The sequence below is a fragment of the Cavia porcellus genome, unplaced genomic scaffold, assembly GCF_034190915.1.
Source record: "Cavia porcellus strain 051 isolate PalLab524CR breed Dunkin Hartley unplaced genomic scaffold, mCavPor4.1 scaffold_16, whole genome shotgun sequence".
Classification (NCBI taxonomy): domain Eukaryota; kingdom Metazoa; phylum Chordata; class Mammalia; order Rodentia; family Caviidae; genus Cavia; species Cavia porcellus.
This window is the reverse complement of record NW_026947499.1, coordinates 27471886-27611761: the sequence shown is the minus strand read 5'-3', so window position 1 is coordinate 27611761 and position 139876 is coordinate 27471886. Positions and strand designations below refer to the sequence as shown.

General features: G+C 48.7%; 6 protein-coding genes and 1 non-coding gene across 28 annotated transcripts in view; 2 read left to right on the top strand and 5 right to left on the bottom strand.

Annotated features, from left to right (window-relative positions):
- Hps4 (HPS4 biogenesis of lysosomal organelles complex 3 subunit 2) overlaps window positions 1-25827 on the bottom strand; it is a 26311-nt gene extending 484 nt beyond the window's left edge. Inside the window, exons 1-14 of one of the 9 annotated variants that reach the window (XM_063226018.1) lie at window positions 25736-25827; window positions 23655-23908; window positions 21243-21333; window positions 19662-19805; window positions 16949-17056; window positions 16463-16579; window positions 14381-14475; window positions 12645-12717; window positions 9980-10016; window positions 9222-9357; window positions 7795-8701; window positions 3593-3788; window positions 3074-3182; window positions 1-1017 (exon numbers count right to left, since the gene is read on the bottom strand). The exon at window positions 1-1017 is cut by the window's left edge and continues 484 nt beyond it. In XM_063226018.1, coding sequence (XP_063082088.1) covers window positions 846-1017; window positions 3074-3182; window positions 3593-3788; window positions 7795-8701; window positions 9222-9357; window positions 9980-10016; window positions 12645-12717; window positions 14381-14475; window positions 16463-16579; window positions 16949-17056; window positions 19662-19805; window positions 21243-21333; window positions 23655-23695 — 2226 coding nt within the window. In that variant the 5' untranslated portion in view covers window positions 23696-23908; window positions 25736-25827 and the 3' untranslated portion in view covers window positions 1-845. The other 8 variants (XM_063226015.1, XM_063226017.1, XM_063226014.1 and 5 more) reach the window with 8 other exon arrangements.
- Window positions 25828-25829: 2 nt separating this feature from the next.
- Window positions 25830-33155, top strand: Srrd (SRR1 domain containing). 4 transcript variants are annotated; one of them, XM_063226021.1, is made up of 7 exons: window positions 25830-26027; window positions 28365-28405; window positions 29842-30101; window positions 30189-30287; window positions 31308-31399; window positions 31914-31959; window positions 32361-33155. In XM_063226021.1, exons 1-7 carry the CDS (start codon window positions 25864-25866, stop codon window positions 32571-32573), a joined length of 915 nt encoding a protein of 304 aa, XP_063082091.1. In that variant the 5' UTR covers window positions 25830-25863; the 3' UTR covers window positions 32574-33155. The 4 variants fall into 4 exon arrangements, with proteins under 4 accessions (XP_063082091.1, XP_012997444.1, XP_063082092.1 ...); XM_003478031.5 differs by having other exon boundaries at window positions 25832-26027; window positions 31308-31462; XM_013141990.3 differs by lacking the exon at window positions 30189-30287 and having other exon boundaries at window positions 31308-31462.
- Window positions 33156-33265: 110 nt separating this feature from the next.
- Window positions 33266-48672, bottom strand: Tfip11 (tuftelin interacting protein 11). Of its 2 annotated transcripts, none has more exons than XM_003478353.5 (13): window positions 48518-48672; window positions 46687-46904; window positions 44180-44333; window positions 43739-43895; window positions 42850-42977; window positions 41437-41589; window positions 37134-37661; window positions 36915-37021; window positions 36081-36249; window positions 35380-35623; window positions 34755-34897; window positions 34187-34352; window positions 33266-33695 (listed from the first exon to the last, which is right to left on the bottom strand). In XM_003478353.5, exons 2-13 carry the CDS (start codon window positions 46893-46895, stop codon window positions 33340-33342), a joined length of 2514 nt encoding a protein of 837 aa, XP_003478401.1. In that variant the 5' UTR covers window positions 46896-46904; window positions 48518-48672; the 3' UTR covers window positions 33266-33339. The 2 variants fall into 2 exon arrangements, with proteins under 2 accessions (XP_003478401.1, XP_005007347.1); XM_005007290.4 differs by having other exon boundaries at window positions 48531-48632.
- Window positions 48673-53378: 4706 nt separating this feature from the next.
- Window positions 53379-53513, bottom strand: LOC111754021 (small nucleolar RNA SNORA2/SNORA34 family). Its single transcript, XR_002788758.1, has one exon. It is a non-coding gene; the product is annotated as a small nucleolar RNA SNORA2/SNORA34 family (small nucleolar RNA).
- Window positions 53514-58800: 5287 nt separating this feature from the next.
- Tpst2 (tyrosylprotein sulfotransferase 2) lies at window positions 58801-109298 on the bottom strand. Of its 9 annotated transcripts, none has more exons than XM_063226011.1 (6): window positions 109166-109298; window positions 77356-77427; window positions 73232-73359; window positions 72165-73079; window positions 68669-68867; window positions 58801-59290 (listed from the first exon to the last, which is right to left on the bottom strand). In XM_063226011.1, the coding sequence occupies exons 4-6, from the start codon at window positions 73004-73006 to the stop codon at window positions 59144-59146; spliced, it is 1188 nt and encodes a 395-aa protein (XP_063082081.1). In that variant the 5' UTR covers window positions 73007-73079; window positions 73232-73359; window positions 77356-77427; window positions 109166-109298; the 3' UTR covers window positions 58801-59143. The 9 variants fall into 9 exon arrangements, with proteins under 9 accessions (XP_063082081.1, XP_063082082.1, XP_063082079.1 ...); XM_063226012.1 differs by lacking the exon at window positions 109166-109298 and adding an exon at window positions 96928-97008; XM_013142007.2 differs by lacking the exons at window positions 73232-73359; window positions 109166-109298 and adding exons at window positions 61208-61256; window positions 96602-96622 and having other exon boundaries at window positions 59141-59290.
- Window positions 109299-117659: 8361 nt separating this feature from the next.
- On the bottom strand, window positions 117660-130946 carry Crybb1 (crystallin beta B1). The gene is made up of 6 exons (NM_001173078.1): window positions 130913-130946; window positions 129163-129339; window positions 126736-126854; window positions 123380-123512; window positions 120240-120382; window positions 117660-117929 (listed from the first exon to the last, which is right to left on the bottom strand). Exons 2-6 carry the CDS (start codon window positions 129328-129330, stop codon window positions 117746-117748), a joined length of 747 nt encoding a protein of 248 aa, NP_001166549.1. The 5' UTR covers window positions 129331-129339; window positions 130913-130946; the 3' UTR covers window positions 117660-117745.
- A 3130-nt stretch (window positions 130947-134076) lies between these two features.
- Cryba4 (crystallin beta A4) lies at window positions 134077-139427 on the top strand. Of its 2 annotated transcripts, none has more exons than NM_001173077.1 (6): window positions 134077-134092; window positions 134567-134617; window positions 135235-135353; window positions 136858-136999; window positions 137530-137672; window positions 139068-139405. In NM_001173077.1, exons 2-6 carry the CDS (start codon window positions 134579-134581, stop codon window positions 139213-139215), a joined length of 591 nt encoding a protein of 196 aa, NP_001166548.1. In that variant the 5' UTR covers window positions 134077-134092; window positions 134567-134578; the 3' UTR covers window positions 139216-139405. The 2 variants fall into 2 exon arrangements, with proteins under 2 accessions (NP_001166548.1, XP_063081427.1); XM_063225357.1 differs by lacking the exon at window positions 134077-134092 and adding an exon at window positions 134394-134414 and having other exon boundaries at window positions 139068-139427.
- Window positions 139428-139876: the final 449 nt, after the last annotated feature.

Here is a 139876-nt window from a genome sequence, read left to right as displayed (position 1 = left end):
TTGCCCCCACTGTCTTGGACACTCCCATCTGGGATGCCCACTGGACAGGAGGCAGATGCACAACCCCTCCCCCGCAAAGGCAGCAGAGACCAATCCCCATCTCTGGGTTTTTTTTTTTTTTTTTGGTCTTTTTTCCTTTTTATTGGTACCAGGGATCGGAACTCACGACTGCCTGCTTGCAAGGCAGGCACTTATGCCACTGAGCTAAATCCCCAGCCCCTCAATCCTCATCTCTGCCCTCAGGGCCCCAGTTCTGTCTGCGTCAGCAGGACTTGCCGCACTGCTGTACTCCAAGGACCATACGAGGTCCATTATCACAGACCTCCCAGAAGACCTTGTGGGAGGACGCTGAGCAGTAGCATGGGGACAGCCTGGTAACTGACCACCCCCTCACTGTGCAGCTGGGCTCCACCACATCCATCTGGTTACAGGGCTAAAGACTCTAGGATGGGGGCAGTCAAGTGCCATCCCAGAATGCTTTGGCAGCCACTGAGCCCAGAATCGATAGCAACAGGAAATAATCAAATACCACTGGCTCCACATGACAGGGAAACTGACCCTGAACCTCTCTAGTGTGAAGAGACAAACTGGCGTCTTGGCCCAATACTGCTGGTGTGATCAAGTTCTTTACCAAGTGCACTGGGTGTGCATACATGTGTGCACTGGGTGTGCCACACACACATGCCAACCTGCAACAAGAGTCACGAGAACTCAAACTCTATGTTCCTTAAAAGGTACTATTCCAAGGAAAATAAAATAGAGGGGCCTTTCCCATTACAAAACCTTGAGTCTCCCTGGCTGCTTAATCTTTGTTGCCAGACAGTGAGCTGGGGCTGTGGCCTGGCTCACAGCAAGTTCACCCCATGCTTCAGCAGCTTCTGCTTGGCTTTGCCCGCAAGGCTGAAGGCCCCATCCTGTGGGCTTGGGAAGCCAGAGCCCCGGGCAGTGGACACCAGCGGCTGGAAGTAGGTCTCCTGGGCAGGGGTGCAGCAGGCGTACACAGCCGTGGAGGCGTTCCTGTCAGAAGAGGGAAGCAGACAATGGTCCCGTGGGGCCAGCAGGAGGCTTGGCCCCAGAGACCTGGGTAAGGTGGTCCCTGAATGCCAGCACGCCGAATGCTGTGGTGTGTGGTGTGTGGCTTAGGATGTTTCACTCATTTGAGTTTCAGGCCTCAGTGCTGGCAACAGGCTTCCTACCCTCCTTTCAACTTACTGCAGGCCAGGACAGTCCACGGTGGGACCTGACGTCTCAAACCATGTCCCCACAGGGCCTCAGTTTCCCCTAGTCTAGTATGATAGTGATCAATGCCCACTAAAGCTCTTCTCCCTCAGACCTGTCCTATGTTGAAGAGTGAAGAAAATTCTATCCTCCTCTGGCTTCTCCTGGGGGGACCTCATGGGACTAACAGTGTCCTCACCGCTGACCACACCAGAGGGACAAGCTCTTCACACAGCCAGGGAAGCACTGGGGCCTGGTGGTTCTAAGGGCGGAGCTGAGTCATGTGGCTGGGTGCAAATCCCAGCTCCACCTCCGAGCTGTGTGCCCTAGGCTGGGATACTCAACCTCTCTCTGAGTCCTAGGCTTTTCATCTGTACAGTGGATAAGATGATGGTATGTGTCCTCACTGAGGGTTTTTAACAAAGAGATTACATAGCAGAAATATGTATGAATTTTACTGAGCCCATGGGGAGTGGTTAAAACCAGGCAACTGCTGCCTCTACTGCCACTATGGAAATAACTTCCCAACAAATCCCTTGAGCTACGGATCCCTCTCGACTGCCAGGAAGGTGAAATGCTGCAGCTGCAAGAAGGCTGGTGGAGCAGATGCTGACATTTTACTTGCTGCCACCTCCCCCAAAACAGCCACCCTCCGCCACAACCAGGTCCCAAGCCGGCCGCCAGCCTGGGAAGCTGTGCAGTGCGGCTAGAGCAGGCTCACTGATCACGGAAGGTGGAGTGAGGCACCAGCCGGGACGGCGTGCAGGTGACAGGGCTTCCTGTGCACCTCAGTGACCCTACCCAGCCCCTGGCCAAAGCTGCCCCCTGCAGCTGAAACCTGCCAGGGCAAAGTATATACACTTCAGAGTCACTGAAGCCTGGTTCAAATCCTAGTACAAATGTGGGCCCAGGACAAGCTGCTGATTCTCCTGCTGCTTCAACTGAGAAAAAAATGCCCTGGACCAGACTGTTTCAAAGGCTCAACAGAAAATCATACACCTCCCCCCTGGCCCTTAGTCTTGCCTTATTTTCTGCTGTTTCATAAGAGATGCATTCCAACAGAGTTTGGGTGGTAAAACACTATAAATTATAATAATTTACAGACTATATCTATGTCGTGGTGTGAGAAAAGCAACTGGAAAACAGTGTATTAGCACAATCTTTTTTTTCTAGAAGGACTCTCAAGCTAATTAAAATAAAATAGTAAGAAACATTTTATGTACAGAAATAAAAATCAGGAGTAATACACAACAAAAGCAGAAATGTGGTTATTTCTTGGGTGTGTGACAGACAAAGGAAAGAAAATACCTTACTTTATAGATTTCCAAGCACCCTGAATGTTGTTTTTTTAAATTCTTTTTGTGTGTGTGTGTGTTTTTGAGACGGGTCTCGCTATGCAGTTCAGGCTGGCCTTGAGCTCACTCTGCAGCCCAGGCTGGTCTTGAACTTGCAACAATCCTCCCACCTCAGCCTCCCGAGTGCTGGGATTACAGGCAAGAGCCACCACACCCGGCTCTAAATTCGTTTTTAATGTGAGCATGTATTGCTTTTTTTAAATCTGAAAGACAGCAATGTTATTTCAGCATCATTCCCAGCAAGAACACACCTCACGAAGGGGCGTAACTGCTTGACAGTGAGGAGTCTGGGTTTTGTCACCAACGACCCAAGTGTCTAAAGCAAAGAGGGACCCAGAAGATCCCTGGCACATGTATGCATGACAGCAAACCAAGGAAGGCCTCGAATACAGTAACCAGAATGTTCTTCACTGGGGACCGTCACATTGGCGGCTGGCCCATAGCAGGTTCCTTTGAGCTGGGCTGTGGGGAACAGGCCTGGCATGGCGTGGGAGGCTCACCTGACGGTCATCTCATACAGTGTGGGCCGCTGGGCGAAGTCGGAGTGCATGAGGCTGACGGCCTGGAGGAAGTGGCGGTTCTGGGCTGAGGCCACCAGGGGAAGGTTGGCTTCCAGGGAAGAGGACACAGATGGTGAGTAGCGGCCCCTCCACTCCAACATGACTCAGGGTGGACTCAGGGTTCAGAGTGTGGATGCCACAAAAGAGGGAGAAGAGCAGACACAGTGCCACCATGCACCAGGTTCTGCCTGTTCCCCAGGAGCCACAGCCGCTTCCTGCACAGGGACTTCAAAATTCTAGGCAGGCCCTATCAGGGGCCTCTGAGCAGGAGTGAGTCCTCACACAACACTGGGGAACACCAGGCAAAGGCAAACGAGCCAAGGGCGTCTGCTGGGGTAGGGGCTGGGTTCCCAGGGAGGCAGCTCATTGGCTAGGGGTCAGGTACTGTGGCACAGCATTGCACTGGCCTACCACCACCTCCAGGGGCGTCCTCTACCCCGCACCCTGCCATCCCCTTACCCGTGAGCACGTTCTGGATGTGGTCGTGGTGCACGAAGCTGTAGGTGCCCCCCGTGGGGCCGGCTTGGTCTCTAGGCAGCGTCTCCTTCAGGTGCACTTCCAGCCCGTTGAGGGATGCCAGGCTGCTGTGGTACTGCAGAGGGCAGGGAGAGGGCCACAGGCAGCAGGACTGGCCTCGAAACCATCGCAGAGCCACCTATCCGACCGTGGGCTTAGTTAAACCTCCCCGGAAGTCTCAGGGACTACTCGATTCAGCCAAAATGGACTCTACCCAGTGCTTCTGCCTGTCCTCAGAGAAGCACCGACTCACACCCTATGTTCTGATGTTTCTAAGTTCAGGGTCATACTGTAGAAAACAAGAAAAGAGAGTTGGACCAAAAGAAAACTACAGAAAAAAGCAAGCAAGGAAAAACTGTCCATAATCTCACCAGTCTACTACTATCATGACTGCATATCTCCCTGGGCAGTGCGTTCAACAGTGGACCATGCCAGGACCATGCCAGTGGTTTTCAGCTGGGTTGGGGAGCAGAAGTCCCCCAACAGATATCATGCCCTAACATCTCTCCACTACACCGAGATCGGTGCCGTTCCTAGGAGACTGAAAAGTATCCCTGGTTCTCTATGCTGGCTCAGGGAGGAGCCTTAGCTGAGGACAGCTATCAGGAAGAGTCCCCCACCTTGCATTTTTCAAAACCTCCCAACAGATGGACAGTGTGTAAATCCAATTGTAATACTAAACTATGCCTTTTTATATAATTCTTTTTTTTTATAAAATAAAAATGGGATCAAACCATAGATAGTAATGGATACTAGCTTTTTAACCTAACAACACAGTATCAGCTACATTCCTGGTCCTTAAATCTTCTACAGCATCATCCTCTAGAACACTTGGAGTTCGTTCGGCTGTGCTTAGGGCTAGACTGAGGACATCAGTAATGTCTATCTAGGTTCTACCCGCACTTGGCCTCCTGGGACTGCTTAAGCCACGAAAAGACCACTGTCCCTGAACACCAGACAGCTCCCAGGTAAAGACCTCAGACTCAGCAACTTCCTAGCCAAGTGACCATCGGCAAGCTATTAAGTTTCCTGTGCTGTTGTTTTTTTCCCCCCATCTGCAAAATGGCTTAGACAGAGAGGGCAGAGTTACATAAAAACCGTGTGCTTAGGAGTCACACACAATCTTCCATGGTCAAATGACCTGAATGCCCTACCCAGCACTGAGGGGAGTGGACACTAAGGAACCTCCCACGTGCACAGATGTGTGCGCACAGTCATGAGTATCACACCTACCCACAGGCTTGAGGTCACACACTGCCTCATTAGAAGCTTCACAAAGCCAGTGAGCCATGCTAAAACCTGGACTCCCTGCAGGTACTGAGCTCTGCCTCAGCATCTCTTGCCTAGCCTGTACTCAGGATAAAATCACTTAGCAACAAACCAAGTTACCCACAAGAGGCTGGGTCAGATGACACACGGACAACTGTACTGGAAACCAAGCTCTTTCATCAACACCGAAGGAGTCACCAAACTGCAGCCTCTGAGCTACATCCAACCCACTGCTGCTTTTTTGTTCAGCCTGAGAAGAACAGTTTTTGTATGGCTTTTATATTTTGTGTGTCTGGGGGAGAACGTATAGTGCTGTGCCATGTGAAACTTATCTGCGGCGCCAACATCCATATTCACGAGTGTTAACAGCACATCCATCCCAGTTATCTACGTACTCTCTATGGCTGTACTGCAGTGGCAGAACCAAAGAGCTGTGCAGAGCTGAAAACAGCCACTTTGGGGTCTTTAATTCCTGGGCCCCAACTTCCAGTGTACATGACGCAACGGGCTGGAAGGCCTGTGGGGACTGTGACATGCAGAAGCAGCAGTGTGTGGGATGTATTCACAGAAGCAGTCACACAGGTGGCAAGGAGGAGTGCTCTTCCATAAAATACTTCATGAAACACTCTCACCCTAGCTTCACGCCTTGTCTACTATACACGGACGGTGGACAGCTCGATGGCCTCGTGGGGCAATGGATAATTGATCTGACCACAGTATTTGAAGGTCACTGAGTTTATCTCAGGCTCTAGGAGGGCAGCTACAGCATCAATGGCTCTATGCTGCCCCCTGGTGGAAGCCTAGTGCGTTCCTCTCAACTGACCCCTAACTCAGCCCTCTGGACTGCTTCCCTCTGACTCCCTCTTCTTCCCAGCCTTCCTGCTGGCCTGCCTCACCCACTGCAAACCCAGATGTCCAACGCAGCCACTGAAAGACAAGCTGGCAGCATGATGCGACAGCACCTCCGTGTGTAACATCCAGGATCCCTTTCTAAGGACTGCCCTCACTGTCCCATCTGGCCTGTAGCTAACAACTCAGTAGGGACCCTGGTATTCTGACCAGCTGCAGGAGAATCAGGTCAAGCAGGTCTAGGACAGAAAAGCAATAAACAATCTCTTTCAAACAAAACAGGCTTTGGGTCTGATTAACAAACTCACTCTCAAACCAGCAGGTTGATCCAATAGTTAGCCCTATTCTTTTTAGAAAAGACTAGCTTTTTCTCCTCCATAAAACTGCATTGTATTTCCTTGGGCCTCATCAGTGTCAAATCCTACTCTGCACGCAAGAGCATGGGTGGGCCTCGACAAGCCATGCACCATGTCCACCTAGCAAGAGCCACAAAGGGCAGGGCAGTCACCCTGCCTTTGCCTTCCCATCTAGGATAGCAAGGGTAGATGAGTCAAGAGAGAGGCCAAGGCAGGGGAACAAGAAGCCAGCAAAAATTCTGGACCTGCCACTTGCCTAAGATCCTTCTTAAACAGGCTAAGTTTTCTTGCTGGTAAGATGGGAGTTGCGATAGACATCTCCCCCTACAACTGTTTAAAGGTTTGGCTGAAGTAACAGATGTGAAGTAGCATTTGGCATACAGCTAATGCAGAACACATCTCATAGAGCACCCTGTGCTATTTTTTCAAACATTTTGGGGGGAGAAGGTAAAAATAAATTATTACATCTAATATTGCATCCAACACTGAGCCTTCAAAATAACATTTCTAAGGCTTGGCACAGTGCGGAAGAGACAGTGAAAAGTGAGGCAGTAAGATGAGATGTGGGCAGCTGCAGCCCTGTCCTGCTTTGCTGCTGTAAGGGACAGACATGGGTGAAGTGACAGTCACAGAGAACGAGGACAGAGAGGAAGCAAATAAACAACAACTTGATGCCCCGGGGTCTGGGGACAGGGGACTGACGAGCCAGCGCTCTGCAGAAGAGCAGTCTCCTGCTAGTAGCTCTGTGCAAAGGAAGCAGCTCAGCAGCCTTCCCTTCTCTGGGCTCCAAGGTGACCTGCTCATTTACAGAGGGTCACAGGCCCTGCATGCTAATAAGATCGGCTTAGAATAATATAGATTTAAGAATAAAAACAAGGAGAGCCCCAGGACACCATTTGCCCTGCAGCAATTTCAACCTGCTGTTCTCCCTGCTACCACTTTCCTTGCCAACTAAAGCAAGGCTGTTACCATAGCAACGGAATCTCCAGCAAGGGCCTGGACCTTACAGAAGGTCAGATCACTGCTCTAAGAGAGGAAAGAGGCTGGAATGGTTGAAGAAGACCCCTCCAGGGTCAGCTGGGATTTCAAATGTCCCAGGTCTTCTGGGAAGGCAATTTGGGTCACCCCTACGCAATGCTGGGGCTACCAAGGGAAACACCGGGATTCCAGGATTCTCACCCAGCTGACTGCTGCAGATATAGGGTCCAGGTAACATGGAATCTAGAGCTGCCGGGGCTAGCAAATGAGGCCAAAGCAGAAGCAATACAATGGCTGCACGTGCAGCCTTACTGGCACTGTGCCACCGCATGTGGAACAGGAGGCCTACCAGCACCCATGTTACTGAAAAGGAAGCAGAGACTCAAGAGGAAAAAAGCTTGTGTGCAAGGTCCCATGGCTGGACAATGACACGGCCAGAACTCCAACCAGCCAAGAAACTGGAGGAAGAAGAAATAGCAGAAAATCAAAACCCAGATGTCTTTGCACCAGCACTGCACCACGTGCATGGCTTACTCCACCTCTCACACACCAAGAAGGCTGGCACTGCTATCACGCCCATGACATAAGCAGGGAGGGTTTGCCTGGGGACACATAGCAGGCAGCTGAGCCAGCCCATCCATATTTCTAGCAGACTGCCAGAGGAGCACAAGGAACAGATCTGGAGACACTCACCACCTCTTCGATGGCTGCATGGTCTTTCAGCAGCGGTGCCTCGGCCAGAAGGGACAGCACTAACCCCTTAACACTGTGAGTATAGAGGTTCATCTGCACGAGTCTCATGGGGACTCCAACTGGGGCCAACTTGCAGTCAGCTCTGTCTGCCAAGGGGCCATCACCTTGGGAGTCTGCTGAATCGGAAATGCACTGTAGACCAGTAGTTGCAAGGCTCTCACAGACTCCATCAGCTTGTTTATCTACACCATGGTCCCCCTCAGGAAGCTCACTACCTCTCTGCTCTGGCTCTGGATCCCGGTGAGGTGACAATGGCCGGCTGGTCTGTCTGGGGAGGGGGTCTGTTCCAGGATCAAGGGTGTGGCTGCTGGTGTCATGAAGGTCTTCATGCTGCTCTTGGGCTCCATTCTGAGTGAGCACATCAGGTGAGGAGGAAGACAGGTGGCTGCCAGTGGCCATGTCCTCAGATGGCATGGGTTCCAGGTTGCTGACATCAGTGACAGAGTCCTCATGGTGAAGACCTCTGCCACCTGGAGCACACGCTTGTGGGAAGGCACAATGACCTGAGAATGCTCCAACTTCCTGAGCTTCTGGAATGTGGATTTTAGATAAGTCGATCTCCTTTTGGAGAAAGGCTGCTTCCTTGTGCAGGGAGCAGCTGAGGCCAGGAACCTGGCCGCCAGCAGTAGTGTTCAGTTCTTCGGGGCCCCAGCCTTCCATCTCATGGCCAGGCAAATGTCCATTCTCTTTCTTACCCTTTGGCCACACTCTGTTAGGGGACATGGGCTCCAGGGTGGTAGTTGCCATCCAAGGCACAGATGCCACTTGCCTGGTAGCATCTTTTTTAAGAGATGTGGTCCAATCCTTTGCAAGATGGTGGGCCGTACTGTCCCACTGTCTGGCTGGCCTGGTGAACAACACATGCATTAGGAGGGAGCACACTGCCTGCACAGTTGCTTGTGGGAGACAAAAGCACTGAGTTCCTAACTGGCGCAGGGTCAGTGACACATAGATCCCTGAGGCCACAGAGGCCAAGATGCTATCATGGTCAAACCACAGGAGTAAAAGGAAGGTAGCATCTGGCTCTTGGGGGTTCCCAGGACCTCCTACTGAAAATGTGGCCACCTGAATAACAGTCATCCAGAACTGGAGGGTCTCCTAGGAGACACTGTCACAGTGAGTCTGTGAAAGAGACTGTGCAAGGGAATAGACTGGGCCAAGGTCATACAGCTACTAAGGAAGAGGCCTAGGATTTGGAGCCCCTCCCAGATCAATACTCTCAAGCCACAGATGCCTGCCTATAACACAGAAGAGGGAGGGGACAGGACTGAGCAGAGATGGGCAGTACCAGTGTTTCTCTCAATGGAGATGTAAGCAACCTCCTTGCATGTGCAGTTAGGTGAATTCCCGGGTGATTTCTGAACTACCTAGGTATCTGCTCCACCGGAAACTCATGGAGACTGGCAACTTCCTCTTCAGTCAGGAAGACAGGGGTGATCTGGACATTCGGGGGGAACACTGCTCCTGCAATTGCAAAGCAACATGGGCAGGGCTCTCCCTGGGCTGGAGGAAACAGAAAGGCAAAAATCCTTCCTGTGGTGACGCACTCAACCCACACACCAGCTCAAAAGCATGCAGGAAGCCAGGCTTCAGTCCAGACACAAGCCACAACTGCAGCTCAGGTGCTGTGACAACAGGGAAAGAGCCACGGTAGACAGCACTATCCCAGCTAGGGAAAAGGGGGGCACTCAATGAAAGAAAGTTTAGCGTTACGTAATTTAAAAAAAAAAAGAAAAAAAAGCTAGAAACAAAGTGCTAGAAACACTAGCACAAACAGCTAGAAACAACTGACAAAGGGATTCCCCAACTTAGGCTTCCACAGGGAACCAGTGGGGATGCTGAGACAACCTGCAAAAGGGCCTTCAGCAGTCCTCAGAGCCCCGGAACCTGCCAGAGCAGTGTCACAGCACTGAGCTAAGGAGGGTCTGCATGCAGGGGTCTAGAGAACATGACCTTAACTATTAGGATGCCGGTGCATAATGCTGATCCCGAGGATCACTCAGACCCACCCCCCAATCTGACGAGCAGATGAAATAAACAAGGGACTGGCCGGCCCTGAGATGGCTTATCCAGTGATAGGCAGCACTGGCATGCCTCAAAGGCCAGAGCGCAGCACTCTACTTACCCAGGTCCTGCGTTGTGTCCTCTGCTGCAAGTGGACTCTGAAACAAACACGCACAGGTTGGTGCCGGGTACCACTCTCTGCTCTTGAGCTAACCATCAGGAATTCACCTCACCATCTGTTCACGATCCCTCGCCAAGCCCAAGGAGCTGGTCCCAGCCACATGCCAAGAGCCTGGCAGATGGAGCAGAGCTCCCTGAGCTGCTTGCCCTACCACTACCAGGAAGGGGCAAAAATCGGGCTATTCAGGCTGCACCACAGCACCCACCTGAACTCACATACTGCTGAGAGCTCTGATTTGCTCAGTCTCGCCCTCTGGGAAGTAAGCCAAGAATTCATAGCCTCTGCTGTACCACAGAGAACTCATTCTAGAACCAAAATGTCCAAGTCCTGTGACTCTCAGAGGGTTCTGTACCAGATCTCTGGCTTATTCTGGTTCACAGCTAAGGCCAGAAACTTAAGAGATTTTCTAACAAGAAAACAAAAAAGCTAAGATTCCAAAAGCAACTACCAAAACAAAATACACACCAACACTGCTCTTCCGGCCAAAATGACTTTCAGTCCTCTGAGATGGAATGACTTGCTTTCTTCAGTGACTTCAAAAACTCACCTTAGGTTACTATGCTCTACATGAGCTTACTCTAGACAAAATTCTTTTTAAAAAATCACATATTCTCCTTAAGCAAACAACTTAATATCCGAACATTTTTTAAGTTTACACTTTTGTACTTTTGAGGTATTATAAGGAATCTGACTTTTCAGCTGAGCTGGTTTTCTGCACACCTCTAATTCTAGCACTCTGAGAGGCTGAGGCAAGAGAACTACAAATTCAAGGGCAGCCAGGGTTGTAGGATCCCTGAATTCCCGCCCCAGTAACAGGAAAACAATCAATTTGTCCACTTAAAACAGTAATATGGAATTCCTGTCCTCATAACATCTTCAGCCATTTTAAATGGCTGGCTCAAATCTTACAAAGCTTACAGTGGTGAGAGTAAATTATTTCCTGACCTTAGGCCAGCAGAACGTAAAGGGTAAGATGATCCCTTTACACCTAACGTTCCACACTGGGATGGATGGTGGAAGTTTTAATTGGTTAAAGGCCTTATGAAGGGTACTCTGGCAGTGCCTACCAACAGTTAAAATGCCCAATAAACCCTTTCACCAGGTTTGCAATTTCAGCTTTATAAGCCCTGTGGCCTTGTCCCAAAATGCAGCTGGCTGCTGTAACTCAACAGCAGTTTAATAAAACTTTATTTGTATTATACACAGTTGGCTCATAGGCCAGTTTGCCAAATCCCACCTTAGACATTTTTCATGTCCATAAATCCAGCTGTAAGAGAGGCTTCACCACCCCCAGTACCACTGTACCTTCGCTCGTAAGTGCTTTTGTTGGAAAACAATTTGGTTCACAGACAGAAATATTAGGCAAAATTTTCTGTTTGTTTGCAGAATCTTCACTGGGTAACAAATGTGACCATGGCCATCTTTCTCACACAAACACAGATGTGGTCGTCTTTTCCAAAATCATAGAATATGTTAAGTTCATAAATTAAGGTACTACTGGACTAGGAATCAAAACTCACGCCTACATAAGCATTGAAACACATCTCCATCCATCCATCCATCCATCCATCCATCCATCCATCCAGGGTCTTCACACTCAGCTACACCCCTTGCCCTTTTGTATTTTGAGACAGGGTCTCTGTAAACTGTCCTGGCTGAACTTGAACTTGCAATCTTTCTGTCTCAGCTGCCTGAATAGCTGAGATTACAACTGTACACCACCAAGGCTGGCTTATTTTTAATTTTATTTTGAGACAGTGTCTGACCTCAAAGTTCCCATCTTCCTGCCTCAGAGTCCCAAGCAGCAAGGATTATAGGTGTGCGTCACTGCACTGCTAACAACAGACTTTTGAATATAAATTTTCTCAGCAGTCAGAGCTTTTCCTTAGTAGATTTCATGAAGTAGAAGTATTAGGAGAAGGAAAGGGTATCTTTAAATCTCCCTGCATCAGACTGTCTACCAGAAAGGACGTTCTCCCCACCACCCCACCAACAGCAGGTGAGGAGCCTGGATAGAGGCCCACCAGCATTTTACGTGGCTGCTGATCTCACAAGAGAAGACAGAACTTTATAATACACCAAAGCCATACTTTCATACCCTAAAATACACAAAACGGGAGAAAAAAGGACAGGAAGAAAATTGCCAGGCACTAGCAGTGGTTATCTCCATGTGGTCCGACTGTGGGGAAATTTATTCCCAGTGACGTCTTTTTTTTCCCACTCTAAACACAATTTAAATAAATACCAAATGGAAGTATTATAAGAGTTTTCCTAAATTTTTTAAAGGACACATTCTTTACAGTGGGCCTCTGAAAAATCTAACATTTCTTTGACATAAAGGCCATCTTGATAGTAAGTCAAATTCGGGAACCACTTATCTGAAGAAAAAGTGACTATCCAAACCTACCACATGGAAGCAAGTGCTTCCTTTCAACCTTGTCAGTCGCATCCCTCCCAAGGGAAACTGCAGGAACAGACCACGGGTCCTGACAACATTCCATGGGTAAGTGCCCCAGGGCCCATCGGTGCTTGGGCTCAGGCCCACCACACTTAGTTACAGGCGCTGTGGGGCAGCACGCTGGCCGGCGGGTGTGTGTTACAATACCTGGTCCAGAGGTGCGGGTCTGTGAAGCAGGATCTTGGCAGTGAGGGAGGGCACGAGCTGGGTGCTGACAATCCTGCAGGTCAGACACAGGAACAAAAGCGCGGTGAGAAGACACACACTGGAGCCTTCTGCACTTAAAAGACGCCTAATGTTCTACACTGGGATGGACGGTGGAAGTTTTAACTGGTAAAGGCCTTATGAAGGGTACTCTGGCAGTTCCTACCAACACCAAGACGTAGATATAAGAATATTCATTACAGGAAAAGTGGGAATTAAGTAAACAACGAAAGAGTCATGAAATAAATCATGGCATGGCCAGATCACCAACCCATGTATGGCCTTTCCAAGGACAGACAGACTGTATGACGGGGAAAGAAATTTCTATAGGACACACCCATTAGGGGAACCCTGTGATCCCCTTTTGTAGGGGAAATAAGCAGAATCAATGTGCGTGCTTATGTGCAGGTGGGAAATTCACAGAAAGAGCCTGGATGCTGGCTGGGGCTGACTGTGGGGTGGCGTAAGAGTGAGAAAGACCAAAAAGCAACTTTCCAATGTGTTCCATGCATTTCTCTATTGGTAGATTTTTTTTTTTTAATAAGAAAGTGTCCCAGGTACTAGCCAAATAATTTTAAAATATATAGGAAATACAAAATAAGAGGAAAATGCTATCTTTGAAAACAACATTTTGGTGAGCTTGGCGACCCTGCAAGTTGAGTCGAGCCATCCTGCTGAGCACAGAGGAAGGGGCCAAGGAGATAAGATGCACAGAGCTCAGTGCGCTCAGTCTTTCCACAACCGCTGAGTCATTTCACTGTTTACACAGGGTCTCTTTCTCGGAAAAGAAAACCGAGGGGAAGCAGCTTGTCCAAGGCTGGAGGGCTGGAAGAAGAGAAGCTACGATTCAAGGCCCAGCCTGTTGGGCCCAAGGGCACTGCTCTCAAGAGCCTCCCAGAAGCACCTGGAATGCTCCTCAGCTGCACAGCCACCAGTCAGCAGAGCCCTCTGGGCTCCAATCCCAGTGTGAGGACCAGCTCTCAGCAACGCATGGAGTGGCTCTTAGATACTCAGGCTCACAAGGAGGCCCTCCAGCCCGGTGAAGAGGACTGTGCGTTCTCAGAGGCCTGTCAGAATGCAGACCTGGGTGCTGTGGAAAAAGCATATGATGCTGCTTTGGAGGCTGAGATGCAGCCAGGGCAATGGGGTCCCCAGGACACAAGATTAAGGTCAGTGCAGGCTCCTTCTACTTACACTGTTGCCACTACCAAAACTGAAGCTCCACACTGACATGCTTAAGTGATGATTATACAGCATGCCCCACACTGAGAGTTACATGAACCCCTTTCATAGGGCTACCTTTTCTAAACATGAATCTCCAGCTATGCTCAAAGACAGGGACGTACCTTAAGTCAAATCTAAACAGCCCTACACAGAACAGGGTACCTTGGGTCACAAATGCTTTAGTTTGGAAACAATATGGCTCACAAACAAGCATTTGACAAAATTCTAGTTTTTGTTTGCAAACTCTGCATCGGGTGATGAACACAACCATGGTCATCTATTCTAAAATTGTGGAACGAATTAAATTAATGAACCAAGGTATCACTATATTTGCCAAACAAGCCCACATGGAACTGGCCAGAAACTGAGCTCTTTGCTGAAGGCCTGGAGGGAGACAAGCGGTCAGTTCTCCAGCAGGAAAGTGTAGGAGCGGACAGGGACACAGCACTACTCACAGTCCTTTATAGAGGATGCAGCCAGCTAGAATGTGAGGTGAGCGCTGGCAGGTCTGCAGGATGAGGGCTGCCTTCAGCAGTAGCAGGGGCTCTACCTGCACAGGCAAAGATATGTGGTCACCATTAGCATGCTCCCAACCAGCCAGGGACACAAGGGCAGAAACTTTCATAAACAGACAGGCAGCTTATAACTCAAAGCCTGGAGAAAGGGCTTGCACTCAGTACCCACGACTGCTAACAGCAACAGAATGCCAAACGCTGGACACAGGAGGCCTCTTGAGAAGGCACAGTGAATGCACATATGGCTACTGCTGGAGATAAAGCAGATTGCCTGGAAGACCCTGACTATCCATGCTGAGATGAGATGGCAGCGAGTCAAGGTGCCAAGTGAAACCCACCCACCATGCAGAGCACCCCCAAGGGAGACAGCTGGCTTCACTGGTATCTGACCAGCTGCTGTCACTCAAACCTGTCACATACAGGAGAGCACCACAGCTTGGTTCCAAGGTACCCTGTGAGGAGTCAGTTGCTTAGAAGTTCCTAAAACTACAAGAAAAGCATCTGAACCTGGTCAAAAGTGTCCAGCAATATTGCCCACCTCCTCATAGTTCCACCTGTCTGCCTGGCAGTGAGCCCCTGCAGGGACTCAGGATAAATGGAACCAAATCTGGGGCAGTTGCCTCGTGAAGAGGTTGTTTATTCTTCCCTGGCCTTAAGACTGTCCAATACCAGCCAATACCCTGTATGACCCAGGGCCAACGCTATGAAGACCCCTGAACAGAAGAAGGAAACCTTCCCTAGCTGGTGCACTAATGCTCTGTGAAGGCTGATGCCCAGCCCTGCAATCCCATCAAATGGACATATTTGCTCCTGCTGTGAGATGCAGGAGGCTCATTTGAGGTGCTCAGGGCTCAGAGAGCTCATCCTTCAGGGGACAGCTTTGGGAGTCAGGCCAGTCATGTAAGCAGCTTGAGTGCCAATGGCAAACAGAGAGGCAAACCATTTCCCAGCCTAGGTATCTATCTCCTCTCCACTCTTGTTTCTCCCTGTCTGTCTGTCTCTCTCTCGCACACACAACAACCTTGTTTTATAATGTTAGCACTAGGCATTTCTTTTTTTTTTTGTCTTTCTCCTTTTTATCGGTACCAGGGATCAAACTCACAACTGCCTGCTTGCAAGGCAGGTGCTTATGCCGCTGAGCTAAATACCAAGCCCCTAGCACTAGGCATTTCTGAGGCTGACAATAATTTAATTGGATGACCATATGATTATTAATGCTAAGTGTGGAGAGGATCTTCAGATTCCTGAGTTTCAATACTGCTGAGGTAATAACATAGTGGTAACCACCTATACTACATACATTAAATTCCTGATTTACAAACATTTGAGTTGCAAACTTTCACAGATACAAATGGACCTCACATTACAAACATCCATAAATGCAAACAAATCACAGAAAGTAATTCACATGTCTGCCCAACTTTCACAGTTGTGGTCCTGTGTGCTTACTGTATAGTAGTAACACAGTGCTCATTCACAGCCTAGTCTGTTTGTGTGTTTATCTGTCCAATTATGCTTTACATTGTATATTGTGTCACGGCCGTGTAAGACTCACTTTGTAGGATCTTTGAATGAATCCAATTTACAAATATTCTCCTAGAAAGGAACTCGTTCAGAAGTTGGGGATATACTGTACCTACATGGTGTCACTTGAGGTACAGCCTCACTGTACCAGCAAAGCAGTCCTGGGAGGCTGATCTCACAATATCGACTTACAGATGAAGGAAGGGAGGCTCTCCAAGGTGGCCTGTCTCACCCTCGCTCAAAGAGCTGGGCAGTAGCCAGGGCTTACTCCCTGCATGCCTAGGAAATGACATGTTCCAGGCACTTCTTTAGATGTAGCTCATTTCAGAAATACCTTTTTTTTTTTCTTCTTCTTCTTCCGGTACTGGGGATCTAACTCACAACCTCATGCTTGCCAGGCAGGCGCTTATGCCACTGAGCTAAATTCCCGGCCCTCAGAAATATCTTTTTAAAAACTGTTCTTATGCATGAAAGGAATAAGGAGGATGAAAACATTACTTTGGTTCGATCCAAGTTCCAGAGAGAATTGAATATCTTATGTAGATCACTGGTGTTTTTCAGCACTTGCTCAATGAAAGCATCCCATTGCAAACTCAGTTCCGCCTGAGAATGGTTCTAAAACAGAAACAGCCTGAGGTCAGTACCTGGGACAGCTGGATGGACAGACTTTTCAGAAAGGGTTGCAACTGCGCTAAAGGCTGTTCCGCAGAGCAATGGCTGCAGAGGTGACCTGTTCTGCCTCCCTTCATGCACACACATGGCCCCTTCTCCCACCCTGACCACCTGCCCCTCCACAGAACCATCCTAACCATCCCAGGAAAGAGGGTGGGGACAAACACTTGGGAACACAGGCATCTGAGGGGGGCTCCAAGGACCCTCGACCTGGTCACTGGACACCATGTATTCATGTAAAGAAATGTTGCATTTTAGCAATAGTGGTTTTGCTAAAGAGGCCCAACATGATTCCCCAAACCACACTCATACCTTGTAAGCCAGAGAAACGGGACCATTGTAGAAATTAAAGAATCCAATGAGCTGATCTAGGAACCGCTTGCAGCTGCTATCAGGGAGCTCCACAGCACAGCCCAGCACCTGAGAAGAGGAACCTCAGGTCAGGCACTGTCCTGTTCTTGAGGCCAAGCCCAGAATACTGGCATCCACAGCTCCCCACAGCTCAACAAGACTGTCTGTCTAGGCTCAAGGCCCACACTTTCCACTGCCACCAAGCTGATCTCTGTAGAGAACAAGTACTTTCTGTCCCTTTATTCATGGGGCCTAAAATGCACTCCTCCGTGCTGTTTGTTCACCGGGGTTTGCCCAAACCTTTCAGGGTCCACTAGGATTCTAGCACCTTTACCATGCCTGTTCTGTTAACGGCAGAAAAGAGGGGACCTCTCTTCTGACCCAAGTACTGTGGGGACTTGTGCTGGCCACTGTACTTTTGTTCTGGGCTTCACCACAAACCCTGGAGAGACTTAAACTGTCCCATGAATGGTCACCTTATCTCTCCAGCTGGACGAAGAGCTTCAAGGGCAAGACTGACCTCATCATCACAGTCCTACCCCCCACAGGCTAAGGGCAGGGCTGACAAACCCTAGCTGAGAGGGGAAGAGATCTGCCTATTTGTTTAAAAAGCCAGAACACAGCTCATAGTCTTTGACACAGTGATTCTACTTCTAGGAATCTGACCTAATGGAATACAGGAATACAATTAGGAATCTAAATAAACCTAGATAGGAAACAAATAAATGAAAATTTTCTGAAGTGTAAACTATAGAAGGGCAATGTTGTTTCTCCCCTGAAGTGACCCAGGAGTTTAACAGTCTGGCATGAAGGAAATGCTTTCTTTCTCCCGCAATGATCTATAAACTGAGAGCAATTCCAGTCATACTCCTATCAGCTTTTCTTTAGAAACTGATAAAGCGGTTTAACAATGGAAACACAAATGATATAAAATATACAAAACTATCTTTTAAAAAACTGAGTTAAAAAAAAGAATAGGATTAAAAGGCTTATACCACCTGATTTCAAGATTCACAATAGAGCTATTGAAGTCAAGGCAGTGTGGTTCTTCCTAGAATCCTCAAACATAGCCCAGAAATAGAGCTGCACTTATCTGGTCATCAGATCAATGATAAAAGAGCTAATTCAGTAGGGACAGGAAAGTTTTTTCAACAATGGTGCTAGAATAAATGGATATACAAATAGAAAAGAATAACCCTTGATTTCTATTCTCACCATTACAAATTATTAACCCAAGCTGGATTGTAGATCTAAATTTAACTGTCACAGGATTTGTGTAGCATGTGCAGTATTTGTCCAAAAATTATGCCAGGTGTGGTGGCTCAAGCCTGAGTTCAAATGTTAGTACCAAAAAAAAAAAAAAAAAAAGAATGAGCAGACTGTAAAACCCTGACATAATTGAATACTATTTAATAGCAAAAAGGAGTGAATACTGGTTCACATAATCTCACAAATGGTAAGTGATAGACAGAGGTCACTTAAAATAAATAGTATATTAAATATTCATATGATATTCTAGAACAGGCAAAACTAATCTATAGCAGAAAAATTAAAAACAATGGTTGCCTGGAATTGGACTGGGCAGAATTAACCAGGACATGCATGAAGGAGCTTTTAGGGGTGATGATAATTTCCAAATGTTGCCAGGATTTGTGTAGCATGTGCAATATTTGTCCAAGTGTATCAAACAGAACCTTAGGCTCTGTGTACTTCATCAATTGTAAATTTCACTTCAAGAACAAAAGAACCGCATATAGTGACCTTTAGTTAACTGCATTGATGGTAAAGGATCTGTGGGTAGTGGAAATACAGTAGTGTATGCAACTTGCTTTGCAAAGTATTTTTAAAACATCTAGCTTGATGGGAGGATAAAAGGATGAACATAACATGTGACAAAGCAACTACAATAAAAAGTTAATCATAAAAGAGGCAAATGAGTTTTCACTGTAAAATTCTTGTAAGTGTTCATTACATTAGAAATTCTGCATAATAAAATGTTGGAAATAACACCTACAAAGCATATATACCACCCCACACTTCAGCATTCCTTTACCTTCAAAGCCTTAAAGGGCAGGGAAGGGAAAATATGCTTTAGATTAAATGGCTATAAATGGATTTTTAAAATTTATTTATCTTTAATGAGTTCTTTTTGTTTTTTTGTACTGGAAATTGAACTCAGGACCTTGCACTTGCCAGGCAGCTGCTGTGCCACTGAGCTATATCCCCAACCCAGGATTCTCTAAAACCTATCCTGTGTATACAAATGTCAGGTTTTTACACTGCTCCAAGTGTAGACAGTAAACAGTATACAGTATACAGGGAAGGAAAGATGCAAATAAAATCTCAATTTGCCACACAGACCAAACAGAATTTCTATAGGTTAGCCAGTCTTCCAAAGGGAAGGAGAAACTAGCTGTGTGAAAAGCAGGATATGTTAGAAATGTCTCAGAAACAGCTGGGGGCACAGCTCAGGGGCAGAGCATGTGCTCAGCATGTGCAGAGCCCTGAGACGGGTTCGGTCCTCTGCACAAAGGAAAACTAGGAATGCACTGGACAGCACTGGGTTATGATGACATCTCAGTGAGCATCACTGCGTGTGGACCGGTGCACAGAGGGTTGGAGAGCTACAGAGCAGTGCAACACTCCAGCACTGGCAGGCCCCGCCTGTACTTACCCAGAGGTAATCTTCTTCAACCTTTACGGCAAATTTCAGTTTCCGCATGCGAATGAGCGTGGGAGGAGAGCCAGAAATGTCGGAGACACAGCGCACAACTCCAGCAATCTGCCCACAGAGCAGCTCCTGCTGGTCGAGGACGGTCTAAGAAAGGAGCAGACCGCAAACAGGGGGCTGAAATTCTTGAACTCTTGGGTCATTCCTCAGAAGACATCAAAGCCTGAAGGCCAAATGAAGTCTGCTGCCTACTCTTGTGTATTCTTTATGTATTTTTAAAGGTTATAAAAACAAGGAATAATATATGACAGAGCCCTTGTTAGGCAAAGCACAGTACATGTGCCATCAGGCCCCTTACAAGCCTGCCACGGCTGCCGGGTGGCTGCACTGTCATATACACCAGAAAGCCCGAGAAACTCAGCACAGAGTGCTGGGCAGCAAGGATTACAGGCACGCACTTGAACAGACGCACAGCCTTTCATTCCCACTCTAATCTCCTGTGCAGGGCGGCGTGAGCAGCCCGGGTTAATCCCGGCCACCTAAGTCACAGCGTAATCACATGATTGGACACAGAATCTTATCTGTCTTAACTTAATCGAATGGGGACAGCCAAACATGACATGAGGCCAGAAATTGTATACACCATCTCTGAAGAATTTCTGCCTGACAGAACTGAGCTTGAATCTAATCAAGGCTCTGGAGCTTACTACAATTTTAAAGGAAATACAGCAGAGAGCAGATAGCAAATGACATCACCATGAGAAACAGCCAAACCTACAGTGGGATATTTTAACATTCCTCCACATAGCTGGCCAGATCTCTTCACTAATTCAGTGGCAAGGGTGGGATAGAGAGTGGGGGCATGGGTAAGGAGTATTAAAAAGGTCCTGAATGTACAAAACAACCAGCGACTATATGGGTGCTTTTTGGGCTGATTAGGAAAGTTAAAAACAGTGACAGACACTAAAATGACAGAAGGATAAAATCTGAATCTAATCTGAGTAGCATGATATTAAGGAATTACGGTTACCAATTATTACAATTTTTGTTAGGTGTGAAAATGTTCAATGTCTTTTTGCACAGAGACAGCACTTGATAGTAGAGAGATGACACAATGTCTAGAATTTGCTTCCAATGCCTCAAGCAAGTAAATAAAGTAAGAGGGGAAAGGCTGGGTCATACAAAACTCGGGAAGCTGTTGATAATAGTTGGCACCAGGAACGGTGTATGAGAGTTCATGATACTCTCTTCTCTGCTCTGTATGGGTTTCAATAAAAGCTTTCTAAAAATGAGTCAGCTGATCCAAAAATTGGAAGTGGAGAAGACAGACCAAAAAAAAAAAAAAAAAAAAAAAAAAAAAAAAAAAACCACGATAATAACAGAGAGCTAGGAAAGAGTAAAGTCTTGAGCTGTGTAGGGATTTTAAGACCAGAACACAAACAAATAGAACATTTTAGAATAAGATGGCAGACGTGTCAAATGCCTGGATTGGCCAAGAAAGCTGTCCTCAGCTAAATCCTATAAAAACTCACCACTTGGAGGCAGGGAGATCTCTGCTGAATACTAGAATGTCACATAGCTTACCTGGGAAGGATAAAAATAACAAATGCCAGCTCTGGTTGGATCTCCTTCTTCCTTCACCTTGGAACCATCATAAAGAAAAAAATAATTCCACCTGGCAAGAGAACAAGATGGAGCCGTATTTTCTTTCAACCAGTGACAATGGCATGTTAAAATGCAGCTTCCTACTTCCTAGCCCAAGGAGGGCTTGTTACCCAGTGCGGCCTTCTGCTGGGCCCAAGAGAGAAGGAACCCAGCAGCCACAAATAGATAAAACCACTCCTCAAGTGCAGGACAGGCCAACTAAAAATACGCCTCTGTTCAGCTGTCAGACCATCTGCCCAAAAAGACACGCACCACGCGTAGCTGGGGGGAAACGGCCGCAATCCCCAGTGACAGCTCTTACTTGAAACGCTGAACCTTCACTGTTCAACCACACAGCCTGGTGCACTGTCCTCCGAGGATATGATAGTAAGATAGGTTAGGGATGTCTCAGCGGCGCTTCTCACGACTGCTGAGCACACTGATCTCCAGAAATAGTCCCTCTAACAGGAATTTACCTAGCAGATGTTCACAGAGGGTCTGCAGTGAGGGAATGCAGTTTCAATACAGGGCAGTAAGTCTACAAGAAAAAGCAGGGGCCTTTGGGAGTTCAGAGAAATCACAGACTCTTCTCTGTCAGTTAAAACTTTACCAGACTCTAAGCATCATTCAAATATGTATCTTCATCAACCTTCTCCTGATTGCCTGGGCCTAGAGGAATCTAAGTTTCTAAAATCTCCTCTTCCCTAAAGTGAGTCAGCAGACTCCCCCTCTCTCTTCCTCTCTCTCCCTCTCTCTCTTAAAAGGGAATAAAACAGGACCTGGGATTTAGCTTAGTGGCATAAGTGCCTGTCTGGCAAGCATAAGGTTGCAAGTTCGATCCCTAATACCAAAAACAAAAAAAAGGGGGGGTGGGTAAAACAGAACAAAACAGTGATAGGACAGTAGGAAATCCACAATTGTTACTATATTGCATATTGTGATCCTCTAAATAGCTGCTCAGACTACTGGCCCCGGCCTGCAAAGTCAACCAATCAACACAAATCCCTACTTCAGTTCGAATCATCTCAGCCTGTGTCCCGTCCAGTTGCTGGGGGATGAAGGATGGCTTCCTTGCTGGACTTCCCCAACCGACAGGGCCATGTCCCTAGTTTTCTTATTTCTGCTGGATTCCTGAATTCTCTCTCCACGGGCTTCCAGTCTCAGTTCAGGTCCTTCCTGTGTCCATGGGACCAACTCCCTCTTCCTTCTCTTCCTCATGTTGTTATATTCCCCCTGAAGACTCTTGTGATCTGCTCTACAGTATAGTTATGTGATATTATTACCATCAGTATGTGATTACCTCTTGAGACCACAGAGTGAACTCCCCAAAGGCTAGACTTCAGTTTTATTTCTAAATCTCCAAAAGCACAATCAAGAGGTAATGGCATACAGCAGAGATGTCCCCTGCACTCTTCTTGCAGGGAGCCGTGCTCTGTCCTGGGCTTGCTCATGAAACCACCATCTACTTCTGGGATCATCCACTTTCCAGAGTTCTAGTGCCAATCCTGATCAAAAAGCCTCAATAGGCAGTATATAGTGGTGCACAACTGTAAACTTAGGTGCTCTTGAAGCTAAGGTAGGAGCATTACAAGTTCCAAGCCAACTTGGGCAACTTAGTGACAGCCAGTATCAAATATAGGTATGCCCCACCACACTGGGCTATAATCAGTATATACATACAATCTGTTAAGTCTGGTGAAACCACCACTTTCATTTTCACCTCCCCAATAATGTCTGTTGGATCAAACCATGAAAAAGGATCAGCCCATATGGGTTGGGCAGAGAAATGACTTTCAGGCAGATGCTGTGCAACACCCTCCAAGAGCCTGACTGGCCAGACTTTTTGTCTGGGTAATTCTCAGTTGTAACCATTCCTCATCTCTCGTCAGTGAGAAGAATCACACCCAGGTTATTACCAAAGCTGGCTGCATAATCAACTCTGGTTGTCTTTTCTACAATTTACCAGCAATGCTGAGTTCCTTTGAATGGGGCAAAAGGCTGGCAAGGTTAAGAAACATTTGTTCTCAGCCAGGTGCAGGAGCTCACGCCTGAAATCCCAGCACGCTGGGTGGGTGAGGCAGAAGAATAACAAGTTCAAACCCAGCTTGGGCGACTCAGTGACTTGGCAAGTCCCTGTCTCAAAATAAAAACTTAAAAAAGGCTGGAGGTATTGTTCTGTAACAGCCCCTGAATTTAGCCACCATTACCAAAGACGAAACAAGACACATTAGCTCTAAATGTAGTCACTGTATGGAAAATGACTCTTTCATCTTTTGCTTACTAACATCAGGAAAAGCTGGCTGTGGTTTTCAAACACCCAAGAGACCTCCCACAGTTGGCCCCGATACTCACCAGGAGGCCGATTTTGTCTCTGGGGAGGTGGAGGTGGCCATTTACTCTCCAGCAGACCTCATCCTCTTCATCTGGGTTCCTTCTCCCAGTATCACTTCTTGTTTTCAACAGTGGCCCCAGTGCAGTGAATCCAGGTATGGGAAGACGATGAGTCTTTGTCACAACTGCCACTTGCTTAGCTCGCAGCCAACGAAAGTGCTACTTCCTTCCTCACAGACCTCTCGGTTCCACGAATATCTCTACAGCCCCTAGAACTGTGGCAGGGGACATAAGACAGCAAGACACGACTGGAAAAGCCAAATCCATCAGGCAGGTTCCATGAGCACCAGCATGGCTGTCTGAAGAACGACCTCTTCAAGCTCATCTCCAGGCAATTCCCACATGCTGGCTGGAAGATGCGTTTGGACAGATTTCTAACATGTTAAGTTCAAAGCCATCCTGAGGGTTCTTTCAAAAGTTCTGAAGTTTCTAATTCAAACATCAGTGCCTTGGTTGTGAAATAAACACAAGGAATGATTATTTTCAGAAACCCATGAGAGAGCATGTGACCCAGGCAGGGTTGAACAAATGGTACATTTCAAAAAGGCTTTCTGTACTGCAAAAATTATGTTTCTGGATTTTAAAAAGAAGGGTAGCAAAGACCTCTGAGCAAGGGCCTTAGTTTCTTCAAAACTGATCACAGGCACCACAGACGATAAAATTATGTCACTAGTGAAAAAGGCACCAGGATCACTACACATAAAGTGGCTGCCATGGTAATAATGGATCCTAATTAAGGAACTGTCACCTTGACAGTCAAAAAGAAACCTGAACATGCCAAATTTCACACTGGGCAAGTTTTTTAAAGAGCAAAAAGAACACTTTCAGTAAGTGGCTTTCAAACTTCTCCAAGAGAGACAGTTCAGTATACTGTGGAGTTTCAGTCAGAAGGGACCCTGGTCTCATTTTCTTAATCCTTGTCTCTCATTCTCTACCAAAACCACCTTGTCAGTCACTGGCACACCCCTTCCACAGACAGGCTAGTTTCAGTATTAAGCTGATTCAATTGGCTTCCTAGGAATCTTCCCTCACTGGGCTTGATTTCACTACAGGAAAACATAAAACAAGGATTAAGTCTTCCATGTGACAACCCTCTGATCACTTTAGGAGTTCACACTTCCTGTCACTTTCTCTAAGCTTAATGGCTTCAGTAAACTTGGTACCATTCTGCTATCTGTGAGGACAGGTGATAACATGGTTAAAGTCTCTTTGGTAGACAGGTCTCTAGATACCTTAAGGTGCCCTCCCTCATGGGACCATACCCAAGATATTCTACAGAGTATCTCTGGGGGCCTAGGGTGGCAGGATGTCAGTTCCTGGAACCAGACAGCAGCCTGAAAGCTCCCTTCTTCCTACAGGACTGGGTCCTACACTATCAAAGTTCACTCGCTTAACTCTGAAATGTCCAGGAGAGCCCAGTAGTGACCTTGGAGTCACAGGTGTCAGGATATAACCAAAAATGGCTCTGGCAGTCCGGGTAGTGTCTCAGGAACTCAAGATGTGGAAAACAAGGCCGGATTACATACAACTGTAATCCCAACACTTGGGAGGCTGAGGCAGCACAATCGTCAAGAGTTTGAGGCCTGCCTGAGCTACATAGTGAGTTCAGGACTAGCCTGAACTACACAGCGACAGCCTGTCTCAAAAAAAGAGAGAAAAAGTGGACATCAAAAGGCCTGGAGAAGGGGTGATGGCAAAGGTGCCGGTAGGAGCCTAAGTTAGTCACGGGGATTGAAAACCGGATGCTAATGTCTGCAAACGGTCAGGAAGCTGCAATACACAGTCCTCGAGGCTCAGGAAGCTGCTGGAAACCGCAAGCCGCCTCTGGCCTCAGGGACAGGTCTCAGTGCCAGGAGGCTTAGAGACGACGGGGAGGAAGGGGGTCAACCGGGTCCCACCCGCAATGTTCCCACGCTTCACCGCCCATCCACCCACCCACCCACCGCGGTAGCCAGGCATCCACGTGCTCGAAGTTCAGGACTCTAGACCTGGAACGTGGGCGGCCGGCGGCACAGAGCCCGCCCGCGACTCCCACCCGGTACCTGGCCGCATCGCAGGTCTACCCCAAGTCACGCGCCACCCCGCCTCCCGGCTCCGCCCCCTAAAGGTCGCGAGGAGCCGGCGCGCGGAGATGACGTAAAAGAGCAAAATGCGGTGACGTCACGGAGCAATGGCGGCGGCCGCAAAGGCGGCGTCGGAACGCTGGCAGACCGCGGCTCCGCGGAGGCGCTCGGCTGCGCGGCAGCCGCGGCGGAAGGAGGTGGCAGCGGGAGGCCGTGAGACCGATCTCGAGGCGAACACTAAAATCGTGCTTCGTCGCCTCCAAGAGGCCGAGTGAGTGCATGGTCGAATCTTCGCGCGAATAGTTCCCTCTCTGAGCCTCAGTCTCCTCATCTCTAAAATGGAGATGTGCTAAAAATCTTTCTGGAGGAGAACTTTTCTTGCAGGCCTGGACGAGTTTGCGTTTTCTTATTTGTAAGAAGGGGAATAAAGAAATCACTTACGCAGCTTGCTTTGAAGATCATTGATTTAGTAAATGTAAACTATTTCCTGGTAGGTGGTAAGAGCTGGGCTAAGTTTTGCCATTAATGCCATGTGCAGTGTTAATAGTAGTATTAGTGCAAGAGAGTAAAAAGCACACTTGGTTGTCACCATTATCGTCATTTATCGACCAGCTGCTAGTTACTTAGCACTATCTTAAGCATTATACACACTTTGTCAAGGTTGAACATCACTGCCATGCTAAGTGGTTAGTAGCCCAAGGAGACATAGGCAATGAATGTATGGAACCAAACTTCAAACCTAAGTCGTAGAGACTTCAAAACTTTTGCTTATATCTCGCTATTTTTTGGACTCTTATTTCATCCAGGTCCCTTTATACCTTGCCCTATCCCTTAAAAAGCATACAAACAATACCCAACAGAGGAAGAACTCAGTAAATTTTCCTATTGTTATTAAGAATTACTATTGTTATTAAGAATTAATTTTTTTTTAGTGTCAGGGTTCAAGAAATAACTTCAGTTAGCCATCTTCAGATCAGAATCAAGAAAGCCATTAGGGGAAGAGATTAGACTAATATTTTAAAGTTCCTCTTTCCTAAAGTTAGCATCAGGAGGCAGTGATGACACAGAGGTTACTGCTGAATAGAAAGAAATGTATGACCAACTGGCTTAGAGAGGGAGGTGGGGGGAAAAGCAGCAGTCCTTTGTAAGATCTCTAAAGGTCTACGGAGGCTGAGAGAGAATGGTTGAAATTTCAAGGCCAGCCTAGACAATTTAGTGATAACTTGTCCCAAAATGAAAATGAATAAAACAGTCTGAGGTATAACTCAAAGGCAGAAAGCTTGCCATCATGCACAAAACCCCTGGTTCAATCCCCAATACTGCAAACAAAACAAAAGCTTCAGATGTAAATGACAGTGAGTGTGCCTGGGGATTTGGAGAGCTCTTAAGGCTCTTTCCAGATCCCTTGACATTGTGATCATTTCCTCAGCTTCAGAATTCCCCAGAGGCTCCTTGTTTCTCCCATAACCCATAAGAATGGTATGGTCACCATACCATACCTTGAGCAGTTGAACAGCCAGGCAGTCTATATGCCGATCTGTGCACAGACTTAATCAGTTTACCAGGCACAGCCGTGTATGTTAGAGCTCTCTCTCTCCTTTGCTCTTGGTGGGCAGTCTTGGGCAAGAAGTTTTACCCTTCCGTCCTTCTTGAGCCCCTGTATGAGTCAGGTTGCTGGGTCACCCACAACTTCATGGAGATGTTTATCATGGCTCATAGTTTCAATAGACTTAGTCCATGAACGGTTGGTCCAAGGCAGAGACAGCGTGATGAAAGGGCATGGCCGAGAAGAGTTGCTCACATCATGTCAACAAGAGAGAGCTAAAAGAGGAAAAGAAAAAATAGACCCTTCCAGGCCATGCCTCCACCGGCCTTTTCTGAGCAGGCCCCACCTTGAATAGTACAGTCAGCTAGGACCTCATTGGTGGACTAATTTATTAATGAGTGTAGCCCCCACCTCCATGAGCCAGTCACCTTCCAAAAGCCCTGCCTATGAACACAAGAGTTGGTGGGGGGTATTTTAGATCTAAACCATAATAGACCCTTAAACACTGTCTCTTACTGCTTATTGGTTCAAATTCAGTTTAATTCACAGTTTGACTTTGTTTAGCTGTGGGCCTGTGGGAACCAATTGACTTGCATAAAAAAGGCTAGACTCTTGTCTCTTCTTTTCCCTTAGTTGTTTGAATAACAGAGGCATTTTGTTATAGCCTCTTATGTAGTACTGTCCTAGGAATGCTAACCTATTTAACCTGTGACCCTTGGTGATAGATACAATTCTCATGCCTGTTCTAGAGATGAAGAGACTAAAGCTCAGGTAGGCCAAGGCCAAGTATTTGATGACTATGACACAGCTCTGCCCAGCTTTGTTGTGGGCCAGGAATCCAGGGCTTCCACTGGGAAACTGCCTGACCTGTTCCCTCTGAGCCCAGCAGTTTGCATACTGGCTCTGGACCTGTCAGTGTGTGCACATCTCTCACCATACAGAAGCGTGGACTGTGGGCAGAGGGCACTTTGTCCTCCAGGCAGCGACCTCACAGACAAGCAGGAAGGTGCTGCTAGGGTAGTGCTGACAGGATGAGAGATGATGGTGCTCTTTTCTCAACAGGAATGATCTGCTTATCTCTGCTTTCTGGAGCTCAGCACTAGGTAGGTACCACCAGGGGTGAGGGGCTGGCAGGAATAGAAGGGGAGCATCAGTGTGGACAAAGAAGGGAATCCATTGCTCATTTGAGGACATTTCACTTCACAGAGCAGTGTCCTACTCCACCAGGGTTGTAATTCTGGTTTCTCCCTTCGGGCCGTGAGTCCTATGGTACTTAACTAGATTCAGCCCTCAGTTTCTTAACCTGTGAAATGGGGATGATCATGTACATATCCAGTAATGTATAGTTTTGGGAATTAAATGAGGTTATGTGGGTACATGGTTAGCACAGTGCTTGCATGCTACACAGAAGACAACAAATGTTAGCTGTCTTTATCATCATTGTAGAAATTTATGGTATGGTGTTCTTTTCCCATGACATGATAGTGTATTTTTTCTCAGGCAGCTATCATCTCTTCTTAAATATAATGTATAGGAGCTTAATATTTATTCATGGAGTGAGCATGCCATAATTATCTTTTTTATTGAAGGTTGGTGTTTCTATGTTTTAGTTATTATATATAACTGCAGTGAGCAACTTTATATGTAAAGCTTTTCCCGAGTATGATTCAGTAGGATATATTCACAGAAGTGAAGTTGTTTAGTAAAAAGGAATGACCTTGATTTGCATTAAGCTGTTGTCAGAAAAGCGTTTGCCGATTCTTTTATCAGGGGCCAGGGATATAGCCCAGCAGCACAGTGCCTGTCTGGCAAGTGCAAGATCCTGAGTTTGATTCCCAAGACAAAAAAAATGCTGTGATCAGCAAGGACCTAAAGAGCCAATTTTTCAAATAATCTTTCCTGATCTTATATATAGCTAGCTTTGCTACTTGGATAAGTGAAAATTGGTATCTTATCTTTGCAATATATGGCTTTTTTCTTTTGCATACAGATTTGTTCAATTAAGTTCAGTATGAGTGTAGTTTTAAAAGGGCAAGAGACTCTACCTCTGTATAGGAATATTTAAACAGAGCATTTTTCTTAGAAAGGCGGGGTTCTGGAAGCCCCCAGCCTAGCTTTTTCTCTTTGACCCCTTCCCAGGTGAGCATTGCTACCCTCAGACACTTACAGCATGATTTTGAGTTATGCTCGTCTAGTCTTTGCTATAATTAACACACTGTTTCAAAGCATAGCCTGCACTTACTAAGATCTTCCTATTAAATTAGAATGAGTTCCCATTAGAGTTTTAGATGGAAATGTTCCGTGAATGAAGCCCACATTTCTGTTGATGGACCATCCGCTGGGGCCCTACGCGAATCCAGTGCTTGGGACAGCGTGTGAGATTGTGATGGATGTGGCTGCACATTCCAGGTGGCTTTTCCCTCTGGGAATTGAAGCCTCTGCTGCCCTATTCCTTCCTGGCTCTGGGCCTTGTCTGTTGGGAGATCTGGTTCTCGGGCATATTGTACCCTCTGACTGCCTTTGCGGGCTGCCGTTTCAGAAACTGTCAGCCGATGCCTCACAGAGCTGCTGGGACAGCAGAAGCCTCCTGGGAGGACTCTACCAGAAGCCTTTGGAAGCCTGCACCTTGACTCACCACTAGGTGAGCCTGATGTGTCCCATGCCTCCAGCTCTGGAGAGACCCTGGCCCCAAAAACCTGCCACATGAAGTGTGTGTGTTACGGCATTGGGAACTTTGCCACCTGCATCACAGCTAGGATCCAGCTAGCATTTCTGCTTCTCTTCCTGGACAAGTGCCAGGTAAGTTTCTGGATCCACCTTCATCTGCCCTCAGCTGGTCTTGCACACAGTATGAGTGCGTTGAAATACTTCATTCTTCCCTTGTAGACTCCTAGAAGTCACTGCTGGGTCTATGACCCTTTGTTCAGCCCCCTGGAAATCGCAGTTCTTAACACCCTTGGTGTGACAGTTCTCAGGGAGAATGAGGTAAAGGACTTGGGGGAAATGGGGGGCAGGCTATGTAAATCTTAACCAGACCAAGCCCAGGCTCTGCCCATAGACACATTTCTTGGAAATAGTGTTCATTCCTCTCCCCTGCTTGCTTGCTATCCCAGAGCCTGTAAAGTTTGACTAGTCAGTCACCTCCATCCTGGTTCATCCTGTGCCCATCAGAAAAACTTAAAATCATACAAATAGTATGAAATAGAATGTGCTAAGTTTGCAAAATGCCTGCAAGGATTCTGTCCAGGAATTATGCTAATTGGTTCTTCTTGTTGCCATTTAAAAACCAAGAAGGCGCAAGGCCTATGACTGAGGTTCTTCTGGTGGGAACATGCCCTGCCAGGATCAGCAGTAAAGGGGATGGGGCCTCCTCTCTCTCTGTGATGCTGAGCCCTGTCACACTCAGCACATGGCTGGGAACTGCAGGTGAATCTGCTGCCTGGCCACCCCACGAAGAGCTGGGATTTGATATTTCCGAGACCTCTGAAAAAACTCATTTCATAGGCACAGAGCTGACACCAGGGTGAGCAGACGCCTCTGAACATAGTTTTCAGAAATAGACTGGGCCTGTGTTTCTGCCCAGGAGTTTGGTGAGGAGCAGTGAGCCCCAGAAAAGATGCTGTGCCTTCCAAGGGACATCTGAAGGGCCTTCAGTTTCAGATTCAGTGGGCATCTGAAAGTGACACGGACACATGGAGGATTCCTGAACACAGTACATGGGGACCATGACACCTGCCATCCCTCCTGTCCTTATTGTCACCAACCCAAGAAGACCCTTCATTAGCCCAGAGCTCTCATATGTTCATGTGACACACCTGTTAAATAGTGAGTTCTTCCTGGACATCACAGTTTCCCGACTTTATTCTATAATTATATGGTTTTCATAATGGAACTGTTCTAGTTGTATTTAGTGTCTTTTTCATTTGATGTTCCACTTATCTTGGTTTGTTATCCATATTTCCGTACTACCTGTGAGTGTTTCTACCTGTCCCTTTCATTCCCTAGGAAGGCAAGCGGAGTGTTCGTGGGGAACTCACCGTCTTCTATATGCTCCACTGTGGGACAGCCTTGTACAACAATCTTCTGTGGAGTAACTGGTCAGTAGATGCGCTGTCCAGGATGGTCATTATTGGGAACAGTTTCAAAGGCCTTGAGGAAAGGTGAGCCTCAGGACACTGGGATTCAGGTAGGCCTGGAGTGAAGCCCACACTAGGTTGACCCACAAACAGAAAGTGTTTCCACGACCATCCTGAATGTGAAGATGCTATTCTGTAAGAAACTGAACAGTTAACATATACGAGACCCTTAGACAAGCTGTGAAGCAAGTGGAGGCTTCACAAATGATTCTTCCCTTCTTTTACAAGACAAGAATGTTTTCAAAAAGCCATTTGATTCCTTTGCCTGTGATAGATCCTGCTTCTGTTTCATAGTGCTTAGGTGTCTGTTCTTGGCATCTCTGTTGACAACACAAACACAAATCCTACGTGCTCACATTTTCTACCTTTAACATACTGCACATTCCTCAATGTTTTGAATTCTTCCTATTTTTTAGCTCATTTTGCTTTTAAGTTGAATAAAATCATTCAACTTAGCTTTTACTTTTACTTCTAGGTTGTTGACAAGGATTCTGCAGAAAAATTATCCCTACATTGCAAAGGTATCTATCTAGTGAGGCGGCTGGGAGGGAAGAGGTGTGAAATCGTGTCTCCCTCACCAGGAAGGCTGCTTGTGTATGTGTTGGAGGAAACTGCGGGCCAGTGACGGAGGGCAGCAGTGCACTGTCACTGTCAGCGAGCATGTTTCATCTGTCTTTGTTCCAGAAGGCTTAAACATTTCAGTACATCTTAGTTTTGTTTGCAATTTCCTTTATCCTAAGTATCCATTGCCCAGCATATCCACTGCCTTTGTGGCTTCCAACACACACTGACAAACACATCTAAGTAAAAATACTCCTGTTTCCAAAAGGACAATAGGGTTGTAAGTAAAATGGAAATTTAAGCTAGAAGAGTGGGGGTTACCGTGACCAAGAAGTCTTTATATTTGGCTTTTCCTGCTCAGATTCTGGAAGGACTGGAGGAGGTGGAGTTTCCTCAGACCCCAGAGTACATGGACACATTTAACGACACTTCTGTTCACTGGTTCCCTACACAAAAGCTGAAGCGGGTACCCAGGGATCTGTGGACATTTCGGGAAGAACCTGATTACGAGGGCTGTGAGGACCTTGAGATCATCAGGAAGACAGCAGACCCTCCCACTGTGAGCCCGCCATGAGGTGCTCAGCACTGCCTACATGGAAGCTGCTGTCGGCGAGATGGGAAGGCTGCTGGGGAGGGATGCAGAGAAACCTTTTCTTTCAGTGGGCCAGATGTCAAAGGTGAGAACTGGAAATACAGCAAGGTGGCTGTCCCGTTTTAAGGACAACATGATGGGTACAAACTCAGTATAAACATGTATGAGCTTCTAAAATAGCATTTTTATATCCCTTCCTGGTGGTATGGGTTGATGTAGAGTATCGCCATGTTAGTGTGTGATGCTGGCGCTTGTGCGTGCTGGGCAAGTGCTCTACCACTCCTGGAGAGGTGACTGGATTGTGGGACACTAGACTCCTGAGCGCACTGCCACTGATACATGAGCTGCATGGGCTGTTAGGATAGGGGCCCAGCTGGAGGTGGTCCCTGGGGCTGTACCATTAGAGGGACAGTCTCTCAGGCACTCTTCCCCTATGCTCTTGCTTCCTGGCTGTCATGCGATGAGCAGCTCTACCCCGCCACAGCCTCTGCCATGTCCCTGTCCTGCAGCCAGCCCACCATGGGTTTGTGAGACTTGGGGCCAAATAAAGCTATCTTCCTTTAAGCTGCCGGTATCAGATATGTCTCAGCAACAGGATTCTGATCAGTACAGAATCCTACGCCACACCCCTAGTGCTGGAGTATCTCCTGAATACACAAGTTAGGCTTCCAAAGTGATTTAAAATTATTTATTCACAACATGTCCTTGTCAAGAACAAGTCCCCGGCCTGCTGCGCACCTGCCACAGTCTATTTGGCCATGTCGATGAGACTCTGCAGGGAGGTAGGCACCCAGGTCTTCTCACCCTGTACAAACACCACCCCTCGGTCAATGTAGATCACAATGCGGCCAAAGGTGTACAGCTGCTTCCCCTCGTGCCGCTTGCCAATGACGGGCATGAAGACAATGTTGTGCTCCTCGGCCTTGGTCTCAATGAGGTCCTTAAAGTTCATAGGCACAGAACTGGCAGCCGCGCCAATGCCCCTCTGGGCCATGTTCTCGGCTTCCCGTCGCTCCTGCATGGCCTCATACTGGAAGTCCTTCCTCCGCTCTGTGTGGGTGAGATAGGCGATGTTCTCCCGAGCCCCTGGCTGCATGTAGGCACCTGAGGGACACAGGAGGGAGAACAGTGAGAGGCGGCATTCCAAGGAGTTCTGAAACTGACCCTGCGACATGGGCCAGGTCTGCACTTATGACACAGAGGGCAGCTGTGCCCCGAAGACAACGGAGTAACAGGCAAGTATCCCTGGGAAAGATACAACTGGGTCATACAAATACGGCTGTGACAACCATGCCGACACGTAAAGAGCACACCCAAGGCAGCTGGGCAGGAGCCAGAGAACGAAGCAACAAAGCACTGCGGGCAAGGAGGTGAGCCCTGAGCTGGGCTGCACTGAGTCGGTCTGTGCTGAGGGACAAACACAGACCTGGGCATGGGTATGAGGTGACAGCCAACAGAACCCACTGGACAACAATCAGCAGAAGAGTCAGTACCTATTCAGGCAGCCAGTGCGGACCAGAAAGCAGATTGTCACTGCCGTGTTTAGAAACAAGGACCCTGGGCCCAGGACATGGTAAGTAGGAACCCCTACTCACCAACGTTAGAAGACACCGCCCTGTTCATGATATCGAGGGCTTCATTAAATTTGTCCTTGACGGATGGGTGTGCCAGCACTTGGTCAGAGAACATGGATTTCCACCCCAGGTACCACTTGGTGATCTCTTCATAATTTGGGCTGTTACTGAGCCAGGAGCACAGCACCTGCCAAAAACAGATGAGATGCTTGAATCCCCAGAGGCAGCAAACAGGAGAATAATTTCCCAAGGCTGGTCCTTGAAGCTGGTGATACCACTGTGCGGGGCTTGTAGGAACTGAAGAGCCTGGCATGGAAGAGTGGCTGTGGAGTTGGCCTGGTAGCTAAGTATCCTCCTGAAAGACCTCCTAGTCCCCACCCCAAGGAGCTGTTTGAAGAGCTGACCTGACAAAATGCTTAGAACAACAGCTAGCACATGACATGTTCAGCAAACAGGCCACGCTCATGACTCACGCCTGCCCACCTCATCCTGAAATTCTTTCTCATATGCGGCAAGGCCTTAGCAGGAAATTCAGTGACTTCCCCAGCTGCCACCCTGTCCTCCCAAAGCCAAGCAGAACACAGCACACCTGGAGCCACTTGGGGAAGAAGTGCTTCTCAAGGAGCCCCACGAGGCTGGAGACGGAGATCATCCCTTCCCAGTCGATCACCCAGTAAAAAGCGTCCATGTGCTGCTGATGGGGATTAATGACCAACTCTCCTAGACACATCCCTGCAAGCAAAGCCATGCCTAGTCTCAACTTCTGTCTTAGCAAAGTTAAAGGGCAATTACCACCAGAGAGAGCAGCTTTGTTCTGCTCTTAAAGGTCGATTTTAAGCTCTTGACATAGCAATTCTTAAAAACCATTTATTTCTCCTACCCAGAAATAACTGCCTAATAATTCAGAGTGAAATGGCAGAAAAACTTCAGATCAACAATGGCTATCCTGTCACCAGAAACCAAGACAGCGCCAATCAGGCAAACCATAAGGCAATGTAAGCCTGACACTCACTACGAACTTTCAGGCACTGCCATGACCAAACAGCAGAAAGGACACTAACTACATTTACAGGCGGCCCCTGCCCAGAATGGCACATAGCAAGCATTTCCATGAATTCAAAGGCCATGGTTTAGTTTACTTCACGACCATTGCCTGCAGACCATGGTACCAAGAGTGAATGGCAGACTTGGAATGTATGACCCCATTTTCTTACCCAGCTTAGGCACAATGTTCTTGACCATGAAGGCCTCCCAGGAGCCAGGGGTGAAGACATCTTTCCAGGGCTGGAGAATGAGCTTGGCTGAAGAGTCGCTGGGGTGCCACTTCTGCAGGGCACTGGACAGCTTGCTGCGGATAGGGGAGTAGAGTGGCTCCAGGCGTGTCCGCATGAGGGGCAGCCATGGGTGGATCCAGGAGTGGATGGGGACAGTGTCTGTCAGTGGGTTCCAGCTGTCCACCTGCATGGCAGTGGGCAAGGAAACACAGCCCACCCTGTCAAGTTACAGGCAAGGGCTGCCAGAGAGGAGGACCATGCATGCCTAGCTAAGGGCCGCAATGCTCTGCCTGCGTGTGGAAGACACAGCCCCCTTTTAGGGAGGAAACATCAGGCACAAAGAGCAAGCCAAGACGCACTGTAGGCACTTTGCATTCCACATTCCCTGAGTGGAGACACTGTCACTGAATCTCAGAAATGCACAATTCTGATTTCATTGATACTTCCAAAGAGAATGAATTCCCTCTTCTAGGATGAGAGGGACAAAAGCACTGGCAAAAAGACTAAAGCTCTGTTTAGGGTAAGTTATATTCAAAACTTCCTATAATTCCAGAAATTCTAAAATCGAGATCATAAAGGAGAAAACGCTAAACCAGTCTCCAAAGTGCCCAATGGCAGCAGTTTCCCACACTCTGCCTTACCTCCTTCTGCAGCTTGGGGAAGATGAGCTGGTCCAGTATGTTGTCTAAGATCCACACAGGAATAATGTGCACCCAGCTGTCCAGAAAGTCTACCATCGGGTCACAGTTTCTTGGCTGCCACTGGGTGACAATATTTCGAACAAAAGGCATCCAGACTTCCCATATTAGCCTATGGAGAAAGGCAGAGGGCAGGTTTGGTGGTTGTTCTGATTGGTTTGAAAGCCCTCTAAGCACACCACCATCTGCCATCTCTAGAAGAGACAGAAATCCAGCACAGAAAGCCACTAAGCCGGTCCCCACCCTGGTTAGACAGATGTCAGCCTGCTGCTGCCCCCTCATAATGTGGCTACCCTTTGACCCCTGGGGTTCAGTCTTCAGGATCACATGGGCTCATCACCCCCAGCACAGAGATACTTTCCAGGCACCAGGTGCTTTCCCCTTAGCTGGCACCTCTCACGCTCTGGGACACAGGCTGAGTCACCTCCCCCCAGAGGTCCCTGCTCCGATCCCACCCCAAGCAGCTGTTTGCCTTCGTTAATTTGCCACTTTTGTGTCCACTGTTTCCTGCATCGTGTCATTCCTTCCATGCTACCTGCCATTTCCACAGCACCAGGTACTCCTGGGCAGTACTCCCAGGGTACACCCAGCACTGAGCACGCTGGCCACTCTCAACAAGTGAAGGCTGAGTGGACGAATGAATGAATCTTAATTCCCAGAGTGCCAGCATGCAGCACAGGGTTCATAAGGGCCAGAGTCAAGCTGTCCCCAGCCTTTGCCTCCCAATACCACCCCCCCACCCCCACCCCAGCAAACAGCAGGGCTTGCCCTGGGGACCTGTGAAAGGCATCTGCTGAGAGGTCTTGGCCACCATGTGACAAGAGCTGGTCGTTCTCCAGGAGGCTCTTCCACTTGGAAACAATCTCAGTGCCATAGGCACAGTCCTGCAAAGAGAGACCTTGCAGGTTAGCCAGCCCTCCTGCCCTCTACACAACCATCAAGAAAGGGCACACCCCAGGAGGGGCAGGTAGGCAGGCAGACACTCCCACAACTTACTTTGAGGGGGTCCCACTCCTTGAAGTAATCCTTCATGAGTGGGTAGACAATGGCCACTGCAAGGTCCATGCGGTCCGACATCCGATACTCCTCATAGTATTTGTCCTGCAACGTTTCAAAGACTCGGGCACACTCATCCAGGGTGAGTGGGTCACTGCAGCTGGGCTGCATGCGCCGTTCACACTCCTCCACCATCTCCAGCACCTTGCTAAGGTTGGAGATGACCCGTTCCTCATGGTCCAGGACCTCAGACATCTTCTCCAGCTCATGCGAGAGGTTGACCACCATGTCACGCTCATACTGTAGCTGCCGGTCATTCTGGATGATCTCCTGCTCTGTGAGGTCGATGAGCAGCTGCAGGTTGTGCTCCAACTCAGGCAGCGCAAAGCCTGGGACCTTGGCCTCTTTGCCAGGCAGGGGCGGCAGTTGGGACTGCAGAGGCAGCCCATCATCTGGCATGTTGTGCTTATGGCTGATCTGGCTGTAGCTGTAGTACACCTTCTGCTCCCGGCCCGTCATGTCTATGACCTTGCACAAGGGAACGGAAAGGAAGCAGATTAAAGTTCACCACTGCTGCCTGCTAAGTACCACCAACCAACAAGTGTGAGAACCACACTACGCAATAGTGCTCAAGAAGGGCTCTGCAAGCGGACTGCACTGTACTGTACTGAGGAGCTGCAGAGGACAGGACAAGTGCAAAGAGCAGTTCCAGACCGATCCCTCAGACACCCACACAGAAAGCAGATGTTAGGAAAACCAAGGAAACATCAATAGAGACTATTAGCAGAATGCATTTTCTTGGAAAAGAAGGGACCATACTGCTTAAAGCAGTTAACAAAACTGTATTTATAATCAAACTGTGGCATTTTGTTAAAAACCACATATTTAAGCACACAAGCATAGAAAAAGACCTAGAAGAAAGTACATTAAGATGCTAAAATTTAGTAATCTTTGGAATGATAAAAACTATTTTTCATACTTTTGTATTTCCTAATTTTTAAAAAATGCCCTGCATATGACTCCTCATGAGTTTTTTGTTTGTTTTTTGAGACAGGGTCTCATCATAAAGTTAAGACTGGCCCTGAATTCATTATGTAGTTGAGGTCAGCCTCAAACTCACGGCAGTCCTTCTGCCTCAGTCTCCTGAGTGTTGGGATTATGGGCATGTGCCACCGTTCCCAGTTTAAGACTCCTAATAAAAAATAAAAATAATGGACTGAGGATTTAGTTCAGCAGGATATGTGCCTGCCTTGCAAGCACACAATCGGCAGTTTGATCCCCAGTACCAAAAAAATTTTAAAAATTAAAAATTAAAAATAAAACACATCAAAAAAGTTCTTGGACATAAGCAGCTTTGGGAATGAACTGAGGGCAACTCTGTAGGAAAACTGAGGAAACCCGAGTAAGGATCCCTGAAGCAGAGACGTCACTTTAGCTAGCAATGTGATCCAAGAACCACTTGCATTAGAACCACAGGGGAAAAGTAACAGTGTAGATCTGACTCAGAGTAACTAGCTGGAATCTACATATCCCCGTTTCTTACCAGGTTCCCCAGATAATCTGATGCCAATCACGCTGATCATCCAAAAACGCCACTTTGGGCTTAGCGCTCTGTGATACACACTCTGTATCCTACACCAAACTATAAGAGCTAGCTCTCCCCAGTGCTCCTTAGCTCCTTGAGAAATGATGGGAAACCACTACTGCATGTGCACCCCATCTGGTTTACCACTACTCAGCCATGAGAGCGCCTGACACACAGCCAGAGTTCAGTGACACTACTGAACGTGTTGACATACTGAATGGGAGCCTGCTACTACCAGGTCACAAGAGGAAATACTATAACCATCAATGTTAGTGGTCTCAATTCACCTATCGAAATGAAGGTGAATTGGCAGAATGGACCAAGAAGCAGTATCCATCAATATGCTACATACATACAAGAAACATATTTAATTCAAAAAGAAATTCATAGACTAAAAGTCAAAGGATAGAAAACAATACTTCATGTGACAAGAACCTAGAAAAAAGCAGGGTAGCTATTCTGTTTGCAGACAAAGTTGGTTTCAAGAGAGACAAAGTATACTATATCCTTGTAAAGGAAACAACCCAAGAGAAAGAGATAATAATCATGTATGTACCAAACACCTGTATGCCCAACTATATAAAACAAATATTAATGGACATGAAAAATCAAATAAGCACTAGTAAAACTGTAATGGGGGACCTCAATATCCCACTGTAACAAATAGAAAAACTGGATGAAAAATCAACAATACCAGAACCAAATCAAACTTCTGAATGGACTTAGTAGGTGTTTATAATGTTCTATCCCACAACGTCAGAATACACATTCCTTTCCCTTACTCTTGGGTAGGAAGAACTAATACAGTGAAAATGGCCATACTTCCAAAATTGTTGTACAGATTTAATGCAATCTCAAACAAAATATCAGAGCATCTCTCACAGAATTAGAGAAAACAATCCTAAAATTCATTTGGAACCAGAAGAGACCTAGAATAGCAAAAGCAATTCTGGGCAACAAAGGCAAGGCACCACAATCCCTGACTTAAAAATATACTACAAATCTTCTGTGATTAAAAAAAAAAATAACAAAATGGTTATAGCAAAAAAACAGACCTGAGGATCAATGGAACAGATTAGAAGATGCAGAAAGAACTCCAGACACACTCAGCTACCTTATCTTTGACAAAGCAGCCAGACACCTTCACTGGAAGAAAGACAGTCTCTTTAATAAATGGTGTGGGGAGTAGAGCTTTCCATATGCTAAAGATTAAAACTAGCCCCATATCGTCCCCGTGCATCAAACCAAAATTGAAATAGATCAAAGATCTAAATACTAAAACAGAAACACTAAATCTAACTCTTGAAGGTAGGAGGCAAAGACTTTACAAACAAAACCCAATCACACAGGAAATATCACAAAGAATCAACAACTAGGATGTCATTAAAAAGCTCTTACACACCAACAGAGTGAAGAGAAAACCCACAGTGTGGGAAAACATTCTTGCCAGCTGTTCCTCAGACTAAGGACTAACATCTAGTATAAAGAACTAAAAAAAAAAAACCAGGACTCCCCCCCCCCAAATTTAAAGACCCAAGCCAAAAACAGGCATCTGAAATGAATAGACACTTCTCAGAAGTAGGAATGGCAAATAAACATACAAAAAATATTCAACATCACTGGTTACTCAAGTGATGCAAATTAAAACAATGCTGAGATTCCACCTCACTCCAGAAAGAATGGCTATTATCAAGAAAACAACCAATAACAAACACTGGCAGAGCTCTGGGGAAAAATGAAGCCTTCTCCACTATTGGTGGAAATGTAGACTGGAGCAACCACTGTGGAAATCAGTGTGGAGATTCATCAAAAAACTAAAACCAGAGGTCCCATGTAACCCAGCTATTCCCCTTTCTGGAATCTTCCCCAAAGAATGAAAAGCATCATACCACAGCAATATATGCACATCCAGCACTTACAGTAGCACTTTACAATAGCTAAACAGTGGAAACAGCCCACATTTCCACCAGCCAATGAATGAATAAAAAAGATGTTTTTTTCCTACAATGGAGTACTACTCTGCCATAAGGAAGGATAGACTTGAGACATTTCTGGCTAAACCATACTCGTAAGTGAAGTAAATCAGACACACATGTTCACATACTGCATGGTTTCTCTGATATGAGAAAACAAAACTGTAAATAAGGACCAAAATGTGTAATTGGTACTGTATAATAGAAATGGGAACAAAATGTTGAAATGTGAAGGGGACCAAAGATAGGGGGAGGAGAAAAGGAAAGGAGTGACAAGTCAAAAAGAAGATTGGAGGAAAAGAATGAAAACAAAGCTTTTGTAAATAAGCAGAAGAGAGTTTGAACAGAGGGCAAAGAATGGGGGGAAAAGGCAGCAAGGTATGTCATGTGCAGGTATGAATTCTGTACGGTAAATGTTACCATTATGTATATTTAAAATGTACCAATAAAAAATTTTTTTTTAAAAGGACAGAAGAGAAACAGAAGCACCTAATTTAAAAACCCATGCCAGGTACAGTGATACATGCCTGTAACCCAGCACTTGGGAGGCTGAGACAGGAAGACTGCCATAAGTTCAAGACTAGCTCTAACTATAAAACCAGACCCTGTCTCCAAAAAATAAGCATAATAAAAATAAGCATAATACAAAGACTCAAGCTTAGGAAGCACTGAGTGTCTATTCGGGTAGGGGGTTGCTTTTTTGTGTTTTTGAAGATTCTGGTCCAGGTCCCCAAGAGCACCATACCTTGACCTGAGCAAGCTCCTTCTGGGGAGCAGTGAGCTTCTTGCTAATCCTGCCCTTCGCCTTCAACTCTTCCACAGTCTTGTATGAATACTTGGGCTTCTTCTTGCTTCCGCTGGGGTCTTTTCTCCACTGGCTCAGCTCCTTCTGAAATTCCTGGAGCAGAGGGTTACAGTCAGTACCCACAGGATGTGCCACTTCTCACAGTGGTAGGGCCACCAGCTGCTGCCTAGCTACACTAGGTTCTTTGTGAACAGCTGTACGAGCGAGACATTGAAACCATCTAATGACGCTCTCACAGATCATGAGGAACAGGCCCTAAGTCCCAAAGCAAAAGTATCTTTTACAGTCGGTTTGCCTGACTTCTCCACGCTGCGATGTAAAATCAAGGCTGGTATGTGTGGTCCAGCCCTCAGAAGTTGGTTTTGTGGCTGCCGTGTTATTTTCTTCACAAAGGTTTAACCCTTTGTACTTTTTTCCTCAAAGAATGTGTGGACTTCTGGCCACTTGGGGAAATGAGAACATCAGGGGAAGCTGAGCCCACATTCTCAAATGGCAACCATCACGCAGCAGAGGGCTGCACCTCGCTGGTGCCTTACTGTCCACTACTCCATGCTGTCTTGCGCCTGGTGCATCTCACAGGCAGGCTCCTCTTACACACCTGACACCCGACATCCGTTCACGTCTAAGTCTGAGAACCCCTGACTCAGCTGTCAGCCCCAAATTACCAACCGCCTCTTTTCTCATGAAAAGGAGCAGATCAATGACAAGAAGAGTAACATGTTTCTTTATGGGATGCTGATTTCCCTCACATGACTCACAGAAGAATGCCTCCGCTGAGAGCTACCACTGCCAACTGACAGCTCACTGCAGCAACGGGAAGAAACCCGAGCACCCGAAAACGCCCTCCCAGCCTTGCTGGAAGGCCAGCCTGCCTCTCTGCACACACCACTTCCCCTGGCTTGTGCCTATTCCCCTACCACAGCGGCAGCCTGTAAGGTCTGTAACTCTCACACTTGGCACTTCTAACCCACTGTCCTCTGCCTCTTGCCTCTCCCTATTGCTAGCACTGTCTCCTCCATGAGGTCTTCACCGAAACGTTCCACCCTCAAAAGGTTTTCCACCCTGTTATTAGACATAGGTCAGTACCCTTCTCTCCAACCTGATTTTTCTCTCTAGGCACTTCCTGTCACACATTGCCATCCTAAGCACATTGTGGTCACTTGTGCACTGTCTGGTTCTATCTAACAGCTTCTCTGTTCACCCTTCAGTGCACATTTAGCCTCCAGACAAGTATCTAGTATACAGACTGTGAGCAGTAAACACCTGAAGACACACAGGATGCATAAATGGATGAACAGATAGCTATCTCATTGGCACAGGACTCCACCCACCCAGCTCCTGCCCTCCGGTTACCTCTTCAGCCTCCTCTTCTGAGTCCACCACGGGGAAATCCTGAAGGGACTGAGTGGTCCGCTCTGAGCCATAGGCCCCTACAGCTCCTTTTCCCTTTCTCTGTTTGGCTTCAATGGGGTTAATGATGCCTGGTCAATTTCAGCAAAAGAAAAAAAAAAGGATTTCAAATCAGATCAGCTCATATATGTGAACAAGCCATGCGATGAAATCACAGCCACATGATGAAATCACATTTCCTTGCTCCTTAAACAAAACATCCTACCCCTCAGGAGTGCTCTGCTCTGTACTCAGAGCACTGCTTACATCCTGTGTGGTCTGAAACTTTTGGCTGCTGATACCACAGACTGCTTGTTGACTTCAGGTTATTTATGTCCAAAAGGCAGGCTTTCATTTCTATTTGGATTCACCATTTTAAGTGGACACCATTTTAAGCTCATCATGTGAATGATAAAATGGGCCAGAGTACAAGACAAGGATTGGGGAAGTCTGCTTCCAGGTGAAAGCACGTGCGGTCCCAGAGGAGCTATGATTCGGCTAAACTACCACCAGCCAAAACCTACATTTTTAGGTGAAACTGATTTAACAACATGGACAATCAATTCATTATTTTAGAAACGCTGGTGGTCAGGCCAAAACAAACCCTTTGTTCAGCTATCTCCTGAGTATTTCAGACCCAAATGCTTTTCCGCCCACTCAAGCACTTTATTTGGACCTGGTTTTCAGAAAGTTAGGTGGATGAGGACTGTAACTGTTCTGTGCTGGTAAACCCAGGAGCAGTTAAGGACATTGGAAAGAGAAAGAGCAGAGAAAAGTGACTGTCCCTCAGCTGCCCTCCTCTCCTCGCTGCCCAGCCTGCACAGGGCACACCCCCAGGGCCCTGTGGCCATACCTTGTGCATTCTTCCCAAGGCCCCGCCCAGGCACGTAGCCCATCTTTTGAAGAAGCTTCTGTCCAATCCCCTTTGTGTGTCTTTCCCAGCTACCAAAGTCCATGAAAGACTTGGTTCCTCCTGCAAAACCTTTCTGGCTGGGCTTAAAATTGCCACCCTGCAAAAAAGAAAAACCAACACTTAACAAATTGAAAAGAAAAATCTAAAAAAGCTTAGCCAATGAGAAAATGTCCTGACATATATGGAACACAATGAAGAGTCATATGAACTAAAATTCTATCCATGATGCAAGCCAGGAAAGAGAACCACACAGAAACACACTGCTATGAGGAGAAACCCACATGACTGGTACCACTGAGCTGCTTTACTGCGAGGAATGTTTGGCTCGCGGGGACCTCTGAAGGACATCATTTGAATGAGCATCCTGACATAAGACTCTACCGTTTTTAACTTCTTGGGTCCAAAATCCTTGGGGAAGTCCTCCTGCGGAGCAGGTTTCTCTTCGTCATCGGAGTCTTCCAGTTCTGCCTCCTCAGCTGCCCCCTTCTTGAGCCCTGCACTAATGAAGTTGACAGGAGCAGAGTAGTCCCGGGCCCTGCAGGCACAGATATGAAATGTCAGCAGTAAGAACTTTCCCATCCTAGAAATTTCTCTCACTAGAATATTCCTTAAAGGGGACCTCACTGTATCCAATTTTAAAAAGAGACACATTTATTTATATACCAGAATATCAGAAAAGCACAGACTTGGCTTCCTATAATCACAAACAACTTTCTTTCTTTCTTTTTCTTTCTTTATTCATCGGTGGTACTGGAAATTGAGCCCAGGGCTTTCAACTGAGCTATATAACCAGCCCATTTTTCATCTTCAGACACTTGCTAAGTTGCCCAGGCTGGGCTCAAACTTGTGATCCTCCTCCCTTAGCCTCTCAGAGTGCTGGGATTATAGGTGTGTGCCACTGTGCCCGGCTCCTTTTACATTTTTTACCTGAAAAATAATTTGTTTTTGGATACTATTTCAGGCATTTGAAAAAAAAAAAAAAAAAGACAGGAGCTGAGTTGGTGGCATACACATGGAATCTAGCACTTGGGAGGCTGAGGCAGGAGGATCGCCATGAGTTCAAGGCCAGCCTGAACTACCTAGCATGACTCCAAAAGAACAGAAAGGAGTAGAAAGACATTCAGATAGATAAAAATTGCAAGTAACATTTGTTGAAATAGTATATGAATGAAAATATATTAGCCGGGCGTGGTGGCTCACGCTTGTAATCCCAGCACTCGAGAGGCTGAGGCAGGAGGACTGTTGTGAGTTCGAGACCAGCCTGGGCTACAAACTGAGCTCAAGGCCAGCCTGAACTGCACAGAGAGACCCTGTCTCAAAAAGACAAAAATGGGGCTGGGGGTTTAGCTCAGCAGCATAAGCACCTGCCTTGCAAGCAGGCGGTCATGAGTTCCCCGGTACTGATAAAAATGAAAAAGACAAAAAAAAAAAAAAAAAAAAAAAAAAATATATATATATATATATATATATATATATAAACAGTTATATTAATCAAATTGAGAATCTCATATTCATTAAATTTATTTGAAAGCAAAAATACTCTAAGACAGTAACTCCATGAAACCTACTGATATAAACTCTGAACTCTTCAAGCACAGCAACTACAGTAAGTGATTACTCTCAGTTTGCTTTTGTATAAAACAAAAGCTGTGTGTTAAAGGAGCATAGAAAGAAACAAATACCATGAAAAATCCTGGGATAATACAAAATAAAGTAATACTTTATAAAAATGATCAGGCTACTAATAAAACATTCTCACTGCAGCAAGAGTTCAGGGAACTTTTTCCTAAAAGATGTATTACAACTTAGTGGTTAGGAGCCTCAATTTGAGGGTCCTGGAGGTCCAGGTTCCAGTGCCAGCTCTGGTTCCACCTAGCTATATCACTTCTGGCCTCAATTTCTTAATCTCTACGTCGGAATAATACGGTACCTTTCTCATAAGGTAAATGAGACCAGGCTGTGAAGTACCCAGGAAAGATAAGCAGCAATGTATGTTGGTTATTTTTATTACCATAAGATTACACCATTCTAGATCACCGGTCCGCTTATCACCGATGCTTTTAGACAGCCTGTGGGTAAAAACTCATTCTTATGCTCTTTCTCCGCCAGCCTCCATTGAGAAAAAGTGACAATCATGAGCACACATCGGTGAGCGCATGGGCCAAGTGGAGCTCCACACTGGGGAAGAGCCCTGAACCTTACTGCCCCCCCACCATCCTGGCCAGAGGCTACCACCTCTACTCTGCTGGGATCACTGCCTCAGCTTCCTCTCAGAGTTCTGTCCTCTCTGTGCTGCAGGCTTCCCTGCACAGCTGCAGAAGGTCTTCTCAAACCCTGACCCACCCCCACCACACCACACCCTCTCTACCAACAAGCCCTCACAGATTACCTTCCCCTCTTGACTACAGCCTGCAACACCCCTGTGCCCTTGTGGATACTCTGCTGCTTTCCATCAAAGGCCTCTGCACGCTCACATCTCTCCTACCACCCTAGTCAGCCTGAGTCACTTCTCCAGATAAATCTCTGTCTTCTCAGAACAGACTGAATGTACTCTTAGACATGTGTGCTGTCCCTCTTGTCCTACACTACAGCTACAAAGTTAGACTGTCTGAGCTACTAATTGATACTATTCTCCATCCACTGGAGTCTCGGCTCTAGGAAGGCAAGGACTGGGTCCACAGCACAAGACCTAGTACCTGGTAGTTCCTCAATAAATACAGACTGATGATCAAATTGGTAAAAGAACTGCATGTCAGCCTGAAGGAAAAACTGGGCTTTCCTAGCTGATGTTAGAGCTAAGGTATTCAGTAAGACAAGAAAAGAAATATTTTTAGGGGAGTGTCTCCACCATTTATAAATCGAGAGTAAGCAGCCCCACTGCACAATACCGTTTGCCTCCAAAGCTGGGCCTCTCCTCATCCGAGTCACGCTCTGCCCACACACCGTAAGTGGCTTCTTCTTTGGTTTGCCAATGGCGCTGCCGGTTGGGGTTGAACTCATTCTGGAGATCCCAATCAGTGATCTCAAAGTTCTCCCTCTCATCATCGTCATCATCCATGTGGCCTTCCCCGTCCCGGTACAGATGGGACAATGACATGGCCAGTCACTAAAGAGACAAAAAGAGTACAGTCTGTGAGAAGTCCCAGGGCAACAACAGGAGGGTTCTTTGAGGCTTGCTGCCTTCAACACCTCTTCAAACTACATGTTCATTAAAATTACTGTTACCATTCAACAGAGTAGACAGTAAAAACCACAGTTCAGAAAGCAATCAGTACTGATGCTGATAAAAGACTAGTTCCAACTGTCTAGAGACTTCTTCAAATGTACTATTTCTTAAGCCTAACAAAAGTCAAAAATATCACACACACAGAAAAATAACCATGTAAGCCAGTCTCTACATTATTGCCTCAGAAAATGGGTGAACATCATCTTAGATCGCATATTTTAATACACATTTTTAAGAGCCAGGCGTGGTTGCTCACGCCTGTAATCCCAGCACTCAGGAGGCTGAGGCAGGAGGATTGTTTCGAGTTCGAGACCAGCCTGGGCTACAAAGTGAGCTCAAGGCCAGCCTGAACTGCATAGAGAGACCCTATCTCAAAAAGACAAATATATATATATATATATATATGTTTTTAATTGAGAAAAGAATTATAACACCCTTGGTGGTCCCAGAAGAATTTTAGAAAATGTTTTCTGAAATATATCACTTTCTGAAACTCAGTGACTCTTGAGCATAAGTCTTGGTTTTTCTCCAAAAACAAAAATATCTTTAGATGAGCTGAAAGTCTGTAGTAATTAAGAACACTTTCTTTGTTTTTTTTTTTTTAACTTTACACCTCTCTGGTTTGGAATAAATTTACCTCATTAGAGCTAGGAGATGAGACTTGGCTGTCTCCTTAAATTGGATCAATGACTAAGTCAACCTCAGAATGCTTGTGAGACTTTTGAAATCAGGTACAGCATAATCACAGTCTGGGTTCAAATGCCAGTCTGGGTTCAAATCCCAACTCCACACATAATCCGTAAAACTGAGTATCAAATACACATGAAAGGCCGAGTGTGTAGATATCTTACAAAGTAACACATTTCTGCTCTAATCTTGCTACAAGCAGCCTCCAGGGAGTGTCAAACTCCAGTCAACTGTAAGAATGTTTTCCTAACTCCTCATGGGGCAGCGGTTAGAGGCACCCAGTTTCACCCTTATCCAGGACTGCACAGGTAGGAAATATTCTCAAAGGAGGCAGGGGACCCTGTTGCATAGGATTAAATACTGCGCTGCCGCTTTAGGCACAAAGCATGGTAAAAATCCTCGAGTAGTCGTGAATCATAGCCCCCACAGTAGATGCTAAATACAAGACACTTGTATGAGATGGCTACTACTAACATTTCCATGCTTCGGATTACAAAAAAAAAACAAAAACAAAAACAAACAAACAAAAAACCCACGAAAACCAAGGAAAGGAAGTACCGTGCCCTAACCTGTAAAGCAGGAAAGGCTCGAAATCATTAGCGCTTGAAGTCAGGACCTGGACTTCACTCGACCCTGCTGTCTACACTTCCAAGCAGACTAAGTTCCTAACTCGGCGTAGGTAGGGACGCCCAGCGACCCTGAGCAGCACCGCTCCTTTCCACCCCGACAGACCTGCCTGGGAAGTGGAATCCACACCGAATCCCGCAGACACCCGTTCTGGCCCTCCCCGCTCTCCCTCCACTCGCCTGCTCCGCTCACTTCCTCACGGGATCCAGGGTATCTCCAAGGACCTCACACGCCTCACGCGAAGACATCCACAACTGCGGCCGAGACCCGGAAGTTTCCAGGGCTGGCGCGCAGGAAGTGACGCATTGACGGCGCATATGACCTCTGGTTGCCATGGCAGCGACGTCCCGCCTAGGCGAATTTGTGCTAGAGGGGACGGTTGAGAGAGTAAAAATGAAAAGTGGGCTTGCGAGGCTGCACGTAGCCGGGGAGTGAGTTCCCAGCTCTATCGGCCTGCATGCCGCTTCTGTTTTTTGCTGCAATCCCCATCCTGTGATCCTATTAAGGAAGTTCTTGAGCCACCTAGGGCAAAGAGACTCCTTTTCTAGGCTGTGACTTTTAAATCTGTGAAATGGACGTATGAACTAATTGCTAAAATGGTTTTGAGGGATAACCGCGAGAGTAGGGAACCTGACTCATGGCGTTCAAATGAGAGTGTGTGTCCACTATCTTTGGCTCTCTCAGTATAAGCACCGGCGTGGGAACAGAGCAGTCGTCTTGTGCAGGGGATGGCGAGAGACTCTTAGGCAGGAGTGGGGAAATTCTATAGAGTTCCCAAGTGTTCACTCCAAGACACATTTTCATTGTCTTCCTTTCCATCTATTATGTAAATAGATTCACCTAGTGATGTAATTAAAATGTGCTGAGTGTATAGTAGGCCTGAGGGGTGAAAGGAAAAACAGAGACTAGCCCTTCCAGGGATCCTTCAACGGCTCTGGGGCTCTCCGTGGAAATTAAGAGCAGCAAGCCGGGCGCGGTGGCTCATGCCTGTAATCGCAGCACTCAGGAGGCTGAGGCAGGAGGATCATTGCAAGTTCAAGACCAGCCTGGGCTACAAAGTGAGCTTAAGGCCAGCCTGAACTGCATAGAGAGACCCTGTTTCAAAAAGACAAAAAGAAAAAGAAAAGAAAAGAAAAAAGAAATTAAGAGCAGCCTGGCACTAGAGTTGTGATCTTGACTCTGCCATGTACAAGCTGAAGACCTGGAGCAAGGCATTACATCTTTCTGAGCCTGTCTTCTCCTCTGTAAGATGGTAGAGGATACAATATGTGAAACTTGTGGACAATAAAGACAGTAGACAGCACACAGTAGGCGCTATGGACATGTTGGTAATTTTTGCTTTTTTAGAGGGAGGGTTGTTGGTTTTTGTTTTTCCTCTGTTTTTCTTTCTCCATCATGTGATGAAAAACTCCAAGAGGTACTTGTGTACAAAGCTATTTTCTACCATGGTTGTTATGAATTAAACGTGTTTGTGAAGCCAGATAAACATGGGTTCTTTTAGGAGTGGGGAGTATGACTAAATGGTTTCTATATCCCCAGTGACATGTGGAGTCTCTGTGCCTGACACATAAAGTGTTCTCAGGAAAGAAACTAGAGCCTGGGATTTTAGCATAACAGATATCCAAGGCCCGGGTAGAGAGTCTAATAAATAGTACAAGGTTTGCCAGGAAGCAGAATGAAGGAAACAAAGGAAAAAGATAGTGCTTTGGGCCTGGATCTCAAACTATATATATTTACGTTTACAGTCCAGAGCCAAAAATACAGTATAAGGAAGCTTAGCTCTTCTGACACTATGCTTATGGCTTACCAGACTTTATGAAGTTGAAGTTACTTTGATCATGAGAGACTAATGTTAGTGGGTTTGTGGCACCAAATGCACTTGGCCTTTGTAGAAGGGAACTTTGCAGACTGTTGTGGAATGATTCAGAGTGCCGGCTCTGATCAAGAGAGCAGAGTGCAAATTGTCAGGAATAGGACAAAGTCAAGTCATATGCAACTTGATATTATGTCCTGAGAAGATCACTGCAGCACTCCTATGACATTCCTGCCAAAGATGCAGAACCTGAATCTAATTAGGAGAATATATCAAGCAAAACTAAATAAAGGCACATTTTGTAGCGCAACTGGGTTATAATCTCAAAAAGTATCAAGGTCATGAACGTCAAGGAAAAACCTACAACTGTTTCTGACTGAAGGCTGCAGAGACATAGCAACTACATGATAATACGTGGTTTCTTCCATGGATCTTTTGCAAAAAAGACAATTTTTGGAGCCAGCACCATGGTGCAAGCCTATAATGCTAACTTCTCAAGAGGCTAAACCAAGAGAATTGTAACTTGAAGGTCAGCCTATGCAGTTTAGCAAGATCCTGTCTCAAAATAAAACTTTGGAGGGTTAGGGAATGTAGATCAGTGCTATAGCACTTGCCTAACATGCACAAGGGCTTAGGTTCAATCCCCAGTATAACAAAAACTAAAAATAAGGCAATTTTCAGGACAGCTGGAAAATTTAAATGAGGTCTGGAAACCCATGATAGTGGTGTGTTGTCTGTGCTCATTTCTTGATTTTAATGTTTATTTGTTGGTTACATCAGAGATTGTGTTTGTTTATTGGAAGTACCAAGGTATTTGGAGGTGGTAGAGCTTCAAACAGGTAACTTAATCTTACATGACCGAAGGCAAAATGTTTCTCAAATTACTTATAACTTTTATATTTTTTAAAACTGAATGCTCTTGAATGAAAATTTTAAGGATCTCAGTCTTATTTTGCTGCTCCTAGATGTTCGACCTGGGGCAGGTTACTTTACCTTCCTGTATCTTAGGTAAAATGTGGATAATGACAGTACTGTTCTAAGAGAAAGTGCTTCAAAACACCCCCAGGACATACACAAAATAGTGATAGTTAATGCATGGAAGGCTCCTGGTATGATAAGCACTTACTAAAAGGTTTTGGCTATTTTCATTTAAAAACCCAAAATGCATACTGCTCCATAGAAGTCTCTCAGCCTAACAGATCAGTGGGTTTCTACGTCTATTGCCCAAACCATGGAAAAACAAGGAGAAAAAAGCCTAACACATAACATGTACTCGGGAAAGAAACTAGAGCCTGGGGTTTTGGCTCTAAATTCAGTGTCTTGTATCCATCCTAATTGTCCACTGCTTCTCCGGAAAACCTTTGCCTTGGGGACATCTGGGCCCCTGTCTAGATTGCCATGAGGCACCTAGACATATGGACTCCCCAAGAGGACGTGCCAAGCAAGAGACTGGAAGAAGTCTGGTGGCGGTGGTGGGGACTCGTTGGTCCTCATATGTCCTTTCAGAGAAGCAGTAAAATGGGAGATTCCAGCAGAGTGGAAGGGTCAGGGCTACACAGTGAGTTCAAGGACAGAGCTGAATCTGGAACCCAGGACTCAGACTTTAGGCTGGTGTTTCTTGGCAACAGCACACATAGGATCCCACATCATGGCTGTTTACCTGGTTGAGCTAATACTTACGAGTGGCTTTCATGCTTCCAGGGTCACATCATCTCTCTAATTCCTCAACCTTCTAACGTGGTTTGCATTTACCAGCCTACAGTTCACACCCCTAAGCACTGCCTTATGAAGCCTATGGCACACAGCAGTTTCCACATTTTCTCTAAAGATTTTGGGGAGAAAAGAGGGACCCTTGCTCAGTTTCAACTTTAAATAGGTTGGTGCCATAGAAACAATCCTTAAGTGGCATTTCAAAGCTGATATATTTAACGTCTAGCACATGTACTTTTTCTAGGACAGTGACATTATGCAGTTGCACATGGCTCATTCTTATTTTAAATTTTGTTATAAAAATATATATGGTGTCCTAAACTTGGCAGAATTAAAAATCCAGATCAGCTGGGATTAGCAAATTTGATTCCCTTCTGAATGTTTCTTACATATGGCCTCTACTTTATCATTTAAGAACTTGTGAGAACTTTGTCCTTATATAGAAAGCTAGGATGTGAGCTTCCACAGACTTTGGTGTTGTCTGTAAAGCAGCACACAGGTACAATTAGGAGCCACAGCTGCATTTATTCATTCATTCACTTGTTAACAAATATTGAATAAGTATGTTATCTATTGTAGTATAAAAGTGAGCCCCAAACTTAGCATCCTAAAACAGCAATAAATATCTTCTACAACTTCTTTGGATAATAATTGGAGAGAAACTTTGCTAGGTAGTTCTTTTGTGTGTGTGTGTGTCTTTTTTGAGATGGGGTCTCTCTATGCAGTTCAGATTGGCCTAGAGCTCACTTTGTAGCCCAGACTGGTCTCAAACTCGCAATGATCCTCCTGCCTCAGCCTCCTGAGTGCTGGGATTACAGGTATGAGCCACCACGCCCAGATGCTGGATAGTTCTAACTCAGGGTTTACATGGTGTTGCAGTCATCCTGAGGCTAGACCAGGGATGAGGAATCCACTTCCAAGGTGTTTAAGCACCAAGATGGCACTGATCAGTGGCAGGCTTGATTTCTGCCATGTGAACATTCTTCCCGTGAACATAGGGCTGCTGAGCATCTAGTGGTGTAGGACTGGCTCCCTTTTTTTTATTTTAAAGGGGGTAAAATTAAACACAACAAAACAGAACAAAATAGGGTGTAAGAGAGCAATGTAAGAGATATAAATTTTAAAGCTAGATGACCTGAGATCTTCACTATCATATTGTCTCTTTTTTTCTAAATAGTTGTCTATGTCTTCGCATACAGAGAATTCATACCAAACAACATAGTATAAAACTGATCTGAACAGAATGAAGAAGGTGATATAGGTCGTCAAAACCAGACAATAGGGAAGTAACTAACGGCTGTTATAGAGTTTCTTGTTCTCTTCAAATTAGCTGTCCATACTTTCATGTGTATTGAAGTTCAACAAAACAAAACAGGCAGAGGGGGAGGGGCTGCTTGATTTCCCGGCACTCCAGGTCCAGCATGGCGTGGGTCCCAGTATACGTCAGTGGCTCCTGTCCTGGGCCACTGGAGCCTGCCACACTCACAGCTGCTCACCGGGAGCCAGGGGTTGCTTCAAGCTGTTTCTTTCTAATGAATTGACCATTTCATTGCCCAAGTTCTGAAATGGCTAACAGACCAAAATAACATCTCTTTAGGCTCCTGCTTGAACCCAGCAGCGTCAGGAAGCTGCCAGCCTTGATTCAGGGCCAGAGGACTGTCTTCCTTTGGAATGAGTGACCTGAGACCAACAAGAAAGACATCACAAAGTCTTTTACCACCGAGTCTTAGAATCACAGTGTCATTTCTGGAATATCTTATTGGTTACAGCCTATCTGCCAGGTTTAGCAAAAAAAAAAAAAATCTGCCCAATTAAATGGAGATTTCAGGCAAAATGAACAGTGCTACAAAATACTAAAAAATATTCATTGTCTTATATGACAGTCAGATTAAATATATTCTATAATCTGGCACTCCCCTCCCAAGTGTGGGAAGAACAACAATATTGTGGAAATCATGGGCATTGGAGGCGAGATTCACCGGAGCTATCTCAGAAGCTCACTCTGGGAGTCCCTGCACTCCCTTCTGCATGCAGACTTCTTTCTGCCTCATAAATATTTCTAGCTTCTCACTGACATGTCTTGCAGTTCTTTCTGTGATGTAGATCAGTGAATCACTCTGTGAGTCGGGTGAGTTGAGGTTCCATTTCCTCTTTGGGGGAGCCTCTGTGGGCCCTGATCAGTGATGTGGCCAGCCCAGTCACTAGAGGTGAATAAAGAAGCCTTTGGATGGTAGATGTCCTGACCCACATTTGTATAGAGAACCACCTACCTCCTTCTAGTTTGCCTACGGAACTTAGAAATTTAACAATAAAAGGCTTTGGGTCACTCAGCTATGGGCTGGTTGGTTAAGCAGGAAGAGGTGGAATGACAGGCCTGAGACTGCATGTCCTTTGTTATCCAATCAGCGGTGACCATGAGCTTCCTGTGTTCATAATTTTCTCAACTGTCCATCCCTTACCTTGGAGGGGCAGTAACTCACCCTTTGGGTAGACTTAAGGAAGAGACTTTGAAAGTGGAAATTTGCTAAGACCTTTGGAGGACTTGATAGCTCAGGCAGGGTGGCAGCTGGTAACGAGAATGGAGATCTGAATATTTGCCACATGTGAAGCGGAGGTCTATAGCCACCAGCCATGACTCTAGCTGGCCAGTCGCTGGCAGGATAAAGGATAAATGAGAGGACATGGATAGTCTGTCGCTACCCATTCCTTCCTTCAGAACAGTAATAATAATAATCATAGTCATTTATCAAGACTCCGTCACGGGGACTTTAAATCTTCATTATTTAGCTACACTCAACTGGATCATGTTTGCATATCTGATTCCCAAACCATTCCACGAGATCTGTACAGTTTGTATCTATTAACCCATGTTTTACAAAAAGGAACACTGAATTTAGAAAAAAGGATTCACTTCCCAGAGCTGTTACCCGAGATGTGATGCCTGTTTTCCCTGACTCCAAATCTGATTATGCATCACAACAGCACCAAGAGGACAGAGTGCAATGTTTTCATATATGGCAATTTAAAGAGACAGCAGAGGTGATGCATGGTGCCCAAGCTGGACCACAGATGGGCCAGGGCACAAGGATGGTTACCTCACTGCCCCAAAGCATCCCCAGTAAAGGCTCTGGGAGATTCTGGCTTCACACTAATATGCACTAATATGCACCAATACGCATGCTTTACTCCTCAGCAATGCTACTTCTCATTGTAGGGAGACACATCCCAGAGTGTAGCCCAGAAGGGGATTTACAGTATTATCCATCGTAGCTTTACTGATAGTGGGGACGCTCGACATGAACAAGGGTGCAGCAAAAGTGGGTTGATCCAAAAAGATGGTTTGACCTAGAATTCAGGGTGGTGTTTTTTACACAGCATGTGTTCACATGGAAACCCCTACAGAGCAATTTGCTAAAGTACATTTTAGGGTAACCTCTCAAAGTGGTGTATTTTATGAATCTTTCAGAGTATATATATTTCCCCCACGCTAGGGGAGACAAAACCAGGATCTCATACATGTTAGTCAAGAACCCTACCTGAACCACATCCTCAGCACAAGATTATATTTAAATGTAGTCATCTCTTTGTGTTGATGGGGGAATTGGTTCCAGGATCCCCTTGGATACCAAAATCAGCGGATGTTCAAGCCACTTATATAAAATGGTGTAGCATCTCCATAGAAGCTACATATATCCTCCTGGATATTTTAAATAATCTCTAAATGACTTACAATACCTAATACCATGGAAATTCCATGTAAATAGTTGTTACATGGTATTATTCAGAGACTACTGAATGACAAGAAAAACTCCACATTTAATAAAGAGGCAGCTTTTTTATGAGAGGCAGTTTTTAAAAAAATCATCTCAGTTGAATCTGCAGATATAGGAGCCATGGAAGTAGAGGGCTCTGTGGAGGGTATTTTTATGATGGACATTTTAGGAAAATTCTGGAAGTCTGGAAGCACTAAGGGAGAAAGGAAATGCTGAGAGGCTGAACAAAGGGGACCTCCTGTGTTCCTACTATAAATTCTTGTGAGTGCTTAATATTTGATAATGTATTCATGTAGTGATCTTAATCAAACTCTGCGGGTGGAATCAGCCAAGAGGAAATGACTTTTTTTCTTTCCAGAGGACAAGACCCAATTCCACTGGATGAGGAGAGAAACAGAATCTGTTCCTTTCTCCCTGAAGACTTGTTTTAATATTCTTCCAGGCAGTTCTACTAATATCCAGTGTCTTCATGCAAGGGCTTCTTCCAAAAGCTATAAATTCCTAGATCCAGTCATAAATCTGAGGGGCAGGGTAGTGGGATGCACGACTGTCACCAGATTCTCAGAGGAGACAAGTGTCGCACTTGGTAAAGTGAGGAGATTGACAAATAATCACAGAGCAAATGAACAAAAAGTGTCTCATACTCCCAAAAGTCTGATTACCCTTCTATTGCAGTCTCACAGCAAGGGGTGACAAGAGCTGCCCTTCCTGGGGCTCATCACATCCCAGGCACCTCTGCCAGTGTTATCTGTTAGCCACTGCCAATAACCCAGGACGTTTTAATATCCTAATTTACAGTTGAAGACACAGAGCCACAGCCCACTCAGCTGGAAAGGTTAGCCTGACCCCAAAACCCCTGCTCTGAATCACTGTAAGTCACTGCTTTCCCAAAATCTCACGCATTATTGTGAGCTAGAAGGGTGTAAGGCAAGACTGTGTGGATAAACACCTTAACTCTTAGAGACACAAAGTTCTTTAGGCCCAGTTGATTCCTTAGCAGGTAAGACCTGTTCAGTAAAGAGTTAACTCAGCAAGACTGGACATTTCAAAGAAAGAACTAGCCCTGGACAAGTTCCTGGGCTTTAGGCCCCCAGATGATTCTCCCTGACAGCACTGTTCTGATAACTTCGGGCTCAGGGCCTCACCAGGCCAGAAGTTGGCACTAATAATGTGATCATGATGGGAGCTTTGGGCCGCACTGTGATACACTGGCCACTGGAGGGAGGGACTGGTGACTACATAAGGTCAGTCACGTTTGCTCCAGGCCTGTGTAACTGACCTCTAACAAAAATCATAAATGTCAAGGTTTAGTTGAGCTTCTGGCTCAAAATTCTACATTTGTTTTGTCACACATTTGTGCAGAGAGGAAAAAGCAAGTGGCTTGAGACTCCACGATAGCTTTAGCCAGGTCTTCTGGATTCTGCTCCGTGAACTTTCTGATTTGGGTTTGTATCCCTTCGTTGTATATGCTGTAACCATAAACCTAACAGCTACTCTTGAGATAGTTCAGAGACATCCATGAGGCCAAAGGTCAGGTACACTCCCGAGCCTACAGTATGTGTTCTTCCTACCCACCCCCTCACTCTGTCCAACATTGCTATTGACCTCAAAAACTAGGTGCATCTGCTGGGTGTGGTGGTGCAAGCCTGTAATCCCAGCACTTAGGGAGGCTGAGGAAGGATTACAAATTCGAGCCCAGACTTAGTCACTTAGTGCCACTCTGTCTCAGTGCAAAAAACAAAGGTCTGGGGATGTGGCTGAGTATGAAGGCCCTGAGATCAGTCCTTAGTACTACAAAACAAAGCAAAAACCCAGGTGCATTACGAAAGCAAGGCTTCCTGGGCATCTAGGTCCCTGAATAAACTAGATGAGAAAATAAAACTCTTGGAATCATTTCAGAGGGACAAGGATCAACGAACTCCCAGGTCCTTAACCTATTACTCATTAAAAGCATGATTCGTGTTAACCTCTGAGGTTGTCTGAGAATTAACAGCTTGCTATGGTTTGGGTCCAGCAAATCCCCTAAAGCCTTGTGTGCTCAGAAATTGGGCTTTTGGATGGCAACTGGATCACAGGGACATTCCATTCTCAGTGGATCCATTCATTGGTGGGTGATAGCTGGATGTGTCTGTCTGGAAGAGGGATCACTGGGGGGTGTGACTGGAAGGGTGCGTCTCCTCCCCTGGTTCTTCCCTACTCTCTGCTTCCTGGCTGCCATGACTTGAAAGGCTTTCCTCTGTCAGACCCTTTCAGCCTGGAGCCAGACAACTATGGACTGAATCCTCTAAAAACCATGAGCCATAAGACACCTCTCATTTAGGTTGATGCTGTGGGGTATTTTGTCCCAGTAACAGTTGGTTTTGAAAAAAGAAAATCCAGTAACTCTTCACTGTGTGCCTAATGGGTAAAACTGAAAACTGGATAAAGCTTGACACCACTGCCTTTATTTTGTGTCTTTTATCCTTAAAGCTTTGGGTCAGATCCCTGCTCAGCCATGCTGCTCACTTAAGGGACATCTGAACACGTGTATAAAAATAGATAACATAAGGTTTATTAGCCCTAAATTTATATACACTATCTCATCCTCCTTCAAGACTGAAGACACCCAGGTGAAAAAATTTACAAACATTCTACTGAAGGTTTTATCTCTTGGAATGGGTACCTAGAAGCCTCTAGCCATTTCCCAAAACTGAAGGCACGTTGGATTATAGCAGAGCCACAGAAACACTGAGACCTCGGTCCCCTAAAGCAGAAGCAATTGTCTTTTGGGAACCAGATGCCCCCTCCGGCCATTAGGGCTTCTGCAAAACTAGATTCAGATAATGATCAATCTGACCCAGGGCTACTTCAGTGCCCCATAAAACTGCTTCTCTCCCTTGATAAGGGCCAGCCTGACCTTGTCAGAGCTGTGGCTCCTTCAGCTACTCAAGCTGAAGTCCCTTCCCATTTCCTTTTACTTTCCAGTGAAAACTTTGCTTGTAAGAGTGTACTGCTGCTTCAGTTCTAATTTCTGTTCTCCCTGGAGCAAGCACCGAGGGGAGCCAGTGACACTCTTGTGTTCTGGGACCTAGTGATCACCAAACCTGAGAATGGCCTTGGGGACTCCAGACAGAGGAGTTCAGCTGTAGCAAAACAACCCAACTCAGGAAAGAAAGGCACAGACAAATGAGCCTCTGTTCACTTTATTCAAATAATTTCTTTATCTCTGTTAAACTGAATAGAATCGTGGAGAAATCAAAGAAAGTCTCATATATTAAGATTTTTAAATAGATTCTTTGAATTCAAAGTAAGGGTCAACAGGCGAGGCACAGGTTGTGGGCCTTGTCTCAGCAAACAAAGCCACCAAGGCGGTCCTGCAAATTAAGGAGATGGCAAATCCACTTCTTTAAAAAAGTTCTTGAGGGGAAAAATATGAAATACCTAGGTTTCAAAAACCGGACTTCTTTTCACACTCTTTGCTCTCTAGCTGGGAATGTCCAAAGAGAGTCTCAAGGTTCATTTTCAATGATTCAGCTTTTGCACACATATGCAAATACATTCCTCATTAGCAGTTCTGTTTTGGCAATTAATAGCAAGCAATATGCTTGGATTAGAGGCCTGATTTCCACTGGAACGTGGCTTTTCCTCTTCTTGGCAAGAAAGCCATTTGCAGAGATCTGAAAGAGGGGAGACTGCATTAGGCCTGGATTAACATCTCTGAAATAGAGCTTTCATACTTATATGTGATTGTAGAACAGATAGTCGTATCCATTCCCATAAGCATGCAAGGATTTACGGTTGCATCCCAGATGGCCAATTTTAAAAATATCCCTGGGGTTCTTACCCACCTCTCAGCCTGCATCCATCTGACCTTCAAAGATGCACTTTAGTTATTTATAAGGCGCAAATGGCAGTGGTTATGGGGCTGATGCCAATGAAGTTTTGGAGGAAAAAGAATGATTAGCATCTACCCAGGGGCAGCTCTGTGTCAGGGGTTTGCGTCTTCACTGTGTAGATGGCATCTACATTGAACTGAATCAAGGAGTAAATCTGGTTTTATAAATGAGAAGGGCCAAGTGTTCAGTCATGGATTTGCAGAAAGTGAGTGAGAGGAATACAGTTAGGGAGAAAATTGGACAACATGCATTCTCAAAGTGAGGGGTCTTTTGTGGAATTAAACAGAACTCTAGGGTCTCAGCACAACTCAAGATGGGAGCCCTGATAATGGCTGCTGTCCCCAGCCTGAAAAGTATTTAAAGAAAAGCTAATGAGTATGTTAATTATATTAAAAATAGGATGAGGATATTAAAACCAGCCCAGGCTAGCAGCCCTGCTTCGTTTTAAAATTATGGGAGGACTGGGGTGCAGCTGAGTGGCAGAGCACTTGCATAACGTGCACACAGGCCCCAGGTTCCATCCTCAGCATCAAATAAACAGATAAGCAAACAAATCTAGAAGGAAAGTACAGATGGTTCCTGACCTGTGTCCTCTGAGGGGTTCCCTCAGTTCCCCTAAGCCTGATCCGACTGAGGACTTAGGCTCACTCACTTTACCCTTAACCGCAGTGCCCAAGTCACGGCAGTGCCTCCCACTTTCCAGGCCTGAGCATTTCCACTTGGCCCAGCCCCTGCATCCTTTCCGCACCTTCGGAGGGGGGCACTATATAACCTATCTCACCTTCAAGACTGAGGACACCAAGATGAAAGCATATAAACGTTCAACTAGAGGTGTTACCCCCTTGGAATGGGTACCCAGAAGCCTGCAGACATTTCCCCTGAGACTCAGGCATCCCTGTCTCCAGGAGTAGAAAACAGAGGCTGAGAGGTATTAAAACGGGAGTTCTGTTATCTTAGGAGTTCCAAGTTCAAAATCCCTTTATTACTTCTTTTTGGTACCAGGGATTGAACTTGAGACCTTGCGCTTGCCAGGCAGGTACTTACACTGCTGAGCTAAATCCCCAGCCCTCCTTTTCTTACTTCTTTTTAAACATGGAAGGGTTAACATGCACTTAAAAAATAATTCATTAAAATCAAACTCTGGGGGAGATGACTCTTAGAGGAATTCTGCTGCCTGGTGGCTGTGTAGCTTTGAAGTTAAAGGCCCACTCCGTGCTTTGGCTTACTCCTCTGTAGAATCACAGGACTGTGTTGAGAGTTAAGTGAGGAACACAGATGAGTACCTGGCCTGATGCCGTGGTTATTATTCTTAGAATAGAACTGCCTGCAACTATTATTGGAACATTAATTGCTTTGAGCCAGACCTGATGCTCATTATAGAAGCCGGGTTGGCGGCAGCACTCTGTGCAGAAATGCTCTCAGAATCCCCACCAGTGGGCCTTCTGGCCCCCTCCTGCTGTCTGGACAAACCTTGTTGATTCAGCATCAATCGCTGCCCCCATCCCTGATCCAGAACTAGGAGACTAAGCCTCCATTCCATAAATAGCTCCCCAGCTTGTCACCATGGAAACCTCTGATGGGGCTGGGTCAGCCCACCTTGGTGGACACTTGTCCCCAGGCAGGCTCCTGAAGGACAGGCATTTGGAAAGGCGATGCCCAGGCTCAGAAGCAGCAAGAGCCCCCAGTGGGCAGGCCTACCTGGAAATCATGAGTTTCCTATGTGGGAGGAGGTGCTGTTCTGGTTCACCTGGGGAGAGAGAAGAGGCAGAGGAAGGGATCATGGCCAGGGAGTGAATGCAGGTTACAGCCCTCAGCACTGTGAGTCACGCCCCACTCATCAGATGCTGACTGCACACAGGCTAGGTGCCAGGTGCTTACATTGAGCACAGTGCACCTGCCCTGGTCTTCTGGAGCTTACTTTCTAGCTGGGAGAAGAGTCTGTGAGATATACACACATGCAAGGCAGCATCTAATCTGGGTGACATAATGGGTTTAGAATGATCAGGACAGGACTCTACAAAATGACACACATAAGGTGCAGTGTACTGAATATTTGGTCTTTGTTCTGGATCCTGGCACATGACCCCTAAAATCTTTGGGATCTGTGTGTCAAGATTATCTTTGTATGCTCAGGAGATGACTAGGGACAGCTTTAGGATGAGGGTGGTCATCAGGATCAGGGAGCTCAAAATTTCAGTTACATCCCGAGTTCCTGGGTGGGCAGAGGCCAGTGATTTCATTACTCATGTGTGGGTAAGGAATCACCACAGCGCCCCTGAAGTGACAATCTGGAGGGCTTCCTGGGTGGTGAGCACAATGAGACGCTTGGGGGTGGGCAGGTGTGGAAGCTCGATGTTCCCTGCCTCACTCTGTGCACCTCTTCCACCTAGCTGTCCCTGAGTTGTATCCATTATGATAAACAGCTGCCTGTAAGCACAGTGTTTTCCTGAATTATGAGTTCTTCTTGAAAATTATCACACTAGAGAGGAGTATGTGGGTACCCCACTGGAGTTCTCACTTGAGATGGGACACGCATGTGTAACTGGACTTTCTACCTGTAGGACTTGAGACAAATGTAACTATCATCAGTACTGAGCTGAATTGTGCAACCCCCGGTTTGGTGTCTGCATCATTATAGGTTGGTGATGGAAAACCCCCATGAGCCAAGACCTGAGGGATGCAGCCAGCACAGTGTGATTGATGGCTTAGATGCAGAATGTCCCCTGAAAGTCTCAAGTGTTCAGAGATTGGGCTTTTGGAAGGTGACTGGATCATGCTGGTGATGAATTCATAGCTGAATGTGCTGTAAGAAAGCAGGGGTCTGCTCAGAAGAGGGAGGTCACTGGGTGTGTGACCTGGAAGTCTGCATCTCCCTCCCTGGCTCCTCTGTTCTCTCTGCTTTCTGGCTGCTAAGGGCTAAGCAGCATCCTCAGCACAGGCCCTTCCACCGTGCCATTTGTGCCTTGGAGCCAGCTGACCACAATCTAAACTGTGAAAATAAACCTCTCTTCCTTTAAGTTGCGGGTCTGCGTATTGTGTCTAACAACAGGAAGTGACTAAGACAGTGAGCCATGTGAAAATCTGGGTAGAAAAGCTTCCCAGCAAAGGGGACAGCAATGACTTGGAGGGGGAGGTGGCTTTTTGCATTTGTTGCATTTCTAATATGGAAGTTACTTTGTTTTGCTTGGTTGCCGTTTTCCTGACTTTGGGGTTTCATGATTACCCCTTTGAATGACTACATGTGTCCCATGGAATGCACACGCCACCATTAATTGAAGGCCTCCCTAAGACAGTTTTTCAGTCGTTGTCATGTCCTGAATGATGTCATGCGCTCAAGGAGGACAGTGGAGGAGGAGAGGGCAGAAAGCAGGGCTGTCAGGCCGTTTCCAAGGCAGCCGTCCTGAGAAGGGTATGTGTGTGATGGCAAGGACACAGCTATCCCTTCATGTTACTCCTCATAGCGGCAAAGCAGTTCCAGTTCAGTGCAGTGTGTCATACACACCAGTGCTGCAGTGGAATATAAACTGGTCCAACTGCCTGGTTAGAGTTCAGCCTTGTTTTGAGTCACTGTCTTTTCCCTACGAACTCCACTCCAACCAAGTGTATTCTAGGAGCATTTCTCAGGGCCCCCTTAGCTCACAGCAGAGAGGCAAAACCACCATGGTGAGCACATCATTCAGGAAGATGCAATAACTGGAAATGATCCTAAGGAAGCATTTAACCAATTGTGTCAGGTGCATGATAAGAGAATATTATGTGGCCACTTAAACAGAAATAGTCAAATCTAAGATGGAAAGGTATTAAGACAGCGAGATGCATCAGTTCACAAAGGAACTGCAAGGATGCAAAATGCATATATAGTTTGAGTGTCTGCCTGATTCTTGGAAAACTGAGACTGGAAGACTGCAAGTCTGAAGCTAGCCTGGGCAATTTACAAGACCCTACCTCAAAATAAAAAGATTTAAAAGGGCTAGGGTTATGGCTCAGTGATAGAACAGCTGCCTACCATGTGCAAGGCCTTGGTTCAGTCCCCAGTACCACACACACCCACATCCACACATGCACACACAAAAGCATATACAGACAGACAAAAGAGACAACATGAAAAAACGAAAACAATTTCAGATTGTAAATTATGCCCCTCATCCCCACCTCCATTTTTTGCTCTTGTTACATCTTTTAGGTTACAGTAAATATTTTAGGGCTCACTAAAGTAGCAAAGGTGGATCTTAGGGTGGCAACACTAGATCTCGAATTCTCACAAAGGGACCATGGACCAATCCAGAAGTAACTGGAAAGCGCTCAGAAGCTGGGCCTCTGCTCCAAGCCCCCAGTTCTCAGAACTCATTAACTTGAGAATTAAATTGGGGAGGCCTAGAGAGTAGGCCACTCTTTAATTTGCCAAACAAAACAGATGCACAAACTAAAACTATTGATTTTAGCACCACTTTTCCATTTAAAAGGGGGTATTCTTGGGCCAGGGGTTTAGCTGAGTGGCATAAGCGCCTGCCTGGCAAGTGCGGGGCATGAGTTTGATCCCCAGTATTGAAAAAATAAATAAATAAAAGAGGGTATTTTTAATCAATAAATCAGAAGCCTATAGGTCTTGTAGAAAGGTATTATTACTGACTAATAGGATGCCTTTGCTTTATGCATGATCCAAATCTTTGTTTTATATTTCTTTTACCCAAAATATCTAGGCATCTAACATTTTCAATCAAAATTCCAGTCCTATACTATGGCTTATACTGGTTGTAAATTGCTAAAGCTAGGATTTCCTAGGCTTTCTGAGTATGTACATTCTGTGTAATAAAGCTGGTTGTGGTGAGAAGAGGATTATATACTAACTAGATTATTTCATATTTGTATACATTATTTTGTGGTACTGATATTATAGAAAGTTTGGAATGTCAATCACATTTCATGTGTATCTTTAAACAAATATAAGCCAATTAAAATATTTGGAGACAAGGGTATCATGTTAACTTGTACAGATAAATTTTAACTGTTGTATCATTAAGATTCTTTTATAATGCCATATGATAGCTGGAGAAACTAAGTTCAATGATTATCAAATAAAAAATAAGTAACTATTTGGGGAGTGTTTAGCATCAATGGGATAGCTTTAGTGTGAGTAAAAGGAACAGTCTGTGCTGTGTCATGAAGGCCTACCCCTGGTTGATGGTGACATGATGGTGACATGGTGATGCAGATGTTCTGAGACCTGTGGGAGGCCTGGCCATATGGATGCCCTTGGGAATACAGATGGCTACTCACATCTACATCCATATCCACGTACATCGTATTACCCTCAAGTCTCTCTTTTCTAGAGACATGGATGAAATTGTTGTACTTGTTTGTACTTGAGAACAGCTGTCTTAAATAAGACAGCTGAATTGGAGGCTAGAGACTGAAAGCTTCAGAGTGTCCCCACAAAGTCCTTCCAACTGTATCCAAGCTAAGAGACAAGGTGAAGGATGGTTAGGGCAGCAGGCTGCTGAGACTGGGCCCTAGCTAGAAAACTGCTTTAGAGACCCTCTGGCTCAACCCCCTGCCCCACCCAAGTTTATGACAAAGAAATGATCAGAACAGAGAAATGAACTGTTCAAGGGCTAGTGACACAGCCAGGAAGATCAGAATTCAGAATTCCCCTCAGAATTTCTAACCTGAAAATATCCTTTCAGATTGGCTGGTGTCTTATAGTCCCCTTTCAAGACCTGGGAAACAGAAAAGAAATCTCACTCTGGTGGAAATGACTGAAAAACAAATTTTAGTCCATCCTGACACACCCATCCATCTACTCGTATTTCCTCATTCCTCTTTCCCTTCATCCCTCCATCAGTTCATTCATTCATCTTTCCATCTGTCCATCCATCCATCCATCCATCCATTCGTCCTTCAATCCTTCTCTATTCATCCATCCATCTATTCATTCACTTAACCATCAACTCATCAATGCAGCCTTCTCCCCATCCATCCACCCATGCATTTATCCACCCAACATTTAATGAGCTTCTTTTATTCCAAGTATTCAGAGTATCAACAGTAGTCAGACAAAGGAAATTCTTATTCGTGAGCTCCCATTTCAGAGACTGTGCCAGATGACATACAAGTGAATAGTAAACAAATAAACAGGACATATGAAGTCATGGAAGTGCCATAAATTACATAAAGAGCTGTGATTAGGAGTGACCAGGGGTTTCTTTTCAATGGGTGGTCAGGAAGGGCCTCTTGGAACAGGTAAGCTTAGAGCTAGGACTTGAATGATAAAGGAAACCAACAAGGCTAAGTTCAGAAGGAAAAGCATCCCAGGTAGAGGAAATAGTGTGGGAAAGACCTCTGAAGTTGGAATCAGAACATTCTGGGCTTTCCCACTATGTCTTGGCACGGAAAGCGCCACATTGTCTGGTGCTGTCCAGTAGAAATATAATGTGAATCAACTATGTAACCTTAAATTTTCTAGTAGCTACATTAAAAAAATATAACAAACCGGGTGAAATTAATGCTGACAATATCTTTTTAAAAATCTATTATATGGAAAAGATGATCATTTCACCCTGTACCCTATATAAAAGTGACTAATGAGGAAACATTACATCCTTTTTTTTTTTGTGCCCTAAGAATTCAAAAGCCAGTGTGTATTTTACACTTACAGCACCTCTCACACAGGACTAGTCTTACATGATAGGATGGACAGCTGAAGGTGGCTGGTGGCTACGGTGATGGCTAGCATGGTACAGACAGCTCAGCAACTTGTCGGCTATCTTCACTGTGTTTGCTGCAGCCCAGGATCCATTACGAGATCACAGTGTCTGCTGTCTGTATGCAAACATGCGTTACTCATAAGGTTACTTTGAGTAACAGCAAAACAACTGGAAATATGAGATATGATCACAAAATACAGTGAATGTTTAAATTTAAAAAAATATTACAGTAAGAGACATATTATTAATCCCTCTCAAAATATTCCTCCACACTTCCAACACAATTATCCTACCTTACCCTATCCTATTCTTACATTTTCTGAAGCCGTTCTCAAGTCCCGTTTGTGTGTATCGTCAGCTGTACCAGTGATGATTCAAAACCTGGACTTCCCATGGTCATTTTGACTAGGGGAAGAGCCAGAAGTCCAGACCCGGCGAACAAGGCGGAGAAGCACACACTGCACGACCGACTTCCCAGTGGATGGCAGCACTCACCGTGCTTTAAGCTCATCTCAGAAAGACACTCAGGAAACGGGACTTCCAGAACTGCATCAGAAAGTGCGAGAGCAAAGGGCTAAGTGTGCTCAAAGGGAGTGGGAGTACTCTGAGGGAGAGGAATGACAATGTGTCCTTTACTGCAAGAAACTGTACTTTACATATGCGCCATATTTTTTGACCTGTCACTGTATCAAGCAGAGGGCCTGGCACCTGCCCTGGCTTATGGAATCCATGGGGAAGAAACTTCTTCGGGAAAAAACTAGGAACATCTTCTATTTTACACAAACAAAAACCTCCAAAGAGTTGATCTCAACCAACAGTGCTCATTAGAATTATTTATGATGCATGAAATACACAAAGTCTGGCCTTACTCTAGGAGCTTCTGACCTCACTCTAGGGCATGGCCAGGGACCCCTCACCTTTTAAAGGGAGCCTTGAGGAGCTGCTGCTGGCCTCAGCCTCCCCACCCCTGGCCACCAATGCTGTAAAACACAGGGGAACTGGACTTCAAGATGGTCACCAGACTCTTCATCTAGTCTGTTATCATTATTTGGGCAAATGATACCGCGTTTATTTCTGTTTTTTCTTTTCTCATGCTAGAAAAGAAAATTTTAAAGGGACTTGTTATTGCCAAATGGAGACTCTCTCCTTGAGCCAAGAGACGAATTTAAAGGAGAATTGAGGGAGGGATGACTTTCTCCTTTTGTGATTCAACACAGTAATGGTTTACTTTCTAACATCACATGTTCAGCACATGTTCAGAAATGCTGCGCTGAGCCCAAAATCAAGACTCTGGGCCTTGGTGACTCATAAACCAGCGAAGAGGGTTCTTCCTCAGTCCAGCTTCCAGGCTCAAGAGCAGGCACAAGTTGCTTAGTGACTGACAGGGACACCTCCTTGGAAATGTAATCCCAGGTAGCCATGCACTCGAGATGGAAGAGCCCACTGCATACCTAGGCTCTACGTGGGTGCAACACCAGCCCTGCCACATACACATGCAAAATGGGCAGTGATGACTTCAGCACTGACAGTGCCATTTCATGGGGACACCATCCCAGGTGTGTCTGGTCACTGACTACAATATCGTCAAGCTGAAAGTGACTGTATTTTAACTAACTTAGGGTCTCTGAGGGAGTTTTAACATGGCAACCAAAAGTAAACCATGAGCTGGGACCGGAACAGGTAAAGAAGGCCGTGACTTTGTCAGTTGTTCCTTTACCTAGTGTAGTGACCTCTTTTAACACTTCCAAACATCTATCTAGTTCTTTTCCCTTATAGCCTAGCACTTGAGTAACTGAGGCAGGAGGCTGCAGCATGGGCTATAGTGAGAACCTATCTCAAAAAGCAAACAAAAGAAGTGAGAAAGATACTTTCCTTGGCTACCCTAACTAAGGAAAATTTAAAATGTAATTTAAGCAAGATTTGTGCAGAATAGCTGGGACTATAGGCATATCCTACAATCCCAGCTACTCTGGAGGTGAGACAGGAGGACTACTTGAGCTCAAGAGTTCAAGACCTGGCCTAGGTGGTCCAATGAGACGCCCATCTCAAAAACAAGTTTTGAAAAAATAATCTAGATAGCTCTCAACTCATGTCTGTTTGTGAAGTCAGCATTAAACTTTAAGAACCAAAAAGGGACCTACAGTTTATATACTTATGCCTACCAACAGACTTGAAAGGAATCAACAAAGGATCAGAAAAACAGGAGAGCACAGATAAATAAAGAAAAGTAAGATGGAATTAGTGCACAAAGGAGTCTGCCATGACATGTTACACAGTGTGAAATACAGTTGCTTTGAGCTTCCTAGCAACCCAAGCCAAAATGGGAACACCAGCAGGCATACCATCCACCACGTCCACCCAACACTTAGCATTATGGAGACTAACGGTTTCCTCAGGGACCCAGAACTCACAGTCCTGCCAAAGCCCGAGAACGCGGCTCCATGCGTGCACTCACCCGGCGTGTGTTGTTGATGACGAAGGGGTCGGGGTTGCCATAGTTGGGTGGGTTTGCATACGGGTCATAGCCTAACCGAGCCAGCATGGGGGCTATCTGGGCCATGTCCCTCATCACATCCCCAGGAATGTGGCCAGTCCACTTGGACAGCGCTTCCAGGTTCACAGGCTTGATGACCTGGTCCGTGGACCGCTCGATCCTGGGGAGACAGAACAGTCTGGTGAGGGCAGGGGCAGCAAGAAAGGCTGGGAGCACCCGTCCCTGACCAGATCTGTGGCACAAACTGGGAACATGGCGAGACACTCTGCCTCACCTACTTCCTCTGTGCAATGGGGAAAGAGCACGTGTAGGGAACAGTGCTACCAGGTGGTGCAGAAATCCTGCTTCCTTGACTGCTCTGATGCTTTTAAAACAACTTTCTATGTTCGTGACTAACATAAATATTTGCCCTTGAAAAAATGATAAAATACAAGCCAGGTAGGTGACACATGCCTGTAATGCCAGCACCATGGGAGGCTGAGGCAGGAGGATCACAAGTTCAAGCCCAGCCTGAGCAACTTAGCAAGACCTTGTTTCAATTAAAATAATAAAATAATAAAAATAAAAAGGAGCTAGGGATGTAGCTCTGTGCAAAGACCCTCGGTTCAATCTTCAGTACAAAAAAAAATTCATATAGTAACTAAAGTCCCTAGAATCACCAGCTTCCTGCAGGTTTCTGGTTTTCACGGTTGTCACACACCCTTTCCATGCTTCCAACAAGAGAGTGGTTCAGGCCCTACTAAGCAGCCAGACTCCTGGGCTCAAGGCCAGCCATGGTAGCACTGGCGTGTGTGGCCCTGGCAGAGTTACCTTACTTCTCTGAGCTTTGGTTTCCTCATACGTAAATGGGAATAATAGCAGTGTTCACTGCATTGCTGTTCTGGAAAATAAATATCTTAATACAAAGGAAGTGCTGGGCAGAGTACATGAATCTCAGGAAGGGACTCCTCTGTGACTCTGACTCACGTGCAGGGCAAAAATAAATCTGTGGTTTTGTTTACAGCTCTTACTTTGGTTTTTTATCTTGTGGTACCGAATGTTAAACTCGGGACCTTCCTACTGAGCAAGATCCCAGTTCCTTCTTGTTTATTTATTTATTTTTAAACATTTTTAGACAGGGTCACTAAGTCATTAAGCTGCCTGAGCTGGGCCTGAACTTGGGTCTTGCCTCGCTCTCCCACAGTGCTGGGATTACAGACATCTGTCACCACGCCTGGCTATGCTTGCTGCTTTTAAAATAGAAGTTAAATGCCGTATTCTTGGGCTATGACTGTTTCCCTCCATGCTCCACCCTTTTTCAGTGGTGTCGGCTCCACCGTGTGACTGCCGTAGCTAACTCTTACTCCCGGGCACGGGTGTTAGGGTGGCTTCGTGCTCACACTGTTGATACAGCACAGCCACCGTCCCCTGTGCCTCGTGACTCTCCCCGGCACCAGGCCTGCCGAGCCGTCAGAACCAGGAGGGTCTTACCAGTTATCACCAGGGGCCTCCCGGTGGGCAGGGCGCGGAATCAGGCCGTATTTCTGGGAACTCACCCAGGTGATCACTTGGGGCAGAACGGAAGGCGAAAAATGTAGCAAAAGACAGGCCGGGCAGTGAAAGGGAGCGAAGGTAAAGGGTGTGGGAGGGTGGGAAGACCATGCATTTGGTGTCCGTGGACCCGGATATAAGTATTAAATCTGTTCCATGTGTCTGTGCATTTCACAGACGGGCACAGCTTTTGCCACCTTCACCTCTGCAGGACTTTACCATATAGGACCAAGATGCATCCCAGCACACTAACAGGAATAATGTTTCATACATACCAATAAAACTAGAAATAACCAAAGTGTCCAGTGACAGGGAGGCATTCAGTAGAATGCAGTAATCTGTGGAATGCAATATTATACAGCCATTCCAAATGATGTCACAGCAGAGTTCCAGGTGTCCCGGGGAAGTGGTTCCATTTACAAGGTGAAAAATAGCCACGGTAAATGTATTCATTAGGACTGTACCTTACCACTCTGGCCAGAAAAGGACCAGGAGGTGCTATAAAAAACGTGAGTGGTGGGATCAGAGGTTGCTCCCCAGTTTTCCGAAAAAAAGGTGTATTCCTTTAGTAACCTGGCTTTCTGTTGTGATCGTGTGGGCCACCCCATGCCAAGGCCAAGGGCTGTGAGTTCCAGCTCTGCTCAAGGTCCGGAGCTGTCAGATAGAGCAACAATGAGGAAAGGGCTGTCTCCGGTCTCAGGGAGGTTGCCCTTCTGCTTGCGTTCTGGGACACCTAAGTCTGATCAGGATGGGAATATGGACACCACACACTCTTGTTCCTGTCATTCCAGGGCTCTCGAAGGAGAAGAGGAAGAGCGCAGGACAGAGGGCAGGAGGTAGGGTGCGGGGCACCTATGGACTATTCTACACCACGCATTACCTCCTTGTGTGAACACCCAATCACTGGACACTTGGGTTGGGCCTGGGAGCTTAGGAGCAGACACTCTGGAGTCCAGTGGACCTGTGTGCAAATCCCAGCACCACAGACTGCTAGCTGTGTGAATCTGGGCCTTCAACTTTTCTTTGAGATTCAGTGTTTTCATCTCTAAAAGATCAGAGCCAGGCATGTGGGGACCAGTTTCCCAGCTATTTGGGAGACTGAGGCAGGGGTGCAAGCTGGAGCCCAGGCTGGGCAACTTAGTGAGACTCTGTCTCAAAATAAAATAAAAAGGGGTGCGTATGTAGCTTAGCACTCCCTGAGTCCAATCCCTAATACCAAATAAATAACTAAATACCTGATACCTAATAACTAAATACCTAATACCACAAACAAAATAAAAACTAAAATAGCATGGGGAGCAAAACTAAAATAACCCAATCTGGAGATTAAAGGCATTGGTGTCTGTTGGGGCACAATCCAGGACTTGCTATGTAGGAAGCCCTTAATAAATGGTCACAATGGTGATGTTGATATGTAGTCCAATAAATGCAGTACCAACACGTAAGTTAGACCAGTGACAGCATTCACAGCACTGATGACAGGAGTAACAGCACTGTGTTACATCCAACCTGTTGGATGCTCAGAGGGTGTCTACGAGGCAGACGGGTAGATTTCCAATGAGCAATGAAAGTAGACAGCTTAGGTCACCTGCCTGAAGTCACACTGCTGAGAGCTGGCAGAGCAGGGCTCTGAATGCACCGAACTTGGAATCTGCTCTCACCTTAACCTTCTCCCTCTGGGGCCTTCCCCCAAAGCAAGGTCACACCTCACTGATTCTCAGAGAAAAAAGGGGCTGCTCCCATGTTTCTGGATATTGGCACTGAGACTCTTGAGAGGAAGAGCAGCTTACACCCTGCCATGGGGCTAGGGAAAGGGAGCCTGGTATCAAAGGGAGGGAGACTGGTACCCTGAGAGGTTTTGGGGGAACAGAGACCTGCCCAAGGCTGCCACACAGCTCCCACAGGCACAGTCAGGCGTCCCACTCACTTGGACAGGGAGACGCCACCAGGCTTGCCAATGAGGTCTTCGTGGTGCAGGACGGCATCGCTCCAGGCAATGCCCAGGAAGTCCAGGATGACTTGCAGGGAGCGCCGGGGATGCAGCACCAGCTGCTCATAATACACAGGTAGGCACTTGTCCTTGCCCACCTCCATGCACTGTGCGTACATCACCTCGATGGCCCTGTTCCACTTGGTGAGGCAGTCACGATAGCTGCTGAGGTCAAAGCCAGCAATGGTGACCTTGCGTGTGATCATAGAGTGCACAGAGGCCCGGCCGTCCCGCACCATCAGCAGGAACTTGGAGTTGGGGAACAGGCGTGACAGGTAGACGGAAGACTTAAGTGTGAAGGGGTCCTTATTGCACAGTACACGTGCTGGCTCACCGTGCTTGGCGATCACCTCCAGGATGAAAGCCTGCATGGCAGAGTCCATTACCTCGTCCGTTACACCTGCCTCATCCAACCGCAGCTTCTCTTTGCCAGACTTGGACCACGCCTGGCGCATGGCCAGCACGCGGGGGATGATTCGGGTCTCCTCGCCACAGCGCACTTCCGGATGTGCGTCCAGCATGGCACGCATCAGCGTGGTGCCACTGCGAGGCACGCCACCTACAAAAATGAGCGGCATGGCTTTGCTGTAGCGGTATTCTACATGGTTTGTGCCCAGCATCACCAGCTCCTCCTTCTCTGGCCTCATGGCCCGCTGGGGGCTCCGCGGGCCTGCCAACACTGCGCGACACTCCAGCACCTCCTGCCCGAGCTGCACAGCTAGCACCACGGCCAGCGCACAGCCCGCTGCCAGCAGCACCCTGCGCACTGAGAGGCGCATGCCGGGCCGGGACAGGTCCGGCCTGGAAGGCCACTTCAGCGACAGCTTAGCCTGCGGCTTGCTGGGCTTGCATCTGTGGAGAGAGGAGGACACGCGCAGTCAGGGAGGCATGTGGCCAGCAAACCTTTTGCAGTATGAGCTGGTAGGGACAGTGAGCTGCTAAGTCAAGGGCACAGCACATTTTGTGGACAGTGCCATGTGCACTGTGCTGGGCACTCTGCCTACCTAACTCACAGGAACAGCAATCACTCAAAGGCTCTTGGGGTTCCAGGTGGACAGCCGAGGTTCAAACATGCTTGCATCTTTCCTTGGAAGGGAGCCCCTCGTGTTTCCTTCATTTCTCCACGCTGGAACTGTCTCATCAATAGACAGAGGTGTTGTTCTGACAGTAAATTACCGTAACATTTACTATCAAAAGTTACGATCAATATGTGAATGTGAACTTGTAGCAGTGCATCCACTCTGCCAGGTCCCAGATCTCAGCATGGTGCCTGGCACCTACTCGCTGCTCAGGGAACACTTATGAAATGAAATGAACTCTCGGTGAATGAGCAGGTCCTGGCACACAGTCAGTGCTAGGAAAGAAATCACCCTTGCAGAGTGACGGGGAAATGCAGACACGGAGAACTTAGAGTGGCCCAGTTGGGGAGGAGCCAAGCCAGAGCCCAAGCATCAAGCCCAGGCCAGCCAGCCCTGACACCTGTCCTGAAGGACCACATCCTGCCTGGGCAGGAGACACTGTCTACTAGAGTAAGTGTTCATTCATTTCATCTTCATTTGGCAAATGTTTATTAAACATGTAGAGGTGCCAGACACCTGGCCCGGGGCTGGAATCAGAACAGTGACAAGACAGCAAGGACTCTGAACTCAAGGAATTCAGTTTGAACAAGGGATAGACCGACTGTGGCCTCTCCTTTTAAAGGAAGCAACTAGATAGTGTTGGGGGACCAACGAGGCTAGGAAGAAGAAGGTCAGAGAGGGTCTCTGGGAGCAGTGGCCTTGGAGCTAGACCTGGGTGAGGAAATAGCCATATGAAGATATGCGGGAAGGGTGTTCTGGACACAGGGAACAGCGTTTAAAGGCCCTAAGATAGGAGGGAGAGGTGGGGCAGCAGAATGCTGGGGGACTGTGGCCACCAGGTCTTTGGGACAGATTTAGAGCTGGACTGATTCTATGGCAGCCCTGAGAGGGCCTGCAGGGTATGGAGGGAGTCCAGGCTAGGCGGAGACCACTAGGAATCCAGGGCTGGGCAGTGATGGGAAATGAGGAAAAGGGATCCCCAGGATGTGGACGGGGACCCCAAGTCTACGCTCCTCACCCCTTCCAAAGGCTGCTCACTAAGACCTGACTGCCATGGTGATTCAAACAGGGGCTTACTTAGAAAAGCAGGAGAAGGGCTGGGGATTTAGCTCAGTGGCTTAAGTGCTTACCTGGCAAGTGTGATGTTGAGAGTTCAGTCCCCAGTACCAACAACAGAAAGAAAGGAAGAAAGAAAGAAAGAAAGAAAGAAAGAAAGAAGGAAGGAAGGAAGGATCTTTCAGAATCAACGATCAGATAGGCCTGGGTTCCAGTTTCCCAGGTACAGGCAACAGGCTTAACTTTCTCTCATCTGTAACAGGAGTGTCACCTTCAAAGGTCTGTCGTGAACACTTAACAATCTTCTCCACAGATATCACTGAACAGAACAGGCAACATGGGGATCTGAACTTTGTCCTGCTTCCTATCTATCTGTCTTCTATTTTGCTCTTTGTGTTTGTGTGTGTGTGTGTGTGTGTGTATAAAATGAGTTTCTTGTATAAGAGAAACCATGAAATATTCAATCTTGTGTGTCTGACATTTAACATTATGCTCTCAAGCTGCAACCATTTACCTACAAATGGCTCAAGAATATTTTAATATATATGCTAATTTGTTTCATTTATACCACTATTTTTTCTTAGTCCACTGAAAAGGAAGTTTTGCTGAGTATGGTGGTACATCCCTGTAATTCCAGCACTTGAAAGGCTGAGGTAGGAGGATCACTGAGTTTGAGGTCAGTTTAGGCTACACAGTGAGTTCAAGGCCAGCGTGAACTATATAGCAAGAACCTGGCTCAAAATCAAAAGGTTTTGAGGGCCAGGGATTTAGCTCAGCAGCATAAGCATCTGCTTGGCAAGCACGAGGTCATGAGTTTGATCCCCGCTACCAAAAAAAAAAAAAAAAAGCTTAAAACAAAAAGGTTTTGTTTCTTTTTTTGTGAGAGAATCTTTCTTGTACTCTGAGTAACTATTTTAAATATAATAATACATAATGTATTGACTATTGTTATGTCTTATTATTGTTATGAAATCTTTATTTTTTGATAAAAAAAAATTAGGAAAAGAAAGAAAATACCGAGGAAGGTGAGGAAGTCTTGCCCAGCATGTAGGCAAGATGGGAAAGAATATTAGTGATTTCTACCTTGATCACTGCGCGTTCATTTATTCCAACACCAAATGAGAGCCAGAGTCGGGCTGTGTGCTTAGGGCCGAGCCACATGGTCCTGAGTCTGCTCACATTGTGGATCTACTCAGAAGGGTAACAGGTCCCTGAGCCCTTCTGCAGGAGGCCCTCAGGCCAAGCTCCAGACTGCAGGGAGGAAGTCTGCAGGTGGGGAAGAGCAGCCCCTGCCAAGGCCAGGAAGGCAGAACCTATCACGATCCGGAGCTGCAAGTGGCTTAGTGAACACAAGGGCTGGTGGAGGCCCGGGGAGGTGGTGCTCCTTGCTGGGACAGGAGGTTCAACTGCAATCACCCCAGGAGCTGGTCTGCAGCTGGTCAACATACCCACAGGGCAGAGGCCGCCTAGGCCGCCTTGGGCTACAGCAAGTGAAAAATGAACATCAAAATTGAGGGGCACTGACCAAGGCTGGAGTCAAAATGCTGAGGGCTGTCTGTGGGCTTGGGGAGTCATGGCCCCACCTGAACCACAGTGCCGGCAGCTGCAAAATACGGGAGGACTCATATTGGGGAGGAGCAGTGGGCAAAGCAACAGTGAACATCAGACGTGAGGCAGAAAGAAGCCCTTCCCTGTCAACAGCGCAGACCTGAGACACAGACCCGATCAGTGCCGCTGACAGCACTGGGGGAGTCACCGACACCCTCAATCCCAGGCCTCAGAGAGAAAGGTAACTCCAGGCTATTTTCAGAGGAAGATGGGATGATGGGACACGAAGCCACTCAGAATCCCTCCTAGGACTCTCAGCTGCTTCAAGTGCTCAGGGAAATTCTCTCTTCAGACTGAGAGGGAAGTTCTGCCAGTCACTGGGATCACTGTCAACACCACCAAGGAGCTGTCAGTCACACCTTGACCACTGCCAACAGTCACCCTTTGGGAGAGGAGGCGGAGAAGTGGAATTACTCAGAAACTGAAAATGCCTTCCCAAAGGGCGGGTATAGTGTGAATGCCTCTGTGTGTGAGTGTGTGAGAGAGAGAGTGTGTGTGTGTGTGTGTGGTTTCACTAGCCTCTGGGTTAGTGATTTAGACACTAACTGCCAAAGGAAAAATGTCCATAAGAGGGACATAGACAGAAAAAGGAAAGTGTTACCCACTCTCCTATCTGGTTTAACACTGATTATTTATTTGGCTTCTGAACCTGAAGCTCAGCTACGGCCCTGAGTTTTGGGACCTCACATTGACAGAACTCACTCTCTAAGGCACTTTCCATGCCCCATGTGAACTCAGAGAGGAAGCAGCTTGTCTGGGTTTGCACAGCCAGCACTGTGGGCCTGTGTGAGCCACAGTCACACTGTCCAGAAGAAAACAGCTCCACATGAGCCAGTGCAGAAAGACCTGGAGACGGCTTGAAAGGCCATGGGGTTCCTGGCAGGAGGATGGCAGGGCGGCACTGGACTTGTGGTCCTGCGGGCCCAGGTTCAAATCCCACCTCTGCCACTTGTCCGCTGGTGACCTGGACAAGGGATGTCATATCTCTAAGCCTCCACTGTCTCCACCATTAAGAGGGACAACATGACCCTTTTCTCAAGGCAGCTGACGGGAGGGTCACAGGCTCTGGTGGGAGGCACTAAGTGGGCAGGCGTGGGCACAGGATACTTGGGTCCTGATCATGCCGCAATTTGCTCTGGGATGCCAGACAAGTCCTCCATGGCTGTGGGACAGAGCGTGCTCTCTCTGTCTTCTGAAGACACAAGGAGTGCAGGCTCCTGCACATCCCACGCTGCTGGCACTGCTTTTCCTGGCACAGGATTTCTCAGCAGTGGCGAACAGGGAGTACCAGCCAAGACATGCGCTGACCCTGGGCTTGGGCCAGTGGGGGGTGTGCCAAGGAACTGGGAGGAAAGCTGGGTTGTGTGCATTCTGTGTGTACTCACCTCCCCTGGGCACTCTCATCTCTGCGTCCCAGCCCATGCGCCTGCTCACCGTGGCCTTCTACCAGCACCACCCTGCACAGACAAAGGAGAGGCTGCATCAGCCATGGTGGGGCAGTGGGGGCCAGCCCACTGCAGGGCACTGGAAGGGCCAGCAGGCTCCCCAAAGTGACACTCAGGAAAGAGGCTCTGGCGAAGGATGTCTCCTGTTCTTATAGGAAATGGACTGGCTTGCTTCACAGCCAGAGACATCTGAGCCTAGCAATAATGCGGGCATCAGGGAGATCTTGGGTCTTGGCCAACCAGGCCTTCCCCCTCCTTTTGGAACCTCAGACTTCAAGAAAAAGTAAGTATAACAATAAGCATCAACAGACAGTACACCACTGTCCCCACCTGGGATGCTGGATATGTTCGGTCAGGGTGTGACTGTATAACTCCCAGCCTCTGATGATTAGGGCGCTCCCTGGAACTGCACAATGTCCAGTAACATCGTGTGTTATGTATATCTCAAAAGAGGAAAATACGATGTTTCCAATTTTACAGGCGACAAAACCCAATAGCAACAGGACGAACAATGGATCTGAAGAACAGAACCAGTTTCCCCATCTGGATCTGTGAGACTGATGCCCAGCTCTTACCCACCATGTTTTAGGAATGAGGCTGTTGGGACGGGGCCTGGATATAGCCAAGACTGAGCGAGAGTAAATACAGGAGACTCTGGGTTTGAATTGGGGCACATGGAGCTGAGTGGTATAAAACTCATTTAGTGTGTGGAGCCCTTCAGTCCAATTCAGTCCTTTAGTCCATCTTCCCCCATTTAATAGATGGTACAACTGAGGCCTAGGAGGGGCAATCACTGAGTTCCAAGCTCTTTCCCTACCTCCAGTCCAGTCTCCCTCACTGTGACTGGACTCGTCAGAGCCTCAGGTTACCTACTCTGTAAAAGGACCATGGAGAGGCTCAAGCAAGATAACCTGAACACTTAAAATTATCAGTAAAGATTATTATTTGCACAATGATGGAAATAAACTGGGTGTACACTGCATTTCTCTGTCCTCTCCCCCTCCTGTATTCATCAACCCTCGCCTCTCTGTTATTTCTGAAACCCCAGCCTGATTGGTAATCCAGGTCCAGCTGCAGAAGGGGCTCCAGGTATAACCTGAGCAGCCAGCCCCCATCCTGTCCGCAGACCGCAGAGTCCCCAGGACTCTCCTGGAGCGCAGGCTACCGTGATTCCAGGCCTGCCTTTTGGGAACAAAGACAACGAATCAGGCCCCCGGCACCTGAAGCTGGGCCTTCACAGATCTACTAAGGAAGGTTGGCTCAAGCCCAGCCTGTCAGCCTGCAGCTCCCATCTTCCCCTCCGGAACACAGGCCCTTTTAGACCCACAGGACGGGCCGTTGAGGCTTCCGGTCACTTGGAGTTGTGTGTCCAATACGTAGCCACCAGTAATGTGAAGTTACTGAAATTCAAATTCAGCCAAATTGGATACAATTTCACACACAGCTTCTGCTTCCCACTGGCCACACTTTGAGCATCCACAAGCCACATGGCCAATGTAAACCATGGCGCTCCAACCACATCCAGGTTGGGGTCTGTCCCCGGCCCAACAGCCAGTCTGTCGTATCTGTGGGCTCTGCACAGCCTTCTCCGGCCTCCAGTGGAACATACTTGGAAAAAGCACTGCACCTATACAGAACACATACAGACTCTGTGCCGCTTCCTCTGAACAATGTAGTATAACAACTACCATGCTGGTATTTCACCTGTATCAGATATCAGAAATAATCCAGAGATGATTTAAGGGATGCAGGAGGATGCATGAATATCCCGTCAGTTCATAGAAAAGACTTGAGCTGGGCTGCTGAGCTTCAGATCTCAAAGGGGTCTGCCAGGGAGGATCCTGGGGCCCGTCCCCTGGACGCTGAGGGATGCCTGTGCATTTTATGGAGGGAGGCGGGGAGGAAGGGAGGAAGAGGAGCATCTGCAGCAGTAACATCAGTATGAATCATACGTGCACCGCAAACCCTGACGTACTCAGAGCAGGACATTTACAGAAGTTGGCCTTGCTCAGCACTGGAAGATTCCCACTGCTACTGAGCATCTGTGGGGCAGCACTGCCTTACAGGACGGACACAGACAGGTGTGGGGTCTGCAAGCCCTCCTTTATGGTGGGGAGCACTTAGGAAGCACCACTGTGTACTTCGTGTCAAGCCAAGGGCTGTCCACACTCGACTGCCTTGTTTGCTCACACATCAGCCCTGAGGAGAGGGAGGGGGTCATGCTCCCCACTTCGGGGCCCAGAAGGGCCCTGGTACCAGGCACAGAGGACCATGCTGCACTGCAAAATGACCAAATCAGCTGAACTGATCAACACCCAGAAACCACAGAGAGGAAGAAAGATAAGGAAATGCTACTTGTAGTGTCCAGGGAGATTTTTTTTTCCTTAGAAATCCACTTTCATAATCTCAGCCCTCTGGGAAGCTGAGGCAGGAGGATTTCAAGTTCAAGCACACCTAGGCAATTCAGCGAGATCTTGCCTCAAAATGTTTTAAAACGGGCTGGAGATGCAGCTCAGAGTAAAGGTCCTAGGTTCAATCCTGCACAGCCACTAAAAACAAAAACAGAAGACCCTCTCCATACACTTCCATGGGGCTATTAGAGTGCCTTCCCATACAATAAAATCACAAACTAGTTGATTTTTCAACTGATCCCAGTTGTTCCTGCCACTTGCTGTATGACCTCTCTGAGCCTCACTCTCCTCATCTGTGAAATGGGAATGATACTCTAAAAAAGGTTCACATATGGCTACTGAATATTTGAAATGGCCAGTTTGAACAGGGAACCAGCTCAAGGGAGCCCTGAGGGAGCAGTGAGAGGGGGAGAACTTAGGACACACTCCAGATGCCCAGCCCACAGTGAGTGCTATCTGCGGGCAGCAGCTCTCGAGGTGAGGAGTTTTAATCCCCAATTGATAATGAGGAAGTCCTAGCCCAAGAGATGATGTGATTAGCAGAAGCCACACCAGTAAGAGAAGGTCAGCCTCCAACGTAGCTGTCTCCAAGATGTCATCACTGGTATAGGGTAAATACCAGCGGCTCCTAAAATGAGGGCCACAGGAGACCTGGCTCCCTCTTGGCTACTCAGAGGGTCGGGAACGCTGGGAGATGGCTCCTGGGCCTAGGTGGTCCCCGCAGATGCACATCCATTGAGTCCACAAGGCACCAGGCTCGGCTCAAGCCAGTGGGACATGTTACGGTCACTCGCTCTCACAGAGCTGATGTCCTGGGAGCCACACAGAAACCAGCATGTGAGGCTTAGATGCTTAGAAACAAATGACCCCAGTGAGCAGCAGAGACATCCAGAGGGGATGAAGACGGCAGTGACCTCCTGGCTGGAACCCAGTGGAGCTTTGTAAATCCGTATTCCTCCGAGCCGAGCAGGTACGTGGTTCCCAAGAAAAGATGGGGGAGGGGGGCAGCACACACGGCCCCCTGAAGAAATGTGTCACTGCACTTACACAGCGGCCTTGGAAGGGGGCCCAGGGTTCATGGGTCTCTTAGCTCAGCTCCACCCAGTAGTCGACGTCCTCTGAAGGAACCAGCTCCAAACATTCCGTCACCACGGCCACTGCCCACCCTGCCAGGCCATGGTGACACCAGCTCCCATGGCAGCAAACCCTCCCACGCAGAGCTGGGGGGTCGGGAGCTCTCTCACAGTGCCCCTGTGCATCAGATACCTGGGACCACTCAGGAGGGAAGTCACCCAGAAAAGCCTATCAGGGCCCCACAGCTGAGGAGGGACAAAGTCACTCCATGCCTCCAGCCACTGCACGGGCCTGAAATCACGTGGGGTGGCTGGGGCAGGGACAGCTCAGCCTGACTGAAAGCACAGTGCGTTGTGAGCTGGGACTCTACCTACCTCATTGTCTTTTGTCCTCATAGTCCAGACCTCAGACTCCCCTGATCCTTCCTTACCAGCTATTCATTTAGTACTTAGTACAGCTCAAAGAGGTCAGGTGACAGCCCCAGGACACACAGCTGGCCAGCTGGGGAGCTAGAAGAAAAATTCCCTTCTGTCTCTTGGGTCTGTGTTCCTAAACCTGGGATCCCTTCTCGATTTTCCTTTTTCCCCAACCAAAGCAGAGTCCTCACAGGCCACGCCTGCCACCCCTTAAGGCAGCTCAGCACCCTGTGAGGCACAGCTGAGGGTGGGGAGAGATGAGCCCAGCGACCACATCTAGGCTCCTCCACTCGGGGCTGGGTGTCCCGCAGCAACCCCTGGCAGCTCTCTGAGTCTCCGTGCTGTCTGCGAGGTGGGAACAATGCCCAAAGCAAAGCACACTGTGAACAGTGACACAGTTTCCGCCCAGACTCATATGCTCAGTGTGCAGAAGACTGGGTCACTGTCACAACCCCACATGGGCACAGTCCAGCAGGGACACACAGAGTCCAAGGAACGTGTGGTCCTGGGATGTGGGGTCACGATGACTTCTTCCCTCTGTGTCTGTTTCCCAAACTTCCTGGGACTGGTTCACTGTCCCCATGTGGGGTGAGCGGGCTGTGTTAGTGAATGCCCACAAAGTCACTGTCTTTGCCCCAGCTACACTGCCTCTGTAACATAACAACACAAGGACACACAGATGACACATACATGAAAGCAAGTGGCCGTCTTCCAGCCAGACCATTTACAGTCCAGGCAGCAAGATGGAACTGGTCCTGTGGGTCACAGTTCACCACCTCCCTCCTCTATATCACAGAAAGACAACGTGAGCGTTACATGACCCTGGTGCGACATGGGTAAACCCACAAAACTCAACTGTGGCTGGTGATAGTGGAGGTCACTGTGTTTTGTAATGTTTTTAAAAAGCAGCAAACAAGGGCCAGGGATATAGCTCAGTGGCATAAGCACCTGTCTGGCGAGTGCAAGGTCTGGAGTTAGATTCCTGGTACAAAAAAAAAAAAAAAAAAAATCAAATAGTAGCATATCAGGTGTGGTGGTGCATGCCTATAATTCCAGCACTCAGATCGCTGCAAGTTCAAGGCTAGCCTGAGCTACAAAGTGAGTTCAAGGCCAACCTGAACCATATAGTGAAATCCGGCCTCAAAAAAGACAAAAAAAAAAAGCAGTGCATGGATGCATAGAAAATCATCCAGCATTCTGTCTGATACCAGGACCCACCTAAGAGGGAGAAACATGTGGGCACCTGGAGGTTTTACATAACCCAACCCCAAAGGCAGGAGCTGTTAGCCCCGTTTTATAGGAGAAACTAAGGCTCAGAGGGGGAAGCTCCGTGGGAAGTCACACAGTTGGTAGGTGAGGGGCTGAGCCTGAGCTGGACCCCTGGACTGTCTGAGGATAGAGCTCTGGCGCTGAACCCCTTCCCCAAATCTCTACCCCAACCACGTACACAGATGGGGGCGCACTTTGTCCCAGACAAGCAGCTGCTCAGGCAGTGCCAGCTCAGATCCTTACCCTTACCCCCAGGCACTGGTGCAGCCCTGGCCTCGGGCCACCTGCACAGAATCACGCAGGGCCCCCGCCTGGCAGGCGATGCAGACTGGAAGCTGCCAGGACACCTTTGTGGGGGCTGCAGCTTCCTGCACCCACATGCCCTTCCACCATGGGCTCCTGCCTCCTCTTCTCAGCCAGGAAGCATCTCCTGTGCATGGAGAGGGAGGAGCACACCCAGCCTGCAGCCAGAGGCCCCGCTCTGCTGATTAAATAAAGGAACGGATGTAAAGCACTCAGCACAGTGCTTCTCCGTGTCATCATTATCCCTCTCATACAGGGAGAGCCTTAAAATTCCACGTGCTTCACAACAGTCTGAGATGTAAAAAGGCAGATTCTTGGCACCTGCCCCAGATTCATAAGGTTTCCATCAACGACAGAGCACACAAGCTAGTAACAGAGCTGAGCAATTCCTATAGGCCACAATAAGGACACAGTACAACACATTCCTCGTGTGTGTGGTGATGAAGGACTCAATAAAAACTGCTGACTGCCACTGTACAAGTGTCACACACATGAGTATGTACAGTACAAAAGCCTCCTAATGACACTGAAGCACTACGGTACTTGTTTATGTCATTACCGTGCTATGCACTTCACCACTATTGTAAAGTATATTCCTATTTATAAAATAAAGTTTACTAATGGGACACAATGGTGTGTGTCTATTAATGCCAACACCCTGGGAGGCTGAAGCAGGAGGATCACAAGCTGGGAAACCCAGTGGCTCAGTGAGATCCTGTTTTGAAATTCAAAAAGAACAAAGGGCTGGGGATATAGCTCAGTGTGAAGGCTCTGGGTTTAGTCTCTAGCACTGCAAAAATAATAATAATAATAAAAAATAAAATGGGCTGGGGATGTAGCTAAGTGGAAAGACCCTAGCTCAACCCTCAGGACTACAAAACAAAAACAAGAAAACCCCCAAATTTACTCTAAGACATCTGCTACAGTGTGTGCCTCTTCTCCAGGTTGCATCAGCATATGTCAGGTGACGACCTACACCATCCGAGAGCGCACAGGACACTGTATGATGTTTGCACACTGGCAGGCTGCACAAAGGTGCACTTATCAGAACACGTCCCAGTGTAAATCAATGTGTGACTATGTTCAGATTCAAGAGACGGACGGCACCTGGAGGTCTGCATCTTAGCGAGCGCTGCCTCCCTCTCCCCTCTCTGTGAAATACTACCTAGGGCACAGAACCCGGCCTTCAGGCCTATTGATCAGGCGCCCACCAGAGCTGGGCACAGGGAATACAATGATTACGTCTTAGAAGGGTACAGCGTACACATCCCCAAGTGGAACACATCTTGAGGATGACTGTGGCTCAACTACTTATTGCTGTGTGGCCTACAATCAGTGGCTTCTCCTCTCTGAGTCTCGGTCGTCTCACCTCCCTGGAAACAGCACGGGCCTCCCTGAGCTGCCAGAAGGCTGGCAGAGAGGGATTCGGCAACATGAGCTACCGTCGTGTGCTATCTTTCATTGGCACAGACACAGCCCAGCCCATGGGAGTGTGCAGGCCATGGGGAGGGTGGCTCAGCAGCACAGAGCAGCAGGGAGGGAGGAGAAAACGGCTGTGCAGGCAGTTGTGGTGCCAAGTCCAGCCCAGAAACCAAGTGACACCTTCCAGCCCTGGGGCGAGAGACGGACCCCACAGCAAAACAACATCCAGTCCAATCGCTGGCTGCAACCGCATCCTGAGGGGAGAAGTGCACCTCCCGGCCACAGATCAGACCACAGCTCAAAACGCAGAGCTCCCGCAGCTGGGTCACATCCAGCTCTAACAGGTTCCCTCGCCTCTTGTGTGCCAGGGAGCCCTCTGGCTGCCTACAGACCCTTCCACAATAATGTTTTTAAATGGAATAAAATAAAATATGGAGGATTAAAAGGAAGTCAATACAGTAAGATCTGGCAAAGAACACCACTATAAAACATGCTGTGATATAGTAACTCATGTGTTCCTTTATTAAAGCAATAAATAACACAACCCAGAGGCAGCCAGAAGAACTGCTATAATTTGCATGCTGAGATGAATGAACTTATCTGTAGCAACTGAGATGTAGTGGGGAAGTATGTGGGGTTTTTATTGGCCATCTTGCTCCTGCCTTACATTGGTACCTGCAGGGATTGGTAAAGTAGGGCCAATAAGGATGTAATTCTTCCCCATCCAAATTCCTGAGCCCCTAGAGGGGGCCCCCTAGTTGGGCCCCAGATTAAGAAGGCCTGCTGGGACCTGGCTCTACTGTGGATGCCCACCCTGGACTCCTGGGCCAGGGAGGTGGGTCCTGCCTCAGGAAGGTATAGACTCATCCTCTCCACTCCTGCCTGCTCTCATAGTGAAGAGTGACAGGGCTGCCACCCGAGAAAGCTGGGTGGCAGATTCTGGAGCAGGGTTCAGATGCTCTGGCTTTATTTTAAGAAACAAAAATAGCAAAGAACAACTCTTTGGAAAGAAACATGCCTGCTACTCAGCCTGGCATCCCATGACCGTGGATAATAAAAGAACATGAGGAACAAGGTGCGGTGGTGCATGCCTGTCAAGAATCTTAAATTTGAGTCTAGCCTGAGTGACTCAGTGATTTAGCAAAACTGTGTCCCAAAATAAAATGGAGTAACGATGTAGCTCGGTGTAGCATGAGCCTAGGTTATATCTCAACAGTCGGTGAGAGGAGACACCGGCAGGTGCAGAGAGCCCCATGTGGCACCAGCAGATTGGGTGTACACATGCTTCTGCTCACTTCCTCTCTCTGGGTCTCAGTTTCCTCACTTGTAAAATGGGCCTGCTGTGCAGATTAAGTGAGATGAAGGCTTACCTGGGAAAGAGAGCAGAGGATCTGCCTGACACACTGCAGCTCTTCCTGAAATGTGGGTCCCACACAGACCTACTCACTGGAAATCAGCAGCTCTGGGCAAGGCAGAGGAGACTGCCAGGGCCCAGCCTATGCTGGCCTTGAACACCAACTAGGAAGCCTCGGGTCACCCAGGGGCAGCAGGAAAGCGTACTGTGGTTGGCATCTGTGAGAGGACACAGGCTCTCTCTGGTACAGAATGGCTTAGAAAAGAAGTCAGAGGCCAGGCGGGAGCCGCTGGGGGTGGAGAACCAGATGCCATCGAAAGCGGGAGAGGAGAAGGTGGTAAAGGAGCCAGACACTGGCGATGGAGGACAGGGTGACGTGGAGAGCGCCCCACTTGGCCTCATGTGTTGACTCAACTGCTGGATAAACAACTCCCAGCCTCTCCCGGGGGGACCTCACTGGTCATAGCTGTCAAATGGGGAGACACCACAGACGGGAGGCAAGAGGCTGGCCTGGCAGCACTGGGATAGCATGACTTTGAGCATAAAACATATGGGGCCTCAGACAAAACAAAAACAGAAACGAAAAACCCTCAGAAACCAAGATCAATTATGTTTCATGCAATCTTTCCCAGGTGAATGCAAAAAAAAAAAAAAATCCACTATGAACACATGCATCCTGTTTTTAAACAGGACAGATAACAGTGTCAGAGCTCCCTATATGGGAGTCTGAGGCCAAATGGAAGAGAAATCAGTAATATGGATCCTGTTCGTACTTACAGTTTAGATACACTGTTCATCATGGATATTTTTGCATGAATTTAGCTTTTCTTCTAACAGCTTTCAGATACCACTCACATATGCGATTCACTTGAATGATGTTTAGTATAATCACAGAGTTTACTAGTTCCTGGATGATCAGTGTATTTGAAGGGGTAGATGCAGAGTTTTAGTACGGTAACGTGCATCATCCCAAAGAGAAACCTCCTGGCCCTGCGCTTAGCTACCAGCCCTAGTCCCTCCTCTCTCTCCAGACCTCGGCAGCCACCCGTGCCCTTTCCGCTCTGTGCCTTCCCTGTCTTTGGGTACTACCCACAATGGAGTCACATCATCTTGATGGTCTGCTTCTTCCACTTAGCCTACTCTTCTCAAGGTTCATTCCTCAGTTTGGGTTTTTAAATTTTTATTAAAATATTTATGTTGATTACTTGTACACTCAAATTCCAGCCCTGCTACCTAGGACTGCTCTGGTCACACCCTGGTTTGTGCAGAGCCCCCAATCCATGGCATGGTTCTGGCCACACTTTACCCAGGAGCTACAAGTTTGAGATCCCCAGCACCCTTCCCCTGACCTAGATGGTAGAGGCTTCTGGGAGGGAGCCTCTTAGGGGAGCAGGTTCCTTCTAGAGCCATTCTGCTTCCCACTTGCCAACAAAATTCTGCTCTGCTTTGCAGTGAGCGCTTACTGAGCACCAGTTGTATACATCACACACATTCACTTTGCAGCATCCACAATGACATTCATGACCAAGGTAGGCATTACGGGAAGAGAGATGAGCGCTGGATAAGAGTCAGGGGCCTGTATGTTGAGTTCATCTGTGCTGCTCCCTGGCTGTTCAGCTCAGAGCAGTGTGTCCAAACCGCTCTGAGCCTTGGTTTCTTATCTGTGAAACAGGGCCTGCGGGGCTGTCTCCAGAAGACAGTGACACTCCTTGGTCAGCTGTCACATAATCAAGGGTGATCACTGGCTGCACAGTCACTCACCGGGGCTCACCTAAGGGCGTCAGAAGCTCCATCGGACCGTCCGGCTGCTATGGAAGGGAGGCACATGGGTGTCTGCTCTCACAGATGAGCAAAGCGAGCTCTTTGTCCAGCACCACACCGCAGACTGCAGCAGGGTGAGGACTTCAACCGAGGCAGGCACTGGAAGCCTTGAGAAAGCCTGCGGCTTAGGTGCCAGGTGGCTTCGCCTCTGCTATGTACGAGGCTCTTCCCATGAGACACCTTTGTACAGGTCCTCGTGGGGTCAGAAGAGTGGACCCCACAGATCCTGGAGAAGGCAAAGGACACCTCTGAGAAGGTCCATCCTTTTCTTTAGGGGTCCGGAGAGGCTGTCACTATGACTCAGCCTGTCTACCACATATGACAGTCCCCTTTCTATGGACATTCTGTTACCATGGCTGTGGCATCTGAGGGAGAGTTAACCTCAAAGAACAGAGCAGAGCAGAGCCTTTCACACTCCAAGATGAAGGCGAAATGGATTCAAATCTTTGCCATGCTGCTAAAGCATCAGGCTTCTCTCTTCCCGCTCTGGGAATCAGTTTCCCCACTGGTGATTTCCAGGGCGAGGCCATGTTCTGTCTCATGCCCTGGGCTGGATCTAGCCCCAGCAACCAGCACCTTGATGGAACCAAGCACCTCACACAGCGCAAGAAGAGCACCCTGCCACTGACCCAGGCCCCAACCCCAAGGCCAATGTTAAGGGGCAAGGCATCAGGTCCCACGTTTGTATAGTCAGGGTCCTCAGGGTGACACCTCTCAGGTGCCAGCAGGGTGGAGTGAGACAACATAGCCATTGCTCAGAGGTTGCTGAACCAGGTGATGCCCTGGACAGTGCTGCCAGGATGCGCCACACCATTAACTCTCTGTAGCTCCAGTGGCAGAAGGAGGTCCTAGATGAGCTCCTCGCCTCTCTGAAGCCCAGTGCCCACTCTGGAAAAATGGAGCCCACTTCAGCAGGCTGTCCAGAGGGCTCAAGAGCTCACTTGCTTGCAGCAGACAGCCTGGCAACCTGCAGGGGCAGAAGCTGAGCTGGTCTGGACTTCACCCCAGACAGATGGGCAAGTTCCTGCACTACATGCTTCTCCTGCTAGGAGGAGCTGAGCCCACCATTTCTTCGGCTAAGGCTGTATATCCAGCTACCACTGGCCCCTCTGACTGCCAACCAGTCTCCCTTTCATCCTTAGCCAGCAGTAGGATCACAGTCTGCCTCACAGGCACATATCATTAAGAGAACACAGGAGATGAGGCTCACAGCATGGTGGCTTGGGGCTAAGGGCACAGGCAAGGGCTCCGAGGAGGTGGGGCTCTGCCAAGGAGGGACCATGAGACCTGGGACCAGTGAACACCAACAGGCTTAGTTTCCACATACGTAAAATGGGGTTAGGCCACCCACCTAAGATCTACTGTGATGACTAACTAACGGACCAGTGGCTTAGGGTAAAACTTGGCAGGAGAAGAACCCAGTAAATTCCAGCAATTAATTTCTCATCATCACTAATTAGGGAGCAGTTAGACGTTCCACAGTACAATTGCCACGGAAGTAGTTATGGCTTCAAAGAAGAAGAATTCATCAGGCTGTAAGAAAGTTGTCAAGGATAAAAAGGTTATCTGATCCCTTTCTGGTACTTATTTATAATTGGGAAAAAAATTTCTCCAAAGAAAGAATCTAAAATGTAAGCCAGGGCTTCTAACGTTAACACCCCTTCTTTTCTGAATCTCCCATCTGCAGTGAATATGTATCAATGGTGGACAAAAAAATCAAAGACTGAAAAACTGAAGTGGGTGCTTTTGAGATTTGCTATGAAACTTTGGGACCTTGAGCCTAGGGAGAGCCAGCAGTGGCCTTGGAGAAAGGTCTGGGCAAGCAAGCCAGGAAGGCAGGGCTGGCCAAGGTCGTACAACAAGGTCATGAGGCAGGCAGGCCTGGCCAGCCCCTAGCACCCAGTCCCAGGGCTTCCAGGCACCCGAGGCTGCTGGCCCACACCTTGCAAGCAGACGACTGCAGATCACAGCAGGGCACGAGCGAGGTGACCCTGGACAAGACATGGGCCTCTTTGGGCTTGCATTCCTGTAGGTAAAATGAAAGGCCAGACACATCACCAACGGGCTGCTGGGAAAATTAAATAAGATACAGACTGCATAAGGAGTTTTTGTGCCCTGCCGGGCAGACACCAGTCTGCCTCCTGTTATCAATATTTACCATGATTAGTCCAGGCTGAGCACTCCTCACACAAGCACCCCAAATCCCAACTTTCCTTAGCACTGTCACAATGCTCAGAAAGTTTCAAATTCTAGAAAATAGAATTTCAGATATTTGGATTAGAGATGCTAACTGGTAAAGTGTCTGCAAATATTCCAAAATTTGAGAAACTGCAAAAAAAAAAAAAAAAAAAAATACAAACTCTGCAAACACTTCTGGTCCCAAATATTTTGGATGAGGGACCCTCAACTCAGTCTGTACTTGGAATTCAGCTGCCTTGTGCAGAGTTCTCTGTAGGACATGCAATGCCAACCATTATTAGTGGGCACAAAAAAGAATATTGAGAATTGAACACGAGGGAACTATGGTAGGTGTTTGAGCAGCATGACTGTGAAGTGGCACAGGGGTGACAGCCAGTGCCCCCCTACAGAGAATGTCTCTGTCAAGATCCTTCCTCACAGGCTCCACAACCCTGGCCGTCCTCCCTGTGCTGCTGAGCAAAACCACCAAGCAACTTCCACAGGCTCCACCCCAGCTGGGCTGCCTCTCGGGTACCGAGCCGGCTGCTGAACACCAAATAGACAAATTGGCTCAATGGAACTGGTCAGATGACCAGAAAGCCAGACAGTCAGAGGAGAAATGGCTCCTACTTTACAAGAACTGGTGTTCTGCTTAGCTCCTACCTTGCTGTGTAATCTTGGGAAAATCCCTTGCACTCTCTGAGCCCCAGGATGCCCTCATGAAAAATTTCTGTGCACTTAGAGGCAGCTGGAAAAAGGCATGCCATAAAACCACACTGGTTCTCTCCAGCAGCCGCGCCCCCGCCAGAGCGCCGAGTACTCCCAGCGCTCACTGTTACCAGCGTCTCATGGCTCTGAAGTCAGCCCTGCCCCGCGATTCGGTCCTTCACTTGAGGTGCTGGGGACTGAACCCAGGGCCTTCACACTGAGCCACATCTCCAGTCCCATTCTGAGCCTCTATTTTTTGTCTCACTAAGTTACTAAATTGCCCACGCTGGGCTCAAACTTTGGATCCTCATGCTTCAGCCTCCCAGAGCTGGATTACAGGTGTGTGAATTACCGGGAATTACTGGGATTACAGGTGTGCCCCCCACGCGTGGCTTCCTGGCGCCTACTTTAACAGTCAGTTTAGCTGCTCCCCTCAAGGGTACACTCTGCATTCTAAAAGGACCCGGGGCGAGGGGGCTGCTGTGACATCTCTCCTCCTGTGCTCTTCCCTCTTTTCAAAGAGGTGGCTGCCATTGGTCAGTGGGGTGGGGGAGCCCCCATACCCACTTTTCTTAGATTAGAGCCAAACACATACTGGAATACAAGCTGCACAAGACCTTGCTCCCTCCTTCCCAGCCACCGGCCCCCGCTCCCTGCCTTCCTTTTGGCCACCTGAAAACCTACTGCGCCGAGAGGGGACTTTTCCCCTTGTGGGACAAATGGCGTTATCTGCAGCCACTCTGGATGGTCACAACCCACAGCATTCACTGGGGGGAGGCAAGATCATTGCAAAATACCCTACAGTACTGCACACAGACCTCGGCTCAAACGTCACCAGCTCCACACGTCCCACTGAACCAAGGCGAAGGAGCCCTGGCTTATTCGCAGCCGACTGGAACACAACTTGGCTCTGTCTACACTAGGGTTTTATTCTAACAGGAAATGGGGCTTGAGCAACCACCGTGTGCAGGGCCCTGCCTGGAGCCACACCCAGTCCGTGTGCCAGTGCAGGTGCTGTCCTTCCACTCTCTGAATGGCTCCCGAGCACCCCAGGGGCTATGGGACAGCATTCTGTCAGCCAGGACCTTCCTGACGGTATCTAAATTGCTTTCATCTGCGGGGCATGGCAGCACATGCCTGTAATCCCAGCACTCCGGGGAGTTGAGGCAGGAGGACAGTCTACCTGAGCCCAGCCTGAGGGTGACTTAGAAAGGCCCTGTCTCAGAACAAAAATAAAAATAAAAATAAAAATAAAGAGCTGAGGCTATAGGTCGGTACAAAGGCCCTGGGGTCAATCCTCAGTACTACAAAAACAGAAAAGAGAAGAATCTTTGATTCTTTGAAGCAGGGCACCTGTTACAAAGGGATTTGCCTCTTTATGACCATGTGAGGTGCCCTGGGGTCTTGCAGGGCGCCCATCCTGGATGCACCCATCTATATTTTTGTTTGCTTCTGGTGCTGGGGATGGAACTCAGCCCTTTTGATACGGTACGCACAGGCTCTACCACTGACTCACATGAGTTAGCACGTTTAATATTTTGTGACTGGGTTGTCCAGGCTGGCCTTGAACTTTCCTCAGAGATGCTGAGTAGCTGGGCTTACAGGTGTGCACATGTACACCAGGCTCCGTCTGCTTTTCAGCCAGGCCCCAGGTACCCTGCACACGCTGAAAGCACTGTCTAATGAGGGACTGAGGCTCAATAGTAGGGTGCTTGCCTTGAATACGCAAGGCCCAGGGTTCCATCCCCTAAAACAAAATAAAACCCAATGTGACCAAGGAAGCACTTCTGGACTGGAGCTATCTGGAGTGGGTGGTTTGGGGCCAGGTTCCCTCTGTTTCCACAGACCCTGCCAAGCACACTCCAAAGGCACCCCACCCCCAGCTGTCTACAACTCTCTGCAACACCAACTTTGAGTAGTTCAACACTGCCATTTTTGCCAAGCTGGCAATTACTCCCATTTCACATGTGCAGACAGAAGCTGAGTAAGATATTCAGACAACTGTGCCGACAGCGGCCAATTTCCAACGCTCCGCCAGGCTCTGGGTTTCAGGATGCAGCCACCACGCAGGGGAGGGCTGGAGCAAGTTGGGAAGGGGACAGCTTACGTAGGAAAGAGAGGAAAGATCCTGAAGAGGGGGACGGGCCTGAGTGCCCCTGGGCCAGCTCAAGGTCAGTCATGCAGGACAAGGACCATGTAAACATCGGGCAAGCCTTGGGGACATGTACAGAGGATGATACCAGGCATGAAGGTCAGCAGGGAAAAGGCCCCAGGGCCAAGCAATGGCTGGATCCCCAGTTTTGCTCCCACCAGGTGCATGTCTCACCTCAGTCCCTTCTACTAGAAATGGGTCAATACCACTGGCTGCAGTGGGGACTTTTGTGCAGGTCAATCAACAAACACCCTCTCCGGCCTCCCTGAGGCTGGCTGTGGTCCACTTCTGCTGTCCTCTTCTCTGCTCAGAGGAGGGACCTCACAGGAGAAGAGTGCCCTGACCCTGATGGAATACAAGAGATTCAGCTGTAGGAGTGGAGGGAGCCTGGCACCCATGGCCAGGCCTTCTCATCTGCATTCTGCCTCTGCCTGAAACTTTGCTTCCTCAGCAGTGAAATGGGGACACAGAGACTAGTGTACAAAGGGCAGCATGTGTACACCCCTTGCTGGGGCCCCATAATGCCACCTTAAAAAACACAGCCCAGCAAGACCTGCTTACATGGGTGTCTCTGATCTTTCCCAGGCATCAGGCACGACTCAGGTGAAGTCATGCAAAGCTGGCAGACACTACAGTCTGAATGTAACTCGCTCCATGCCACACAGCTGCTAAATACTGAAGAGCAGCAAAGACAGGGAGTCAAACCTCAGTAAGGTGCAGGAAACAGCAGGTAGAGTTGAGGGCCAGGCAAGGGCCAGGCTTTGCCCGGCGGAGGTCCGGAACAGTGACGTCAGGAGCTGATGGCGGCTGGGCATTCTCCTGCTGGCTTGTGACTGCAAGTCCTCCTTAAAGGACGCTCAGCCCTGGGCTGAGTCTGCCTCTGCTGGGTCCAGGGTGCTGCCCACACATGAGCAGCAGTAAGCATCTTAGGGCTGTGGGCCTTCCATGCCAGGAGTCCTCCAACCTTTTGAGCACTAGGGACCAGTAACATGGAAGACAGTTTTTCCATGATGGGGTGGGAACTGGTTTGGGGATGACTGAAAGGAGCGGGCAGCCTAGATCTGTCGCATGCACAGCTCACAGTGGGTCTGGGCTCCTATGAGAACCCAAGGTTGTACTGACAGGCAGAGTTCAGGAGGTGAGCCAGGGGAGTAGAGGTAAATGGGATGCTCACCGCCTGCTGTATGGCCCAGGTCCTAACAAGCCATGCAGGAGGTTGGACACCCCTGTCCCATGTTGCATGATGTTCCCATGTTGGACTCGCCTCATCTTCCAGAGTCCTAACCATGGCTAAATCTGTCCATGAGCCATGGTCACACTCCCAGGTTATCTCAGCCACAGGGGCTGTATTTCACAGCCTTCAGGCTCCCACAAGGCGCATGCAGGGCACAGTTCACTCCCTCTGTGCTCAACCATCCTTCCTCACAACTGTAGCCATCCACCCTGCATACTGGGCGGATACTGGATCGTTCCTTGGGGTGAGGACAGTCCTGTGCCTCTACCCTGTAGGGTTTAGAAAGAGATACTGAGGCCCACGCAGGTGTACATCAATCACACCACAACTCCGAACTCCTGCTTTCTCCTCTTGCTGATCAGATGAAGTCCCACATGAAAGAACGTATTTGCTAGACATATCAAACAAGCTATCTAAATCTAAAACGCAGTATAAAGTGCCCCAAAAAATCAATAGGCAAAGGGCAAGCAACTCAATACACAAGTGGGCTAGACTGAAGCGACACCTCGTAAAAGAGCTCATCTTGGGTTGACAAGCACACGACAGGGGGCTCGGTCTCACTACCCTTCGGAGAAGTGAATGCAAAGTACCCTGTGGGATCCCTAACGAAAACAGATCACACCAAGTGTCGGTAAAACAAGGAGGGAGCAATCCAGCCTTCACGCTCTGCCATAGGGAGGGCAGAGACTGGCACAGCGGAGACCAGAGCTGCACATGCGCCTGCTCCTGAGCCCCTCCAAGGCCACCCCGAGCTCAACCCCTCAGGAGTTGGCTGCTGGAGGACCTAGTCTTGCCCAGTAAACTTCTGTGGAAGAAGGGCAGGTAGATAAATAAATTCCAGTCAGTCAAGAGCAAGAATAAACCAGAAACTCACATAACAACAGCAGATACTTTAGCCCAGCCTGGGCAACTTTACAAGACTCCCATTAACCCTGTCCGCTAATAAAAAATAAAGAGGGCTGGAGACAGCTCAGTGCGAGTGCTGACCCAGTACCATGCCTCAAGCCCCCCACTCCACCTAAAAGCATAAAAATCTGACACGAGAGAGACCAAAATGCATGGCTCCCTGTATACAAGGTACAGAAGAGGGGATGTTGGGATGGTGAATACCCTGGAGGGGGCATGGGGTGTCTCGTGGTAGGAAGGGTGCTGATCAGACAGACACTTTTATCTTCAGAAAATTCATTAAGCTGCCCACTTAAGGCCCAGGCTCTTTACTGTATATGCATTCAGCTTCAGTAGGAAGTCTGAGGTTCTACTCTGGGCTGCGAGTGGTGGCACATGTTTATAATTCCAGCTCTCTAGGAGGCCAAAGAGACTGTAATTTCAGACAAGTCTAGGCAACTTAGCAAGACCCTATTTCAAAATAAAAAATGCAAAGGGCTGGGGTTACGCTCAGCGGTAGAGACTTGCCTAGCACGTGAGAGGCCTTCATCTCCCGCACCACAAAAATAAGAAAAGATGGCAATTTGTGAGAGGCCAAGGCACAGTGTTGCCACCTGGGCACCCCGCCCTGGCTGCCACAGAACACACAACTGCTCGTTCAGTCCCTCAGCCTACACTCTCTGGTGGGCGCTCTCCTGGGGCAGGCTCGGTGCCAGCCCCTGGGAACATCAAGGTGAGGTGAGTCTTGGCCTCCAGTCCCACCACCCACACCCGGCACTGGCCCAGGACCCCAAACTCACAGTCCATAGACTAGCAGGGCAGGGGTGGCCTGTGGTCAGACGCTGCTGCTGCCTGGCCTCCTCTCTCCTGCCATCCCCACCCTGAAAGAACCTTTACAGAGATTCTCTGAATGCAGGGCCAAGCCAGCCACCTGGCACAGGTGCTAAGAGCTCCTTAACACTGTGACTTGTCTCTGCTGTCCCCTCCTGGTCCTCCTGGGCACGAGACCCCAGAAGCTCCCTGAAGGTCAAGTCCATGGCTGGACTCGGGTGTCCTGGGGCTCCTCACACTGCATGAGGTGCGGACCCTGACCTCCATCCTCCACCTGCACTTGGAGGCAACTCCATCCTTGCTGCTCATAACAACAACCTTGAAAGGTTTCTTCTCTTATTCCAGCTCGCCCAGCAGCAAACCCCACTGACTTCATCTTCCAGAGCCAGAATCCACACTCTCACCAGCCACACTGGGGGGCAGCTATGATTCTGGGGAGCCCACTTTTTGCCCCGCTGGTCCAAGCCACCCTTGCCTGGCTATGCAACTCCTTGGTGGCCTCCCTTGATTCTTGCCCCCAACTCTATGGCTGATCTACAGGGTGATCTGTGATTTCCAGAGTGATCTATGGAAACGGAAGTCAGGCCATGGTCCGAATCCTCAGGGCTCGCACTTCACATGGGAAAAGCCGGTCCTGCACTCCCTACAGGCTCAAGCCTGGTCCTTGCCTGCCCACGTCCCTCCCGGTCCGTGCCCTGTACTCGTCCTGCAGCAGCTGTGGTCCCTCGCTATCCTTCACCCTCACTCTGTTCTCCAGCTGTCCCTGCTGTGCTGCCTGGATCCCCCATCTCTAAACACCTACTTGGCTCACACAGTTGCCTATGTCCTTGCTAACTTCTCACCTCTGAACCTCTTCTGGTCCCCCATTAATCCTGCAGCCTGCTCCCACCAACACAGCACCCCAGAGCCCCCTTACGCTGCCTGATTTTCAGCCCAGCACTTCCTACCCTCTAACACTTCACAACGGACGGGCCGTACCCCACACTTCCTGTCCAGGGTCCAGATGCTGTGCTCCTGAGAGCAGGACTCGGAGTTGCTGAACAGCTTCTCCTTCTGCACCCTTCCTCCCAGGCCTTGATCCTGACCACCCCCCACCAGTCCAGCAGCTGTGAAATCCCAGCGCCCCACCTGTCCACCACTTGGGCCCTCGGCAGCATCTCCGACGCCACACAGACACCTGCATGCATGATGTGGTCTCTGGGTTCACTTCCTTTCCAGGCTTCTGTGTTGGAACAAACCCATCATTCACACTGTCTCTTCCCTGAAACCCCAACCCAGTGATGGCCACTTCCTGTCCATTGCACCCACCCACTAGCTCTCACTGAGACCCAGCCACTTTCCTCCGTCACCACAACCTGGTGCAAGTCATCCTGGTCCTACCTTCCCTGCTGCCTGTGCCCACATGGTGGGCACACTGCTCCCTGCCTTCACGACACACCCGGGCCCTCCGCTACCTTCAGGGTTCAGGTCCTCGTGTGGCACACAGGCCCTTCGAGCTCACAATCCTGTACTCCAGCCTCACGAACCTTCCGTCAGCCCCATGGGTGCCAGGAATACAGGTTTCCCTGGCCTCTTTCCTGGTTTACTCTGGACTCCTCCAGGTGTGGACACATGACTGGGCCTCACCAACCACAGCTTTGCAGCCCAGGCTACAGTGCTGGCTCAGATATGAAGGCATGACCCAGAGACTCCCCAGAGGGCAGAAAAAGCAAGGCCACAGGGCTGGAAGAGGGGGGCCATCTCTAGTTACCCTACAGAGCCTGCCTTGAGAACAAACTCACACCCAGGAGGCGGACACAAATCCCTGTTAGTTGGGTCCCAGGGTCCAGACAAGCCTCAAGCCATCCCTACCCTGGATGTTTTACTTACATAACACAATAAATTTACTTTTAATTCTACGAGAACTGGGTTTCCATTTCTATAAACCCAGAGTCCTGACTAATCTCCAGCTTATCTTCTTCAGGAAGCCTTCCCCGCACTCAGGCTGGATCGCCCCCCACCCCACGCATTCCCACAACTTAACACAGAATCTTGCATGCCCACAGTCAATTCATATTTTATTTGTTGAGGCCACTTCACAGATTCTTAAGTTTCCTAGGTCATCAGGGAGGTGGAAAGCAAATACTTCTGTAGGAAAACAGACCTCAGTCTGAATTTCCCTCCTATTCAGCTTTGTGGCCTTAGGGAAATTACTTAACCTCCTGAGACCCAATTTTCTCATCTGTGACACAGAAGAGCAGCTACTAAGTACCTGCAAGATTTTATTCCATATTGGAGCAGGGCAAATGCTTAGTCAAGCCAGCGCTGCCTCCGCTTTCTTCTCTGGGAAGAAACCCTGTGTCTATCTTTTGTTTTTGTCCAGCCGCTGGTGTGGGCACCTGTCAACCTGGGCTCCAGCTACTCTGCAGTCTTCTGGGGTCAGTTGTTGTGAGCCCAAAGAGACTAACACTATGCCCAGGGGCACTGCCTGAGGCCAGTAGATGAGAAGGCTCAGATGTTAACAGATACACACAATACTCCAAAGGGGGAACAGGATCCCCAGGATTTTCTGAAATTACTGGGCAAATAGCTGTCTGCTAGTGAAGACCAATAACTGGCCATATGTGCACCCAGAACTGTTACTGGGGAGAGAATGCTTGAGAATAAAGCCACCACAAAGGAAAACCCAGTTAAGAGATGAGAGTTAGAGAGACAGGAAAGATCAGTGTATCTGGTCACAGCTGTATCCGAGGTACTGGGCCGTGGATTTTTCCATTTATTTGACCTAATAAAGTCGAGGATTTTTTTTAAGGATTTTTGAATTTGGATCCTGCAATCACAGCCTGAGTGATACAGACCCATGGTACACCAACCTGGCCCCTTGCATATTTTTATAAACATATCCTGGGACAGAATTATGAAAGCAGCTATTGCCAGGTTTATCTGAAGTCACGCAGTGATGGCTGAGATCATCAAACCACTCTCACTTCTACCCGAAGGATGTGAATTTGAGTTTCCATACAGGAAGCCACTTTACAATAGCTTTACAAAAAGCACGGAAGGTTCTGCGTGGCTCTTTTTTCCCTCTAGGGAGTCTTTGGAGAACTTCCCTTCCCCTCCTCACCTGTAGTTTATGACCCTGCTGATTGTGTGACCATCTCCCCCTTTATTGTGGATGTTTTGCAAGGGCTAGGAGCCAAGAGGTAGAAAGGCTTGACCAAGAACACAGCAAGCAATAAATATGTCCTGGTCGCAATGTTCCCAAACATTTCAGGAAGGCCTAACAAGCCCACAAGAAGGCCTAACGCTGATTCATTTTTTTCCTTTTTTTTTTTTTTTTTTGGGAGTTCACCTAAGAAGCATTCCCTCGTTTGTGTCATGTGGGGCATATCATAGGGAGTAGGAGATTTAGGTATTTTTCTTTTTTAGTCTTATCTACCCAACCCTAGCCTACAGGGCTAGTGATCAAATTCTAACCCTCTCATTTGGCAGGCAAGTGCTCTAACCACTGAGCAGCAGCCCCAGCCCTCAGGTGGAGGATTTAAAAAGCACAATTCGCTGCTGCAGTGCAGAGATAGCACTCACTGGGCCTCCAGGATCCTTCAGCATCTATCCCTCTGCTTCCCTCTTGGACAAACCAACAGACATTCCTCCCCCCTCTCCTCCTCCTCATGTGCTCTTGGAAGCAGCAAAAGAGGCAGAATATCAAAGGTTTCAAGAGCTGCACTGAACAAATCCAAACAAATCACCACAAACAGGCAGGGAGGGATGGGAGAAGCGGCAGATGGGCACGATGGTAACTTTTGCCTAACGGCTTGGGGACCTTGAGGAAAGTAGTTCCACCTGCAGTTACCTGGTCACCACCAGGAAGCCAAATGCCATGCCAGAGTTCCTTAACTTCAAGCCTCAGTTTCCACATCAGTACTATGAGTGAAGAACAACAGATCCTTGTTGCCACGACTTTCTGAGCATCTCTGTGGGTCAGGTGCCAGAGAGCTGTTTATCTATAGTTGCTACAGCAGCTCGCAGGATGGTCACTAGGATGAGGCCAGATGTACAGATGAAGAAATTGAGACCAGAGAGAGGTGTTCAGCCCAGAGTGCTTATTCACAAGGCCACTTAAGTTCTAACTCATGTGTGCATGACTACAAAGCCATGTGTGCATGATTCCCCCGGCCTAGCTGCGAGGTCCCACTGGCACCACGCAGAAATGAGGCCACTCCCTGAGCCACCATGACTGGCTGGTGATGAATCACAAGGCCTTACTACCCCCTTCTTCTGTACCACACTAACCAGCAAGTCTGAGATTTGAACCTGGGGCCATGGCATAATGAGCTCATCTATATCCTTGCTAGCACACCAAGGCAGGACTTTGGGGATAATATGTCCAGGGCACCTGGTGTGCTAACGAAGCCCTGCGAAGTGAGATCTGTAGGGTACAGGCTGGCGCAGGGATGCGGTGACTGGCAGGATGAGGACTGAGCTGAATGCAGTGATCCAGGAGGTCAGGGGAAGAAGCCACGGGTGGCTGGGGTGGGAGGTCAGGTGAGGACCTGAGCCGGTTGGAAAGGATGCATGGCATTTTAACAAGCCAAGTGCTGGGGCAGCTTCCCAGCTAGAGAGAACAGCTGGAGCCCAAGTCCCGCAGTATGGAAAATACACTACAAAATCAATAGATTGCAAAGGATTCAGGAGGAGTAGAGTTGTGTGCAGAGCGGGGAGAGTCGACATTAACTGAAATAATAAGACCAACAACAGCAAGACTTCACAGATGAGGAAGCCGAGGCCCGCAGGCTGTGAGAACTCAGCAGGAATGCGAGTGTGGAGCAAGTTTTGAGTCCATGCTGGGTTCAGCGCCAAGGACTTTGTCTCTACTCTAGGGGGTCTCAACCTTGGTTTTGCAACAGCAGCTGGGACACCACTTGGGAACTTATGAGAAATGCAGATTCTCGGGTCCCATGGACAACTCCTAAAAGGAGAATTCTGGACATGGCGTGGAGTGGTGGATCAACCCCCAGCCCCCATGGGCTTCAGGACTGAGCTGAGAGCTTGCCTGCAAAGTATCAGAGACCCTGAGGTGGGCAGAGAGGAGAATGCTCCAAGGAACCCCGTGGGCAGGGCAACCTGGGGCTCAAAGCAGGAATTGCTATTCCAGAAGGGGCTTTTCACACAATCATCACACCAGCTGAACACTGCTCCCAGGGACGGAGGGCTCAACTCCATTCTTCATTGCAAAGAGACTGGAGAGAGCGTGAGCAGGTCCTTCTTCCCACTATCTGGGCCGCAGTCTCCCTGTGAAAAGAGGAGGAGGAAGAAGAGGAGGAGGAAGAGGAGGAGGCTAGGCTTTTTTTTTTTTTGGTACTGGGGATTGAGCCGAAGGTCTCACACTGATACATTAGTCTTTTTTTTTTTTTTTTTTTTTTTTTTTTTTTTTGAGACAAAATTTAGCTAAGTTTTCCAGGCTGGTTTCAGATTTGAGATTCTTCTGCCTCAGCCTTCTGAGTATGTAGGATTATAGATGTTCATCACAGAGGCCTGGCTTGAACCGTATTTTTAATTTTGCTTTCTTCCCCAAACTCTTAGCGCACAAATAGGCACTCCAGACCTACTGTGCCAGCTGAGCAAATGATACTTGCCAATGGCAAGGACACCTGATGGGAAAGGAGGTCTCAGAGGCAGTGACCCATTCCCCAGAGGCTAATGGCCCAAGATCTCAAACGAAATCAAACGCAGACTTGCACTCCCATTAAGACCTCTTCCTCTTGCAGCCCTGAGCCAGGCACAGAGGAGTGGGGTGGGGGGGCATCTGGAAAGTGGGAGGTGGGGAGCTAGAACCACTATGGTGGGTGGCCTGGCCTTCACTTAGGAGAGGCCAAAACACCCATCTCCTGGGCCTGCAGGTGCCTGCCCCCTCCCAGGTCCCCTGAAGAGTGGGGTGGTTCTGGGGCAGGATGTCAGCAGGAGCCAAAGGAAGTGGGATGGGTTTCTAATGAGAGAGCGGAAGGGCTGTGCTGGTGAGTGTGTGTGTGTGTGTGTGTGTGTACAGGCGTGGGGGACAGGGAAGGGGAAGTGGTATGGGTGGAGTGGAAGAAGACAGAGACAGGCAGAGAGAGACAGAGACAGGGAGACCTGCGCTGGGGGAGACAGAGACCAGGAGAGACAGAGATGGGAATGGGGCAGAAATTCAGAAACTGGGAGAGACAGAGATAGGGAGAAACAGATGTGGAGGGACAGACACACGAGTGACACAGCCATATAGAGTCAAGGAGATAGAGCCGGGGAAGAGGGAGAACAAGGAGACAGAGGAGGAGACAGAGCAGAGACCAACGGTGTGACAGAGAGGGGGAGAGACAAACAGGCGGAGCGGTGGAGAGGAGTGAGAGGCAGGCAGGCAAGGCAGCCTACAAGGGGCCAGCGACACGGCACGGCACGGCACGGCATGGCACGGCACGGCAGCCCGGCTCCCAGAGCCCTGTGCCCACATCTGCTGTCCCCAGCCACTCCCCTCCAAGGCTCAGGGCCTCCAGAGAAGGTGTAGGGCCCCGAGAACAAGGTCACTGCCTGCCTGGCCGCACAGCGCCCCCCAAGTCCACCCCCAATGCCCGCCTGCCCAGCACCACCTTCTGGACACAGACTGCACCCAGAGCCCCACAGCTCTTACTTATCCTGTTACACAGCTTCACTGTTTTAAAAATATATGTGCAAAGGAAACTACTCTGTAACCCGCTGGCTTAACTGAAAAACACTCCAGGGAAATGAATGTGAAGGACGAAGCCCCTGCCCCAGCTGGCGGCTGCTCTGTGTCCCTGCAGCACCCGGCCGAGACTTTCTCCTCAAAGTCCCCAGAGGCTCCAGGGCAGAAGCCAGGCTCTCCCTGCCCAGCACAGAGGCCCTGCTGTCACTTAACATCTGCTGACCTCAAATTGTAACACCCACTCCTGCTGCCCAGAGTGCGCACACGCACACACACACACACACACACACACACACACACACGCGCTCACACATGCCATGAACTCTCCCAAAGCTGCCAGCCACAGCGTCTCACACCCCCAAACTTTTGCACCTCTGCTTCCCTCCCTCTGAAAATCCTTCCTTATCCTGTTCTACCCAGCCAGCTCCTTCTGGCTCCATTTTTTCCTCTCCTCCAGGAAGCCTGCCCTGACTGCCTCCTCTCCTACTACCCAGATCCCACCAGGTGCTTGGCAACCTGTGTGACCTCGAAGACTCCCCCACTACCATGTGCAGGGCTGGGATATTACCCCAGCCCCTACACCGGGCAGGCCCCAAACTCTCAGCATGGTCTGCATGGACTTTTGTGTACTAAATGGTAGAACGGACAAGTGAAGAAATGAAGGCACCGACATGCCCTGAGCCAGACCCACATAAAAAACACACTCTGGGCCTTGAAAACATCCCAGACGGCAGCTCCTGCTCAACACAAATCAGATGACCTGGCTCAAATCGGCCTCAGCTGCTGACTGGCCCAGTGACCCAACTCTCAGAGCCTCCAAGAACCAGAGATCACGGCGTGATCTGCGACAGAGCCGAGCTAAGGAAAACACACAGGCAGAGCTCAGTGCAAGTGTGCACACACTAACTGCAATGGTATTATTTTTATCATTACTGAAAATTGACCAAACCAGGACATTCTGCAGATTCAAGGGCCCCACAGTTGATCAGAGCAGGGGTTAGCAGTCCTTTTGTTGGCAGAAGGCCAGTTTTGTGGGCCCCATGGCCTCCTCCCTTTCTCCGCAGGACGTATGCTCCAAGACCCCTATAGAGCCTCTCAGAGGATCAAGCCCTATTTCTACTTTTTTCCCTAGACACATATACCTGTCCAAAGTTCAATCTATAAATCAGCCGCAGTTAAGCTTAGCAACAACTAATGGTAAAATATAATGATGTTATCCACATGCTATCGTAAGAATTTTAGTAAAGTAAGGGTGACCTGAACCCAAGCCCTGTGGGATCCTGCAGAGACGGGCAGGCAGGCACATGGATAAGCTGTGTCCTGACAGTGCAGGAGAGGGGTGCAGCAGTCTTCCATTTGTGGTTTGTTAATGGTGGTTCCGGTGACCGTGTATCAACCATGACCCAAAAACATTAAATGGAAAATCCAGAAACAAGTCATTTCTGAGTTTAAATTTTGCACTGTTCTGCACAGTGTGGCAGCACCCCTCTACTGTCCCAGCATGAAAGCAGCCATAGACAAACATGGCTTATTTCAGTAAAACTTTACTCAAAAAAGCAGGTGGTGGGTCCCACGTGGCCCAGTGGAAATATCTGCCAACCTCTAACCTGAAGCTCTGTTTCAAAAGTGCTCTTTAGACAAGCAGTGTCAGCATCCGCTGGAGGTAGGTTAAAAATAACCCCAGGCCCCACTCCAAACCTGCACTTTAACAAGACTCTGTGTGTCCACTGAGGCTGGACAGGCCTCAGGGCCCACATCCAGCATCTCAGGTTAGAGATGTGGCTCACTCACTCTTTTGTCCACTCCTGACTGCACTGGAATGTCCCTGCTGCTGCTGAGCTCCCGTACCACAGCCTCTTGCTGTGGACCTATCCTTAGTTTTGTTTTATTTATTTATTTATTTTTGGACCAAGAATTGAACTCAGGACCTTGGGCTTGCCAGGCAGGTCCTTTGCCACTGAGCTATATCCCTGACTCAACTGTGAAGACATCCTGACTCCACAAGGATTTACAGAACCTCCAGGCATCCACTGCCGAGACTAGGCCACAGGACACTGCCGCAAACCTGCGCACGAGGGCAGGGCATCCCTCAGGAGCTTATCTGGGCAGTGATGGGCCTGAGGGATGCAGGGCTCCTGAAAGCAGCCTCTGAAATTGTGCAGATAGGGTTAAAGTCCTACTGCTGAGGGCCTATACAACCTGCCCCAGCCTTAGCTTTGGGGAAAACGTGCGGTCAGTAACAAATGTCCCATCCCAAGGGCGGGGAATAGTCCAAATAGCTAGGCGAGTGTGGCAGATGTGTGGGGATCAGAGACACACAGTAACTCGCTAGAGGACTCAGCCAGGCCCCAAATATCTCAATGTGAGTTTTGGGGAGTGTGGAATGGGGACAAACTCCCTATCTGAGGGACTTACAATGGCACGGCAGGTATCAGGAGGCCTCAGGCAACCTCGAATGTCCTAGAAAACCAGAGCTAAAAGGGCTCTTGGAAAACATCAAAACTAGTGGCTTAAAAAAATTATTTTCAAAGCAACCTAACTGCTTATTCAAGCAGAGTTAGACAGGCCCAAGGTGTCCTCAAAGCCTTGGAAATTACATCAGCTCAGGGGGCCCTGTGACTGGTCAGGCCAGTAGGAGACTCTATAGAGAGGTGGGGACGACAATAACCACGCTCTAGGCCACTGAGTTTGACCCAAGCCCGAGTTTCCAAGACAAGTAAAACCTCGGAATTCTTCTGTAGAAGTGTTTGAACACTGGCTCAATTAAAAACAAAAACAAAGAAGTCACATAGACTGAGAGCTAAAAACCACACAGCAGGTCAAATCCACCTACTTTGCAGGTAAGGAAAGAGGTGGAGGGGGCACACACCTCACCCCAGGTCTCACAGTGGCTGTGAGGGTGAGGCGTGGGGAGAAGCCATGCTCATTCTGCCCATCCAGGAGGGAGTAGAGACACACAGACAGGCAAGGCACGGATGATCATGTACAGATAATACAACAATGACTGACATTTGCTGAGTGATCTCTACATGCCGGGCCTTCTGATGGGTTATCAAAGTGGGGAAAGATGGGAAATTAAGAGTATAGACTTTGGATTCAAATCTTGATCCCCACCTCCTGGCTGAGCAGCATTTGCCAATCACAGCCTCTCTGTGCCTCAGCCTGTTCATCTAGCTCACGGAGGTGCTAGGACATTTAATGAGTTAAAAGTATGTAGGCTGCATGGACCGGTGCCTGATACCCCGCCAGCCTGGTGGCACTAGGTGTATCCACCATCACTGCCTTTTGACAGGTGGCAAAACTGAGGGTCACAATGGACAAGCTCACCATGCCAAAGAGCCTGTCTGAGCCCAGGGCACAGCTTCTGCCTGGGTCCCGAGTAGGTACTTCACCACCCCCTCCCACCACAGTCCCGGCAGGGCAGCCCCTATTGTAGCTCAGTTCTACAGATGAGAAAAGTGAAACTCAGGGAAAGCAGCCAGCATTAGGGACTACTAAATGGAATAACAGGTTCAACGCAGGCCTGTGCCACCTAGTTTCTGCTACCCTGCATGCTCTCTGGTCACAGCAGCAGTCTGGGTCAAAAGTCTGGGGACGCAAGAATTTCCCTGGCAGACAGGCTGGCAGTTTGCCATCTAAGCACACAGGAATAGATGAAGGTCTTCTCCAGACCAGCAGCCCCAGACATGCCCCAGGGCATGGGAGCCTGCCCTCCCAGGTCCTCCCTGCAATTTCTAGGGCTTGGCCAGCTCTCTGGCCTGTTGCTCTGAATGAATCATACCCACGAACTGTCCAGCTTGGAGTGGGGGAGACCTAAGAAGAGACACAGAAGGGGCAGGCACCCCAGACCTTCTCTGGTATGACCCCAAATAAGGAAGATGTTTGTCTGCGGACATCAAAGGGTCTTGCAGACAAAAGGAAAAAGTGGCAAACAGGCAGACCCAGGGCTGCTGCTATCCAGGGAAGCTTCCACAGTGCCACATGGCAAATGACAGCCACTCAGAGCCAAGCTTTCAGAAGGGAAAACTGTGATCACCAACCCCAGGCTACAAAGAAGCTGGATCTGGCCCACTGTCAGTGTTACACTGACAATACTGTTCAACAGTCTTGTGGAACCCAAGATGCTCCCATACACCGGTCCATTCCCATTCCCTCAGTGGCCCACTGAGGTCAAAGACTAGGGAGGTCTGTGTGTCCTGGGGCTCACAGAGGGGCCATTTGTAACTTAGAACTACACAGCTCCAGCCCAGGGGTGGCACTTTTAGCAGTAAGGGCAGACTTATTTGGGCCCATTCCGTGTGATCTATCTCATGTGGCCACCAGGAGAGGTCACCTTCAGAGAGAACATAGGAGTCCAGGCTTGACTTTGGAGTTACCAGGCGGGCTTTGGGTTGCACTACAGGACACTCAGCATGACCCAAGCCCTAGAAATTGCATGCTGACTCCATGACCCCTAGGCTATCAAGGGGCCTCTGGGCTGGCTGGGAGTGGGACTATCAAAGCAGGATCCACCTTTCCTTTACCCCTCCTGGCAGTGTGTGAGGTTCTGAGGGGCTCTTGGTGGCCCTGTCCCTCCCTGCCAGCCTGCATCAGCTGGCATCTGCCTCTTACTAGGAAGAACAGAAGGGTACACACACATCCCTGCTCCCCATACCACAGGCTCAATCTGCTTCCCTCATTGACAGTCCAGGCGTGCCTGGATACACAAAACATACCCCTAATTCTCCTAATGAGACACATAAATGAAAAGGAATTAGAAAATAATTTAAAACTAACACAGCAAAGTCAGTGATGTCAAGGATTCTAATTGCGTGAGAGCTGAATGGACTAAAGATTACTGGAAGCCTCCTACCCTGCTGGTGGGAATGCAACATGATACAGACACTTTGGAAAAGTTGGCCAGTTCCTCAGAATGTGAAACAGAGTGACCATGTGACCCAGCAATTCCACCCCAGCCATATACCTGAAAGAATTGAAAATGGAAGTATGATTTGCACACGAATGTTCAAAATAATGTTATTCATAATGCTTAATAATACTCAAATGTCCTTCGACAGACAGGTCAGTAGCATGTGGTATACCCACATAATGAAATATTACTCAGTCATAAAAAGTAATTCAATACTAGAAAAAGAAAAGTAATGAAGTATTGATAATTGCTACAATGAAATAAACGTTGGAAGCACCACTCTAAGTGAAAATTACCAATCAAAGAAGGCCACATAGTATATGATTCTATTTATAGGAACATGGGGTATAGGCAAATTCACAGAGAGAGAGAGGGGATTAGTAGTTGTGAGGGACGGGGGATGGAGGGTTTGGGATGTGACTGTTAATCAGTGCAGTGTTTCTTTTTGGAATGCAGAAATATTCTAAAATTAAACAGTGGTGGTCATTGCACAACTCTGAATATCCTAAAACCCACTGAAGTGTACTTTAAAAGTCAAAACTGTATGGTATGTGAATCACATCTTGATAAAGCTGTTGTAAAAACATGAGATTTTTAAAAGTAGGGTAAAACAAAGGCCTATGCTGTGGCAGGCATGGTGGCACATGCCTGTAATCCCAGCACTTGGGAAGCTGAGGCAGGAGGATCACCGGGAGTTCAAGGCTAGTCTGGGCTGAGCATCAAGACTGTCTCAAAAAAAAAAAAAAAAAAAGACATATACTATCATAGTATAATTACGATTCAAAGGAGGTAAAATTGTTCACCAATAAGACAATTCCTTTAGGACAAAACAGCAAACCCAATTTCACAGTGGTGGGCACTGATGCTGGGGAGAGGGTAATGACTTGCCAAGACACCAACCCTGCTAGAGCAGGGCATCACACTCACGTGTGACTGTCAGACCATGCTGCCTGAATCAAAGGAGTACAGGATGGGGGGTGAGGGCTGAGGAAAGAGGGCCACCACCCAGCCCCGGGAGGCACATATACAAGGGAGTTGATAAGCAGGGAAAAAGTCAGCTATGCTTGAAGGATTCAAAACAGAAGGCACCCAACAGTGCCTGGGGACAGCCAGAGAAGGCTTCCAGGAGCTGCCAGAGAAAGTTTCTGAAGGAAGACTCGGAGTTTGTGAGCCTTCTTGTTCAACATTCCTACAAGACATGAAATCAGGAAGCCCTGAAGGTGAATTTCAGTTCTGCCATATCTTTGTTCTGAGTCCAAAGCTTCCTGAGCCTCAGTTTCCCCACCTGTAAAACGGAAGGGGGGAGCAAAGTGACAGGCATAGTGTCTTCCACTGGCTGTATTAAAACAGCTTCCACCCACCCTCTGAGAAGATTGGGCCTTTGAGTGGGAGCGTCAGACCCTGACCGCTGTCCACAAAAATGACTTTGCCATGTCTAGCCTGGCCAGCCTGGGTGACTGTGCCCCCCTTACTTGGCGGCCAAGTCTGGCTTCAGGCAGGAGGTTTTTTCTCTCCAGCTCACAGTGAGGAAGAAGATGCAGGTGGTGGGGTCCTCTGGCCAAACGCTGCCCCTCCTCACGGTAGTGATTTCCGATCACACCAAGGCTCCCCCCACCCGGTGCTGTCGGTGTCCACCTCCCCTGCCTGAAATTTCCGCCCCCCACGCCTGCACTTCTGCCACGCCTCGCAACTCCACGCCGGCACTAAGTTAACTTCCAAGCGCGCCGGCGGCCGGCCGGGGGTCCCCGCACGCCGGGGAGGGATTGGGGGCTCCAAAGGCGGTGACCCACTGCTCCCCACCCCAACGCTCACACATCACACACACGCGTGCGCGTACACACACACAACACACACGCGCGCACACACACGCTGAGCGTCTCCGGAGTCCCCGTGCACCGCCGAAAGCGCTCGCAGCCCGGCGGGTGCGGAGCCTCGGACCGCGCGTCCGCGCCGCCTGCTCCCGGCTCCCAGCCCCGCAGCCAGGGCGCCCACCGGGCCCGTACGAATCGCAGGCACCGAGGCCTCCCGCAACCCCGCGCGCTCCCGCTCGTGCCCTGCGCCCACGCCCGCCGGGGCAGCCACGGGCCCCGCGCCCCGCAGGGCCACCTACCGTGCCGAGGCCCACGCGCCCAGCCATCCCCGCTCGCCAGCCCCGCCGGGGAGGGGAGCGCCCGCGCGGGGCGGGGCCGGCGCCGTGACGTCACGGGGCGGGGCTGGTGCGGCCCGCCTGCGCTTCCTCCCACTGCCACGCCCACGTCAGGCCCCGCCCCCGCCCGCCTGTTCCGGGGCCAAACCAGGGATTGCAGCCCCACCGCCTGGGAAGTCCCGACATACATGCTGGCGTGCTGCTGGGACGGGCGGCTCACCACCTCTCCTCACAGCCCAGTTTAAGTTCTGTGAGAGTACAGTGGAATGACCCACAAAGAGTGGTGTAAAGAAATGAAACTTGACCCAGTCAGGGTGTATTCGTGATGTTTTTTGTGTAAAAGAAAAACGAGGGAGGATCTTCCACGTATATCCCCAGGTATCAATAGTGCCGAAGTAGGGATGGTTTTACCCTGTCTCTGTCTTCATCTTCATCCTTACATTTACAGTATTTGAAGACAGTTTGGATTCTAGGCAGCAGAACCCCGGGACCTACAGCTCACAGGACCCCCCCCCCCCCCAACACTTAGGCACAAAGAACCATCCAGCCTAAAGTGTCAGCAGTGCAGAGATTTAGGAAAGTGACAAACAGGAATGAAATGAAACTGCGGGCTAGGACTCTGTGACTCTTGTCCCATGTGCAAAATAAGAGACTTTGTGTGTTGTATGCTTCCGCGTGGAATGCCACATGAAAGCGGAGGAGGAGAAAGGGATGCAGGTTTAGTTGTGAACCTTGTTCTCTTTTAGCTTTTTTTTTTTTCCGTTTAATAAAAAGCCCATGTGTTTATATTACCTTTTCAAAGTAAAGTTCTGTAATTGTTACAACTTTGACAGCAAACACATGTAAGCACACAGTAAGCAATTTGACCATGGTCAATAATTCATTCGCGTGTCCAATAAATTGCCTGCTGTGTGGAAATGAAACCTATTGCCTCCATGGAGCTGGTATTATTGGTCTGGAAACAATAAAAAAGATTATCTTGTGTTTATTGAGTGCATATTACAGGCTTGCTAGGGCTAATCTGGACACGAATTAAATTCTGTCTAGGTACCTTATATTGTCTTCTTGTGGGTAAGCAAATGGAGATCAAAGGAAGAGGTTTGAAGGGGACTTTTGTTTAATAACGTCCTAGCCCCGTTTGCTGAGGCTCAGGCTGGGTGCTGAGTTTCACTAAGCAACTGGAGGATTAGAACTGAAGGACTAAAATAGGGGGAGCTGGACCCTCCAACAGACTTTCACAGTAAAATGAGCATGTGTAACTGGCCAGGCAGAAGCACAGAATTAGACTGGCCCAGAAAGAGAAAGTTCAAGAGTGGTTACACAGAGACCTGCAGCCTGGATGTGGGCGGACAAGAGCACCAGTAATGAGGAACAGAGGTGCAAAGGCCTAGCAGGAAGGAAGGGAGTGCAGGGATCTGCATGAGGTACAGAGCCGACAGCGTATGGTGGCAGTGAGAGAAAAGTTCCGAGGTGCCTGCAGGGTCAATGGCAGAAGGCTCCACCGCCTGGGCAAAGAGTCCGGACTTTCTCTTGCAGAGCGAAAGAAGTGTTCAGCAGGGAAAGGGTGTGACTAGCTGTGTTTTCCACAGAGATCATTGTTGTAGCCGCTTCGTGGAAGAGGAATAGGCAGGAGATGGGTTTGGAGGTTGGCTTTTTTTTCCCCCTGAGTTTGTATTCTCTGAAGTTTTTTTCCAAATTCATTTTATGCAAGGATAAAAAGAAAGACAGAAAAATGAAGAAGAAGGAGGAGGAGGAGGAAGAGGAGAAAACAGAAAAAGGAGAAGAAGAAACTACAATATTTCAAAACATGTCAATTGGGGCAACAATATATTGCACATTATCATCCCCAAATCATTCAACCAGACACAAGCACAAGACATCTGCATTCAATTGTCTGAACAATACCAGCACAAATCTTTCTCTTTGGTGAACTCAGAGAAATCAGTAGTATAACTAACTTAACCATTTTTATATACATACACATATACATATGTTTTTTTCTTTTCAGCATGTGTATCTTCTTTACCTCACTGATAAGTATGTTCTCAAGTTGCATTTATTTACCTAAAAGCCTTCAGTTTATCCTTCTTTATGGATCAGTAGTACTCCGTTGTATAAAAATACCACATCTTTTTTATCCATTCCTCAGTAGATGGGCTTTTAGATTGTTTCCAAGACCTGGCTATTACAAATTGTGCTGCTATAATCACGGGTGCACATATATCTCTATTGTATGGTGTTTCAATTCTTTTGGGAAGATACCTACAAGGGGAATAGCTGGGTTGCATGGAACCTCCAATCCTAGTTTTTTGAGGAATCTCCACACTGATTTCCACAGTGGTTGCACCAGTCTACATTCTCACCAACAATAGAGAAGGGCTCCTATATCCCTAGCATTTGTTATTGGTTGATTTCTTGATAATAACCCTTCACCCTGGGTGAGGTGGAATCTCACTGTTGTTTTAATTTGCATCTCTCAAATGACCAGTGATATGGAACATTTATTCACATATTGACATACTGTTTGTATTTCTTCATCTGAGAAGCATGTGTTCATCTCAGATGCCCATTTTTGGATTGAGTTTTAAATCTGGGAGGACTGATTTTTTTTGAGTTCTTTATATGTCCTTGATAGTAGTCTTTTGTCTGAGGAACAGCTGGCAAACATTTTCTCCCACTTTGTGGGTTGTCTCTTCACTCTTTTGGTGGTTCCTCTTGCTGTGCAAAAGCTTTTCAGTAGGGTGAGATCCCAGTTGTTGGTTCTTTGCGATAATTCTTGTACAACCTGCATTTTGTTCATAAAGTCTTTGCCTACACCAATGTCTTCAAGGGTTTTACCTACTTTATCTTCCAGCAGATTTAATGTTTCAGTTTTAATATTAAGATATTTGATCATTTTAGCTTAGTACATGATAAAGATATGGGTCCATTTTAATCTTCAGAATGTGTAGAGCCAGTTTTTCCAGTACCATTTATTAAAGAGGCTATCTTTCTTTAAGTGAATGTATTTGGCACCTTTGTCAAAGATAAGGTGGCTTAGTGTGTCAGCAATTGTTTCTGCATCTTCTAATCTATTCCATTGATCTTCAGGTCTATTTTTTGCCAATACCACACTGTTTTTATGAAAGGGTTTTGGCCCAGGCCAGACACTGTAGCTGGAACCAAAGAGTCCCTATGTTCCCCACCCCTAGGAATTTACCTATGGCGCCAAAAGAGTGCCAATGGGCTACCTGTGCATCCCTAATGCCCCTCAGGCACCACCCCTACCCTAAGCTACATGTAGGCCTCCACTCCACGTGTTCCACGGAGAGATCACCTACCCCGGGGGGAGATGCCGCACTCCAGGGGATCGGGGGTGTCTCTCCCCGCATTCTCAAAATAAAGGTCATTTGTATTTCATACTTCTTATCTTTTCAGCCGCCGCCGGTCCCCCACAGTTCTATCACTTTATAGTATAATTTCAAGTCAGAGATAGTGATGCCCCCTGTCTTGTCTTTGCTGCCCAGGATTGCCTTTGCTAATCTAGGTCTCTTCTGGTCCCAAATGAATTTTAGGATTTTTTCTATAGTTAGTGAGATATGCTATTGGAATTTTGATTGGGATTACATTGAATCTGTACGATAGTTTTGGAAGTATGGCCATTTTTACTCTATTGGTTTTTCCTACCCAAGAGCATAGAGATCTCTCTATTTTCTAATATACTCTTCCATCTCCTTTTTCAGAGTACTGTAGTTTTCAACATAGAAGGTCTTTTACATCCTTTGTTAGATTGATTCCTAGGTGTTTTGCTTTTTTCGATGCTATTGTAAAAAGTATTTTTTCCGTGATTTCTCTCTCGGTTGGAGACTGTTGGAATAATCCAAGAATGGTTATCTACCTGTTCTGGTTCCATGGATGTCCGGAAGACAGGATTGGCAGACCTCAGTGGAGGGCTAAGGAAGAGGCCACAGCCGTCCCCTGGGTTTAGACTGGGTTTTCTTCTCTCAGCATCCTGGTTCAGCAAACCTTTCTGGGTCTCGATGTGGCTGTAGTTAAGTCCCACATCGTCCTGATGGATTGGATCCTGGACTATGCAGCCTGGGGAATTTGATGTGACTCTGAAGGAAATGAAAGAATTTTTTCTTATCTATGTCCCCAGCCTGGAAATACCCAGAGTGGGAGCCTCCTGTGCCCTCTCTGTACCCTACCTTCCTAGCCTCTAGACAAATCCCAGCTCTTAGGAAGTCTTCAATCAGTATTTGTTGAAAGTAGAAAAGATGAGTGTAGCAGAAAACACTGATTGTAAAACTTCTTCCAGCTCTAACATTTAAAGGATGTGGGTGTTTACCAGAGACTATACTCTATTCAGGTGCCTGCTGTGCACTAAGCACCTGGGAAGTATCATATTCAAGCAGATCATTTACTTTTCTCAACAACCTTATGAAGGTTTATGATCTATATTCCCATTTCACAGATGAGGAAGCAGAGGCTGAAACAGGTAATTTGATGTGACCCTGGATAACAGCTAATAATGATCAGAGTTGGAACATAGACTTGGTCAGGTCTCTTTTCAGAACCTTTTCTAAGATACTGGCTGTGGGAGGTGGCTCATCTGCAGGCAGGGCAGGACAAGTGAGTATGTGTTTTTCTCCTCCTTCAAGGGATGTGATATTATCATTCCCAGCCTGGTATTCAGACACCCCCATTGCACTCTTTGATCCTGGGTGTCTGCTCCAGAGCTGGCTCTCATGGCAATGTGGTTCTAACAGGATGCCCATCTCTTTAGCAGCCTGGAACTGCATCTTTCTCCTGAAGCACAGTTGCTGTGTGGCCATCAGCATTTGATGCTGGCATAAAAGCTGTCAGTGCTTCTGATTGCCCTGAGCTCCCCACCCCCCTCCAGCAGTGCCTGTGTCTCAAAAAGTGTGTGGCCTGTTAGCACCATGAATGGGAGGTGATATTCTATAAGCAAGATTCTTGTCTCCCCAAGATCTGCTACTAAAGATTCAAGAGCTGGGATTTAGCACCAAAACACTGTAAGCCCCTAGCTTTCCCAGGCATGGAGCTCCATGGGTGGTGTTTAAGGCAAATTGCATGCAGATTCAACACTGCCATTGTTGGGAAGCCCCCCAAAAGGTGAGCACTGTGGCCAGTGGGAAGCACAGCTCCACTGTTTACCTCCAATGCCATCCTCAACATCATTTTTTTGAGTTGGGTACCAGATGTTGAAACTGGAAGTTTCAGTCTCAAGATAAAAATGTGATGTCTTTATGCACCGAAATTCTGTTCCAGGTGCTGGCAGCTCATGTCTCGAGGGCAGGTTGGAACTAGCACTGTGGCTGAAACGTTAGGGTTACAGCTCCTAGTTATGTGCACAGCGTACTGACCCATTTACGTGTAATTCTTTCTTTTGTTCCCTTTCATCTTTACTAGTTTTGCTCATAATTTTTGTATGTGCTTTTTTATTGCAACATGTTTCGTGTAGCATAAATTCATTAGCAAAATGGTAAATTAAGTGAAAACTAATGACTTCATCATTTCCTGTGGGTTTTTGTTTGTTTTGGTAAGTGTGTCTATCTTGTTTTGGCAATGCTGACAGGCCCATGCCATTTTTTTTTTCGTACAGTAGCATTTGTGAGAGAATGAGAGGATCTATGAGTTGAAAGCAGTCTAGAAGATCTGGACTATGAATGTAAGCAAGTTTTAGGTCTAAATTAACTGGTGAATTTCTAATGTATTTTTTAACAGGACTCACCAGATTGTCACATCGAAAAGAAAGCTGTTAGATCTAATTATATGCCAAATGGTTCCTTCAATAAATATAAAGATTCCAAGTAATCAGAAAGCAGATGTGTTATAGTTCAATGGAGGGCACCTTATCTCTTTCTTTTCTGGGTTATAGGTTGGTGCATCTTATGGGACCTCGAAGTTGAACTATCAAGCTAACTTCACGTGGCTCCCAAGACTGTGGCATCCACTCTACTTCAGGACAGTGTGAGAGCCGTGCTCACAGACCCCAGGAACTTAGGACAGGAATCTAGGTAGCATGATTTTGGGGGATTCATAGAATCAGGGATTCATAGAAATTATAGATAAATGAGGGAGCCTTAGAGCATCGTGAAACTTCAGAACCACAGCTTGAGGATCATGGCACTGAGTGAACACGTGAGCTGCTGTTTTCTGATAGAGGAGAAGACACGGGAAATGGTGGCCGCTTGCCCAGCGCTTTCCAGCATTGAGAGGAAGAGCAGAACTAACACTTGTGTCTCTGGGTTCCCCCAGGAATCCTAGTTCACAGATGACTTTGCCACCTAGTTGAGGGTGTTAAACAGTTTGGAGAGTGATGGTGGAGAAACGCAGGGTCCAAAGAAGAGGGAGGATGGGCACACATCAGAGACTGAGACCCAAGGAAGGCTCCGGGGCAAGATGCTTCAGCCTCAAAGCTCAGATAAACCACAGAGTGGGTGTCAGGAGACCTCATCCTTCTCACCAGCATCACCTCCTGCCAGACTTCACATCCCTTTTGCTGCACAGACACAGAACTGCTGCTCTCCCCTCGGGATAACACAAGCTCTCTCCACCTCTGTGCCTTGGTGTGATACAGGGCTGATTAGTATAGTTGTGCAGACCGGGCACCACATTCCCACTGTAGACAGACTACTACCAATAATTTTAGGCAGAAGGCACTAAAGTGTCTTGAGGGAGAGGCATCTTTTCATCATCTGTACAAAGGTGCCATATGAGATTCCAGGGACCCTGCTGCCTAGATTATCTTCCTTGTTCTGCACCATACAAGCTCCTGCTCCATCCTTTAAGGCTTTCCTTCAGTATTCTATCCTCCAGGAGGATATCCATAGCATTACCTCCCCTGCCCCTGTTTCCTGCATGGGTTAATAGTTAACATCAGTCAGTGATAACCACTGACATGGTTATCAAGAGATGACTTGGGTGGCACCTAGGCATTGGATTAAGTAACATTGAGTCATACACAAAAATAATGTTCTTTTCACTCTTCATTGATCAAATTGGAGAGAGAAAAAAGTCTCAGTTGGGGCAAGCTCATCTTTTACTTTTCTCCAATGCTTGCTAATCAGTCACTCAGCCAAAGAATAAGCACGTTGCCCGCTCAGATCCTTCAGCACTCAGTGGTGTTGCTGAGAAGTCAACACTGAGCCTTTTTAAAATTGTGCTTGATCTGTTTACATGACTACTTCCTATCTATGGTATATGATACTGATTTTCTGCTTTCTGGAGTGTCATAAAGTCTTATTTACAAATCAGTGCATTTAAGCATGAGATATGTCTATTTACACAAAAATGTCAAGTACACAGGAGTCCAGGTGGTGGGCAGATGGGGTGACAGATCATGACGTGTGGCGTCCTAGAGGATGTGAGTTTGAAAGCAAAGATTCATTGAAGCGTGCAGGCTCTGGGGTCAGACTTCCTGAGTCTGCACCTGGATTTGCCAGCCCTACAGCTTTAGCAGAGTCACTTCCCATCTCAAGTCCCATTTGTTCACATGGGAAGAATCCTAATGCCAACTTGTGTGCACAGCCTGAAAGCCATGCTGGGATAACGTGGGCAAAGGATTTGGCCGTGTTTGCTGGTGTGATTGTTGTGGTGACTATGAAGACCACGGAAACCACACTGACATGGCGATAGATGGCCCCAGGGACAGAGGACAGACAACTCATGGACCTGTGACTCACTGAGAGCATGATTGGTGTTTTCTTCTGAAGCAGTTAGAGGCTTAAAAGCAGATTTCGCTAAAACCCTTAACTCTTCAGTGGGGCCTGTGGGTGCCCAACAGGTAACTAAAAGCAGAGAAAAGCTTGGCCTTCATTTTGCATCCTTTATTACATTAGATACTTTGGCTATCAGCATGTTAACGCTTTGGGAAAAGTTGGCAAACTAGTAGGTTTATTAAACCCAAATTTACCTAACCTATCTCGCCCTCTTCAAGATCAGCAGCATGAGGCTAACAGACTTAGGGGGACACTCAACTATACTCAGAAGTCTCCATAGCCCTAAACCTAGGGTCACCTTGATCCCATCGGAACCCCACACGACAGAGGCCACCCCAACAGTCATCTCATAGGAACTGAACTGACCCTCAAGTCAGGAGAATTCCTCTGAAGTTATGAACCAGGACTGAGACACCCTGACCCCAGCCCACTTTGGCACCCCATAAAGCTGGTGTCTGTTTTCCTGGGAATGGGCCAGTCTGATTGTCCTCCTTGCTCATTTCTTATCTTTCTTTGCTTTCCTTTGGTAGGGTTGCTTTGTTAGGGGTATGTCAGAGCTGTGCTCCCCTTCATTTCCCCCTACCTTTTAATTAAAGCTTATTTACCTGCCAATCTGTGCCAAATGCCTGGGTTTTAATTTTCATCATCAAGGACCCACTCTAGCTCATGATAGCTTCCCAGGAATGAAGAGGGACTTTGTGGCACACCTCCGTCTACAGAGCCAGGAGACATCGTGGCTTGAGGGACTTTTATTTACCGGGAAAGAGGAGACCGTTGAGGCTGCAGGGGGGCGGGGGGAGGGTTGGAGCAATACAGGAGCTCATTTGGGGGACTCAGTGGCAAGTACGGGGAAGCAGCCCTCGTGATGCCACTGCCTGTCACGCAAGCGACGCACAGATTGCATCTGGGGCTGGAAGGCACCCCACTCGTTCCAGTGCCGGAAGTCACCAGGTTCCAGGAGGTACTGGTATCCACGGTAGCCAGGATACTGATAGCCGACCCAGCTGGGAGGAAGGCAAGAAGGAAGATGTGGACACAGCCAGCCCGTCTCCCGGACCTCCAGCCCTGCCTGGACCAGGAAGTCCTCCGCCTGCCCCTGCAGGCTGCCTCCATCTCCGTCTCTCAACATATCCCCCTCACCCCAGGGCCAGGCTTGGGCCACACAGGCTCCTCCGCTGGCTTTGCCCTAGCTTTGAAGATGACTGTTTCCTCTGCCTGACAGCTCTCAGACTTTTCTGCTAGCCAGTGGGTGTGCCACAGTGGCCTGTTCATTAAGAGTGTTTGGGCAGCGTGTAGCTCAGTGGCAAAGCACTTGACACCAGGCCCAAGGCCCTGGGTTCCATACCAGCACTGGCAAAGGAAAGAGGGCTTTGGAGGCCACGTGGAGAAGTGCGCCTGGAGTGCCCACTAAGCATGTGGTTAGCACATCCTACTGAAAGAGTTGCCATGGGGCTCAGAGAAGAATGAGGTCAAATAAACGAAGCTAGGGTTGGAGCTGTAGGGACTGGGACAAATAAAAGGGCTTTTGAAAATGGGTTTCTGCCTGCACGGTGGCACATGTCTGTAATCCAGCACTCTGAGAGGCTGAGACAGAAGAATTGCAAGTTCAAGTCTAGCCTGGGCAGCTTAGTGACTTATTAAGACTCTGTCTCAAAATATAAACTAAACTGGTAAGGTGGTTCATGGCTGTAATGCCAGCCCTCTCAAGGCTGAGGCATGAGGATTGCTGGAATTTCAAGGCTGAGGTTACACAGTTCAGCTTCAGTCTGAACTACTTAGTGAGACCCTGTCTCAAAAAAAAGCCACAGTTATAGCTCAGTGCAAAGATCATGGGCTCAAGCTCCAGTGGGAAAAAGAAAAAGAAAAGAAAATTTTCCTTTGCATGTGAGTGGAGTTATGTGTGGCCTTTGGGATGAATTTCTGGTTCCAGTCCCACTCGGCCCTGGACCAGCTGGGAGAGCCTAGGTAGATGAGTGGCCTGAGCCCCAGGTATCTGTGCAGTGGGGGTGATAAAGCACCTGCCTTACCAGCCGTCCATGAGACTTAGTAGCTGATCCTTTTCAGTGGCTGGCACAGTGTTCTTTCTGTCCAAGGTAAGCACTTGAAACAATCACTGTGATCAGTGATTCATTCCCGACTTCTCTCATCACCTCTGCTGGCAGGGTCCTGCTGGGGCTGTCATAGGCCCTGCTCATCCTGCCAAGCTTGGTTTAATTGTCAGCCACACACTCAGCCAGCTCCCAGACACATCCATTTTCCCCCGGCTTCCACAGCATGGCAGTGTCTTGTTGGCATCTGAAGGCTCTGTCACAGGGGAACTGGGCTCCCCTGCGAGGCTGAGGAAGCTCCTTAAAGGCAAGAATGGTGTCTCCTCCTTCTCTGCCTCCTGCAGCGTGCCTAGCACAGTGCCTGGCTGTCAGCCAAGGCTCGGTGCACTTGCAATGACTTGGATGGTAGGGTTTCAGGTTTTAGGAAAAGGCAGTGGAGAAAATAAAAGGCCACGCCTCAAGAGTTTCATAAGAATGCAGTGGGAATGTGGAGATAGCAAGACAGAAGGCTAATCTATCCAGAGGAGACCAGAAGTACCTGGCCTGCTTGGGGGAGGCAGGGGGAGGGACAAAGTGACCCCACTTGGCCATCTGCCCTTTCTCTATGTTCTCATGGGCTATGCTTGTTTTGGCACCAGGAATTGAACTTATGGCCTTGCACTTGCCAGGCAGGCACTGTGCCACTGAGCTACATCCCCAGTCCTCATAGGCTGTGTTTGCAAAGCTTCAAATCCTGGGCACTGGCCAAAGACAGTGCCTTTTTAGAGGAGACTTGTCTGCCCACTGTGCAGCTGGCAATGCTAAGGCAGGGAGAGGTAGGGCTCCCCTGTCCAGCCTCCTCAGTGACAGCAGCAGTGGCTCCTCTCAGGAGCCGCTCTGCTCCTTCTCTGGGCTCCTGTCGTCTGCACATTCTTCTCCTCTTAACTCACCCAGACCTATCTGCCCACATCACCTCTGACTCCTGGCTTGTCTGCCCCTTCAGTCCTACCCTGGCTTAGCAACAACCATTCTTCCCCATCTTTGGTTGTTTTAGAACCATGTGCCAGATTTGTTTACACTGATGCAGAATTCCTCAAAGTATGACTGTCCTCCCCGGAGGGATGAGGCTCTGTTGGTGGAATCCAGACACCAGCACCAGGAGCCCTGGGGAGGAGCTGGGTCCTTTCCTAGGAGTCTGATGGATGGGGCGTCCTCTAAGGGTGCAGCTGCCTCTGAGTCTGTCTGTGCTGCAAGCAGGAGGTGGAGACGGGCAGGAGGGGTGCTTACGTTCCACCGGAGACCTTCACGCTGCCCACTCGGTCACAGAAGCCATAGGCCCAGAGGCTGGGCACATCCTCCTCCTGAATCTCCAAGGTGTTGCCCTTGAAATTGGCTCCTTCGAACAGGCAGATCTTGTGCTCCTGGGCATCCTGGGAAAGGAGAGCTGCATCAGGGACAGGAAAAAGGAACAGGAACAGAGCGAGTGTACCTAGCAGGAGGGACGGCTCAGGGGACTTGGCCTCTTGGGACTCCCCCAGGATTGCTGCTGCTGGGCCTGGAAGGGTCCACTGCACCTGGAGAAAAGGGTAGCAGCCCCCAGGTCCTAACATGGTCCCAAGGATGAAGTGAGTGAATCCACACAGAGCTCTGGGCACAGTGCTTGGCACACAAAGTGATCAAAAATGTTTCGCCATGACTGTCAGGGATGTAGAGGTTCGGAGAGGTCAAGTTTCACAACCAGCAAAGAGCAGACCCTTTCAGTGAAACACCTCATTCCTAGGCCTGTGGTTTCCGAGGGCTGGGATCACCCTTTTTTCCAACAGAATCAGCAATTGCGACAGGCTCAGGGTTGAAGAGCTGCGGGGAGGCCCCAGCAAGCAGATCACAGCAGTGCTGACCCCAAGCACCTCCGGAGACCTCAGGGCTGAGACTGAATCCCAGCCCCATCACTAAGCAGCTGTGTGACCTTTGCCCTTCATTTTGCACCTCTGAACTCCAGCTTTCTTGTCCTTGATTAAAGTTTAACGAAAACTTGGGACTGTTGTAGAATTCCATGAAATGCAAGAAAGCATAAAGCATACCAAAGGTGCTTAATAAACAGGTGGTATGATTACCCACAATTATTTGCCACCAAAAAAAAAAAAAAAAAAAGATTCACCACTAAGAAGCAGGAGGCCAGATGTAAGTACATCTGTCTATGGAAGACTCTAGCAAAATGTGGATGAAACAAAAGCCAGCTAATTCTTCCACAGGGAAGGAAAGTGGATCAGGGAAAGCTTGATGGGAGAAGGGACATTTGATAGGGGTTTTGGAGGTCAAATAGGAATGTGCATGGCAGAGAAGGGAGGGAGGGTGAGGGAAGGCCCTGAGCAGAAGAGAAGGCCCAGGCAAAGGTGGCAGGTTTGAATGTGCTTGGTGGGTGTTGGACAGTAGACAGCAGCATGAGCAGAGGGTAAGAGGGTGTGTGGTGTGAGCAGGGATGCAAAAACCAGGAGCTTTTGCATGCTGGGGAAAATGCCCTTGGTATGACTGCCAGTTCATGGTAACCTCTTAACGAGTAACAACCTTTGTTATTATCATGGTCTCAGGAAGGTTAAGCCAGTCCAGGACTGCTGCCGGCTGCTGGTGAGCCCAAGACCAACTCCTCACCATGGCCGGCGAGGACCTGTGGGACCGGTCACCTCTCTCCCCTCCGCTCCCCAGTTTGTCCCTGCTCTGGGAGCTTTTCACACATTGTTCCCCAGAAAGATTTTCCACCAGCTCTTCTCGTGGCTGGTGGTCCCCAATCTTCCAGAGCTAGGATGTTATAATTCTAATGTAACCAATAAGTATTTTCTTTTGCAGCACTGAAAATTGTATCCATGGCCTTCATATTGAACTGGGTCCATGAGCACAAGATCCTCCTGATTCTGGACGACCCAATCGTTACCCTTTTTTATGTTTGATTTTGAGACAGAGTCTTGCTAAGTGACTAAGTTCGCCAGGTTGAGTTCAAATGTGCAGTCTTCCTGCTTCAGCCTCGCAGAGTGCTGGGATTACAGGCATGCACCACCATACACAGCTCCATTATAAAAATATTTGTATAATATTTTACTTTTTTTCTGTACACCCAGAACAGATGTGTATTTCATACTTACAGAGCATTTCCACTCAAAGTAGCCAAAATTAAAATTCAGTAGCCATTTGTGGCTGGTGCCCATTATATTGGACAGCATAGTTCTAGAAGAGTGATAGCCAACTGTTCAGAGAGCAGGTGCCAAACTACAACCCCAAACTCACTTATGTATCATGAAGTGCAAACACTGCAATGAAACCTGAATACTGAGGTTTTAGTTTAGAAAAAACAACTCTACAGAGGTGCATTAGCTGAGGAGTTTTCCTCCAATTATTTCCCTTTACCTAGATATTCATATAAAAGCCATTAGATGATCAACAGACAAACCTATGAATTCTTACAAATGGCTATTCAGTCTTGAATTTTGAGATTTCTGGCACTCTGGTTGTCTAAACCAGTAAGGTAAGCTTGGTGATGCCCAAGCATCTGCTTGTTGACACCTGATCACCTGCAATGGATGTTCATAATAACTTTTATGAATATTCTCATGATCAAAGAAAAATGTGGAGTTCCACCAGACTAGCATTGGTGAGTAAGAGGTGGCTGGGTCACGACTCATAATTGACTCATAATTCTGGAAAAAGCAAAGCACATGGGGACGTCTGCATTTACCAGACTGATTCTTCTTTATGCTGATTTCATATTATGAGGCTAATTCAACATTCTGCTTTATTACTCAGAGTTTCCAGGCACCCCATCACAGCATTCCCTTCTAGTCGCTGCACAGGTTTCAACCGCATATTTGGTGACTTTCAGGGACATTCTTTTTTTTTTTTTTTTTTTGCTTGTTTGTTTTGTTTTTTGAGAAAGGTTTCACTAAATAGTTTGGGCTGGCCTTAAAAACTCATGTAGCCCAGGTTGGCCTCAACTCTCAGAAATCCTCCTGTCTGCCTCCTTACTGCTGGGATTACAGGTGTGTGCCACCAGGCCAACTTGGATACTGGTTTTAAAGCCACTGCAAGAGACGGTAATTTGCATTCAGGAATTTGAAACGCCCTGCAAAGGGAGTCAAGGAAGTCCCTGGGATTTCTAGTTCTAACAGCTGGAAGGTAGGCCCAGCCTCCACGGCAGAGAGTGCAGATTACCTGGTTTTTGTGTGGGTGTGCCCAGGGTCCCCAGCTCGGGGCCAGGTACAAATCTAGCATGTTGGCTGCTTGGATCCATGAACACCAGACCCTCCTGTTCCCGGGCAACCCAGTGGTTACCCAGCCTCCTGCCCGGTTCTCGTTTCCTCATCCTGGCTGACCTCTGACTTTGGGCTTGCCCTGCACTGCAGCACTGACTCCAAAGCACCTCCCCTGGAGCCACTCACCATCTTCACAGGTCGGATGGACATGAGCCGGTCACTGCGGTAGCTGCTTGACCAGGTGTCCCAGCGAGGGTACTCGCCCTTCTCCAGCACGAACATCTCCCCTCGGAAGTTGGACTGCTCAAAGCCAACCCAGCTGGAGAGAGAACGATCAGGAGGGCAGAGACAAAAAGGAGAAAAATCATTAGCAGATGCTCTTCCCTCCACTTGCCTTCCTGTCTCCCTTAGCAAAGCAGCCCTGAGACCAGTCTGAAGGTCCAAAGGGTCTGAGGTTCTCTGCTGTGCCCACACTGGCTGTGTGACTATGGGCAAGCGGCTTTGCCTCTCTGATGGGCGGGTTGCTTTTCTCATGTACACTAATACACTTATTTTCCCGAAGTTGGTGAAAGATACGTGAGGTAATGTATATAATTATCTGAGGAAATTATTTTTGCAAATGCAGGATCCACACAGGCTGTAAGTACTACCTGGGGATAAATAACTCAGATATATTCTGTTAAGCCTGATTTCAGCTAATATGTCCTTAACATTTACTAATCTCTTTTTTGTAATAAAGGAAAAATAGGCCCCAGCTCAGAGCCTGGGGCAGGCAGCAGCATAATACCTTGACTTTTATTTACTATTTTTTATGGATATGTTTGACTTAAAACAATTGGTACTAGCTTTCTATTTATAAAAAAAGATGCAAAGCCTATTTTTAAATATACATGTACAAAGTATATATGTTGTGTTTTAAGTGAAGGAATGAAAATAAAATATATTTAGCTAATTAAATAGTTAGTAGTCCCAGAGGCACATGGAAAGAGAAAAACTGATATGAGTTCAGTAAAGACTGGCATGGGAGACGTTCAGTGCCTGGCATGGGGTGGGCAGAGGGTATGAGTAATATCTGAATCCCTGATACCTGTGTGAGTCAGTGTGATATTGCAGTGCAAATGAAAACATTTGGTCTTTAACAAGGACAAGTTAGAAGTCTGAAGTCAAATGGGGCTTTTCCTGGCATTCCCAATGCAGCTGAACTAAAGATGGGCGGGTTGGTCAGGTTGGGGGCTCTAGGGAGAAAGCATAGTCTTCATTCTATGGAAGAGGTTGACTTAGGAACCCTGGATCTTTGCTGTCCATGTGTTCAGAGTTCTTAGGAAGTAAGAAAGTGCCAAGGGTCCCTGGAAAGTTGATGACATAAGCATTATCTTCCTAGAGACCATTCTTCCCCTAGGATTGAGACAGAATGCATCCCAGGAGGCTCAGGTCCTTGTTGGAGGGCTGGATGAACTGCATTTCAGGGAATTGAAAATATGGACTTACTATTTCAAAATAGAGTTGAATCTGCCTCAGGTCTGCCTGGTCTGGAGTAGAAAAGGACACATGGATGGGTGGATGCCTGGATGGATGGATGGATGGATGGATGGTGGATGGATGGATGGATGGATGGATGATAGAATGGATGGGTAGATGAATGGCAGGTGGGTAGATGTACTGGGTGGATGGACGTCCTGATGGATCTTTGGCTGGATAGGTGGATGGATGGATGCAGAAGCAGATGAGTCATGAGTGTGTGGATAGAGAGATGTGTGAGTGGAGAGGGAGAAAGTTCTGGAAGGTGGGGCCATGTCGGTGGTGTTAAGCACATAGACTCCGGGGAGTGACAGACCTGAGTTCTAATCCTGACTCGTGGTTTATTTGCCCTGTGATTTTAGGCAGTCACTAAAGCCTGCTAAGACTGATGCTGGTCTTACCACCCTGCTCATCCTTCCCCAAACCTCTTCTTGCTTCCTTCAAGAGATCGTAAGGGCCTGAGACAAGAGGGAGGGATCTGACATATTTCTGTCAATACGTTTTCTTCTCCTATGGCTCCTTGGAACTTGCATTCCAGAAGAGGGAAAGAGCAGGACTCTGAGTTTACACACGTGGAAACTGAGGCTGGGCTGGGGGGTGAAGTTCCCAGCTCAGGCTCGCACAGTGGTGTAGGGGTCAGGCATTTCTTCCACCCCGTGATGCAGGAACTCCCCCCCCCCCTTCGCTTCCTTCTATCATCTTTTCCACCCACAGCCCTGCTGCCTGAACCCAGCCCCAGCCCCTGGATCACAGGCCTGTCTGTGCCTGCTCTGGGTGCACATAGCAGAGATCAGCTGTGTCTGTGTCTCTGAGGAAAGATAGTCTGGATCTGAGTCACCAGCACCGAAAACAGCCTGAAACCTTAGACTGGCCACATCTGGCAGTTTCTGTTTCCAGGTGGGCTGGGGGGCTGTGTGCACGGCTGAGGTAGTGTGAGCCGCACCGGGGTGGGGTGGTGCAGGAGGCACAATCAGCCCTGGGCCAGGGTGACTTGTCTACAGCTCACAGGGTGATGCCATCTCAGACACCTGCTGTATGTGGGTGCCCACAACAGGGCACCTCCTTTCTGTACTACCTCATACAGCCCTTGAATAATCCTGGGTGTCAGGTAAGGACTGTGCTTCTCCCCATTTCAGAGAAGAGGGAACTGAGGCCTGGAGACAGAGCAAGGCAAACAGGTAGCTGGGACTCAACTCAAAGTCAATTGACTTCAAAGCCTCAATGTTATCCCATTTCTGCTATTTGCCTGGGAGCCTCAGAATGCGGGCTGACCACTTCCCTGGGGGCCTTGTGGGGAGAAAACCAGGGTGGGTTTTGTTCCAGGCCAGCCCACCGTCTTTACTTTTGCTCACAGGGGCCATAGAGGGATAGCTGGTCTTTCTGAGGGACAATGACTCCTCCTTTCTGTGTGGACCATGTAGGCTGAGAGGTGCCCAGATTCTGCCCAGTCACTAAGGCCTGGTGCTTAATGGAAATGAAACCAGTCAACTGGAGTCAAATATGGGCTCAGCTGCTACCTACTGGGTGATGCAGGCCGCCTGTGTGAGCCCTGCAGAGCCTCAGTTTGTTTCCCCACCTGTTAGATGGGGATAGGAATGGCCCCTTCCTCACATAGCATTGTGCAATCACCAGGTGATGTCCTCACCCAGTACCTGGTCCCGCCTGCATGTGCTAGGGCCACATGATGCTCAGGAGAGGGGAGAGGAATAGCTCTTTGACTTCCTTCTGCCCTCAGTAATGGGCTAAGATTCCTTCTACAGAAGGAGCAACACTGAATTGCAGCCCAGAACCATGGCTTATCATCAGCGTGACCTTCACGAGTGGGATCACTGGCCAGAGCCTCAGTGTTCCCATCGGTGAGAGGGAAAAGGTGAGCATATTTCTCTTTCAGATTTGTGGTGAGGCTTGGAAATGACAGAGGCACCACTGCACCGTCCAGGCACTGCGGAGACACCTGCTAAACCTCTGCCAGCACCTCCCAGTTACCAAAGGCAGCAGATCGGATCGCCCCAGACCGCACTCACGGTCCGCAGGTGACAATGAGGCTGCGCACTCGTTCAAAGCCGCGCTCTCCCAGGTTCAGGCACTCTCCCGAGAATTCCACCCGCCGGCCTTGGAAGTTTTCCTGCTCGAAGACCACCAGCTGCAGGAAAGAAGCCCCCACACCGAGGGCACAGAGTAAGGGGGACGACCCACTTCTGTGCCCCTGAGGTCAGACCATCCAAACCCGGGGAAGCTTCGGGTCAGAATTCTTATTTGTCCCCGTCTGCAGGGGTTGTGTGTGGGTCAGGTGAACCATGGCTTGTGAAATGATCTTGTCTTTCTGCTTCCCCACTACCGAGCTTCAGAGCTGCACTATCCTCAAGAATTGTGTGTGTGTGTGTGTCTCCCTCCAAGGCCGATGCTGCCTCTGTGCTGTTTTAGGAAGATGCCCGCTGCCACACATCCCAGGCCTGGAGCCCTCACTTCTTAACTTGTGTTCCCTAACTCATGTTCTAGACTAGATGTCGTAGTTCTGCTTCTGTTCCAGGCCTGGATGTCACCTTCTCTTGGAAGCCTTCCCAGATTTGTCCTCCTCCAGCCCTGTGCTGGGTCTCGCTTGTAAGCCCCCCACTAGCTCACCCTGTTGGCATCACAAGTGACACCATTACGGAGTCACTTCTATGCTTTCAAGGCCTCTCTCTCGCCCTCTTTCCATTTGCCTCACCCTGCCTCTCTGTACCTTTCTCCAGCCCCTCTGAAGACTCAGGGTTCTCTATGGCAGGCCTTTGGCCACTCTCTCAGTCTGCAGCCCCAGATGTAGGAAATGCTTCTTAGTTTCCTCTCACAACTCAGCCGACCTCTTTCTGCTGAGCCTTGCGACTGGTTCTCTGTCCTCTTGCCGGCCAGAGTTGGGAAAACTTGGTTCACTTGAAGTGAGGCAGCTGCCTGCTCTCTTGGAGCCTCAGATTCCCCAGCTGCAGAGAGGAGGCTCCCACTGCCTGCACTGGGCGCTTCCACGACTGTGCTGGTCCCCTGGAGGGACTGCTGTGTGAGAGCTAGGGACAGGGACAGGGACATGGCCATCCTGGCCAAGCAGGGTGCCGTGGCCTGCATCTGTCATCCAAGCTCCTAGGGAGGCTGAAACAGGATGATCACATGAGCCCAGGAGTTGGGGGACAGCTTGGACAACATAATGAGACCCTTCTCCAAACAAAGGAAGGGTTACCCCAGGTGCACTGTGTGACCACCCAGGGGAGGGGACCGGGGCAAGGGAGTGACAGCCTGCTCTGAAGCAGCATGGTCACACAGCAGCCAAAACAAATGACTCCTGCAACGCAGGATCACATTGGTCAGTGATGAGAGAAAAGGAAGCCAGAAGAAGCATGTTCAGCACGTTTTGGTGAGCTGAAAACAAGTCACACCGTTAAAGGAACAGTGCCCGGCACTTTAGAAATCTACAGCAAGCAGAGAGTGAACATAGGAAGGGAAAGAATGGTGGCTGCCTGGAAACATAGGGTCCACTGGAGGATTTTTATCAAGTCCTGGCTCTCTCTCTCCCCTCTCCCCTCGTCCCTGTCTGTACTGGGAATGGCACCCAGGGCCTTCTGCATACGAGGCAAGCACTCTCCTGAGAAGGTACATCCCTAGCACTTTTTAATTTTTGTTTTGAGATGGTGTGCTAAGTTGCCCAGGCTGGTCTTTTGTGATCCTTCTCCTGCCTTAGCCTCCAGAGGAGTTGGGATACATGTTTGCACAGTAAGTCCTGGGTTTTATACGGCTAGTGGGTTTGCAGGCGCCAGTTGTGTGTTAAAATTAAATTAAAATGATTGCTCAAATAAAACTACAGAAGTGAAAGCCAGCCTTGAGTGGACCACATGGGAACGTGCCATAAATGGAAGGTGGCCAGTTCTGTGTACCTCAGGCCTGGCTCTCCAGGGTCCTTTCAGGATGGACCTTGGAGCAGTTCCTGCTGCCCTGGCACTACCTCTAGGACAGACAAGGGGCACCTGTGACTGAGCCTGTCCACTTCCTCCTCTGCCCTGCTTCCTGCTTTGACACATCCTCCGAAGGCTTACTGGGGCTGGCCCTGGCTACAGAGCGCTCCTGCGGCAGTCAAATGTCACGTTTCGGTTTCATTTCACAGCTCTGGAATGGGCCCCTCTCCCCAGGTGTGTGGAGACCCCTGATCATTTTCTTGGGTTCCAGACTGGCTGGGCAGTGTTGTGTCTGGGAAGGAAAGACGGGAAAGAAGTCAGGGAGAAGGAGGAAAGAGACAAGAGAAGAGAAAGGATGGGGAGGTAGGGGAGAAGGGGAGGAGAGAAAACCATCAAAGGAGGAGCATGAAGAGGTGGGAAGGAAAGGGGAGGGAAGAAGAGGAAGAGGGAGAGGATGCGAAGGAGGCAATGAAGGGGGAGGAGAGATGGGAGGAAACGAGGGGCCCAGCCAAGCCACCTGTGCCAGGTCCTTACCCTGTAGCTCCCAGGAGGCAGCTCTCCTGCCTTGGTGCTGGGCAGGGCCGCGGGGGTCAGGGTAGGCCCGGTGCCAGGGGCTGGTCCTGAGGGTGGGGCCCCCTTGCTCTTGGGATCGGGCCCTGGGTTCGCTGCCGTTGTAGCTGAGGACTTTGCAGCCTGAGACATGGTTCTGTCCTGCAAAGCCATAAAGAAACTCTGGCTTTGGTGAGTTTTGGGGTGGCACCCCTAACCTGAGCCCCTACTCTCATACCCTCTCATCGTATGTTTCCAAGCTCCTTGAACTTATTTCCTCTCTTTCTCTTCGGAAATATAAAGCTGGAAATGTATTTTTGCTTCATCCCTGTTCCCAGCCAAGAATTTCCTGTCTGGAGACGACCGATCCCCCAGCTACCTTCCTCTGGGCCTCTGCCTGTGCTGTGCCGGCCGCCAGCCATGCCTCCCCCCCCCCCTTTCCCCCTGAGTGCCTTCCGTAGCCTCCTGCAGCTCTTGACCACACATCACACTTATTTGTATGTGCAGCCTCGATTTGCCTCATTAGGTGCAGAACAATAAGGAGCCACATTTGGGAGGCCACATGCATGCCAGGCACCATCACAGACAGTAAACCACCCAGCTTGCCCTGCCCGAAACCTGGAAGAGTAATGGGGTCACTGTGCCCGCTTCCCTGAGCTGAGCCTTCTGAGACTGGGAGAGAGAGCTGCCCAGCCTGGGCCACTCAGCAGCAGGCATCCAATTTCAACTCCAATTTCCAGCAGATGGACTTGGGTGAGGGGGCATCAGACACTCTGCCTGGCATTTAGTCCCTCTCATTTGTTCAGCCCTCTCTCCCCAGTGCTTGGCTCTGTGCCTGGAATATAGGCGCATTTCATTTGATGTCCTTCAGAGGCTAAAGGCCGAGTGTCCTTGTCTTCATACCCAGGCGGCCGCCTCTGGCATCCTCCCGGGACGGGAGTGTGGGAGCAAACACAGACCTGGGCCTCAGGCATGCGGGGGAACCACAGGGTTGGATTTGGTTCACATCTGGGGCTCTGAAAGCCAGTGCTGTGGCTGGAGGGCACTGGGTGGAGAGGCCTCGGGCGAATTCCAGTGGTTCCCCACTGCCTTGGGGACGGTGAGACTACAAGTATTCCTGCTCCCTTCCTGTTTCTAAGTGCGTGTGGGATGCCTTGATTTTGTCCCCAGGGAAAAATAAGCACTCCGGTCATCTTTGTAGAGAACTGGAGGCACCCTGACCGCACAGGTTCTAGCGGATTCCCAGTCTCCTCTCTCTTTGAGGAGAGCAGATTCCTCCCCTGAAGAAGGCTGTGGCCACTCTGGAGCCCTTGGCCACGAGAGTGGGCCAGACATCTGGGCCACATCTGGGGCTTTTGGCCACCCCGCCCCCACCCTCTGCGTGCTGCCGCAGGAGTAGGACCGACTGGTGCTTTTCTTAGATGCATTCTCTCTCGCGTCTCTCTCCCTGCCCGTCTCTCACTGTTTAATTCTATCATTCTTCCCTCATTCTCTCTCATTCTTCTGTGTCTTTCCACTTCTGTCTTTGCCAGTGTCCTGTCCTCTGTATATCTCTGTCTACAATATTTGCTATTTTTTTTCTCTCTTCCATTGTTTTTTTTATTGCTCCTCTCTCTGCCCTTCTCTATCTTGGATTCTCTCTCTGTCTCTCTGTCTCTCCCTCTGTCTCTCTCTCCGCTGCCTCTCTCTTTCCGCCCCCCTCAGCATTTGGAAGCACTGGTGGCTTCCCTCTTACCTGGGGACTTGCTACTTCCTGCTGGAGGACAGGCCGTGCACTAGGGGACGAGGGGCCGACCCCCCATTTTATAATCTGGCAGACATCAGGCCCAATAGTGCGGGGCACAAAGAGGGCGCTGGCTCAGCGGGCTCGAGAGGCCCAGGACCAGGCTGGCCTCCCGGTTACTGTCGAGAGCAGCACTTTCCATTGTGAGCCTAGTGCGGGGCAGGAGCCTGGGCCGGCCAGCCACTCTAGGCCTCCTGGCCATCCTGACTCCTCTCATGTGGCCGCAGCCAGGGTGGGCCTGACAGCACAGCGAGGGTAAAGGGGAGCCCCTCGCAGGCAGGTAACCTGGGTTTGACTTCTGCCTCTGCCACAAGGCACTGGTGACTTTGAACAGGTCTCTGCCCTTTGTTCTTCTGAGTCTGCAGTCACCATTGACCTACAATATCCCAATTGGGTGCTGTACAAAGGCAAAGTAATACTCTGCAAGAGAAATGGTCTACAGGGCTTCTGTAGCCCCTTCCTGGTGCTAAACATGGTACCAAATGCTTTGCCCTTGTCACCTCTGTCAATCATGCTGCTGATTGGGTGCTTGTCTTATACCCATTTCACAGATGAGAAAGGTCAGGGTATGGAGAGATCAGCATGGGGAGGTGGGTGCCCACCCAGGTGGGCAGGCAGACCAGACCTGGTTCTCTGTGCCTCATTTCATGCCATTCAGACTTGGCTCTGGCCTGCAGCCCTCATCTTCCTCTCCTGATTTTAGGCAGGCCTAGGATCTCCTTGTGCTTAGATAGGCTCAGCATCCCAGACCTGGGCTGGGGCCTGTTCCTTTGCTGATCTGCTTGGCGTCTCCCACCAGCCCTCACCACCTGACCCCAGGGACAGAGCAGGGGCCAGGAACACGGAAGCTGCCTCAGACTCTGCTGCATCTTGCTCCTCACTGGCCCCAACCCGCAGACTAGGGCTGGGCCACACAGGGCCTCTTTCAGGATTTGGTGACTGAATGGGCACCCCGAGGGCCCAGCAGGAGGTGTAGGGGACACGAGGAAACGCAGGTCAGGAAAGTGAACCTGGGGGCAGCAGAGAGTGACAGAGAAGAGAGCAGGCAGAGCAGCAGAGGGCAGAGGGCAGAGGGCAGAGGGCAGAGGGCAGAGGGCAGAGGGGAGATCAGTGGTGAAGGAGAGAGACAGAGAAACGGGGACCAAGTGGGGTAGTATGGACTCCACACAAAGGAGCAGACCCAGAGGTCCAATTCCCTCGTGTCACACATGGAGAAACTGAGGCCCAAGAAGGACAAGTGACTTTGACAATGTCCCATGACAGGGATTCACAGTGGAGCTGGGCCAGAAGGACCTGGGAAAACTGCTCAGCCAGGTCACCTGCAGGCTGACTCCCAGCCCTGGGCAGGGGATGTGGGGTATCTTACGGGTTCTGACCTTGTCTTTGAGGGTCCAGGATCCCCACAGAGACCCCACAAGGATCCCCTTGTCTTGTGATCCTGCTGGCTTGGGGCCAACTTCTCCCTGCTTCTGGGCCCCCGCACCTTCAGCCTCCCCCTTTCATCTTGAGCCAAGGCCTGGGAGGGCGAGGCAGGAACTGTGGGACAGGATGAGACAGCGAAGCCACTGGAACTGGGGCCAAAATGCCTGCGGTGGGGCCACCCACGGGCCTGGGCTCCAAGGCTGGGCCGTCTGGGGCAGTTCCGTGCCCCCCTTGGCAATGCACCACCCACTAAACGGTGGGAGCAGAGCTGAGACAGAGAGCGCGCTGGGAGCCTCTGCTCTGAGCACGTAACTGCCTCGGCCCCTGTGATCTCACGGAGCGTGGAGCCTCACCTCACCTCTCCAGCCCACTTCTTCCTCTCTCGGGTGGAACCCAGACCAACATCTCTCTAATTCCCAAAGCCAAGCTCTTAGAAGCTTTTCGTGAATGATTAATAACGAGCACTTTTATTATTAGTGATGCTGACAACAAATGATAGAGACACACCACGCTTTTCATGTCTCTGGAACAGTTACAAAGCCCAGTCATGGCGATCACATTGATCCTCACATCACCCCGATCAATCAGGCTGCTGCACTCATTTATGCTCAAGGAAACTGAGGCTAGGATCGATTAGGGAGCGTGCTCAAAGCTCCCCGCACCAGCAAGACGGGGATGTGGACTGGGCTGTCTGGCTGCGCGAGCTGCATCCTGAACCTTTCATTTTCACGGTCACCCTTCATCAAAGTCACTCAGGTGATGAAGCTGCATTTAGCCCCCTCCCCAGTGATGGAGGTAGCCATCACAGATCCCTGAGGGATCGGTTTTCAGGTCACCAGGATGGTGGTAGGAAGCAGGGCTGGATCTCACTGTGGGCGAGCTTATTCCCAGCTCTGCTCTTCCCGCTTCACCCCTCACCAGCCAATCCAGGGCCAAGGTGCAGGAAGCAGAGGTCCTCAGGGAATTCTGCAAGCCCCGGATGCCTAGCACATGAATGACAGTTTGCAAAGCATGTTTGTGACCGACAGCCTTTTGCTTCTGCTGGCAGAGCCATCTGGACACCTCATTGGCTTTGCGGATCCTGCAGGCTGTGGCCCAGCCCACCTCTAGCTCCTCCCCTCCAGGACCCCTGAGCGGCAGCCCAGGTAGACAGCCAGCTCTTCCTTGTCCTTGGTCCCCAAGATCTTCCATCCGCACTCTGGTTTAGATACCTTTCCTTGTCTCACTCTGAAATTCTCCTCACCCTTCAGAGTCCAGCTGCAGCCTGCACTGCTGCAGCTGGCATGGGAAGGGGCATGGGAGGGGCAAAGGCATGGACCTGTCACATCATCTCACAATGACTTTTCGGTGCAGTTTATTTCCATCCCATTTTACAGACAGAAACGGAAGGGGAATGGCTCGCTCAAGGTCACACAGCTTGTCCAGTGCTCCCTCTCCTGCTCAGCCCTGTGGAGCTGACAGAGGCTGACCTTCCACCTCTCACCATCCTCCATGGCTGTCCCTGGGGAGGCAACCTGCTCTGTTCCCTCCCAGCTGAAGCCAGAGATGCTGACACCTCCGCCCTGGGGGTGTGGCCAGGCCTGGCTTTTGTTTCTGTCACCCACTTGCTGAGTCGGGGCTTCGCCAGCCAGGGGCCCCTCTCCGATCCCTGCCTATAAGAGCTTGACCTTGGCAGGTCCCAGTTCTGCCATGTTCTCTGGGCCCATCTCGGTAAGTCCCAGGTGTGGAGGGCTGGGCTCAGAACTTGGAGTGAACATCCTGGGAGGGGGTGGCCCAGGTCCCCAATCTTGGGGGTGTCTCTATGTCATCCCAAATGTCATCCTTATCCTAACCAGGAACAGGTCCCACATGCTCAGACTGGTCCCTGTGAGCCTCGTTTAGGGACAGCTCTCCCACATCCCCTAGGCTGAACGGCCTGGCACTTGACTGGCTGATGCCCTGGCAGCCATGCTAAGTCCCCTGCAGCGAGCAGATTAAACCACACAGAGCCAAGCTCAGAGGCACTGGGACCCAGCGTGGAGCAAGTTCTGAGGTGGGGACAGCGTGGCTGATGGTGCCGGCCCTAGATGGAAGGGACAGGAGAGGGACAGGAAAAGCCAAGGTCCCAGTACCCTGCCCCTGCCCGAACCAGCAGGGAGGTGCGCCGGCCGGGGTGGGAAGGTCTCACCTTCTTTTTCTGTGCAGGAAGGGGCCAGCATGACACTGCAGTGCACCAAGTCCGCGGGACACTGGAGGGTAGGAAGTGGCTGGGAGGGTGGCCTGGGAGGGGTGAGGACACAGGTCAAGCAAAGCCCCAGAATCTTTGTGCCACTGAACAACTGCCTTGCCTAAGGGAGGGTTCAGGATACGTGTTTGGGAGACCACACCACCACATCTCAGAGCAGCCAGAGACTCGGGTCAGGTCCCAGAGAGCCTGATGCGAACTCGGGTCTTCTGGTCCAAACTTGGACTTCTACATTTTCTGGCCGAGATCGCAGTTGCCTTCTGCCTGATCTCTCGGATTGCCTGTATTTGGGGTGTTGGGTAGAGGGGACTTTGAATTTGTCATCAGCCTTAAAAACCTGGATGAGCCATGTCACAGCCCAGATTTAGAAGGTGGCCTGAAGAATCCTGAGATTGTTTCATTCCCACTAGGCAGGGGCTGATGGCACAAAACAGAGGCCCCACCACGGCCTGAGCCTGTGCCCTGCCCACCCCATCCCTCTTCCCTGCCTGGGCCTGGAGCACCTCTGGCTTCCACCCTGTCTTACCTGCCCTGCCCAGCCCACGCTCTGGGGGGCCTCCCAGCCCTCACCCCCACCAGATGCTGCTGCCCGCGGCTCCCCCTCGCCCAGCTTTCCTCTCTGGCACAGGTGGTGGTGTGGGATGAAGAGGGCTTCCAGGGCCGACGGCACGAGTTCACGGCTGAGTGCCCCAGCGTCCTGGAGCTGGGCTTCGAGACCGTGAGATCTCTGAAAGTGCTGAGTGGAGCGTGAGTGTTGGGGCGTGGGAGTGGAGAATGGGGCAGTGGGAAGGGGCAGGAAGGACCTAGAGAATGGTTCTGGAAGTTTTAGCTGTTTTCAGTCTTACCTTCCCAACCTGTTCCATGTGCCCCCAGACAGCCCAGTGCTCCCAGCTGAGCCCCACCCCACTTTCTGTAAGGAGATGCTAAAATACCAGTTACCACGATGTGTGCCCATGAGCCCACCTGAAATTCTGAGGACAGTGTAGGACTGCCATGTAAGCTTACACAGGTTGCACACTGCCCAAATGTAGGGGATGCCATTCACTCAGTTCCTGCCCACTGGATGACACAACTCCACTGGCATAAAAATATCCCCTAGGCATAAACTGAAAGCCAAACTCACCAAAAGTAGAAGGCAACTGTACAAATATAGTTTTAAAAGACACTAAACATGATCCTTTTTTGGATAGGGAGAGAGGTGCACAGGCCTAGGGTTAGCACTAGTGCCAAGTTAGCACTAGTTAGCACTAGCACTGGTGGCCAAGGCAGTAAGGAGACATGGACCACAGAATCAGACCGAGTGTTGCCACAGAGGGGACAACTGCAAAGTGCATGTGGGGTCAGGCTCCTGGGTCCTTTGTCCCATAGATGACCCCAAATACAGGGTCATTGTCTGGCTGATCAGCTCCCTGCCGCCCAGGCGACACCACTGTGTTTCAACTCAGCCTCCTCTGTCCCCTGCCAGGTGTCGGGTGTAAGCCCCAGATCTCAGGGGACTCAGAGGGGTAGAGAGGAGGGGAAACGGTGTCTGGGTGGTGCCCCACACAGTCCGTCTCCTATGGCCTCGTGGGATCACCAGGAGGCCCACAGGCAGCCCTTGGTGAGCCCTGTGTGCCCGGCGTGTGGGACGGTGTAGGTGCAGGGTGGCCGGAGCTCCAACGTGGGGAAGAGGATCTAGGCAGCACGTGTGCCTGGCCTTCCTGATGCTCTGGGCCAGGTCTGCCACTGCGGGGGCTCCTGTGCACTGTAGGACAGAGCTCCAATCCCTGTGAGGAACAGGCCACACAGCAGGAGGTGAGCCTCAGGCCAGGGAGCAGAGTTTTATCTGTGTTCACATACACACCCAGCGGCTCTGGCTCCACCGCCTGAGCTTTCTCTCCTGTTAGACCAGGATTCTCGCAGGAGCTAAACCCTGCTGCAAACTGTGCATGCCAGGATCTAGGCTAACATCTCCTCTGATTCAGCTGGAAACCATTCTCCACATGCTGTCCCCCTCTATCCCGACTATAGCAAAACTCTTCCATGAAACTGGTCCCTGCTACCAAAAAGATCTGGGACTTCTTCCTCTGTAAGGTGCTCAGCAGCGTCCCTGCCATGGAAAGATGGTCGCAGTTTCTCCCCTAAGTGACAGCCACAAACATCTCCAGGCCTTGCCCGTTGTTCCCTGTGGCAGAGTCCCCTGAATGAGAACACTGGCCTGAGACCGAGGGCTGGGGTCTCACCTCCCCGCCCTGCTTCCCTCCTTCCACAGGTGGGTGGGCTTCGAACACGCTGGCTTCCAAGGGCAGCAGTATGTGCTGGAGCGGGGTGACTACCCGAGCTGGGATGCCTGGAGCGGGAACACGGCCTATCCCGCTGAGCGCCTCACCTCTTTCCGGCCCGTAGCCTGTGCGGTGAGTCCTGCCACTTGGCCCCATCAGTGGGCACTGGGCCATCAGACACCCAGAGTTCAAGTTCTCATGTCCCCTTTTCTAGCCATGGAACACAGCAGGCAGCCTTGTTCCATGCAGCTCACAATCCCTGATGTCTGCAAAGCAGCCCTAAAAAGCAGGTGTGGTTGGTTCCACGTCACACATGTGGAAACAGGCTCAGACACGCTGGGTGCCATGTCTAAGCTCAGACACTGGTAATTGTACCAACTATGCAACACTGTTTACTATCAGAACCTTTTACTGGCCATCTGGGCCCATTCCTCACCCCCCCCCCTTTTTTTTTGTTGTGATGAGCATCCTTGCACTTATTTGTCTCCTGATTACTTTTTTGGTAGAAAGTTCTAGAAGAGAAGATGATACAGCTCCTATAAGTTTCTAGTATCTGCTGCCAAATGCCCTTCCCAGGGGTTTGCCAAAAAGGCTGAGGTGGGCATCTAGGTACCGGACAGGCTGCCAGGTGTTCTGACCTTGCCTCCTGTCTGCATCCTTAGAACCACCGTGACTCCAGACTGACCATCTTTGAGCAGGAGAACTTTCTGGGCAAGAAAGGAGAGCTAAGTGATGACTACCCCTCCCTGCAGGCCATGGGCTGGGACAGCAATGAAGTGGGCTCCTTCCATGTCCACTCTGGGGCGTAAGTGGGACTTGCCTGGCAGGGACAAAGGGTGTTGGGAGGGACAGGCCATAACCTGTGAAAACTGTTTGCTGGGGGCCGAGGCCACACTCCGGAGGACATGCGCAGGACTCAGGCAGAATTTATGGGACTTCAGGTGATGGAAACCTGGACTAAATCTGTTTAAGCCTAAATAATACTTATTGATCCCTGTAACTATCTTCAGTTACAGCTGGATCCAGGTGCTATGATGGGATCTTTCTCTCCACCGCCTCAGTGTGCTATAGTTTTAGATTCACTTCCCATGTAAAGGCAAAGATAGCATCAATGATTCCATCAGAGATTCCAGGAAAGGTGCTCACTGATCCAACATGGGTATTGTGCTCAATCACCAAGCCAAAGGGATGGAATGCTCTGACTGGCTAGACCTGGTCACACGCACATTGCTGTTGAGAGGGAGGAATGGCAGGACCTTTGACCTGAAGAGGGGAGGGAAGATAGCTAGCTGTCCAGGGTAAAAGACACCAATGTGGAACCAGCAACTTGCTCAGTCCAGCAGCAGACAGGAGACTAAATCTGGCCTCCAGCTCAGGATCTTTCCCATCCTTTCCCTATGGGAGAGCAGAGCAAAGCCCAGATGTGGGCTCCCCATTGAAGGGGACATCAGAGCAACTTTCGCAGGGGCCCTTTGGCCCCTGATAGGCAGCAATGGAGATGAATCGTTGTGTATTTTTTTCCACTTAGTTTTCTGAGAAACAACCAAAGAATCTCATTACTGCAGAAAACGTGTCCCCTGTGAATCTTGAATCTGGCTCCCTCTTTTACAGACAGGAGAATGAGGACTGAAAATGTAAACATCAATTTTTGTCCTAAACAAAATCAGGATCAACACATTAAAAACATCTTTTTCTCCCCTTGGAATTGGCTCTGGGTAAGGGAGCAGAGGAGGACCCTTCCTTTTTTCCATCCTTCCTTCTTTTCTTCATTGGCCTAGTATTCACTAGGCGGGCTCCTCCTGTTCTCTACCAGGACAGGAGGTATTAGGCACTACAGGTACAGCTGAACAAAACAGACACCCCTGCACAGGAGCTGCTGGCAGGGAAGCCTGACATCTCATAAATCACTTTAGCATTACTGAATTACATGACTGCTACAAAGGAGGCAGCCTGAGCTGGAGGGTGGGTCACATGGCCCTGATAAAATCACATAGCATTGGGAACCAAAGCACAGATACAGTCAGCCAGGCAAAGACTGGCCAGAAGGGTGTTCCTAGGCGGAAACTGCACGCTCCAAAGCCCTGTAACCGGGTACAGGGCCGACATGCTCCAGGCAGTGGAGAGGGGCTGGGATGGCTAGGCTGTCCCAGGGGATGTGCTGGTGCCTCCGCGGGGTAACTCTGTCTCTTCCCTTTTCCAGCTGGGTGTGCTCCCAGTTTCCCGGCTACCGAGGTTTTCAGTACGTGCTGGAGAGCGATCACCACTCCGGTGACTACAAGCACTTCCGAGAGTGGGGATCTCACGCCCAGACCTTCCAGGTGCAGAGTGTGCGCAGAATCCAGCAGTGAGCGGGCATGGCGGAAGAGCTCAGGCATGCGCAGTCCTGCCGGTGTCGCCCTGGCGGCTGCCATGTGCTCTGTCCTGTCCCCCGCGTGACCCCTTGGAACCCCGCCTGCGTGTCAGCCCACCCGCTCACAGTCCGCACAAACAACTCACTGGTGATGATGATGATGATGATAATAAAAAGAAGGCCCAGTATTAGCTGTGCTTTTCCATTTTACTCATGTTCCCAACTACTTTATCTTGTTTTTTTTCTTCTTTTGACTCATAGGTTATTTAAACTGTGTTATCCAAATCCCTCATATTTTGAGATTTTCTAAATCTTTTATTTTTATTGATTTGCAAAACCGCATTATGGCCAGAGAACAGAGTCTCTGAAGTGAACTGAGACTTATTTTGTGGCTGACTATACAGCATGTTGATGGAGTAGAATTTGAACAATCTTCATATTCTGAGTTGTAAGGCTTGGTATTCTTTAGATGTGAATTTGATGAAATTAGTTGATAGTGTTGGAGATATAAAATATATATATATATATATATATCTACATGCCAAGCCCAGAGCATTGCAAATGCTAAGTAAATGCCTTATAACTGAGCTCACCCTCAACCCCTTTTATTTTATTTTATTTATTTTAGCCTTGCTAAGTTCCCCAGGCTGGTTTTGAAT

What these genes read in the sequence shown, in the direction of transcription:
- Srrd (XM_003478031.5), top strand. Translation starts at nt 25,864, where the DNA reads ATGGCGGCGGCCGCAAAGGCGGCGTCGGAACGCTGGCAGACCGCGGCT. An exon ending in CAGTTCTCAGGGAGAATGAG is followed by an intron (nt 30,288 to 31,307) that starts GTAAAGGACTTG and finishes TTCATTCCCTAG; the next exon opens with GAAGGCAAGCGGAGTGTTCG. An exon ending in ATTATCCCTACATTGCAAAG is followed by an intron (nt 31,960 to 32,360) that starts GTATCTATCTAG and finishes TTTCCTGCTCAG; the next exon opens with ATTCTGGAAGGACTGGAGGA.
- Tfip11 (XM_003478353.5), bottom strand. Translation starts at nt 46,895, where the DNA reads ATGTCATTGTCCCATCTGTACCGGGACGGGGAAGGCCACATGGATGAT. An exon ending in CAGAAGAGGAGGCTGAAGAG is followed by an intron (nt 41,590 to 42,849) that starts GTAACCGGAGGG and finishes CCTCTGCTCCAG; the next exon opens with GAATTTCAGAAGGAGCTGAG. An exon ending in TCCCCAAGCTGCAGAAGGAG is followed by an intron (nt 35,624 to 36,080) that starts GTAAGGCAGAGT and finishes ACTGCCATGCAG; the next exon opens with GTGGACAGCTGGAACCCACT.
- Tpst2 (XM_063226007.1), bottom strand. Translation starts at nt 87,491, where the DNA reads ATGTGCCTCCCTTCCATAGCAGCCGGACGGTCCGATGGAGCTTCTGAC. An exon ending in GGAGCTTCTGACGCCCTTAG is followed by an intron (nt 77,428 to 87,435) that starts GTGAGCCCCGGT and finishes TTGTCTGTGCAG; the next exon opens with GGTGGTGCTGGTAGAAGGCC. An exon ending in TCATCAACAACACACGCCGG is followed by an intron (nt 59,291 to 68,668) that starts GTGAGTGCACGC and finishes CCCCTCTTTCAG; the next exon opens with ATCTCTGCAAATGGCTTTCT.
- Crybb1 (NM_001173078.1), bottom strand. Translation starts at nt 129,330, where the DNA reads ATGTCTCAGGCTGCAAAGTCCTCAGCTACAACGGCAGCGAACCCAGGG. An exon ending in TGCCTCCTGGGAGCTACAGG is followed by an intron (nt 126,855 to 129,162) that starts GTAAGGACCTGG and finishes TCTTTCCTGCAG; the next exon opens with CTGGTGGTCTTCGAGCAGGA. An exon ending in CCATCCGACCTGTGAAGATG is followed by an intron (nt 120,383 to 123,379) that starts GTGAGTGGCTCC and finishes CTCCTTTCCCAG; the next exon opens with GATGCCCAGGAGCACAAGAT.
- Cryba4 (XM_063225357.1), top strand. Translation starts at nt 134,579, where the DNA reads ATGACACTGCAGTGCACCAAGTCCGCGGGACACTGGAGG. An exon ending in TCCGGCCCGTAGCCTGTGCG is followed by an intron (nt 137,000 to 137,529) that starts GTGAGTCCTGCC and finishes CTGCATCCTTAG; the next exon opens with AACCACCGTGACTCCAGACT. An exon ending in TTCCATGTCCACTCTGGGGC is followed by an intron (nt 137,673 to 139,067) that starts GTAAGTGGGACT and finishes TCCCTTTTCCAG; the next exon opens with CTGGGTGTGCTCCCAGTTTC.